Source organism: Pinus tabuliformis, chromosome 5_2 (assembly GCF_031772625.1).
Source record: "Pinus tabuliformis cultivar Carrire ecotype Pingquan chromosome 5_2, CPIR1, whole genome shotgun sequence".
NCBI lineage: Eukaryota > Viridiplantae > Streptophyta > Pinopsida > Pinales > Pinaceae > Pinus > Pinus tabuliformis.
Genome location: NC_142306.1, coordinates 479,927,371 through 480,071,549, shown reverse-complemented (window position 1 = coordinate 480,071,549; position 144,179 = coordinate 479,927,371). Strand labels below are relative to the sequence as shown.

The window sequence follows — 144,179 nt, the reverse complement described above, 5'->3', positions numbered from 1 at the left end:
TAAAGTTAAAAATAAATAAAAATATTAAAAAAAAACCATTCAAACAAAAAAATTATTAAAAATAAATATAGACATTGTAAAAAAACATAAAATTTAAACCAAATATAAATTAAAACAATTAAAAAATTAAATTTAAAAAAATATTAAAAAAAAAAATCTAAAAAACAGGAAAAAACAATTTAAAAATTTTAATTTAAGAAAAAAAAATTAATGAAAAAACCAATAAAAATTTTAAATAAATAAAGTGAATTAGATAATTAAAAAATAAAAAATAAAAACTAAAAACCAACTTTTTTATTTAAATAAATAAAAATTAAAAAATATATTTAAAAAAATTAAAACGTACTTAAAAAAATAAAAGAAAATTAGTTGAGACATTATAAAAACTAAACCCATTGAAAATTATTTAAATTTAAAAATAAAATAAAAATTAACCAAAAAAAAATCAATTTATTTGAATAAACAAATTTTCAACCATTTTAATTTTGATTTATATATATATATATATATTCTTTTAATTTTAAAATTATTTTTTTATTTCAAAAAAAAAAAAAATCCCCCGCCTCTTGCCTGGCCGAGGCTCAATTTCGAGAATTGACCCTTCACCAGGCAAGGGCCTTAGGGCCACCCTAGGGCTGGTCGAGCTGACCTAGAGGTCGCTTGGTCAGCCCTGGGACGACACTCAAAACCCTGCCTAGCACGACCACTCGGTCGGCCCTGGGGCAGCCCTTAGCCCGCCTAGCCAAGGGCCAATTCCCGAAACCAGCCCTAAGCCAAGCGGGCCGAGGCCAATTTTTTTTTTTTTAATAAAGCAACAAAATAAATATTAAAATTTTAAAATATAATTTTTTAAAATTTTAAATTTTAAATTTTAAATTTTTTAAATTACAAATTTTTTATTATAAAATTATAAATTTTTAATTTTTAAATTATAAATTTTCAAATAATTTTTATAAAATTTAATTTTATATATTTTTATTTAATATTATTTTTAAAACAATTTTAATTAGTTTTTTTTTAATGTATTTCATTTATTTAAAAAAATTAATTTAATTTAAATATTTGAACTTTAAAAACAAATTATTAATTTTTTTTTTTAATAATTTTAATTTATTTATAAAGTTTATATTTTATATTTTTGATACCATGTTTTTTATTTTTATTTTTTTCATAATTTTTTTTTTTAATTTAAATTTTTTTTTTTAACTAATCCTTTTTTTAAGTTTTATTTTTTAATGCTTTGTTTTTTTTAATATATTTTTAATTTTATTTATTTATTTAAAACAAAAGGTTTGTATTTAATTTTTTGTTGTGGTTAATTATCTAATTTACTTTTATTTTTTTGTTTTTTAATTAAATTTTTAAAATTTTCTTAAATTATATATATATATATATATATATATATATATTTCTTTTTTAATTTTTTTTATTTTTTTTTGGATTTTTTTTAGTTTATATATATATATATATATATATATATATATATATATTAAATTAGTATATTTTAGTAACCATTATTTTTTGTGTATTAAAGTATTAATTAACTATATATAAATTTAAAGTAATAGTTAATGAACACCAATTTGGACGAGGAGACGCATGCTGTGACAGGAAACTGCGCGCTAGGGTTTGTGTGAGCTTCACACTCTCGCCTCGGGGCCTCTGGTCCTTGCTCTTGGGGCTTTGCCCACCATGGCGGATCTGCTATAGCTTCCTGGTGCCCGCTCCTTCAAGGATATGGTCTTTGGTCAGCGGCCAGACCAAGCCTCATTCTTCATGAAGTTTGCCTCCAGCTCTGCCTTCTACACTCCTCCAAGAGGAAGCTCGAACAAAGAAGACACCACTTACCCACAACAAAATGAGATGCCAAAAAGGAATGAAGACACAGTGAAAAGATCAACCAAGGACATTCGCACAGACAAGGGCAAGGCTGCAGACCTGCCCTTTTCTGGCAACGTCAATCCTTCACAATCTCAGGAGCAACCGCAAGAATAAGGGAAAAAGACCAAGAACAAATGCAATCCAAAAGCCAAGAAAATCCTAGAACTGGAAATCCAGGACCCCGGGGTAGTTGAATACAGAGAATACATGTAGGAACACACAGTTATATGCAAGTTTATGGGAATATGGCCTACAGAAAGAGCCCTGAACTGGTGGATTCAGAGCAAATGGACACCCAAAGGGGAGATCCGACTTCAGCTGGGCTCCAAAGGATTTTTCACAGTCATCTTTGATCTCCTAGAAGACAGAGACAAAATTTTTTAAGGAGGACCCTATTTCTACAACTCAGCCAGATTATACATGAGATTCTGGAGGGAGAACTTCACACCAGAAAAAGAGGATTTCACTAGGGTTCCAGTATGGGTACGCCTCTACTCCTTACCAACTGATTATTGGGCTCCTTCAGTCCTAAAAGGTATAGGAGACCAGCTGGGGGAGTATATCAAAATGTCTGAAGGCACCAGAATGGGTCACTATGTCTCCTACGCCAGAATCTATGTTTACATAGACGTCTTTGGGGCTCTGCCAGAAGCAATCAAATTAATCTTCAGGGATGAAGTCTGGCTACAAAGTATAGACTATGAACAAATTCCCTTCCGTTGCAGAAAGTGCCATGAGCACGTCATCTTTTCCGAGATTGTCCCATGAATAAAACCCCTCAAACGCAAGAGCAAGAAAATAAACAAAAAGATAGCGAAGGTTTCACCAAAGTAATCTCCAGGAACAAGAATAATAGGAAGAAAGCTATCCCCAAGAAGAACCTCAACAAAGAAGCAAGCTAGAATTAGTTCAAAGTACTGAATAGTAACCAACAGCAATGGGACCCTAACGAAATGATAGCAGATGAAGCAGGAGAGGAAGAAATGCACCCAGAAGACAACGACCAAGATGGAAGGGACATAGGTAATACCAACATAGGTAAGGAGCAGTTGCTAGAGGACACAGAAATGCAACCAGCAGAAACGGAAGAAACTCTAGAGGAAGAAGCAATAGAAGAAGCCCTGCAGGGGGTAGACCTTGCTACAATCGCAGAGGAATAGAAACAAAAAGGAATAAATGCCATATCAGAACAACAGTTACAAAAAATCGAAGGAGCCTATCTCCTCCAGGAAGAATTAAAACTCAAAGCCCACAATCCAACACAAGAAAGCACAGCTTCAAAAGGAATTTTAGCCAACATCCCAGTAGAAGGACTCAACCTCAAAGGCTCAAGCAGAAAATGAGGATGAAATACCACAAGTCAGCTCCTTCAAGAAGTGGGAGCCAAAATTATCAATGAAGGAAAGTTAAAGGCTCTTGCTCTACACCCATCTCCATGTCAATGAATTGCATATCTTGGAATATTAGGGGACTCAATAGTCCTGGGAAGAAATGCATCTTAAAAAGCAGAGTCCTGTTCGATCATCCCGACATCATGCTCATTCAAGAAACAAAATTGGATTCGTCTCATCCTCCCCTCCTGCTCAAATCATGCTTCAGGCCTTACATCTCCCTGGCTAATATAGCTACAAGCTCGGCAGGAGGCATAATGACTCTCTGGAAAAACTCCAAATTCGATCTTTTATCTTCTCTGGCCACTCACCATTCCTTAACTGTGATCCTGATAATCTTAGGCACCAACAAGACCATTAGTATAACCAATTTTTATGCCCCACACAAAGTGATTGACTATATAAAAATGCTCCAAATCTTATCCAATCTCCTTGACCCTCTGCTCCACCCCATAAAAATCATAGCTGGAGATTTCAATATGATAACTAACTTATCTGAAAAGAAAGGAGGAATCAAGAAGTTAGATAAGGACTCTAAGGCTTTCCTTTCTACCATGGAAAACCTCAACCTCATTGACATTCCCACAAGCAATGGCTTATTCACTTGGAATAACAGAAGAGGAGGAGACCATATAATAGCCTCCCGTCTAGACCGTTTCCTGCTATCTGAGGCTTCCTATCTCACCTCTTGGGAAACAGAGGCGAGAATTCTCTCGCAAGTAGGCTTTGATCATTGGCTTATCTCTCTCAAGTTTCAATTTTCCATGTCTCCGAAGAATAAGCCTTTTAGGTTTGAGGCCTTCTGGTTGAACCACCCGAATTTCATGGAAAAAATGAAACAATGGTGGACCTACTCTCCCCCCAAAACTAGAAACAAAATGTATACTTTCCAACAAAAATTAAAACATCTCAAAGAGGAAATCAAAAAATGAAATAGAGATACTTTTGGAAATATCATTACAGACAAAAAAAAACTTGGAACAACACTGGAACTTCTTCAACAAAATATAATTAAATAAGGGCTATCAGAGACTAGTAAGCAAGAGGAACAACTACTACAACAAAGATGGGATGAAAGAGCCATTCAGGAAGAAAATTTGTGGCAACAAAAATCCAGAATAAATTGGTTGAAATGTGGTGAAATGAACACTACTTTTTTCCATAAAAAAATGATATTGCACAGGAGGAACAACATAATTCTAGCTCTGAAGAACCAAGAGGGTCATCTCATTCACTCTCAAGAGGAGTTGGAAACTGAGCTCACCAACTATTACAACTCTCTTCTCAAAGAGCCAAGGAATGATCAAGATTAGGATTGTTGGACACCTAATCCTCTATGGGTTAGTGTGGAAGCCGAATAGACTAAGGAAGTCCAAGAGACCTTGGGATGTGGAAGCCAACGGTCACACAATGTACTATAAATATATATCATTTGTTAATAATAAATGTACTCTCCTGTTTATCATTCATATTCTGTTGCTGCAATGTGTGTGTTTAACATGGTATCAGAGCTCAGGTTTCTAGGTTTAGGCATTCTGCATACACCTTTGTAACTCCTCTCTATTCGGGCTCTTCTACTCATTAGATCTGCCATTCTGGCTAAGCCTGGCAGCTCTGACGCTAACGCTTCCACTCATCTGACAATTTATTCATTGACTTGAACGTTTCTGTAGTGCTGCCATCTCTGCTCCTGTAGCTGCTCGATACCTGCATAAAAAAAACGCTCAACCTTTTCTGCGCTCAGATTTGTAACTCCTATTCCTGCCATGAATCCCTGCAATGGACAGAGCATTCTATGATTTCTGCCTTTAATAGTCTGGTGTGTACGTTGTTGGAGTATATGTGGAAGTCGAGACTTGGCGACCCCGTGCTGGTAGTGTGGAAGTCGAGACCCCGTTTTGAAGCTTGAAAGCTCGCGAAGTTTTGAACGTTGCTCCATGGTGAACGCTACTCCATAGTGAATGTTGCTCAAGTTAACGCAGTTTGTAGAGATATTATAATGTTGTCTCTATTTAAATTATAACGTTGTCTCTGCTTCCAACTGTTGGTACTGTGCCTATTCGATTTTCAGCACTGTGAAGAAACATTTCATCTGCGACCAAGAAAGCCAATAAGGGTTGCTGGGCCGAAAATTTGTACAGGTTTTGCTAGTTTTTTCTGTGATTTCCTGTAGGTGGATTTTATCTCCAAACTGTCAAAAGATCAAAATTCTTGCTCCAACTTATATGTAAATCAATGATGCATTTAAATTCGTTGCAATATAGTGTGTTTGGGCTCCTGTAGATGGTTGACAAACCCAGAACTAGTGATTCACATGTCAATCCACAGTGACATCTCCATTGTGATTTCGTGGTACCTTTGCATCATATGACACTACTATAGCACGATATATTATGGCTGATATAGGGCTTGTTCTAAGGGTTTTCACTGAGATACAAAGTATCTCATTCTCAATGCTGCGGATTTGGTGATTGCAAAGTCACGTTACAGAACACAGAACTGGCAGTGGCCACTGGATCTTCAACTCCAGAACCATGAAATCCCAATTTATGCCGCAACCACGACCTCCTTATCTCGAGAAACAGCGAAAAAAAAAGGGGCAAGCTCATCGATGAGAGCAACAGCAGCCAATGTGACTGCATATTTCCCCACAGTCCACCGTGATGTACTTGAATGCGTTTAAATGGTTGAAGTTGTGTATGGTCATATCTCTCGTCTGTTAAGATTATTTGTGTCTTGAACTGCGCCTTGAAACCTGGCATTGTAGCTTTAGTCTTGAAAAATGTGTGAAGTTGAGTCTTGCCTTGAAGATCTGCGAGTAACAACGTATGGTCTTACAGTTTGTGGTGTGAATACAACGTCGAATGACTAATACCATACTCATTTGGAACCAACGTTGAATCGATTTTATACATGTTGCATTGAACCTAAGTTAAATCATCGCTTGGAATTTGAAGTTGTTCAGATACACAGTTTTTGGCTTCACCTCTGACAAATCTAGCAAATGGTTAGTTTTCTACTTTGGAAATTTGGATGCGCTATGCACATATCCAATTGATTGGGTTTCTTTGGGATGTGTTTTGTCAAAAGCATGCCACAATTGCGAATATACTTCACTACATTGTCAAACATGTGAGACGGACATACTTCACCATATTTCACTTTAGAGTTGCAAATATATTTCACTATATTGAACGCTGAGCTTCCATGGACCTGTTGGTTTTGCAAGATGTGTAAGATGTGTGAGCTTTGTTGAAAAATGTATGCCTACTTCAGAGTGGTGCAACATGAGGATTGGAGTTGGTGTACCCTTTACTTATTTATGCGTTGTTTGTTGGCACTGGTCAATTCAAAGCGTTGAATTGGTTATGTGTGTTCTCAACAATATATATTGAATTGAATGTGGTGAACATATATGCCTTTAATTACATATATGTTGTTGATTCATAAGATGGCATACATTGGATCAGTTGAGATTATATGACTATATGTGCGCTGGTTATACTTTGGAGTTAAATATGTGATTTGGTTTCAATAAATTTTATATGTGCATTGAAGACAAATTTATGTCAGTAGAAGAGTCACAGTTGTAGGAGCGGCTCTGAGTTTGAACAAATTTATGCCATTCAAAGAGTGAAGTCAGCAAATAAAAAGATATTCCAGTGGGAACACATATTGGTATTTTGGCATTCTTTTATTTTTGTTTGCAGCAGGTGTTGAGATATAAAAGTTTTCAATAAGAACCAATCTGCATTGTCTAGTTTGTTGGCTCCTTGCAAATTTTGAGAAAGAAAGAATTATAGTGTTGAATGAATACTTAAGCTGCTTCTTGGTATGCTTCAAGACTCTCTTGGACTCCTGTAAAGCAATTCAAGTTGATCCAGTTGCAGCATCTTTGAATTCTACCTGTTGCTTCTTGTTGCACACTAGTCAATTGGTGCACATTTATAGAGGATATTGTTGTGTCTTTGTACTGTGAGTGAGTATCTTTGTAGTAGGAACACATATTGGTATTTTGGCATTCTTTTATTTTTATTTGCAACAGGTGTTGAGATATAAAAGTTTTCAATAAGAACCAATCTGCATTGTCTAGTTTGGTGGCTCCTTGCAAATTTTGAGAAAGAAAGAATTATAGTGTTGAATGAATACTTAAGCTGCTTCCTGGTATGCTTCAAGACTCTCTTGGACTCCTGTAAAGCAATTCAAGTTGATCTGGTTGCAGCATCTTTGAATTCTACCTGTTGCTTCTTGTTGCACACTGGTCAATTGGTGCACATTTATAGAGGATATTGTTGTGTCTTTGTACTGTGAGTGGGTGTTACTTTTCCACATTGGGTCATAGTTGTGATCAGTTTTTAAAAGGTGTAATTTTGACAATGGAGAATATGGCTCAAATTACTGAAGTATTAGAATTCTTGAAAACTTTGATGCATTCTACTGATCATGATACAGTGAAAATCAGCAAGAACACTCTCTGTGATATTAAAACCTATCTGCAGTATACATAAGAAAAGGTAGAATTTTTGGAGCTTGAATCTCAGCTTCAGCAAGAAGAATTAAAACAGAGGAGTCATCATTCTGAACCTGTTTCTGATCATTACATTGAAACAAACTCCCATAAGCAGCAAGTCAATATTGTTGAAATTGATTCAAATCCAGTGCCCAATAAAGCAGCAAGGTTACATGTAGATGCAGAAGTTAATTTTACACTTCCCAAGCCCATCTTCAGACCTTGGGAAGAGCTTGTCCACAAAAAGCACAGAACTGGTCTTGGATATGACAAGGACATGTCCTTTCATATTCCATATTACTCAAAGCCCATCCAGTTTTAGAGTGTTGGATTACTTCATGACAGTTCACCTTCAGCTGTTCCAAATTCTGCCCCTCCTCCACAGCAACAGCAACAACAACAGATTGTGAAATGGCAACACTATGACCGAGTTGGCCATCTAAAAGATCATTGTTTTGATCTTCATCCATGTAAGCACTATCATAAAACCACTCATTCTTCAAATAGATGCTTCAGAAACAAACCTCCTGCAAGAACAGAGATTCATCTTGGATGGAAAGCTTCTTGGAAATGGGCATCAACAACCAAGAAGATATTTCAGTCACATGTCAGAACTTGTTCAAGAGTATTGAACAGTCTTGCAGTTAAGTTTTCTCCATCATCTCACCTTGTATCTGACAGCTTGAACCACAACCTGCCACACCAGTTTTAGAGTTGTAGCCAGAGACAAAGATGCCCCTGAGCATGCCTTCAGTTGGTAATGCCTCTTCAAAGAATTTGGGACACTTCCTCTAGCAGAAGACTTCAGCTTCTTGCCAGTTTCGGAAGAGTTCCAGGAATAGAATTGGGGACACTTCCTCTAGCAGAAGACTTCATCTTCATGCCAGTTTTGGAAGAGTTCCAGGAATTGCATTAAGCATTCTAGAGTTGGTGGTAATCCTTAAACCATCACAGGTTGAGACCTCCCTTTTCAGGTTGAGATTCTCCCTTTTATGCGGGGTGAGACCTCCCTTTCATGGTTGAAGGTTTCCCTCTTCAAAACAATAGGAGCACTTCCTCTAGCAGAAGACTTCAGCTTCATGCTAGACTTGGAAGAGTTCTAGGAATTGCACTAAGCATTCCAGTGTTGGTGGTCATCCTTAAACCACCGCCTTTATACCAACATTCCAGAGAGCACATTTAGCCTAGTGCTGCCATGTATTTTTTCACATTTTGTATTACAACTCTCTTCTTGGACTCATACATAACCCTTCAGATTAAGGGGGGGAATGTTGGACACCTAATCCTCTATGGGTTAGTGTGGAAGCCGAATAGACTAAGGAAGTCCAAGAGACCTTAGGATGTGGAACCCAACAGTCACACAATGTACTATAAATATATATCATTTGTTAATAATAAATGTACTCTCCTGTTTATCATTCATATTATGTTGCTGCAATGTGTGTGTTTAACAAGGATATCAAAAAGATTACCAAGAATATTCCCAAAATCCTCACGGAGGAACACAATAAATTGCTCCTAAGGAAAGTCTCCCTCTAGGAAGTGGAGGATGTAGTCATGGGAATGCCCAATGGAAAAGCTCCAGGGCTGGATGGGTTTACCATTGATTTCTACAAAGTTTTTGGTCTATCATAAAGTTGGATGTTCATAACCTGGTGGAGGAATATTGAATTCAAAAGTCTGTCCTTCAAGCCCTTAACTCCACCTTTTTGACTCTGATACCCAAAGGAATCTCTGCGGATTCCCCGGACAAATTCAGGCCCATAGCCCTCTGCAATGTCATATACAAAATAATCTCCAAAATTCTGGCCAATCGCATTAAATTCATCCTCCCTCTCCTCATCTCCCACCAACAGTCTGGATATGTGGAAGGAAGACAAATCATGGACAACATCATCCTCTCTCATGAGCTTATTCATTCTCTCCCAAAATAAACTCAGTATGATGATTCAGCTAGATATGTCCAAGGCTTTTGACAAAATAAGCTGGAATTATATGAGACAAATCTTGGATGCATTTGGTTTCCACAAGGAAAGCATCAAGTGGATCATGGCTATGGTGTCAGGAGCTTTCTTCTCCATCCTTGTGAATGGCTCAACTTCACAACCCTTCCATCCTTCAAGGGGTATCAGGCAAGGGGATCCTATATCTCCCTTCCTCTTTGTTATAATGGCGGAAGGTCTAAGTCGCTCAATCACTGTTGCCCTACATGAAAATAAGCTCTCTAGTCTCCAACCCCGTGCCTCCGCCCCCTCTACAACTCACCAGCAATTTGTGGACGATACTCTTCTCATGGGCCTCCCTTCCATCAAAGAGGTTGCCTCTTTGTTGTCCATCCAGTCGGACTTCTCTACTGCTTTGGGCACCTCCATCAATCCCCTCAAATCCAAGTTGTTTTTCTTTAACACTCTGTTGCCTATCTGCAAGAACATCACAAAACTCCTGGCCATCCCTATTAGCTCTCTCCCCTCCACCTACCTTGTTGTTTCCCTTATGGACAGGCCCCTCTCCCGGGCCACTTGGGAGAACCTACTAAACAAATTGGAGAAACGATTGGCCAATTGGACCTTCAGATCTCTTAATTTGGTTGGTCGTCTTATCCTGGTCAAATCGGTGCTATAGGCAATCTCGCTTTACATGTATACGGCTCTGGCAGCCCCAAAATTGATTTCAAACAAAATCAGGAACCTTCAGAGAAACTTCCTTTGGAGAGGGGCTGAAGACAAACAGAAATGGGCTCTTGTAGCATGGGATAAAATCTGCAAACCTAAAAAAGATGGTGGCCTTGGTCTCAGAGATATAGACCTCCTGGGAAAGGCCCTGGGAGCCAAAAACTTTTGGAGATGGATTGCCAACCCCAACTCCCCTTGGGGTACCCTCTGGAAAGAAAATTACACTCCCTCCTTAACGCAAGAGCAAATCATCAGGCTTAATGGCAACATCAAAGGTTCTGTCATCTGGAATCAAGCCTGGGAAAATAGGGACATCATCCAAAAACATAGATTTTGGGAAATTGGTAGCAGAAACAAGTCTCTTTTCTGGGAGGATGCCTGGCAACAAAGGTCGGAACTTGATCAAGATCATTGCCAACATATCAAGGCTAATATGCAAAATAGAGGAAAGATCAAAGTCAACCAGTACTGGAGAAAAAGTGAAGAAAATGACAGATGGAGAAATTGGATCAATCAAGAGGAATGGACTCCCCATATGAACCTCCAAACCTGGTCGGACCTCTCCTCAGAGTTACAAAAAAGACAAATCCTCCATGAACCTGCTGAGGATAAGCTCAGATGGGGGAAAAAATCCGTAGGACACTTCATCTTAAGTGAAGCCTGCAAATACATAGCTAAGCACATCCAACTCCATCCAAATCTGAAATGGAATGCAATATGGGACAGAAAGCACTAGCCAAAAATATACATCTTCATTTGGTTAGTTACCCCTAGAGATTCCCCCTCTGCCAGCTAGATGAAGAAACCCCCAATCATTTGTTAAATGTCTGCTCTTTCGTGTCCAATGTTTGGAATTGGTTTTCCTTGGTCTTTCAAAGCTCTGGTCGAGACCCCTCCTCCATTCAAGTTACAATCATGAAATGGAGATCGGTCTTTTCCCCCCATCCTCTATTTAACTACGCTTGGAATTTAATTCCGGGTTTGATATGTTGGGCCCTATGGAAGGAATGCAATGCGAGAATCTTTCGCAACCTCTACATCCAGGAGGAACTCATCATCGTGAAGATCAAAAGCATGCTCCGCAAAACTGTAACTTCTCTTCCTACTCAGACTGTCAAAACCCCTCCCTCTCTCCGCGAAGTGAGAATCCTCTCAATGCTGGATCTTCTTCATATCAAGGTTCGTGCAGTCTCTCCCCTCCCTAGGCATGATAATACTGAAAACACGTGGCAGCCGTCGGAGCAGGGGACCTTCAAGCTCAACTATGATGGCGTAGCTAAAGGAAATCCGGGCCCAATAGGTTTTAGAGGGGTTTTCAGAAACTCAAAAGGTGAGATAATATGGATTTATGAGGGCAACATCGGCTTAGCTACCAAAAGCGCCACTGAACTTCATGCCTTGGAACATGGCATAACCATTGCGCACAATCTCAACCTCAGTCCTCTGATTATTGAAGGAGATTCCACGCTGGCTACTCAAATTGGTAAAAAACTTCAACAGGGCATCGAGGTGGATAAGATCTCGGAAAATTGGTGCCTAAACAAAATAATACAACGCATCAAGCAAGGAATTAACAGCATGGCAGGCCTTCACTTTCAAGAAATCAGAAGGAAAGGAAATAAACTCGCGAATAGACTAGAAAATGAGGGTACGGTTGGTACCCTTCGCCTGAAGTCCCGAGCGTGGCAAGATTTGGAGGACAGGGAACTTCATCAGCAATGCGCTTCTATCAATGAAGAAGACAACAAATTTAATGAACAATAATTGTTCAAGTACTTTTCATCATTATAAGATGGATTCTCTGCTCAATGAGAAGGATAGATGATGGGCGACTGAGTACAGTCCCTTCCTTGGCTCGCCTGTCTCCAGAGCCTACAATGCCACCTCCCCTTCCCCATGTGTGACAGTCGTCTCTCAACCTCATCCTCCCTGCTCTGCCATTACTCCCCCGCCTCTCCTCAGATTTTTGCATGCGTTCAAATGTCGATATTTGGATGTAACAGTCATAGAGTAAATGAAGAGTCATGAGAATAGATGAACAATCACAAAGGGGAATGTCAAGGGCCACCCCACCCTTTGCTATAAATAGTCCCTCATAACTCATTATAGAGGCTTTTGGTCAGCCAAGCTTCGATAGGAGTATCTTAGAGAAAGCTTGGACAATATTGTAACGTGCCTTGGCTTCTCCACTGCGCAGAGCTAGTATATCTCTTTGGAGGAGCAAGCGGTTGTGACTGTAACGTTCCGCTATCAGAACTAGTGGTTGGACATGGATGTATTGTATGACTAGAACTTACACTTCTTAATATAACAGAGCCAACACATTTCATGCATATGTTGTATTGTATTCCAGCTATCTTGTTTACTCTAAATGATATATGTATTTGTTTTCTTATGCATGCATGTATGGACTATTCTGTATAAGTATGTATGAATCTTTCTAAAATGTGTTGTTGGTTTAACCATCACTTTGGATTGCTTGCTAACTTGCCTTCCATGTTGTGATGCATCTTCGCTCGTGTGTTCCCTTCCAAGCCACGTACTATTACAGGTTTCCAAGGGGCACACTCACCTCACCCTCAGTGTGTTAGAACCTCTCATGCACCTTCCTTGACTTACTGCAGCTGTCACACCCTTGCTACCAACAGGAACATCTTACTTGCCTCTGTGTGAAATCGCGGTCAAGGCATTACCATACGACCCACTGTTGGGACTCCTACACCAAATGGACTGAGGTCTAATTGGGACTTATTACCGAGGAGATCCCCTGACATGTTGGCGAGTCCAGCACCGTCAACATGTTGGCACCGTATCAAATGTTTTTTGCAAATTTTTGCATTGGAAACAACAAAATCATGCTCTGATGCTTAAAATTTAATTCCATTTCAGATCAAATTTTAACTTGGTTCCATTATGTAGTGGGAAATATAATAATGTTTTATACCTTTGTGATGCTTTCTCACCCTCTTCGGTTGACCTCAAACACTTGCCAAGCTACTACTCATGACAGGTGGTACTATTCCCTCATTGCACGACACAATCGCAGGATTTAATGAATTCATCACGCGTGCTGCCTTTTGTTCTGTATTGATGCGTCAACCATGGCCAAAAAAATTTGGTGCCCCCGCCAGTTTCATTATTGATTGCGCCTGCAAATATTTGGGACATAACCCTATCATTGGAAAATTTGACATTGACAACTCCCGAGTAAAAAAGGGTCCAGACCCTGTGAGGTCCAGTTTTCTCCGTAGACGCAGAGCTTCAAAAAAAATTATGTTGAGCGTTGTGTCAAGGTTGGATCGCCAAGGCAATTTTAAGCTTGATTTGACAAATTTGTAAGGAAAAACAAGGCTACCAAAGGGGTTTCAGTCAGTGAAATGCAAAGCAAAGAAATTGATGTCGATTCCTTTAAATTTTCATTCAGATTCAGTCCATTAATTGGCATATGTACCTACAAATGTGATTGATGGCAGAAGCATCATTACACAATAAGGCTCTAAACTAGCGAACCAATCAGAAGGTGAGAAAAATAGAATTAAAATAAATAAATTAATTTTTTTATAATGTCCAACATTAGAAACAATAGTTTAATTTTTTTTCAAACAAAAATTAATCCAAGATCAAAGCAATATCAAATACATTGGCAAGGATAATAAGACGTTATAATTAAATATTAAATTTAAAAAAAATAATAATAAAATATAATGTCTTCCGAGAAAACAATTAGCCTCCCTCTCAGGTCGAGGGATAGAGTGAGGTCTCTGGTATGAGGCTAGCCCACATATGTACTCACTTAAGAGTTCACAAGCCTCTAAGCTAATACAACGATATTCATAGGCATGAAACATTTACAACAATATGAATCAAGACATATAGCTCATCATGTCCTTGGCGAAAATTGGAATCTAGGTAACGAAAATAATAACCATTCTACTCAATTATCTAAAATAATCATTATATATATATAACTAACCTAAAATATATTTTTTTTATAAAACATTAAAAATTTAAAATAAAATATAATTTTTTTAAATTATAAAAAATATAAATAAAACTATCTTACGGGATAAAATATATAATAATAATACTTCATAAATTATGATATTTTAAAATTATTTATATATATATATATAAATTAAAAAATTGAATTAGAAAACATGCGAAAGAGTGTATTAAAATTTAAAATATAAAAATTATTATACAACATGTACGTATTTATATGGCAAGGATTTTAATAAAAGTAAAATAGAAAATAGTTAAATATAATATTGTGAAATACATAAACAAATATAAAAAAAACTATGTTCCTATATAAATTAAAATAACAATAATTTATAAGTTATGATATTTTAAAATTTCACATTTAAATAAATCAAAATATTTAAGTAATATTTTTATATATAATTTATGTTATATATATCACATTAAAAAATTAATTTATGTGTTTATAAAACATGTTAAAAAGACATGTTTTATAAAAAAATTAATAAAATAAAAATTATATATAGAAATATTAAATTTATATGTAATATATTATAAAGAATGGGTATAAATTCATTTTAATTTCATATTTATCTAATGTTTAGAGTAATCACGTTTTGTTTTTGTTTTTTATCTTCTTCTTCTAGGTGTAAATATTTTCTCAAGTTTCACATTCAAAAAGAAGTTTGCATCTTAAGAGTTTTGATCCCTCTCAATACTTGATAGATCTAGAGTTAAGATGAATCTATGCTAGTCCTTAGCACATTTACATCAACAGATGGTCGTGAATGTAAATAAAGATCAGTACGTTGTGTAAATTTATGGATTTAACCATTATCAATTTGAAGATTTAATGGATCCATACTTGAGAGATTTGATCCCTCTCGATGCTTGATAGATCCAGAGTTAAGATGGATCTATGCTAGTCCTTAGCATGTTTACATCAGCGGATGGTCGTGAATGTAAATAGAGATCATTGTGTTGTTGTAAATTTATGGAGTTAAACATTATCAATTTGAAGTTTGAGTAGATCCATACTCAAGAGATTTGATCCCTCTCAAAGTTTGATAGATCCAAATTTAAGATGGATCTACTTTGGTTCTATCAAAATTTGGAGCCCAAAAACCACCAATAGTTAATTATCTCTATGACCTCAATTTTACCTGAACTTTAAACAATGGGAAAAACTATCATAACTAAGTTTTCAAACCAACAATGGGTACAACCATCACTAGCTGTTATATGCAAATGCAGGTTGACTTATCATTGTTATTCAAGGAAAACCATGCCACCTGTAATTACCCATTAGTGGTTCATAAGGGGGCAGACTTTCACTCCTACCAGATGCCTCTGGGTCTTGAGTCGTTAACCTGTTTCCTTACGTCCAAGGAAGACGAGCTCTTACACAAAAAGCAGTTTTAGGGCATACTCTAGGCCCATTCAATTTTACCTGAACTATCGTAACACTTTTTAATTTTTTAATTTTAATAAGCTTAGAATCTTATACATCATATGAATAAATTATGAATAAGCTTATCAACTTATATAACATATGCATACAAATTTACAATTTTGAAAGATGGATAAATGTAAATAATATGAATCTATTCAATTACAAGTTGTTTACTTTGTGTTCAATCTTAATCTCTCTTCTTATGCATTTCTCATAGTCACACCCATTATTTTTTCCATCTTTCATATTGTTGATATGAAAAGGGGGTTGAAATCGTAGACCATTCAGATTTTTAGCTCAAGATATCACAATAAACATCATACTTTGTCTCTCTTTCTTCCCAATATTGATTGTATCTTTCTCCAAAGTCAACCCTTATGACTTATGGATTGTTAAGCCCCAAGCAAGTTTCAAAAGAAGTTATTTTCTTTTACCTTTTTTCAATAGGTGTAATAGGAATTATTTGAGGTGATAATTCACCCCATGGTACTAACATTTAATTATCAAATCTTATTAGAACATATATAGGCAGTATTGGGGTGAAACTCCAGGGTTATACACAATTGTTTCTACAATTCCAAGAGCATCATTTACGAGTCTTGCATTAATCCATATGTTTGAAGTAATCATCACTCGAGTTCCAACTGCAATAAGTAACTCAAGTTTCATTTCTTCCTCATCTATTTCCATGTAGTTGTTTTTTCCTTTTGCAACAACACTAACTGCAATGGGACAATTTAGTTTTCTTAAACAAAGCTTATTATGATTGTGTACATCATCATTTGTCGCAAACAAATGTATTTCCTTATCAAAGGACTCCGTTGTGAAAGGATCCAAGGATGTATTTGTATGAGTCATAAGTAATTTCTAGTCTTCCATAGTTGATATTGCATTCCTTACATTCATCAACAAATGACGAAATTATATTTGTTGATTGTTTTGTCCATCTTGTTGAAACACAGTATCAAGTGTCATAACCATTGTGAATGAGTTCCATAATTCTCTTACAACATCATCACATGCATATATATGTTTATCCCTAACAGGTGGAAATTGTCCCAATTCACCAACTAATATAATTGACCTCCCACTAAAATGAATCTTATCATTTTCTGGGAAATCTTGTCGAAGTCTTGAATCAATATTTTTTAATATATTTCTTCCAATGAAACTCATTTCATCTATTAGAATATATTTCACATGCCTCATCTCTTCTTGTAATGTAATTAAACATGATTTTTGTAGAGGTGTTATGTCTTTGATTAGCAACTGAAGTGCAGAATGAATTGTCATTGCAGATATGTTGAAAGTTGCAACCCATGTAGGAGCTAAAATAAGTAATGGACTCTTCTTAGGAAATGACTCGATTTCAAGTACATTTTTAATAGTTCCAATCAAATAAGACTTTCATGTACCTGTAGTTCCTTGGATTATCATGCGTAATGGATCAACCCCTAATCTGTAATGGTCAAGGATAATATAAAATGCTTTTCTCTGTTGAACCCCAAGAATTTCAAAGGAATAAGAATTTCCATGTTGGTCAATACGAATGGAATTCAACTTTCTATTTTCAGATATGAAATTAATAACGCGATTGGAAGTGGCTACATCAACAAAAAATTTGTTCTAATTATTCTCCCGATCACAATCTCTATGTCCCAACATCTCATACTCATATTAATTTATATATTTATTCTTATATAATGCATAAATGATCTCCCACTCATTCTCCCTAGAATCTGCAAGTGGATTTTGAACTTCTTCTTGTTCATCAAATTCAACTCGACCAATTGGAGGCACTAGATTATGACCAACATGTTATGGTTGGCATCGTAGATTTTCCCAATTATGCACTATCTCATAAAATGTTTGACAAATATATCTCCCAAAATCACAAAAGGACTTGTATAATACCAACTCAGACCAACAAAATTAAACAAACTTGCCATCTGTTCGATTGGGAATTGATCTGAATCAAGGGAAAACATGTACAATAGCTACATTCTTCTGTGGTAACTGTTGGATGGTTGGCATTGTTTGGATGGCCAATGGCCTAGTGAAAATATCTGCAAGTTTGTTGGCACTAATGTCAACAATCATGTTGGGGAGATGTGTTGGGAAGTTGGTACTGCCTAACTGTTGGCAGGAGTGTTGGCATTGATGTCAACCAGACTAGCATGGATACTTGTCACAACAGATGTTGGTAATGATGGCCCGAGAGGAATCCCATGGTTGTTGTAGTGTTGTGTAGAGAATCATCACAGTAGCAGGATTATTGGAAAAGCCATAAAATTATGACTACTATGTTGGTCAGGATGGAATCCCATGGTAGTTGCAAGCTTCATGTAGAGAATCATCATAGTAGCAGGCTTACTGGAGAAGCCATAAAATGATGACTATGGTGGTTGAGAGTTCACGATTCCAAGCACAAGAAAAAGAGTCAAGGAGAAAAGAGTGACAGAGAGTTTGCAACCATCCTAAAGGTAGAAGGTTGGCACATAGCCTACATCGAACCTTCTCCATTGGGAAGTTCTCTGAAAGAGCTTTCCAACAGTGTGTGGAAGTCTGAAAATGGCCTCATGGATAAAAATTTATGGTCTTCCAAAGTCGGGGTCTTAAAGTCCTAAGCAAGCCATATCGTGGCATCGAAGCAGGATATATCAGAGGTTTGAGCACATCGAGACCCGATATCAGAATCTTGGAGCAATCTATATTGGGATATCAGAACCTAGAGGTAATCGAAACAACGGTGGTCAGAGCATATCGGATATCAGGATATCGGAGCAGGAAGCATATCAGATATCAGGATATCGAAGTAGGAAACATATCATATATCAGAGAAGGCAGCATATCGGATATCGAGATATCGGAGAAAATCAACACATCGGAACCTCATAGCTCTGAGCACATCGAAACATCGTAGTTCATCAGAATATCAAAAGTCGGGGACACCGGAATATTGAAATTTATTAACAGAGGTATTTTAAGAAGTTACAATATCCAACAAGCTCGATAGAGGTAAAAGTGTCGATGTATGCTGAAGAAAATTAGCAAAGGATCTTGTAGCATAACCAAGGTTTTACGGGCCCTCTTCCCTCTCCTCTGGTAGGACACATGGCGACATGAGATTGGCTCTGAGAAGCTGTAGTGGCATTTGACGTCAACATGACGTGGCAGTATGACAGGATGCGTGGCAAGCAGTTTCAACATTATTGGGTGGCCTAATGGGCCAAATCTAGGTAACACGTGTCACCGCTAAGGAGTTGCCACGTGGAGTAATGACATCATATCAGAAGTTGAGGACCTCGTAACTCTTATGCAAATGTAACTCGAGAAATTTAAGATAAAAGGGGGCTCTGATATTTACAAGCACATGGTCGTGTGGAGATCCAAGGAACCAAGGGCGCAGAGTTGTTACAAAGGAAGATTGGTTGCCAGTAGGAATAGAAGTCCTTATCACTTAAAATCTAAGCCACTGGTTACAACGCCTAGTCCCATGAAGGAAAAACAGGAAAGTGCCAAGTGAAAGGAGCTCGGAACCTCGCGACCTCATAACATCATTTGAATAAAAGTTATGAGATATGGTGGCTCTGATATATTATTAAGCCATCATTCACATATCTCAGTCATATGAGAAAGCAAATTCCAAAGGATTTAAGTGCCAAGGGGCTAAGGGTATTGAAACTAAGTAATATCGTAACATCCATCTTGTATGAGTTACTATATGTTGCAACTCTGATATGGCAGTGCAAAGGTATATGACAGATGGATCAGTTGATAGCAAGGACCATGATCATGCAGAGGAGTTGATCGCAGAATTAATAATGAATATCAAAGATCGATCTGCAGAAATCTACGAGACAAGGCAACGAGGACAACATTCCACAGAGAATCCATGTCGAAGTACAACTAAGATGTGTGAAACCATGAATAAGCATGGAGAGACTCGGTGATCGGAGATTTGTTCACAGAGAGGACAGTGCATGGTTGGAGTGTGCAAGTGGACTGAGAATTAATTCTCAGTATGGAGAAACATTCAAGTTCCCATTCTCATGTTTAATGCAGTGGCAAAGACCAAGTTAGACGCAACAACAGAATGGAAGAGGCATGTCGAGGTACACTTGGGGCAGTGTGAATGACAAAGATGATGTTCAACAGAGGCAACATTGTGTAGTGTGCAATAGAGGAAAAAAATAACAGAGCCTAGTTGAGAAATTTAGGAACACGATATAGTAGAGTGAGCCTGGTGGTGAGCTCATTGCGGAGAGAGCGTTGTTGTGTGAAAGGCTGAGAGAGCCAATTTTGCATAGAAAGGTTTAGAGTGCATATGGAGAGGTAAGTGACCGCGAGAGAAGTTGCGATGTTGTGTGAGAAAGGCTGAAGGTGCCTATGCAGAGAATAAAGGTAGAGAGCTGGATGTATGTTGCACGAAGAAGGTTGAGCAAGTCATGGTTGCGGTGTGTAAGGCTGTGAGAGCCCAAGGAATAGAAGGTTGAGAGATAAGTGTGTGTTGATGAAGATCAGAGAACAATGAGCTGCTAAAAAGCAAGCAGAGGTGCATAGAGTGTTGCATGGGCCAAGGGCTGTAAACAAAAAATTTGATATCAGGTAGAGTGGCTGCCAAATTACAGAGAACATTGAGTTCCTTGCCGAGTCTGGGTTGAAGCCTACAAAGAGGAAGTTGATGCTTCCATTTCTAGTGGGTGCTTGAGAAGGCTTGGGGGTTGGTTCCTCCTACAAATTGGTGCTTTCATAAATCCAAGGAGTTGCAAGTTGGTGCATGAAACAAGTTCGTGAATTTGGTGCTTCACATGGTGCTTCTGGTAAGCTAGAAAGGGGTCTACAAAAAGAAGGAGTTGGTGCTTCCTGCTAGTGGGTGCTAGAAAACAATCAAAGGGAGTCGATGCTTCCTGTGAGTGGTGGCTCACAAAACAGATTGATGTAATAGAGTAGGTGCTCTTATTTTACATCAATAACAACAACAAGCTTTGGTGGTTTTTCCCGAAAGGGTTTCCACATAAAACCTTGTGTCTCATATGTATGATGCTCATGGTGTGTGCTTGTATGTTGATTTCATATTGCTTCCATATTATATGTTGCTGCTAATTATATGGATGGTTGCCAAGTTTGGATAAGAAAAGTAAATTGGCATAATTTTTTTAAAAATTAACCTTAATATTGATTCACCCCCCTCTCAGTATTAACATTGTTTCCAACAATTGGTATCAGAGCAGGGCTCCTTCAAAAATAGCTTAATCGCTAGAAAGTATATTAGAGTGAAACAATGGCTAATCGAGTTTGGCTAACAACAGAAGGAGTTCCATTTTTAAATGGATCAGACTATGAACTCTGGAAGGTTAGAATGATAGCCTATTTAATGGTCTTGGATGTTGATATGTGGCTCTCTGTATTGAATGGAGAAAAGAGTGAGCAGAATGAAGAAGCCCAGAATATTATCATGAAAGGGCTATCTAAGTCGGATGTTGATAAAGTGAGGCATTGTGAGTCAACAAAGGAAGTGTTGGATAGACTACAAGGTTTGTATGAAGGAGATAACCATGTGGCTCAAGAGAAGGATGAAGAACCTTGTTGCTATAGCAATGAATCAGAACATGCAAAAGTTATTGCTCATCACACTCGGGTTGATGATGAAGAAGTCTTGGAAGGGAGATCATGCTGCTCATAAGGTAAGTTATTGTTGTGTGATAAATGCAAAGAGATAGGTCCTTCATTATCTAGATGTACATGTGTATCACTTGAAGATAGAGATATCTATTTATCTAGTAATTATAATGAAGATAGACCCACTTTAGTAGCAATAGCAAATGAGGAATCCTCAAAGGAAGAAGATCGATTTTTCCAGTGTGCTCATCCATAGGAGAAAATGAGAATACCCCAGGTAGTGATGAAGAAGGGATAACCCTTAGACCTATGGAAGACTCCATGGACATAGAGATGGCTTTAGATCTCTGTGGTAACTCAGCTAGCACCTCTGATAGTGAAGAAAATGATCTAGATGAAAGGATATTTTTTAGAAAGAGGTTGATCTCAACTCTAAAGGAGATCAAGGACCTATCAGAGGAAAATCTCAAGCGAGAGGAGCAATTGAAAATCTATGAGCTTGAGAATGAGAAGTTGAGAAAAACAATGGTTGAACTAAATGCTCAACAAGAAGAGGCTAGCAGACTGAATGGGATGTTAACCAATCAGCTGAGTGAGAAGGAAGCTTACTGTGAGAGACTACAAAATGAAGTAGTCTCATTGAAACATGACGTAGAAGAGTCAAATAAAGAGTTGTCTCAATATTAGAAGCTTGAGGAGAGCAAGAAAATATTGGATGAGATGCTTGGAAAGAAAATATCCCCTCTCATCAAGGTTGGTTTAGGTTTCAAGGAAAAACCTAGCTCCAATAAGGCAAAGGTTGAATGATCAAATTCCCATGTAAAGGGAGGTCGAGGTTCCAACTACAACGAAGGAAAAGAAGTTGGTGGACAACATCAACAACAAGGAAAGAAACAACAAGAAGAGAAGGAAATGAAACAACATAAGGCTAAGAAGCAGAAGCCATTAGTGCAACATAAGAGATCTAGGTAGCGGCAAGAAAGAGTGCAAGGCAGCAATGCAAGTTTTCATGAAAGGCACGTGAAGAACAAACAAAGGTCCTTTCCTCCTCAAGGACAAAGCTTTCAAAGAAAAGGTAACCTCTATAATCAAAATGCTTTTTATGGGTATTGTTTTTCTTGCAATAATTCTAGACATAAAGCCATAGACTGTAGATGGGATGCAAGGAAACAATATGTGTTGGGTAGCAGCAACCCAAGAATGCAAAAAGAGGGTAGGAGAAGGCATGTTGGTCGCGATAGGAGTTTTGACAAAAGCATTGTCAAGAAAAGTAACTCCTCTACCCCATTCTTAAGCCATGTTGAAAGCTACAACTATGGAAATTTGGGGCACAAGAGAGCCAGCTGCAGAAATGAGAAGAAATGGCATGCTCCTCAGCATATGCATGCAAATGTAGCAACTCGGGATTTGAAGACAAAAAGGAAGAGAAGCAACAAGATAATTTGGGTGAAGAAAGAGGAGTTGAAAGAGAAGGTTCCTCTATCCATGTGCAACCAAGAGAAAGCCCAAACATGGGCAAAGAAGAAGCTAGAGAGTAATGCTTTTGTCAAGACTCGACCATTGAGGGTCTAGAAGAAGAAGGAGGATAATATGCTCAGGGGAGTAGATCCTTTGTTTCTCTTCAGTAAAGGAAGAGAAGGGCCTCAAGGGATGCCGAGTAAGTCATAAGCAGGAGGAAAAAGGAATGAAAATAAAGGTGCATCTGAATGATGAATGATATGATTTAGAGTACTAGTTTGCAGTGCTAAGATCTTCCTCAGATTATAAACAAGATTCTTTTATTGTGCTTAAGGATTCATCAATTTTTGCAAGTAAAATGAAGAGTTTTTATGTTAATTTTATGAGAAATTTAACATAAACTATAAATTGAACAACAACATAAAATATACAGAACATCATCAAAAACACACTACAACAAGCACATCATAAAGGAGTTCACCCCTCTTGGGCTGCATCTCCTTGGTCCAGCTTCCAATGGCTTGAGCCTCTCTATTATGCTCAAAAGTGTAAAAAATTGTGTTTACAATGCTCAAATTCTTCTGAAACCTGATCCAATGAGTCCAGAATAAATAAAAAAATGGCAATCTAGCCTCTTTTTACATCCAATTTGGTGAAAAACTGAAGAATTTATGACTTCTCCTAGTTTTCCACTATTCACTCCACAAAATGCTCCATTTTGGCATGATCCTACAAATTAGACCAAAAATCCGCTAACTAGGCGAAAATTTTGCCCTGTGGTGGGCCATATTCTGTCGGCCAAATCCTAAATCGCAATCGGCGAGGACTAGTGGGCTTAAGTTCTGTGAACACAGTGACAATGTGTGATTGCGATGTTGCGGACCCGACGGAATTATAAATCGAAACCTATAGTGGCATCACATTCGGGAACCTATTGCATTTCGTAATCAACGAAGTACTGACAAGTAACAATATGCAGGTCAATGTGTGCGATTGCAATCTATGATCCATTGCATCGCAACCTGGGTATGCTGGGGGCCGATTACTGTAACTGTCCTCCCCTCGTCGATCTGCGATTGCGATTTATCGCATCACATCCCTTCTCTGCTTGGGGGCTGATTCTGTAACACCACCCGTGACTTGCAATTTGTGATATGATGGGGCCAATGGCGGCCTACCACTTGGAACCTCCTCATTCGTTGAAGGGCCTTGCCACATCATCCAATTTTGCCATGTGGACAAGTCAAACTTGAACTTTGACTTGCTCTAACTTCTGCATACGAGCTCGGATTTGAGTGTTGTTTGCATCGTTGGATTCAGAATGACATTCTCTTCGATCTGAAGCTAATCTTATCAAGATTATAACACTTTGATTTTTGAGCATAATTTTGAGCATTTGATCACTCCTCCCCACTGGAAGTCTTTTGGACCCCAAAAGATCACTTTCAATTGACCAACAGGTGAGGGTACAGTTCCCTCACCTTTCCAATCTCGATCCATTGATCACTGAATTGGAACTTGTGGTCTCCACGATACTTTCCTTTAACCTTTTCAAGTTGTTCTTGCACTTTTTGATGTACCATTTGGAGTTGTTCAATGAACTCTTTGGCCTTGTCCATGTTACTATCAGTAGCAACATCCTTATTACCAAAATGATACAATACATTATGATGCAAATGGTAAATAAATTCCTCCACTTGATTCCTTTGACTCAAGCTTGAATATACATCTTTAAAGTATGTATTTTTCTGAACATAACTTTCATGTAAAACAAAATGATGCTTGAGGAAAGTAGTTATACAAACTATAGGCCTAGAAAGTACATCAACAAACTTGTCTCTTATACTTTTTGACCAAGTGGATAGAAGAAAACCCATACAATAGAAGTGCCTTTGTCACTGTAACTTACACACTTTATCATTGAAAATTTTTGAATGAAAAGAAATGTGCTTACCACATTGCGAAAAGACTGCGCCCATGGCATAATCACATACAACAACCTGAAACTTAAATGTTTGTCTCAAGTCTGGAAATGAAAGTACTGGAGCTATATTGATCTTTTGTTTTAAAGCATCAAATGCCTCTCGTCGTTTGCCTCCCCATTGTAAGACCTTTTGCACAACTACCAACGAATGCAAATGAACTACAATAGAAGAAAAATTAACAAAATTTATTCTCCAACATTGAGCTGCTCCCAAAAAACCTCTTATCCAAATGACTATCTTGAGCCCTCCTGCGTAAATTACGAGTAGAGCAAAGGCATCTACAGCTTCACGGGGATGTATAATTATTTCACCTGTGTCTGCAGGAATTGAGTCAATACCACCACAAACTGTTATGGCCAAGTGGACTACTAGAACAGAGCCTAAAGTGATAGATTTGCAGCTTCCACATATCCTGCTCACTAGAATTATGGCACCAATCTTGGAGAGGTCTAGCTTCAACTCACCCTCTCCACATCCCACGCAAACTGCCAAAAAGCCTTTGGGAACCTAAACACACTTGGAAGAACCAATTTCACGACTCAAGTACATCAAAGAAGTTTTATCCAACATATACTTTGACATCTTCAGAAACAAATGTTCTTGACATACGTTATCAAGTATCTTTTTCTCACACATGACATGTTCATAATAATTTTTTTTGAAAATGAAAATGTCATCCAAATAGACTATTCTATCTAGAAACGGCTTCAGCACATCATTCTTCATATGTGTAAAGGTAGTAGGAGCATGGCAAAGACTAAAAAACATAACAAGCCATTCAAACAAACACCTTGACTGGTTTTGAATGTCATCTTCCCTATATCAACTTCAACAACTCTACTTTGATGAAAACCACTTCTTGAATCCCATTCAAGGAAATGCTTACCATTCTTCTCGGGTGCCAAAACAAGAGGTGCACCACACGGTAAAGGAGTAGGCCGAATGATCCTTTTATTCAACAATCCCTGGATTTGCGTCTTAATTTCTGCGCTTTCCATCACTGACATCCTATACATGCCAATGTTAGGAAGAAGACACTTTTGCTGCAACTATAACTCAGGTTAGATTCCACTCTTGGAAAGTAATCCCTTTGATTCCAGAAACATTCCATCAGATTGGTTAACAATGTCAACCAAATCAGTTTTCAAATTCGAATTACAACCATCAAACACTTCATAATCAATATCATTCTCAGGTTTGATCATGAGAAGCATTAAATTCTTGCTCGAATTCACCAATCTTTTCATTTTCCCTACATTAACAATCAAAAGATTTGTTTTCTTGCAGTGAGCCCTCACAATATATTCTACTCCATTTTTGAATATGTGATATTTGTTTTCATGTCGATGGAAAATATATTTTCTGTCATAAAGGTATGGGATGCCCAATATGATGCCACAGATGTCTAACAGCACAATGTCAAGCTCTACTTCATTTACGAATTTTGCAGTGATTGCGAATTTCAGCTTACACTTTATCGTAACCTGCAATTGCGCATTGTCACATACCCATTCAAGCGGATGCGGTTTATGATGTGGAAATGTTTCCAGATTTAAACTATTGACAATGTTTTTTGAGATAAGATTGGCTTGAGAGCCGCTATCAAACAACATATCATTTTTGTGGTGTTTCGAAATTACCCTTATGTGAAACAGTTCTATTCTCCTCTTTTCATTGGGAGTTTCATTATGCGAGTTTGAAGAACTAATGTTGACAATGGATTCCTTTCCTTGAAACTCCATGGCTGTGATTTTCGTTTCATCACCTGATCGGAACCCAAATTTTCTTCTTGAGTGATTGCAGTTGCCTTTTCTTTTCCTTTGTTGTTGAATTTCTTTGGTTTCATTTCGGGATAAATCTTCCAACAGTGAGCTTCATTGTGATCCTCTCCAAAACAGTGTTTACAGATTGTTTTCTCTCCTTCCTTTTTAATGGATGCATTTTTCTTCCCCTTGAAACCCTTTCCTTTCTCTTTACCCTCAAACGGATTTTTACTACCTTCTTCTGGGGTTTTTTTCCCTCTTGCCTCAAGATGAGTGGCTTGCACACACACATCATCTAGATTACTGGGATTAAACATTAAGATAGTATGCCTAAGGTAATTGTGTAAACCCCCTATGTACTTCAGCGATGTGTCCTATGATTGCAAATCTACACCTAACATCAGAAACCTTTTTATGAATTCTTGGGTGTAAGCTTGCACATTTTGACCTTTTAGTTGTCTAAAGTTCTGCCAATTCATGATGGCTTTCTGCATATAAGCTAGAGGGTAGAACTGTCTTTTAATTGCAGCAATGAAATCATTCCAAGAAATTGAGATGTTACCATGTTTTTTAATCTCTTCTTGGGTCTTTGATTCCCACCATACAAGTGTTGCACCCTCCAATCTCAAGGAATCTAACTAAATCTTTATGTCATCCTCTTGAAGGTTTTGAATCCTACAATAGACCTCCAATTGACAAATCCAATTATCAAGATTCTCTGCATTCACTTCACCTTTATACGTGGGTAACTCGAATTTAACATCAAGTTTAAAAAAAAAAGTGATTTACTAGTTCCTTTCGAAGAATGATGATGAGTATGAGTAAGGGTTGTATTAGTGGAAGAGGGTGAATATGCTTGTGAAGAAGAAGATGAAGAAGATCATGGAGAAGGTGGAGGTTTGTATCCATTCCCATTACCTCCTCCTGAAGAGCCTTCTCCTTTGGGAGGTTTGGAACTTTCTCCTTGCAATATGCTATTCCTCTCTTCATAGAGGACCTTCACCATCTCTGTCATATCAAAGAAAGCCTTTCTAAAGGTCTTCTCATCTTCTGTCATGTTTGTAGGTTCTCCTTCATGAGACATGATCTCTGGAGTCTCAACTGCAACTTGAGGCTGAACTGGTGTTGGAGATTGTGGCAACCTTGCTCTTCTTCCCCTTGACCCAACTTCAGGGCTTCCAACCAGCTTTCCTTCACCTCTTTTGAGTTTTAACCTTGTAAGCATGACATAAACTTGCAAACAATTAAATCATTCTTTCACAAAGCAAACCTAGTGCTCTGATACCAAATTTATTTGATATAGAATATTAGTTTACAATGCTAAGATCTTCCTCATATTATAAACAAAATTCTTTTATTGTGCTTAAGGATTCATCAATTTTTGCAAGTAAAATGAAGAGTTTTTATGTTAATTTTATGAGCAATTTAACATAAACCAGAAATTGAATAGCAGCATAAACATATACAAAACATCATCAAAAACACATTACAACAAGCACATGATAAAGGAGTTCACCCCTCCTGGGCTACGTCTCCTTGGTCCAGCTTCCAATGGCTTGGGCCTCTCTATTATGCTCAAAAGTGTAAAAAATTGTGTTTACAATGCTCGAATGCTTCTGACACCTACTTTAATGAGTCAAGAATAAAAAAAAATGGCTATCTAGCCTCTTTTTGCATCGAATTTGGTGAAAACTGAAGAAGTTATGACTTCTCCTAGTTTTCCCACTATTCGCTCCACAAAATGCACCATTTTCCAGCATGATCCTACAAATTAGCCCAAAAATCCGCTAACTGGGCGAAAATTTCGCCACACGGCAGGACATATTCTGTCGGCCGAATCACAAATCACAATCAGTGAGGACCAGCGGGCTTAAGTTCTGTGAACACGACGACAATGTGTGATTGCGATGTTGTGGACCCAACAAAATTATAAACCAGAACCTATGGTGGCATCACATCTAGGAAACTATCACATTTCGCAATCGGCGGAGTACCGTTGAGTAACAATATGTGGGTCTCTATGTGTGATTGTGATCTTCGATCCATTGCATCGCAACCTAGGTATGTTGGGGGCCGATTACTGTAACTATCCTCCCCTCACCAATTTTCGCATCGCATCCCTTCTTTGCTCAGGAGCCGATTCTGTAACAGATTTTTGCCTGCGACTTGCGATTTGTGATATGCGGGGGCCAATGTTGGCCTACCACTTGGCCCCTCCTCATTCGCTGAAGGGCCTTGCCACATCATCCAATCCTGCCATGTGGACAAGTCAAACTTGAACTTTGAATTTCTCTAACTTCTGCATACAAGCTCAGATTTGAGTGTCATTCACACCGTTGGATTTAGAATGACAAGCTCTTCGATCTGAAGCTAATCTTATCAAGATTCTAACACTTTTATTTTTAAGCATAATTTTGAGCACCTGATCAATGAAGGTATGGTTGTGATGTCTTGCTGATTACAAGAATTAATTGGTTTATCTTGAATATATCAACAATGAAAAGTAGAGGAGGAGTGCATCCAACATGAGTTTAGGGAGAGCACACAATAATTTCTTATGTTGTGGGAAGAAGAAGATATGTTGCAACAGAAGAGTGGATTGACAAGAAGCTCACAATCAAGTCAAGGTCCATAGGATCAGTCCCCAAGCAGAGGCAAGAAAGCAGTTATAGGAGATCATAGAGCATTGGCTTAGAGGGAGCTTCTATGATAAGAGGTAGTAGGAAACAATTATCAACCTCAGAAAGGAAGATTGTTGAGCAAATGAAAGGTGGAGAAGCCTTTTGTGCATTTGGGCATTTCTTTTTGAGAGAAGTATTGGATTTTGCCTGGTAGTGTATCCAATTTGTATAATTTCTTTTGGTGCAATTGGTATTAGTTGAGAAACAATCCCTATTATAGAAGTATGATCTCAAGGGGAGAAGTGGAGATGCTCAAATGAAGTGAGCACAGTCTCGGAAGCAGCAATAGCAGTGAGGTGTGAGCTGAAATGCATCATCGTTAATTGGTATTAGCAACAACAACAATACCATGAGAAGTTTAATTGGTACAAAATATGCATTAGTGGAGAGAGTACTTAGCTAGCATCCATAAGGTGTCCAAAACTGGAGGCATTCAAATCAGAGGCAGTATATGTTCAGGGGGAGCATATCACATATGCCTAGTTTATGGAGTAGCAATAACAATGAGTCCTTTAAGAGATGTATATAGAGTAGAAGGCACATCAGCAGTTAGATCCTCGGTCATTGATAGCCAATGATTGCATGGGGGAGAAGAAGCATCTTGTATCCCTTTTCCATTGATGTCAAAGGGGGAGAGAATTATTGGAGGAGCTGTGATGGCCCATGCAAAGCAGAGAAAATCCATTGGCATCTCATGCAAGAATATGTGTGGAAGCAGCATGAGGTTTGGCCATCAAAGTAAAGATAAGGATGAGGCATTGCCATCAATACCAAAGGGTGAGATTGTAGGACAATTGGCATTATTTGAATGACCAGTGGCCTAGTGAATATATATGCAAGCGTGTTGGAACTAATGTCAACGGTCATGCTAGGGAGATGTGTTGGGAATTTGGCACTGCCTAACTATTAGCAGGAGTTTTGGAATTGATGTCAACTAGACCAGCATGGATACTTGTCACAACAGATGTTGGTATTGATGGCCTAGGAAGAATCCCATGGTTGTTGCAGTGCTATGTAAAGAATCATCACAGTAGCAGGCTTATTAGAAATCCATAAAATGATGACGACAATGTTGATCACGATGGAATCCCATGGCAGTGGCAGGCTTCATGTAGAGAATCATCATAGTAGCAGGCTTACTGGAGAGGCCAGATAATGATTACTATGGTGGTTGGGAGTTTAGGATTCCAGGCACAAGAAAAAGAGTCAAGGAGAAAAGAGTGTCAAAGAGTTTTCAACCATCCTAAAGGTAGAAGGTGGGTTCACAACCTACATTAGACCTTATCCATTGGAAGTTCTCTAAAAGAGCTTTTCAACGGTGTGTGGAAGTCTGAAAATGGCCTCCTGGATCAAAAGTTATGGTCTGCCGAAGTCAGGGTATTGAAGTCCTGAGCAAGCCATATCGGAGCAGGCTATATCGAAGGTATAAGCACATCAGGACCAGATATCAAATTCCCGGAGCAAGCTATATCGAATATCAGAACCTAGAGATCATCAGAACATCGAAGGTCAGAACATACAGATACCAAGATATCGTAGCAAGTATCATATCAGATATCAGGATATCAGAACCTTGGAGATCTGAGCACATCAAAACATCGGAGTTCATCGGAATATCGGAAGTCCGGGACATCAAAATATTGAAATTTCTTAACAGAGGTGTTTTAAGAAGTTATGATATCCAGCAAGCTCGATAAAGCTAAAAGGTTTGATGTATGCCGAAGAAAATTAACACAGGATCCTGTTGCAAAACCAAGGTTTGACGGGCCCTCTTCTCTCTCCTTTGGTAGGACACATGGCGACATGAGATTGGCTCCGAGAAGCTGCAGTGGCATCTGACGTTAACATGACGTGGCAATATGGAAGAATGCGTGGCAGGTAGTTTCAACATTATTAGGTGGCCTAATGGACCAAATCTGGGTAACACGTGTCATCGCTAAGGAGTTACCATGTGGAGTAATGACATCATATCAGAAGTTTAAGACCTCGTAACTCTTATGCAGATGTCACTCGAGAAAGTTATGATAAAAGGGGGCTCTGATATTTACAAGCACATGGTCGTGTGGAGATCCAAAGAACCAAGGGCGCAGAGCAATTAACAAAGGAAGATTGGCCCCCGATAGGAACATAAGGCCTTAGCACTTAAAATCTAAGCTGCTGGTTACAACGCTCAGTCCCATGAAGGAAAAACAAGAAAGTGCCAAGCGAAAGGAGCTCAGAACCTCACGACCTCGTAACATCATTTGAATAAAAGTTACGAGATATGGGAGCTCTAATATATTACTAAGCCTTATGTCATACGTCTTGATCCTATGAGAAAGAAAATTCCAAAGGAGCTAAGCGCTAAGGGGCTAAGGGTATCGAAACTAAGTAATATCATAACATCCTTCTTGTATGAGTTACTATGTGTTGCGACTCTGATATGACAATGCAAAGTTATATGGTAGATGGATGAGTCAGCAGCAAGGACCACGATCGTGCAAAGGAGTCAGTCTCAGGATTAATAACGAATGTCAAAGATCATTGGGCCAAGGCAGCAAGGACCACGACTTACAAAAAAGAGTGTTGAGTCTGCCTTGAGGTGATACAAGCCATCTTTGTGCTTTGATGCACACCTTAATGAGTTAAATGGAAGAATGGGTTGGAAGCTGAAGAAAAAATGCAAATCAGTGGAGTTGGTTCATGGAGTCAGATGGATCTGCGGAAAGCTCTAAGATAGGGCAACAAGGACAACTGTCCATAGAGAAGCCATGCTGAAGTACAACTAAGCTATGTGAAACCATGAATAAGCATGGAGAGCCTCAGTGATAGGATATTTGTTCATAGAGAGGACAGTGCCTGGTTGGAGTGTGCAGGTGGACTGAGAATTAATTCTCAGTATGGAGAAACAGTCAAGTGCCCATTCTCATGTTTAATGTAGTGGCAGAGACTAAGTCAGACGCAACAACAGAATGGAAGAGAACAACGAGTTGTTGCAAATCAAGCAGAGGTGCAAAGAGTGCAACGTGGGCCAAGGGTTGTGAAGAGAAAAGCTGATATCAGGTAGAGTGGCTGTCAAATTACAGAGAACATTGAGTTCCTTGCTGAGTGTGGGTTGAATCCTACATACAGGAAGTTGGTGCTTCCATCTCTAGTGGGTGCTTGAGAAGGCTTGGGGGTTGGTGCCTCCTGCAAGTTGGTGCTTGCAACAAGCCCGTGAAGTTGATGCTTCTAGTAAGCTGGACAGAGGTCTACAAAAAGAAGGAGTTGGTGCTTCCTGCTAGTGGGTGCTAGCAAACAATCAAAGGGATTCAGTGCTTCCTGTGAGTGGTGGCTCACAAAACAGATTGATGTAATAGAGTAGATGCTCTTATTTTACATCAATAACAACAACAAGCTTTGGTGGTTTTTTCCCGAAAGGGTTTCCACATAAAACCTTGTGTCTCATATGTGTGATGCTCATGATGTGTGCTTGTATGTTGATTTCATATTGCTGCCATATTATGTTATGAAACCAGCTCAAGAAAAGATAGAAAAGATAGATCAACGCCTTAGAATTCAGCCTCTTCGAGGGGGCAACCTCCTTTACATTACATAAATGAACAATTCTTGGATGATACAAATGACAAAACCTCCTTTCTATATATAGGAGTCTAAGGAGTCACAATATAATCCAGCCGACCTAACAATAATAATATAAAGCCACAAAAATAACAATAGAGGGATTCTATGGGGCACAGAAATAACAATATGGGGGTAATAGGGGCACAACAATATAAATAAGGGGTATAACTACAATAGTAATGGGGTAATCACTAGTATTATAGGGACCCAACATGCCCCTCTCCTTCAAAAAAGTGTTGTCCTCAACGCTTGAGTAGTTCTGGATACTTCTGCATAAAATTCTCATCCTCCCATGTGGAATCTTCAGCGGATAAGTTCTTCCACTTGATAAGATACTCTGAAATTGATCGATTTCGTAGCTGTCGAGTTCTTGTTTCTGTGACTGCTTCCGGTTCCAATATAATTTTTCCTTCCTCGTCAAGTTCTGGCAATATTGTTTGAATTGGGAGCTTGTCACCTATAACCTTCTTTAAACATGAAACATGGAAAACTGGGTGCAATCGAGAAGCTGCAGGAAGCTCCAATTTGTATGCCATAGTACCAATCTTTTGCAACACCTTGTACGGACCATAATACTTTGGTGATAATTTATTATCCTTCTTAGCTTGCTTTAGGGACATTTGCTTATATGGTTGTAGCCGTAGGAATACCCAATCACCTACATCAAAACTTCTTTCACTGCGATGTTGATCTGCCTGTTGTTTCATTCTATTTTGTGCCAACACGAGGTTATCCTTTAAGAGTTGGAGGACTTGTTGTTGATGTTCGATGTGATGTTCCACTGCCTGAACCTTAGAATTTTCTCTTAAATATGATGTGATGGATGGTGGTTGATACCCATAAAGTGCCATAAATGGGGTCATTTTTGTTGCTGTATGGAAGGAAGTGTTATACCACCATTCAGCCAGAGGCAACCATTTGACCCATTGTGTCTGTTTATCAGATACAAAGCAACGAAGATATCCTTCCAAACATTTGTTTACTATCTCAGTTTGCCCATCAGATTGAGGATGATAAGATGAGCTATGAGCTAACTGAGTACCAAGACAAGAAAATAATTCTGTCCAAAAATTTCCAGTGAAAATGGGATCTCTGTCACTTACAATAATCTTTGGGTTTCCATGTAGCTTTTGAACTGTTTCCATAAATGCAGTAGAAACTGTACTGGCTTTAAATGGATGTGATAATGCACAAAAGTGTGCATACTTGGTAAGTCTGTCAACTACCACCATGATGACACTCTTTCCCTCAGACTTGGGTAAACCTGTGATAAAATCCATTGAAACCTCCTCCCAACGTTGGCTTGGAATGGATAAAGGTTGTAATAGACCCGGTGTCTTAATTGTTTCAACTTTATTTTGTTGGCAAACCAAACATTCCGCCACAAACTTTTGAATATCTGATTTAAGGCCATCCCAAAAAAATTCCTTCTTAACCCTGTGGTAAGTTTTTAAAAATCCTGAGTGCCCTCCTAAGGGAGAAGTGTGCAATTCCATAAGAATCTTTTGTTTTAGCTGGGAATTCTTACAGAGGTATAAGCGATCTTTGTACCATAACGAATCATTTTGCCAGCTAAATGTATCAGAAGTACTGGAATCTTGTTGTAGCTTTCGAATAAGTGCCCACACTTCTTCGTCATTCTTCCATTCCTCCCTTGCTTCGTTTATCCAATCTGGTTGGATAATAGAAATGGCACACAACAATGCTTCCACATCCTCATCCTTTCTTGAGAGTGCATCTGCCACCACATTTTGCTTCCCTTTTTTGTAGATGATTTCAAAGTCATAACCCAACATCTTTGTGACCCACTTTTGTTGCTCTTCAGAGGATAATCTTTGTTCTAAAAAGTATTTAAGGCTATCATGATCCGTTTTTACCTTGAAGTGTCTTCCCATTAGGTAGGGTCGCCATTTCTTAAGTGCATGGAGTATTGCCAACATTTCCTTCTCATAAATAGCTTTGCTTAAAAACTTTCCCTTGATTGGACGACTTTCAAAAGCAATGGGTCTTTCATCTTGCATTAGAACAGCACCAATTCCATTTCCTGAAGCATCACATTCCACAATAAAGGTTTTTGTGAAGTCCGGTGTAGCTAAGACCGGTGCTTGGCACATTGCCTCTTTAAGATGTTCAAAGGCCTTTGTTGCTTCCGGAGTCCATGAAAATGAATCTTTCTTCAATAATGTTGTTAGAGGTGCTGCTATTCTCCCATAATTCTTAACAAACTTGCGATAATACCCTGTCAACCCAAGAAATCCTCGCAGATGCTTTATGGATGTGGGGATTTTCCATTCCTTAATGGCTTTAATTTTGCTAGGGTCTACCTTAACTCCTTCATGAGATACAATATGACCCAAATATTCCACCTCCTGGACTCCAAAGAAACATTTGGATCTTTTTGCATATAATTGTTTCTCCTCCAATAGTTGTAGCACCCTGTCAACATGTTCAACATGATCCTTCCAAGACTTGCTGTAGATTAGTATATCATCAAAAAATACTAACACAAATTTTCTAAGGAATGGTTTGAAAATTGAATTCATCAAACCTTGAAATGTTGAAGGTGCATTGGTAAGGCCAAAAGGCATGACCAAAAATTCATAATGACCCTCATGAGTTCTAAATGCCGTTTTCGGAATGTCTTCAATCTTCATTCTGATTTGATGATATCCCGAACGAAGATCCAACTTGGTGAAGTAAATTGATCCATGCAATTCATCCAGTAATTCATCAATGACAGGAATGGGGAACTTATCTTTAATAGTGAGCTTGTTGAGCTCCCTATAATCCGGACACATGCGCCATGATCCATCCTTCTTGTGCACCAATACTACTGGAGCTGAGAAAGAACTTTGACTCGGTTGAATTATACCAGCCTCTAGCATTTCTGCAACCATACGTTCAATTTCACTTTTTTGGACATAGGGATATCTGTACGGCCTGATGTTTGGAGGAACACTTCCTGGAATCAGATGAATAGCATGATCATGATCACGCATAGGTGGGAGACCTTTGGGAGTCTCAAATACCTTGGAATGATTGTCCAGGACTTTTTGGAGATCTGGAGAAATAGATGATTCCAATGTGGAAACATCTAGCGAACATAATTGTGCAATTACACCTCTTTGCTCCTTTTTTAGAAGCTTTGTCATACCATTAGAGCTGATTATCTTTCCTGGTTTCCCTGCAATACCCCTTAATTCAACTTCCTTTCCTTCCGTAGAAAATTTGATGAAAAGTTCTTGAAAATTAAAAGCTATTGTACCCAAGGATTGTAGCCATTGGACTCCTAGTACAACATCAGCACCTCCCATTGGAATGGAAAGCATTGGGCTAGTCAATACATATTCTCCCATGGATAGCTTGATATTATGGCACTTTCCAGAGCAATTTATTGTTCCTCCATTTGCAATCATCACTTGACACTCTGGTGCTGGATATAGGAAGCAATTCAATTCTTTTGCTACCCTACAATGAATAAAATTGTGGGTGCTTCCTGAATCAATCAACACTATTACCTTTTTCTTCTTGATTTGTCCTTCTATCTTGATGGTTTGAGGAGTGGTAATTCCCGCCAATGCATTACAAGATATGGTCGGATTTATTTGTTCTTCATCTAGGCTTTGTTCCTGGAGTATATCTTCTTCTTTTGACCTTTCTTGCTCCTTTTCTTCTTCCTCTTCACAATCTATGTAGAATAATTTCTTCTCAGCACACTTATGACCTTTAGTGTATTTGCTATCACAACTGTAACAAAGCCCTTTTGCTCTTTTTTCTTCCAATTGTTGTGGTGTCAACCTTATAGGTTGTGGAAGACTAGGGGCAACAACACTTCCGTCTTTATAGTTGTGAGTGGTATGCTTCCTGGTTGCCATAATTTTGCTTTCCATTTTTCTTGCTAACCTGAATGCCTTCTCTAATGAATCAGGTTCCCAAAGGCGAACATCATGTTGGATATTATCCTTTAAAGACCCTATGAACACATCAATCCTATGCTCCTCTGGAATATCTTTTACCCTTATGTTCAATTTTTGGAACTCCTCAATGTGCTCCATTATTGAACCCTTTTGTTTGAGACTTATCAATTGGCTAAAAAAAGTGTTGCTTTTTGTATCCTCATAATGTGCTATCAATTCTTCCGTAAAAATTGCCCAAGTGATAAATTGTTTACGAGAGCAAAGCCATTGATACCATACAAACTGATTTGGTTCCAAATATACAGTTGCCATACGTACCTTTTGTGTGTTTTGCACATTATTGAGATCGAAGAATTGCTCCATCTGTAATATCCATGTGGCGGGATCCTTGCCATCAAACTTCCTCATATCGATTTTTGGAATATGGTGATTCTTCGATCCAACATTAGCGTCTATGGAATCATGATTAACATTTCTTTTGTTCTCATCATGAGTTTCCTTTACTACCTTTTCACCATTAGTGACCCTTTCTTGTAGCAACTTCTTCAATTCTTCCATGTCTGTCTTCAAATCTATCTTCAAATCTGCCATGTCTCTCTTCAAATCTGTCTTCGAATCATCCATCTTAGCTTCCATGCCCTTTATCTTAGATTCCACGCCACTTATCTTAGCTTCTGTTAGCTTTTGTGAGCGTGACATTTGTTGCACTTGTTCTTGTAATTTTGATATATCATGTAGCATTTCTTCCTCTTCTTCATGAGTCATGCTAGAGCTTTCAGGTTCCTTACTAGGTGTTTGCATTTTCTTTCCTCGGGGCATCAGTTACCGATAATAATGCTTTACTATGCCCTTTGAATTCCGTTAAACCAAGCTTACACAAAAATTTAAAAAAAAACTACACACCTTTTTTCACTTTATAGAAGCCTGATATTGAATCTGATGTATCTCTGTAATTTCGGATCATCTAGTTCTGAAATTGATACCTGTAGTAGCCCTCTGCGTCCTCTTTCCAATGCCACAAGTCTGAGCCAAATTGGATTCTCCAAGGAAGAGTTATGTGAAATCTCCCACAGTGACTTGCTTTTAGACTGGTTCAGTAGAGCGAACTTGTACGACGTGCCACGAGTCACTGTTTCAACCTTTGAATCTGAAACACACACACAAGAAACTACAGTTCGTCCTCTTTCTGTACCTTCTTACGAAATTTCAATCCGATCCCCAGAGAGAAAGTTATGACGATTTTCCCCAGGTCACCTGTTTTGAATGTAATTCAGGAGTCTGCAAAAGACCAACTTCCTCAGATCATATCTCCGCAAATATCGCGAAAAAAGCTCTGAAATTCGGACCCAAGGTTCAGCGCGATTTCTTCTCAAATGGGTTTTTTTTGCGACTTCTGAAACGTCACAGAAAAAAAGTTATAGCGAAAATGCCACGATGACCTGTTTGGAGCAGCGAAACCCTAGAATCCAAAGCTCTGATACCAAATGTTATGAAACCAGCTCAAGAAAAGATAGAAAAGATAGATCAACGCCTTAGAATTCAGCCTCTTCGAGGGGGCAACCTCCTTTACATTACATAAATGAACAATTCTTGGATGATACAAATGACAAAACCTCCTTTCTATATATAGGAGTCTAAGGAGTCACAATATAATCCAGCCGACCTAACAATAATAATATAAAGCCACAAAAATAACAATAGAGGGATTCTATGGGGCACAGAAATAACAATATGGGGTAATAGGGGCACAACAATATAAATAAGGGGTATAACTACAATAGTAATGGGGTAATCACTAGTATTATAGGGACCCAACATATTATATGTTGTTGCTGATTATATGGATGGTTTCCAAGTTTGAATAAGAAAAGTAAATTTGCATAAAAAGTTTAAAAATTAGCCTTAGTATTGATTTACCCCCCTCTTAGTATTAACATTGTTTCCAACAGTAACCATTTTTTCTCACATCGATGTTTGTCATATGACCATGATTTTTCCACATCTATCAATGCAAGGTGCTCTATGTGGGTAGGCCACTTAGTATATGTGTCACTAAGCGAATTGTCATTGTCAACATAATATGTCTCAACTCGTAGTTGTTTGAAAACCTTCATACCAACATTAAAGACCTCAAATCGATGACTACATTCAGAAAGAGGGAGTTCTAGAAGTAAATGACTTGTCTCCTATGCACCTATATCTTTGTCAACAATGGTTTCACACAACAAACTCTTTTATGCGTATTTTGCTATGTAATTAATGATGATGTGCTTCGAAAGAACATGTTTCCAATTTATATTAGGCCTCCATATCATCAATGTTTCATGATTGTGTATATTCAATCTATCATCATTTCCTCTTGGTTCATACTTCTTTTCTCCATTGTCATCAACATAAAGTTTTTACTCGTCATAGAGATCCCATCATGCCTTATATCGACATAACAATCTTCCTTCCTTCTTTCGAAGGAAATATCTCTCATTGCAAGTGATGTGACGCTCAACACAATTCATAATTTCTTCAAAATCAATCATAGGATTATATTTAAATATTTGTTGTGTGTCCTTTAAGCAAGGATGATCATCGACATTGAGTCTAACCTGAATATCTCTTTGATGTTGATCATGTGGATTCATTGCATGTACACATCCATCAAAATATTCTTTTGCAATTATAACTTGCGTAGGATCATCCCAGTTGAATGTGTCCATGTTAGGAGCTTTTTTAACCATAGAAATACATGGACATGTGGAGATCCACGATGTTGCCACTCATAGTGACACCAATAATTTGTAGCTTGATGAAAACATTTTCAAAAATTTCATCTCGAAACATTGTATGTCTTAAGCACATATAATGTGCTACAATATGAGGATTATCAATTACATTTTGACATCTCCATTTCCTTGCTTCGAGCGGATCTGTAGTACATGTACCCGACATTAATTTATTGAAATCTAGCCATTGCAAATTCGCTGCACTCAATGTAAAGAATATTGTAGGACTCCCAATATGTTGAATCAAATAAGATAACTCAACATGACACTTATTCCAATATGCACGTGTGCCTCTTAGTATAGTTCCAAATTACATTAATCTTTCTCCAAGTCGTGATTCTGGAAGATTTTGCAAATGTTCTCTTAAATCCTCCACTGTTGTTGGTAGATCTGTGATATTCTTCTTTACAAAAAAAAATTTGTAGACAAAGCCTGAGCACGATGTCTCATGATGATATTGAGTAAAAAATATTTAAAGTGTGGGTGCCTTCCAAACCTGTTGTCATGATATCGAAGAAAATGTTTTGCATACTCATGTAGATGGACATTTCTTTTTTGTGCTTGCAACCAATCTACTTCACTATTTGGGAACAATGTTGGAAATGCCATATCGAATAATCCCATAATGTTATACTCATTGATTGGAGATGAACCAATGTCAGACCAACTAAGCATTTTGTCTACATTTTGATTATGTTCCTCTACATTAGGGTTATTTTTCCAATCATGATTAATATCAATCTCTCGTTGTGGATTTGGAGGCTTTGTTGCAAAAGAAGTTGTTTGTAAGCCATCTAATGTATCATCAATCTTTAGAACCCCTTCCAACATTGCAAATTCAGTGTCATTGTCTATCTTTGGTAATGTAACAGATTTAATCAAATGTGATACATTTGTTGCAATTTTAGGTAATTCTTTAAGTGCATTCTCGTCAACTTGAACTCCCCTCTAATATGGATCATTCTTAATCTTATAATTCAATGCATGCAATACTTTATCTTTTCTAACAGTAAAATCATAATTTGATCCTTTTCCACCTTTTTTTTGCACAACAATCATCAAATCCAAGTCTTGAATATGTCGAGGTAACCTCATGGCAAGATTTCTAACCTCTTGTGGAAAACTAATGGTGTGTCCTCTATATTTGTATTGTCCACCTATTAAATGCATAACCTGCAAAATTGGACTTGCACGTGCTATCAACATCTCCTCAACTTGTGTGAGATCTTGAAGAACTTTAGGTTGTTATCCTGGATTCATATGATTATTAGATGAAAATTTGTGATGAGTTCCTTCTCTTTTACATCTCATGCATATTGGACTTGTATTTGTTTTAAATATATGAATTCCAACATATGGCTCCTCGCACACATAAAACATTTGAACTTGAGCTAATTGACCAATTCTATCACAAAATTTTCAATGTTTTATGTCATGCATATCGCATTAAAAAATTAAATTTATTTATTTATAAAACATGTCAAAGAAAATGTCATGCCCATTTGTATGTAGCTATATGCATTATGAAGGTTTTAATAAAATGAAAAATAAAAATATTTTTATATACAGAGATGTTAAATTTATATGTAATATATTATAAAGGCGGAGTATAAATTCATTTTAATTTCAGATCTATCTAATGTTTAGAGAAATCATGTTTTTTTAGATGTAAATATTTTCTCAAGTTTCACACTCAAAAATATGTTTGCATCTCCATACTTCTAGAAGCTTGGTAGATCTACAATTGAGATGAATCTATATTGGTTATTATGCAACTATGTTTAAATGTATTTATTTAACATGTAATAATTTTACATTGTTATAAACTTTTAAACTCAAATGGCTAGTTGCATTAATCTTTATCTTATAAACAAAAAAAATCATACATTAATTTGGTGTCTAAATTCACAATAATAATAATATATTAATAAGCATATTTTTGTAAATTTTAATAGTGAAATTGGTATGCTCAAACACAAAAAAGTCTCATACACTTATTTGATATCTAATTTCAAAACAATTTCAAAATTAGTTTATTATTATTATTTTATATCATGGTAAATATATAATTAACTAGATTAATTTTCACAAATTCAAAAACCAAACCTACTAACTACCATTATAATAGTTTAAAATTAATTTATTACTAAAATAATGTATATGAGAAAACATGTATTCTATCAAACATAAAATGAAGCTAATAATTAAAATTAGTAAGATGGATTTTCAATACAAACACATAATAATAAATAATAATAATCATAATAAATACCATATCACCAGATTTCAATTACATTTTTTTAATTTTTCAATTTAATATGTTTGGTTTTTAATATGACTAGTCCCTTGGGTTTATAATATTCATCCTTTGGTTTATAGTATCAATCAATTTTGTTTATTAATAATTATTATAATTAATAATTAATAATATTTTTAAATGAGAATGTCTTTCAGATTAATCACATAATTAGGATTTGGTCAACATTTCGAACCAACTAATGTGGTTCATCGTCAGGACAAAGGTGACAAAATCCATCAATCCCAACGAATAAATAGCAAGGATGCATCAGCGTCCAGAGTTAGCCGTTAAGGTCCTAACGACTAACTCTGGACCATGATGCATCCTTGCTATTTATTCGTTTGGATTGATGGATTTTTTCACATTTGTCCTAAGGATGAACCACATTAGTTGGTTCGAAATGTCGGCCAAATCCTAATGGTGTGATTAATCCGAAAGACATTCTCATTTACAATTAGGATCACAAAAGTCTGAGATCTAATATTAATATTTTTTTTTTTGTAAGTTAGATGTCTCTTCCATTGCATGTGCTTAGCAGCTCGGTGAGGTTTGAACACATGCCGCCTTACTAACAAAACCCTTTCTCAATCAGTTGTACCACTGGGACTCAACATTAATAATAATAATTATTAATATAAATGTTTATATTATTTATATTATTAATTATGAATTATGAATTATTAATATTAATATTATTTATTAATTTGTTATTTAAGACTACTAAATAATAATAATTGTGTCGAGAGGCGCTCTATAACCCAATATGGGGTAGATGTCAAACACAAATGTTTAACATTTAACATTTAACAAATTTAATCTAATGTCAATATCAGTAGGGGTAAACCGTGTAGGCCTAAATGTTCAACATTTAACATTTATATGTTAGCAAAATTAACCAAAAAAAAAAAAAACATTAAAGTAATAAATAAAAAGTTAAAAGTAATAAAAAACCGGATGCATGTAAACATTTAAATTTTGGCTCAATTAATAATAAAAATTTAAAGTTAAAGTCAATTTTTTATATTTTGATTTTTTTATTAACTTGTGAATAGGCTTTGTTACCATACCATGGGTCAATACCATGGCTTATCAATACCACATGCCCAAAAACCATAACTTATTTCATGATTATTAACCATGGATATTCACCCCCACTTTGGTGGATATTTTTTTTTTGACAGAAACGGTTATGTTGTATTTATATTCGTCCTGGCTTGGAAGCCGAAAATCTGATTACATTGAAGACTTCTATGTCTTGGTGCATCTCTCTGATAAAAATGAGAATGTTGTTAAATCTTGAAGTCTTTTCCTTTGATAGGGATTCTAGTTTTTCAATTTCAGAGATATTCCCCCACTTGAAGATACAAACAAATTTGTTTAGAAGCAGGCAGAAAAACATGACAGAAATCAGCGTATGGAATGGGTTCCCATGTTTCTTCTTCGTCTTTTATCTTGACCCCGGCAGATAGGAGGACTGCTTTGTTGGCTTCCTTGTCTGCCTGATTGTTATGCGTTCTCAGAACATGGAAATAATTCAACTTCAGGAAAGCTTTTCCCAGGCCTTTGATTCTGGATACCAGTCTAGCTAGATTAAGATCCAGCGCTGGGGAGTTGGAGATCATTGCATTTATGAGGACCTGTGAGTCGCCTATCACAATAGCTTCCCTTATGTTTAGTTCTTTGAGGATCTTTAGGCCTTGGAAGAGGGCCAAAGCCTCAGCTTGTATGCTGGAAGCATGGCCAAGTCCCCAAGAGAAGGAATGAATTTTTTCCCCCATGGGATTTACAACAAGACCTCCTGCTCCTGCTATGCCCAGATTACGCTTTGCTGCTCCATCAAAGAAGAGAGAGTGTCTTGAGTGCGATTTGAGCCAGTCATGGAATTCAGTTTCAGGTCTCCTTATTTGCCAGTCTTTAAGGTTGGGGGCAGTTCTGACTGCTGGATGAAATTGCAGATCTAGGGATGAGCCCCAGTCAATATCCTGTTGGTTGAGATTGGAGTCATCATTTATTTCTGTCAAGCACTCCTTTATGTGGCATTTGATTTTGATTTCTAAGACCTTATGATTCTGGTTGGCATTTCTGAAAATTCTTCTGTTCTGTTCAAGCCATATTTGCCAACAAGTGATCTTTGGAAGAATAGCCCATGCAGATTTGATAACCTGATTTTTGGGTGGCTGTCCGGGGTATCTGTTTGTCCAATTTGAGAAGAGATCTACCATAGATCTAGGCAGAAGGAAGTTGGGATCAAAATTGCTGATAAAGGAGGCCCAGATCTGTTTGGAAAAATTGCACTCAAGCATTAAGTGCAATGTTGTTTTTACGTTTTCTGTGCACAACGAGCATCTGGAGGGGCCATGAAATCCTTCCCTCTGCAGAGTGTCATAAGTTAGAATTCTTCCATGGCAGAGGAGCCAAGCGAAGAAATCGATCTTGGGCCAAGAAGGGACATGCCAAACTCCCTGCCAAGGAGCTGGGTCAGGGGGGACGTGTGGCTTCCCGATCAGCTTGGAGTAGCCTTTAGAAACATCGTATCCACCTTCCTTCAGCCCCCATCCTTTCGTATCTTTTTTCTTCATATGCGTGGGAGCCAGGCCGTGAAGAAGATCCAACAGAGCGTTCCAATCACTTGTCAACTGAGCCGGAATTTCGATTCTTTTCCAGCCTGCCCATGTGAAGTCGCTCCATTGGGAAATGTCCCACAACGAGCTCAATCCTTCTCTGTTCATCCAGCAACGCAAATCGTTTAAGGAGGCTATGTCTTTGATTGGATCCTTGTTCATAATTCTATCAGTCCATATGTTGATTTTTTTCCCATTTCCTGGGATCCAAAAGGAGTGCTCTTTGATCAAGGAAGCCGCTTTAGCATACAATTTAAGGAAGGACGAATTTGGCAGCTGAGTCACGTTTTCTAAGCATCGAGTGCGTGGGCCTTTGAAATACTTTTTCCAGAAAGCCAGTTGGGCCCATCCTGGCTTGGGTGCAATGATCCTCCAGACAATCTTGGTTGCCATAGCCACATTTTGCTGACTGAGGTTCTTGAAGTTTAGCCCACCCTCTCGTAGAGGCTTGGAAATGGTTTCCTAGCTGATAAGGGGAATTTTTTTTCATTCTGTTTTCCTCCCTTTCAGAAGAATCTGCGCATGAATTCTTCCATCTTTTTTAATATGGATGCCGGAGTGAGAAGCCCAGTGAATTGAAACAGTGGAAGACCGAAGAGCACAGATTTTATTGGGACCGCTTTGCCAGCAGCGTTGAGCCAGGAAAAGCCCCAGGCTTGAATTTTGGATTTGTATTTCTCAAGCTGAGGAAGCCAATCTTTGATTGAGTGTTTCTTATGGAAAACAGGAAGGCCCAAATATCTGAATGAGGTCCATGAAGAGGAGGCTGCGAAGCCCAAGCATCTTCAAATAGCGGAGAGAGTTCTGGGCGTAGTATTCCAACTGAAAATATGACATTTATTCTTATTTACCATGCTGCCTGAGGCCTCACTGAATTTTTCCAGCACAACTTTAAATTTGGAGGCAGAGGAAAGAGAGGCAGTGTCTAACAGAAGGGTGTCATCCGCGAATAAGGCGTGGTTTAAGTTTTTAACCCTTCTAGCTATACACAACCCATTAATTTCATGGTCTTGCATCTTTTTATCTAGCAGGAAGCTGAGCACTGAGGCTTGGATGACAAATAGCAGGGGGGAGAGGGGACACCCCTGCTTAAGTCCTCTCGAGGCTTTGAAAAATTCAATGGCTCTTCCATTTACAAGTGGGGCAATCCATGGCTCTGAGATGCATGCTCGAACCTATTTTATGAAGTTTGCTCCAAAACCAAATTTGCACATGACTTTTAAAAGAAAACTATGATTTACTCGATCAAAGGCATTTGCTAAATCGAGTTTGATCACCATACCTTGTTCCTTTCGGAGAAGACTTGAATGTATTGCCTCTTGGACGAGAGTGAAGTTGTCCACGATCTGCCTACCCTGGATGAAGCCTCCTTGATTTTCCGGGATTATTCTGGGCAATATGGGCTTCAGTCTATTAGCAATGACTTTGGTGATTAATTTGTACCCAGTGTTGCATAATGAAATTGGGCGAAATCTGCTGAAGTTGTTGGCGCCTTTTTCCTTTGGTATGAGGGCTAAGAAGGCGGAATTTATGCTGCCTCCTATTTTCTGAGTATTTTGTGACTTTTGTATCATTTTAAGAAGGTCCTTTTCAACAATCGGCCAGCAGATTTGGAGGAACCGGGCAGAGAAGCCATTTGGCCCCGAGGCCTTGTCTGGGTCCATGTCAAAGAGAGCCTTTTTAACTTCCTCTTTAGTAATTTTGGACTCTAGAATCCCATTCATACGAGGAGAGATGACTTGAGGGATGATGTCAAGTAGCTCTTGGTGCTGAAGTGGCCCCTAATCATCACTGTACAAGTTTTGGAAATGAGAGAAGGTTGCTTTCTTAATGTCTGCGAATTCCTTGTGCATGTCATTATCTTCCTTGATCTCAGAAATGGTGTTGAAGCATTTCCTGGCCTAGGCCTGCTTGTGAAAGAAACCCATGTTCCTGTCCCCTGCTTTGAGCCATAGGTTTCGTGACTTTAATCTCCAATATTCTTCTTCAGCTAAGCAGGCCTTATAATATCTCTGTTGCAGCTGAGTTTCTTGATCTATCATCTCCTCTATAACAAAAGCGCTCTCCATGTGGGTTTGGTGAGAGGCAAGAGAGTCTTGGATGGCTTTCCTTTCTGTTGTAGGATTGGACAGGGTTTTGGCCCAGCGTTTCAGAACTCTTTTTACCCTTCTGAGCTTTTCCTCCCAGATGAAGAAGGGTGAACCTTTGACAGGCTGGCTCCAACAATCTTTAATTGTTTGCATGAAAAGAGGCTCCTTAACCCAAAGGGGACTAAACCGAAAGGGGATAGGTCCCAGATCTAGATGGGCAAGGAGCTCTAACTTTACAGGCTTATGGTCCGAGACGCTGCTAGCGAGGATGTGCATTCTGGGTTCTAATCCAAGTAACAGGAAAGAGCTTTGAATGAAAAATCTATCTAGCCTGGTAGCAATATGTCCAGGACCTACTCTTTTATTAGACCAAGAAAACTTACCGGATGAGGGCTTGATGTCCAGTAAGTCCCACTCTTACAAAAGATCCTCCACCCATTCTCTTGCCGAGTCTCGGACTACACTTCCTCCCCTTTTTTTAGTCGAATGAAGAGTGAGGTTGAGATCTCAAGCAATGATTATATTTTCCAGGTTTGTCAAGTTTGCCTGTCGTCTTATAGTGTCCCAGCAATCCTTTTTCTCCCGAATGTTAACTGGAGAATATACATTGAAAAGGCTGAAGATTTCCTTTGTGTCAAGATTCTGCATTTTTAGCAGCAACCAATGAATTTTGCTCGCTTCAAAGATGACTGCATATTTATTGGAGTTCCATAGTGTACCAATCCCTCCCGAGGCACCCCTGGCAGAGATTGCTCTTGCTTCGCTTTTGGACCATAGATTTTTGCTTGCTTGCAGGAAGATTTTGTCTTCCAGCTTGGTCTCCTGGACTAGAAGTATGTTTGGAGCTTCTGTTCTTATTAAGCTTCTTAGTGCTTCTTCCTTAACTTTACTCCCCATACCTCTGCAGTTCCAGGAGATGACCTTCATTATTTATATTTTTGGTGGGCTCCCTTGGAGCCTCGGGGCTGATTTTTCAACATCTTGGGCTTTGAGGCTAGCAATTTTTCCAAGGTTGGCTAGCTGCCTTGAAGCTTGTCTTTGTAGGTCTGCTGCTCTCTTTTTTCTTTGTCTGTTTTACGGCCTCTTGTAGATCTTCTTACCGAGGTTTGGGACTCTCCTATTTCTCCTTCTTCTTTTGACTCATCAGTTTCCTGCTCATCTTCCTCATCCTCTAAGGCTATGCCTTTGGGGTTTTCAGCTTCTTTGGGGGACGCTGATGGAGTGCCTTTATTTGGAGAAACTGGTTTTTGGGTTTCTTCCTCCAGTGTGTCTTCTGCCGGCTGACTTAGAAGGTCAAATTTATTTTCTTGCATCTTTTTGGGAGGGGGACGCTGGACATTAACCTGGGGATTGCCTTTGCCAGAGGATCCACCTTGTTTCTGCCCCTTGTGATTGGCTCTTGCTCGCTTGACTTGGTTCCAACCCTCTTCATTCCCTTTCTCTGGCTCTGCATTTGTCGGACAGTTTCTGGCAAAATGCCCATAAACGTGACATTTCCTGCATTTGAATGGCAGCTGTTCATAATCCAAGATCTGCACATGAGACCAGCTGCCGACTTTGATTTTGATTGCCTCTGGTAGTCCCACCTCTAGATCTACCTCTACACAAATCCTGGCACAGTCGTACTGATCCTTGTTGCTTGCCCGATCTATGAATTTTCCGAGGGAGTTGCCAATGTGCTTCAAGGAATCCCAGTTCCAGCAATGGACTGGCAGATTTGGGAGGCGAACCCATACCGGAACAGCTCTGGGGACATCGACCGCCGGATCGAAGTCTGGGGTCCATTTGTTCAAATAGAGTCCATGAGGGCCCATGAAATATGCCCCATTTCAGAAGATCAGGTCTTTGTCTTCTTTGGAGGTAAATTCAAAGAGAAAGTACCCTCGCCCTAGGAAGTATGAGGTAACACTTTGATTAATCAGGGGTGCCCAGTTCCTATTAACCCATTGCTTAGTGGTTTTCAGAGAGGGCCACAGTCCCGTGAATTGGCCAATGAGTCCACGATCCGCCAGAGACAGTGCTACTTGAATGGGGGTCTCCGGAGGCAAAGAGATCTCAGGAATTTCATCGATTTTCTTAACGAATTTTGATGCATCACTTCTTTTCTTCGGAGGCAAGCCGGCCAGGAGTTGATTGAATGCATCAAAGGCCGGATCAGGGGGTGGATCCGAGTGGTGGCCCAGTGACTCCATGAGATCTGATCAGATGCCAGCCGCCACAGGGGCAGCCCCGCAGCGATGGCCAAACCCTAGCCAGAGAGTCTGCTGGCTGTCTCGGATCTGAATCTGATCTTCTGCAGACAGGCCCGCAGTGAAGAGGTGCCGCAGAGCGCGGGCAGGGCCGCAGGCTTCAGAGCCCGCAGGTTGCGGATCTCGTGGAAGGAGCCGAGGCTCTCAGGTTGCAGAGCAGCGTTCGGTTGAGATCCCTTTTTGAAAAGTTGCAATAGCCACTTTGGTGGATATTATTAACATGTGAATATGTTTTGTTACAATACCATGACTTATCAATACCACATGCCCAGAAAACATAAATTATTTCATAATATTTTTTTTTTATAAATATTTTTTTAATTAATTTTATAACATTTTTTTAATTAAATCTCAAAGGAAAAAGATTATCATTACTTTTAAGATATATCTAAACCGTCTATCCTCACGACTACTATAAAGATTCCCAAAGATATTAAATCAAGATTTCAATAAAATTAAAAATGAGAATATTTTATATATAAAGATGTGAAATATATATAATATAAATAATGTTACTAAAAACCAACATAGATCCATTTTAACTAAGGAAATTGACTAACAATAATAGAGGAAAGATAGTGCATGATTGTTTTAAGTTGTTCATTATTGTATTTTCTTTGATATGATTGATCCAAAATATAGGCTTAATATTTTACAACCAATTGAGTTTATTTAATTTAGTGTTTTCTTAAACACAATATCATGGAATCAAATTTAAGAGGGGCAGTGGGGGAGAGAGAGAGAGAGAGAGAGTGAGAGAGAGTGACAAAGTTGTAGGGCAAAGAGAGAGAGTGATGGGGGAGAGAGAGGGAGTGGCATGGGAGAGATGGGGAGAGAGTGAGGGAGAGAGGAGGGAAGAGAGAGAAGAGGAGAGGAGAGAGATAGGGAGACAAGGGAAAGAGAGAGAGAGGGAGACACAAAGATGGAGTGAAGAGAGAGAAGAGAGGGACGGAGACAGTGACATAGTTAGAGAGAAGATATAGAGAGACTGTTGGGGGGGGAGAGATAGAGGGAGGTGGGAGAGAAGGATAGAGAGAGGAAGGAAGAGAGAGAAAAGTCAATAGAGAGAGAGAGAGAGAGGGAAATAGAGATGGAGTTGGAGGGGGGGAGAGAGAAAGGGAAGAAGAGACACATAGAGGGATAAAGGTGGAGAGAGAGAGGGAGTGATAAGGGAGAGATGAGAGAGAGTGAGGGAGAGAGGAGAGCGGGAGGGAAGAGGGAAAGGAGAGTAAGAGGAAGAGAAGGGCAAGAGAGGGAGGGAGAGAGTGTGTGTATGTTTGGGGGGTGAGATAGAGAGAGGGAATAAGAAAGAGACACATAGTTACAATTATAGATATTCTATAGTATTATATAACCAACCTAGATCCATCTTAACCTTGAATCTATCAAGTGCTAAGAGCGATCAAATCTCTCGAGGTGCAAACCTTTCCTCAAGTTTTGCACTCAAAAAAGAGGTTTGCACATTGAGAGATTTGATCCCTCTCGGCGCTTGATAAATCAGGGGTTAAGATGGATCTAGGTTGATAATAATAATAGTGATAAGAATAATAATATATAATTTATAAATAATAATAAAATTATTAATATTAATATTAATAAATAAATAATAATAAGAAATGTGGTTGAATTATCAACCACATTTATTAGTGGTTGTACTACTAATAATCATAAATACCATATCACCCGATTTAGATTATATATATATATATATATATTTATTTTTAAAATTTTTGAATTTAATTATATATTGTAGTTGTACTAGTAATAATAATAAATACCATATCACCCGATTTAGATTATATATATATATATATATATATTTTTTTTTTTTTTCAAATTTTCAATTTAATTATATATAGATACATTGACTATATCTTTAATATTTCTTTCTTATATTTAATATTAGAACTATATACACTACTTATTATCCCCGTCGCCGGACAAGATTACACATTTGGTATTGCACTGACCACCCATTAATTCAGTCAAACATCTAAAATATTTTTGAATTTAACTCAGTATAACTTTAAACATTTTATTTTATTTTCTAGAAATTATTTTATTAATATTTATCTCTAATTCTACTAGCTCTCAAATTAGAGATGTTATTGCCTCATAACACGTGACAACATGAGGTAGTTGATGCGATGTTGTTGATTACATACGTTTCTATATTTCCTCTGGCACACCACATTAACTACACAAAATAAACGTCTTCTCATATGACCTGTGTTCTCTGAGTTGCTGGATTACAATACATATATATTCTACTTGACGTTTACTGTCACTTCACTATACACACAGGGACAAGCGATGGGATAAATTATAATAAAAATTAACAATGGCATATGAAAATACTTTAAAGTGTAGAGAAGAATTCCCTTTGGTAATCTGGCGGTCGACATGAAAGCTAACTATAAATTACATAAACAGGAAAAACTTCGTACTAATTGATTAATTTTTCATTTATTGTGCACATTACTAAAGCTTAATCTTGACAAAGCAGATACTTAGCGAAACATTCACCAGTAGGCACAATTTATTGTTTACAGAAAACACAAATTTCTCAATGTTTACTATTGTACTACTCCTTTCTTTTTATGCATGAAGGAATCTCCAAGCTTTGCTTTTTTGTTATACATTATTTTTTTCTTCTAACTTTTGTCTGTAAAATATTTTAATTTCTTTTTAGAACAATCAATTGATTTAAAAATAAAATCCATACACCGAAACTAATCAAGAAAGCTTTAACATATATTCTCTTTAACGCTCTAAAATATACCAGAGATTTAGCTTCTTCCAATGCTTGTAAAATGAAATTTTCCCTCTTTCAAAACTCATCACCATATATGATGCAGGTCCGCAGGTGTAATAATAGAAATTTTCGAAAAAAAATGTCCCAACTTTTGTCACGAACATCTATGGCATTTGATTTAAGTTTATCATTACAAACGATATTTATTATATTCGATATTTATTAATTTTTTTTATATTTAAATTTTCAATAAGTTTGTACATACTAATATCAAATGGTTATGTATTTTTGAATCTCAACTTTGGTAAAATAATTGATTTGAGTTTATTATTATAAAATTTATTTATTATATTTGATATTTATTAAATTTTCATATTTTATATATTTAATAAACTTGTACATATTAATCTCAAATGCTTGTGTAGTTTTGAATTGTTTTATTTTAAGGGACTAATAAAACCATTTAATGCAAAAACCATCAAATAATTTTAGGTAAGAATTAACAGTCCGGTCACACTGAGAATATTAGTTTATTTATCTTTATAGTATAATCCACTGCCCTACATAATAAAATAAGCCAATTTTCATTATATTTTTATGTTTTTTCTTTAATATAACTATATTTAAACTGAGTGGTAAAAACACCCTAAATAATCCAGTTCTATCCATTGCAATTATACTATTAAATAATCCAGTTCTATCCATTGCAATTATACTATTATCCACGTGCCTCTGTGCCTTTCGATTATTGGACCCTGGTTTCAAAATGGATTGGGTTGCAAAGAAATGGTTAATTTAAAGATAGAATTGTGATTTTTTCGGTATTTAGAATACGGATGAGTAGAGTTCGGATAAGGTTTCACAGACCACAAAGCTAAGTCAGTACAACCCCGGTTCTATTGCACTCCTGCCTTCCTGAATAGACCAACTATAATTTAATCAAAGTGAATCGACATCAGCTATAAGGGCAATGGTAGTAACAGCAGCAACTACAGCCTCTTTGACAGGACATGGAGCCATTCACACATCCCCATTACTCAGAGAATCCACAAGAAGCAGATTCTGCATTGGATGGGCTTCATTACATTCTGCACGCAAAAACCATGAGAAGAACGGTGCCTTAATCTGTTCTTCCAGCAAAATCAGAGCCAGGTTCCAACCACCAATTAAAGTAGTTGCAAAAGAAGCACACTTGGCTTCAACCGAATTAGATCAAAGAGTGAGTTCCAATACCTTTTTGTGTTTATGGTGAATTATTGAATTCTTTTGTAAGGGTCAAGTCTCCTAAAACCTAAAATCGTGATCTTATTTATGTATTCTTGGATACCACACAGAAGAAGCCCAAGCGTTTTCATGTTAATTATATTTTAAATTAATAGAAAAGGGATTTTATTTTGATTTTTTTTCGGGGATAGAATTATTAATTAATATCCATGAGTGTTTGTAGCAATGCAACAGTTTTCATGATTTTGAATAACTCAGTTAGCATTTATAAGATATCATATTTGTCAAGTTTTTGTAAATGGGATGCAAGATATGATCGTGGGAAAACTTTACAATTAAAAGTGGTTAATCTAGAAAGGTTTTGGTATGGTTGATCTCTCATGAAGTTCTGGTTGACGGTGTGATAAGCCGGAAGGTTAGTGATGTTATATGATTCATTTAGCTAGTTTTAATATCATTTTTTAAAATATTTGAACATGTGCTAAGTAAACTATTTCAATCCTGACAAATGAGAAATTAAAATCATGACAAATGAGAAATTAATCAGTTGCAGCTAATACTCATAAATATGAATCATATATCAATGACTTACTCTGCAAATAATCTTAAAAGTAATCTCACATGTTAAAATGCAGAAGCCCCTCAATGCTTAAATAAGGAATTTTTTGGCGGGCATATTGATGTCACAAAACCCATAATTGGGAAACCTATTCTCAGGGCTTAAAGCATTTGTGCATATTAGGAAATCACTGAAGAGATGAACAAGTTTCACCTGTTGTTTGTTTCACTGCCTGTACTACCCTTGCTTAGCGAGGGGTGAATATCATAAACCCTAAACCCTGAGAGCTCTTAACTGATGGTTGGAAGCATTTTTGTGTATCGCACAGAGCAAGACCAAGTACCACTATCTGGTCGCCAATGCCAAGTTTATGCTGGATGAAGAGGAGCATTTCAAGGAACTGATGTGTGAAAGGCTAAGGAACTATGAGGAGCGTAACAAGGAAGTGGACTTTTGGCTTGTGATTGAGCCTAAGTTCCTGGATAAGTTCCCTGATGTGACCAAGCGGCTCCGGAGACCTGCTGTGGCCCTTGTATCTACGAATGGCACCTGGATCACGTAAGTTTTCTGAAAATAAAGCCATTTTTTGTCATAGCTTGTTGCATGTGTGGGTCTTTCTGGTCTTTAATTTTCCGATTGGTTACTTTGTCATTGTTGCTGGATTAAGAGAGAGGTTTGGCGCTGGCATTGGATTTTGAGGCCACTTGACCTGTCTCTACTTTTCAAACTTGGAACATCATTCAACAACATGAAAATAGATCAATCATACATATTTATCTTTGCGTTGCGCTTATGCAGTTTATATTAAGAAGTTATATTAAAATGCAACGGGAGCGTTATTTACAAAGAGGACTCTCGCAGGTCCACAATCAATTCCATCTCTGCACCACTGAATGAAGGGATATATAGAGGAACATCCTATTAACTGAAACACATGAATTGCCCCATAATTTTATAAAAATTGCAATTTTTAATTCCAAATGATCAATCTATCAATTCCATCTCTGCACCACTGAATGAAGGGATATATAGAGGAACATTCTATTAACTGAAACACATGAATTGCCCCATAATTCTATAAAAATTGCAATTTTTAATTCCAAATGATCAATCTGATAACCGTTGTTAATGTCTCATCTATTCATTTATTTGGTAGCAATTGTAGCATAATGTATTTCATGCGTTCCTTAAACAATAAACAACAAACTCAGTTAGTGACCTAAAGAGGAGATTAAGCTCAAAGCAGCGAATATCTTCAACAACAGAAATTGATCTCAGAGATTTTTTTGCAAGAAAATATCACAATTTCTATTCAAAGTGAGAATACAAATCACATTTCTGAGGTGTTACAGCACTGTGAAAACAAGAACGATGCCTAGTAAAAACTAGGTCCCTTCAACCCAAAATTTGCCTCCCAGCATAAAGCTGTTATATACCATCAAACATATCTGTCAACAGTCCTTTTACAGTTTCAGGCTTTTACATCATAAACAATCACAAAATAACGAAATATATCCATTCCAACACTGCCTTCAGAGACTCGTTCCAGCTAAACATCAGATGCAAGACTTACAAAACCCTTCATCTTCAGAAAAATAAATGAAACATAAGCATTATAAACAGTTCAGAAATCAGGGCAGCAACAAAGACTCCATTCTTATTTTCTCCACAGCCATGGACCCCACTGCTAACTGTTAACCCTCTTTCGATATGTGTCCACTTCCTCATTTATTTCCCTGAACATATGAGTAAAGAAAATTTTGTCGAAGGTGGCTGCTATCTCATGTAATTGATCTCCTTTAAGTCTGAGCAGGATATTATGTAATTCAGCACTTCCCTTCATCCAGTTTATGACAAAGGAGGCATAGTCAACATTCTGAATATGTTTGACTCTCCTTTCTAGTGCACACTAAAGCAATAACCTCAAAGTCATAAGCTCTGCATAGTTATTGGATCCTGCCTCAAGGCCTGCTTTAAATGTGACATGATGAGAATCAGATACAAACAGAACTCCTTCAGCATTGCTAAACTCTGGTGGACCCTGCCTAGCTCCATCAAAAAGACCCCAAGCTTGAATTTTGTCTAGTCCCAGCTCTTTCAACTGATGAGGAGCATCTTGCTTCTAACATTTGAAACCATTGATCTGATTTGTCAGAATTAGATCTGACTTGTGAGAAAACTTGAAAGGTGAGGAATGTGTTTATCCCCCAAGCTTGAATCTTGTCTAGTCCCAGCTCTTTCAACTGATGAGGAGCATCTTGCTTGATAGGCATTCTAACATTTAAAAGTTAAAACCATTGATCTGATTTGGCAGAATTAGATCTGACTTGTGAGAAAACTTGGAATGTGTTTATCTTCAAAGATTTGACTATTCCTAGCCATCCAGATTCCCAAATGATTAGGCATGTCAAGGCTATAAATTCTTTCAATTCTTTTTTGATATATCACTGCTTCAAACTTTACTCCACTGTCTCCTCTTTCCACACATTTGAAATACCCAAGATCTGCTCTGACTCTTTCCAGATTTGTAAGCATAAGGAAATTTTGTTAACTAGAGTAATATATTATATTCCTCCTTTCTACACAAAATCAAATTCATGGTCCCTGTCTACACCTCCTTTGCATGAATTCCCATGCCAATTCCTTATTTATCAATGCTGACCATAAAAAGATGAGTCTTCTTGGGGGATTTTCATTGCCAGATCTGTCTCCACCTCCAGGTTGGCTCTTGAAATTCTGTAACAAACAAAGCTTTGCATCCAAGGCGAGATGTATATTTTTTCCCTGTGCTTGTTATTAGCCTGTTCAAGAGTGTCCATTTCATCCCTCGACCTGATATATCCTCTTTTACTAGTGGGAGTCCTTTGTTTTCTTTCTTCCCTTATTAAAGGAATTTAAAACAAGTCTTTCTGATTTTTTCTATGACTTCATTAGGAATACTTTCCAAGGAATGCCAAAACATAGGAATGGACTCAAAACCAATGTTGTGAAAAGCGCGAGCGGGATTAAATCGGCGCGGGGAACGAATCGGAAAAAATCGGAAAAATCGGGAAAAAATCGGAAAAAAGCGGGAAAAAATCGTTTGGTACAAAAATATTCTTTTTTTTTTTTTTTTCGATTTTTTTAATATCTAAACCATCTACAACATAAAATAAATACATTGACACGTAAATATGATAAAAAAACTAATATATAAGATGTTTAATATCATTTCTAGCGCTAAATTCACACATAACATTGAATCATGTCCTGAATAGTAAGTCCTGACTCCTGAGTCCCAACTCAGCCTCAAAATATCAACAAAAAATATGATAATGTATCTCATCATGTCATAATGTAACATACAATAAAATGAGGTCTAATCCTATTGATTTCCTCTGCCCCTCTTGCGAGAAAATGCCACAGCTTTCCCTTTCCCTCTAGATGTGGATGCTGGTGCCTGTGCTGGTGGAGATGGCAGTGGAGTCTGATGTGCTCTAGAAGCTGAAGAACTAGGAGTAGGAGCTATAGGAGGTAGACCATGTCCTCTACTGGTGGCAGGGGTAGCCCGAGCAGGTGGTGTCACTTGGAAATATTACAATCTCCCAATCCTGAAATCCTGAAAAATTGATAAGTCTGCTGGATTTTAAATGAAATCTAAAATTCTACTTTCTCCATATGAAATCCAATGACACTGGAACCACTCTCAAACATCCTGAGTCATTTCATGGTAATGTTAAAAATTTAAGTAAAATGATGAAAATGAAGATTAAGGAGAATGCCACTTTTACTTTAAGAATTTAACATTACCATGAATAGCATATCCATACTAGGGCCTAGACTTGATCATTAAGCTGCCCCACTCAAAAATTATTTGTTTCTTTCAAAAAAAATTGCATGAAAAAACCCAAATGACCAAATGAAAAACCAATTTTTTTTTTATAAAATCGCGCTGCCCTGGCAACCCCGCGTTTTTTTCGGAAAAAATCGGCAAAAAAAAAAGCCGATTTTTTCGTGTAAAAAGTGCAATCAAATCGGCGCGGGGAAAAAGCGCGATTTAATCGCGCTTTTCACAACACTGCTCAAAACATATCGTGATAATATTGGAATTATCACGATATTATTGCCGAAAACCACCTTGCTGATATTATTGCCAGTCTTTATTGCGAGAATTTGTCTGAATTGAAATTATTGTGATAATTTAGGTAATTATTGTGATAATTTTGAAATTATCACCCTGCTTTGTCAATTTCAACTTACTAACAATTTTTTTCTTTTGACCCTAATTTTGAAAAGTGAGTTAGGGGATTGAGCTGTGAGGATACTCTGACTATTTCTGTCAAGCAAACAAGTGGAAAGATATTGTTTTCATTTCCCATGATTCATCTCATGAGATAGATAACCTAGTAATTAATGGTAATATTAAATTCTTAAAGTAAAAGGATGATACCTTTCGCTTAAATTTTTAACATTACCATTAATTGACTTAGGATGTTTGAGAGTGGTTTTGACCTCATTGGATTTCATATGGAGAAAGCAGAATTTTTAGATGCCACTCAAAATCCAACAGACTTCATGTTTTTAGGATTTCAGGGTTGGCGAGATTGAAATGTTTCTATTACATTATGTGATGTATGAGGATATGGAATTAACATTTAATCAACATCGCCAAGCCCTCTATGTACCTCGATGTTGGTGGCATTGACTGTTGAGCTCCTCCTTCATGATTGTAGTATTAATGTACACTTAACTCAATTATTCATGACCCTAGTAAAAATGTACACTTCACTCAAGCAAAATCATTGATTAGGATGTTAAGTTTTTTCTATTTTATTTTAATGCTCAAAGGGTGATCTTGATGAGGAGGATCCCAATATAGGCAATGGTTTTGATGTTATGTAGCTATTTGTTGTAGCATGATTTTCTTTGGATTTCAGAGGCCATTTAGAGCCTCTCTATTGATCTTTTTTGATTCAAAGATGGCTTGCACTCGATGATATTTTGGTTATATGCACCCTTGCCATATACAAGAGAAATTTTGCATATTTGTGTATAATAATTTGGCTTCATATAGATGCATATGAAGTATATGTTGTTTTCAAAATTTGAATATTTTATGTATTTTTTTGGATGACCAATCTTTTGGTTTAGTTGAGGATGTTGTGATCATTTTCCATTAAGCAAACAAAGGGAAATTTGTTGTTTTCATTGCCATGATTAATCTCATGAGATACATTTATTTATTTATTTTATATGATTTGTATCATTCTATTAGATCTTATGACTCAGGACAAATATCATATTTTAATATCGAAGTCTGATATATCACTTGACATCTTATATATTGATTTTATTTTCATATTTATGTAGCAATGTGTTTGTTTGATGTTGATGTTATTTTAGAAGTTAAAACATTGAGAAAAAAATGATTATTTTTGTATTTTTTTAAAGTTTCCCGATAATTTTCAATATTTTCCCTGATATTGCCGATAATTTAAATTTTGGACCCTCGATGATAAATTGCCGATAACGATAATTGTAATATTGCCTCTAACATAGAATTTTCTAAGTTAAGCCCCTCTCATAGGCTACTATCTATTACACCAATTATCTATTTTGGCGCAAATCCTTTTCAACCCATATTTAGCATCTTGCTCCTATTGAGAAATCTAGGGCATATAGTTAGGATATTTAAAATTTGATTTATCTTTTATCCTTGACATCTTCTTATGATGTTATTATTATCATTTGGTTTTGTTATATCATCAAGACAAATGCCAATAAGAAGATCACGACACAAACACAAGAACACTAGATGTAGACTACTAGCCAGGGCCAAAACCTCTCCTAGAGAGGAAAACCCACAAAATCTCTTCTTATAGAATCTGTTCAATGAAGACTTCCTAGACCATGACCTTAACCTTGATCAAACCCCAAGTGATGAGCCAGCTGAATCCCAAAGGATGTCTCTGCAAAAACCAGACCGAGGAAACCCTAGTTCCTCCTTAAAACTTGCACGTGTGAGCACCAAAGATAGAATTTTGCTTCCTTCCATAGATTCGCTGGCCTCTTAGGAATTCACTCTTCTTCCCACATAATTTCGCTGGATCAAACTCCTCTCTTCTTTGATAGAATCAGAGATAACTTGTAGTTCAATGTATGTCTCAAATGAGGTGAGGTTATTCTTTTTATAGGCCTCCATGGGGGTCATGGGGGTGAATTAGGTCTCTTTAGGTCGACTTGAAGAGGGTTGGCCAACTCATCACTTGGAGGACATGACATATTACATTACATATTTTTCCTTCTTGTTACATGGGCCCTCCAAGGGCTAGTACATCATGACCTTGACTCTTGACTTGACAACAAGACCTCTAGAGCACACAATGGGTGCTTTGACCTAGGACCACAACATACAATAAAATAATTTTACTTTTACAAACAAATTTTCTTTTTTTTCTTTTCTTTTGACAAGTACATCAATAATTACATCAAGTCATGACTCAAGAACACTTATGAAGACCGACACTAGTTACATTTCAACACTCCCTCTTAATTAGGGAGGTATTCATAATTGACCACAGGTACAAGGACAATACTTCCATTGAATTATTCTCATAAGAAGAGTCAGATTGATAAGCCATCTTAAGCATCAACATTATGATCAATATACAACTAACATTGTCAACATAGCAAGGCCTTGACTAACACGCTCTATCTCTCAATAGATCAAAGCACAATGTTGGGAGGTTTTACGTGGGACACCACACTACCTCTTAAGGCACATACCCCATCCGGATGTTCACAAGGTATGTCCTTCTAGGACAATTCCTGTCTTGGATTAACACATCCTCAAGAAATTTCCTCTTCGACTACTCTTACCTATTGGATGCCCTACCTCATCCTCAAAGAGTATTGGTCACCAAACTACTTCCTATCTTGGATTTCAAATCCTCAAGGAGTATCTATCTCAGATGCTTACCCAATCCTCTAGACGCCATTCTCTCCTCATGGCCTTCACTAAGACTTACGGCTATTAGTCCTAGTCTAGTGCATGACACATGAAGCAAAGAACTATATCCGTCACTCCCTCTCAACTAAGGAGGAGCTCCCTCTCAACTAGGGAGAAGTGTCAATCATTAGCTACTATGATAGTAGCTCTCAGGGCTCTATCGTCATTATCACACGTGCGGGTTTTCTTTGAACCTTACGGGGCCCTTTATATACAACTTCATCATGTTCCAACTTCTTCATCATGGAGCCTTTCCTTTTTATTAACTTCTTCGTAGGGCATAGGCCATCTTCTTCATCACTTCCCTTCAACAAACCATAGTGTTGAATCAACAGTCATGTCATCATTTTCTTTTTCAGAAAGTGATATTTTAGTCCACATCTGGTTATCCTTCATACAACTGCCTATTTCCAGTCATGCTTCTTTCAGGATCTTCAATCCAATCACATGAGTACTAGTTGTAGGTGATATTATACAACCTTCTTTCGGTAGCCCTGTTTCAACTCAACCAGATGAGTTCAAATATCAAAATGAACATCAAATTAAAGTTACCTCTTTATGATGGCCCTTTGTTACATCATCATCTTCATTGCGAACTAATCATCATCGAGCTCGAACATGGCTCCCTCTTGAACATCCAAAAAGTGATTAGGACATGACCATCGAACCATCTGCAACCTGCTATCATATCTGTCATGGTGGTGTACATCAGCTCCTCGGACCAAGTACCAAGGCAACAACCCAATCATATCCTTCTTAAAGTGAATCTTCTTCATATAGCAGGATCGTGCAGAACCTAACAATGTACCATGTTTTCATCAACATCATGGTCTTCCTTCAAATTTCATCAGAGTCTTTAGCAGAACATATCTTAGCCAGTCTTTTATCCCTGCACCTTATTTTCAGGATGAGGTCCATTGCGCTGCAATTGAATCAACAAGCTTCTTAAGAGGCTTGCTTTAAGAACATCTAGACTGGATAATAATCATCATGGTCATTCTTCCAAGTTGAAGAAGTCACTTCAACGCATCACAGAGGATCCAAAAAAAGCTTCTTAAGAGGCCTGCTCTAAGAACATATAGGCTGGATAATAATCATCATGGTCATTCTTCCAAGCTGAAGAAGTCACTTCATGACATCACAGAGGATCCAAAAAAATGATCCTTATTATCGGCTTGCAACAAAATCTTTATATCAGCTAGCTGATTGCTATCTTAGGTTCATGAATTCTATTGTATGCTGCTACCAATTCTTGTCTTTTAGGCATCCATAGTCCCGCAATCATACCATGAATCTATCTCTATACATCAGAGTGCCCACGGATCCAAGGGTCCTTACAGTTCCCTCCTTCCATCATGCTTACCAAAATAGAGGATCTACTTGTACTTCTTTCTTTATTTCCTATACCTTTTCAGTATTCATTGACAAGTACATCCAAGCAAAATATACAGTAATAAAAACATGATGCCAATCTGTCAATCTAGGATTACCATGGGATCTAGGATTTTCAAGTGCCAACCCTAGACCAATTTTATTGTTCTTCTGTAGATTGCATGTAAACCCTAAGGATCAAGGGTTAGGGTTTTTATGAGGGAACAAGTGAATTAGGGTTAGGTTTTCATATAGCTAGGGTTTCATATTAAACATCTAAGGTTTTTCAAACCTAGATATCATTACTAATAACAACAATTTTCAACAACAAACCCTAAAATCATACAATAGACCAACCCTTCAACATTTCATGTTAGACCCGTAATAAATGAAGATGTCATGCATACCTCAAGGTTACATACCTTTGTCATAGTGACTGCTGTAGGACCCTGTTATTCCAGATGCAAATGTTTTTCTTCAAGGTGTGCATCTGCTCGGGATATTCTTCACAATATCTTTTTGCTTTTTAATTTTTGCCTCTTCTTGCTTCAAGATCTGAATGCTCCTGCTCTTTTGTTTGTTAGTTAGAGATGTTCAGGTCTAGAGAACCGATTGCTATGGATGCAGTGTTATCAAGAATTCTTTTTAAGCCCTTTTTCTATCAAAATTGATTATTAAATGCTTCAACAATGACAATCAGAACTTGTCTTATGTTGATCTCATGGAAATATCCTTCTTGTCACAGTCATACTATAGTGACTTTACTCACTGCCTATAGCTTATGTGACATGGCTTCCTTTTTAATATGAATAGTCACTATAGCTTCTTCATAAATGACTATGCTTTAGGAATACGGCTTTCAAGGCAAACCCTTAAACATGTTCCCTATTGATAGAACCTTTTCTTCACAATTACAAAATGACTTCAATACCATAATACATATATTTTGAAAAATATACCTTTCCGATGACAAGAGAAGATGTCGGCTCGCTGTTGATTAGATTCAACCTGTGTATAAATATAAGACAACTTCATCATTGTGGTTATGCATATTCAGAAACTTCACAACCTAGTGGATCACAGGTTCTTTTTCTTCTACTCCATAGGTCGACTCGTTCATTGGTTGACGTAGGTTCGAATCTTGTATATGTCTGCTCAAATAGTTGACCAAAAACTTGTCTTTTGTATAGAGTTGTCACTTGATCGTGAATTTATACCACTGTAGGAGTGCACATATATTATGGATTTATGGCTGTGGGTGAGAGAAGAAAATCTCAGCATCCTTCTTGTAGCCTTCCAATTACGCCTGCCACTCCTTGAGACTATAGTGAGGACAGATCCATACTAGCAAATTGATCACCCACAAATATGTTTCTTGTTGAAGAAAGTGTAACTAGGTTCGGTATTTACAATGTAACTTTGATCTTTGTACTTGTTAAGAAAAAGAAATATATATTTTTTTAAATTATAAGAATGAGTTTCTTGCTCATTCCATAGGTCTAGGAATGTCAAAGAGTCAAAGACATGTAAAGAGCTCTTCTTGAGCATATGTGTAAATATATACTAGTCTAGAAGGCCCTCCAAGACAAGCACAATCCTCCAAAGACAAGCACAAACAAGTCTGCTAGCAAAACGATGAAGAAAGGCAGTCATGTCGGCCTCAAGATAAATATAAATAACAAGTCGACTCACAAAGGAGACAATACTTTCAGTGGACATGTCGGCTCAAATACAGGGACAAACTACTATATAAAGGAGCTTGCACCCTTGCATTTGGACAATGAATTCCTTGCACTCCTCTCTGAAATCTCGGTCAAATTTATGGTTACAGAAATCTTAGATAAAGGTGCAGTACAATGTTTCGGTTAGGAGAAGGATCCCTCTGGTTTTTCGGATAAGGATGACTGCTGTACACACTCACATACTCTTATAGTTTCAAATAAGAAACTCGATAATACCATAGTAATATATATTCTCGACATAGCCATGGCAAGTAAGATCTCGGTAAAGATTGCACTGCAATCATGATGAACATAGTTACATTCTCGGTCAAGGTGCAGTCATGATCCTAACATGGTCATGATCTCGGTAAAGGCAACAATAAGACAATCATGATCTTGGTGGATCAAAAGGCAGCTCTCCAATACATATATCAACATGGAAGATCTAGTTGGTGAAGGGACAACAAAGATGTTGCAGTAGTGATGGCTTCGATGGTGCAACAATGAAGATGATCTCAATAGTGACAAAGAAGAAGATTGGTGTCTTGGTCTTGAAATGGCCTAGTAGGTCAAGGATCATGGTCTTGGTATTCGTCAAGTAGAATCTCTATAAGAAGAATTTTGTGCGGGTTTTCCTCTCCAAGAGGGAGAGGTTTTGGCCCTAGCAAAAAGCCAACATCTTGAGTTCTTGTATTTTGGTAACTGTTTGATGAAGTAAGAAATACACGCACTAATGATATCAAGATAAGATTGTGCTAATAAGCAAAAAGTTAAAATACCTCACAAATAGTTATCATGCTAAGAAGAATCACATTAACTACATTTGCCCTAGATTCTTCAACATGGAATCAGAGCTAAGGTGCTGAAGTCAAATGGAGGGCAACAAAAGAGACATACAAGGATCTGTCTCCAATGACATCAAAGTAGGTTGAAAGGATTAAAGGAGCAAGTATACAACAAGCATGTCTATAACAGTCATGGAGTATCAACTTCAGTAATTACAGTCATGCACTCAACTCATGCTCAGTTTGACAGAGTATACCAGTGATCCTCACTTCTTGATCAATGAAATTTCTCCATGCCATAAAAGATAGTCTCAGGTATACATATATATTGTAGAAGTAATCCAAGGAATACCTCTCATTACATCATTGTCTCAATATAGTTATTACATCAAGGCAGTGTCAGTGATGAGACAGTCTATCTATACAGTGCCACTCACAGTTTAGTTATGTTATTCATTGACAAGTTTGGACTCTCAATACATTGCCTCTCTACACAATGCACATAGACATCACTGTGCAGTGCCATACCAATATAATTTTCACAGTCTCGAATTCTGCCTATGATTATGATCTCAATAGCATGGTGCTCGGATCAAAACATAGTATCACTAACATGTCAACAATATGTTGAAGTCAAAAGTACCTTAAAAATGAATTGGGAAGGTCGTGAAGCAGTCTCGGTGATGTCAAGACCACTGATGTCATGGTGCTAGAAGGCCTCCAAGGAAGTCGTGATGAAAGGATACTAATGATGGGCAGCTCAAGCAAAAGAAGCATCAAGGTGAAGATCTCCTCTTCACACACCAAGTAAGTATCTTTCAATTTTATAATCAGATTTGGTTAAATGATTTCATGATTGCAAGGGGATTTATAAATCGGTTAGATAATCGAAAGTCCTTGCATAGAATAAGGAGGATTGTCATAATCCTCATAGAAAAGAGAAATCATTGATATCTATGAAAAGGTCTATGAAGGTCAAGCATTGCTTGAATCCATCAAGAGATTCATAGGATTCATATGATATCACTCAAAAGTCCTCTCATACCGAAATAGCAGAAGAGGAGACATAAAGAGAGATATATGAAATGCTAGATATACTATTGGAAATTAAAGTAAGGAAGGTCACTTAGACCTACACAATAGTAAAGGTATTAAAGAATGAAAGAATAACTTCATGAAGATCTAGGAAAGATGATAAGAAGGTAGTCATCATTGATGAGCAAGGTAAAAAATATCAATGAACAAAGAAGGTTACCTCACTCGACAATTTGTGGTCTCTATGCTAGATAGAAAAAGACAAGTTGCAGTCTATAGTATTAAAGGATAAAAGAATTCAACCTTGTGTAGAAAGGAAAGGCAAGGTTGGTCCTCAAGCAAAGACAAAATAAGTATAGTTAAGATTCAATGCTATAAAAATATTTTGAAAGCTCATATCATCGAAAGATGGAGGAAGCTAAAGAAAAGGGCAAAGGAAAGAGGGAGTATCAAATCTCTCCTCTGAGTAAGATAGTATCCCTCACAAAAGGATCCTATCATAAGCTCCTATATCTTGTGTTATAAGATATGACAATGATAATAAGATGCATCATGGCATCATGAAAGCATTAGAAGCAAGAGCTCGCGACATCACCATGGGAATCATGAAGGACAAAAAGTATAAAATCCATGATAGTCAAACATGAAGGATATAGCTCTTGGGAATCTCATTGAACATTAAAGGAAAGAAAGATGTCATCCAGGACAAGGCTCATCATACATCAAGAAACATCTGCCAGATGGGGATATGCAAGATCCTCAAGGTTCTTTGATGGAATCCTCATTGGAGGGTTCACTAATCTAGAGAGGAAGCAGGTGTTTCATCAGGAACTCCAACTCATGGAATTCATGGGATAATTGTGTGATGACATTGAAGATCTCTTCAATCAAGGAAGCTGCTGGAAGAAGCCTAGATGACCTAAAGGTAAAATGAGGTATGTATGCTTGTATTTAATATTATAATGTCATGTCATATGGTTGCAGGTAACAATGGATCATTACTTCTATCTTGAGAAGCATGATCAAGAGAAAAAGGATCTTCTCCTCTGAAAGAATGCAGGAAGGCATAAGTCACACTAGATGAAATCAACATAATATGTCCTCATATGAAGTATGAGGTAGTTGACTAAGAAACTTTGATCAAAAGCTCTGAGAAATGGAATGTGTGAGGAAGAGATCGTGAGATATGCAACGATGATGAAGGCAATCAACATCTAAAAGACCAAGAAGATTTGACTAGGAAACCTCCTAGAAAGATATAAAGACTCTGATGAAAGAAGACCCTTGACAATGGATATCCTTGGGAGATATGTCAACAAGTGTGCAGGATGTTGATACCTACAAGAAGATGTCATGATGAAGAGCCATCTCGTAAGGTATGATTTAATTTAATATGATGTTTTGATTTCTTGAATAATATTTGGATGAGTTCATGTAGGGCTACTAGAACAAGACTTGTAAGTACAAGTACAACCAACATTCATGCGATGGATGGAAACTCCTGAAAGAAGCATGGAGAGAAAAGAAGTAGCCATATGAATAATGTTTTAGATGTATGCCAAGAAGGCCACTTTCCATGAAGAAAGGAATGACATGACAGAATAAGAAGGAAAGTGATCGATGGCTGTTGCCCTACAAGGAAGAAGCTCAACTAAATTCCATGGCATCAAGGAGAGAAATTGACCAATCAACTGAAGAACCCACGAAGAAGAAGCTGCTCATGTATAAAAGAGTCCCTAGCTAAGAGTAAGCTATGACAGGTCCCTGATCAAGAGGGAGTTTGAAATAGATCACCCTTGATTACAAAGGAGTGACAATTGTGTTTTTCCATTTCATGTGTCATGCACTAGACCAAGACTAACAATCGTAAGTCTAGATGAAGGCCATGAATGGAAATGTAGACACATGATAGACACATGATAGACACAACATTCTTGTCTTCATTTGGGAAGAAATAATGGGAGGATTGGGTAATAATATGGCATCTGATACTCTTTGAGGATGTGTAGGGCATCCAAGATAAGAGTAGGCAAGAGGACCGATATTCTTTGAGGGCTGGGAACCCAAGATAAGAATAGTCCTAAAAGGTCATACTCAGTGAACACTCGGGTGGGTATGTACCTTGAAATACAATGATGAAGGTGTCTATAAATCACTGGTCTCACCAACATTGTAACTCATGGTCTCATGGAGAGATGGCGTTGTTAGTCAAGGCCTTGCACTATGACAATGCTGATTGATATGATGCTATAAAGATGGGATTACCAATCTGATTCTTCTTATGAGAAATTATTCAGATTGAGAATAACCAAGTACCATTATAAATACCTCCCTAGTTAAGAGGGAGTGTTGAAGAAAGTGTAACTAGGTTTGGTATTTACAAATGTAACTTTGATCTTTGTACTTGTCAAGAAAAGAAATATTATTTTTGTAAATTATAAGAATGAGTTTCTTGCTCATTCCATAGGTCTAGGAAAGTCAAAGAGTCAAAGACATGTAAAGAGCTCTTCTTGAGCATATGTGTAAATATATATACTAGTCTAAAAGGCCCTCCAAGACAAGCACAATCCTCCAAAGACAAGCACGAAGAAGTCTACCAGCAAAACGATGAAGAAAGGCAGTCATGTCAGCCTCAAGATAAATATAAATGACAAGTCGGCTCACAAAGGAGACACAACACTTTCGGTGGACATGTCGGCTCAAATACAGGGACAAACTACTATATAAAGGAGCCTACACCCTCGCATTTGGACAGTGACATCCTCGTACTCCTCTCTGAAATCTCGGTCAAGTTCAGGGTTACAAAAATCTTGGATAAAGGTGCATGACAATGTTTCAGTTAGGAGAAGGATCCCTCTGGTTTTTTGGATAAGGATGACTGCTGTACACACTCACATACTCTTACAGTTTCAGATAAAAAACTCAGTAATACCATAGTAATATATATTCTCGGCATTGCCATGGCAAGTAAGATCTCGGTCTTGCATAGATCTATCCAACTCGAACTAGGATTACTTTTATGCACAGTTAACAAGACTTATGCTCAAGAGGAGATCTTGTTCTCCTTATGTTCTGAATAATCCTTCTATGAAACTAGTGATATGAACCTTACAATTTTGGACTTTTGACAATGACTTTCAATGGAGATTTTTTTTTTTTTATGCTCAAAACTTTGAAGAGGATTCGACTCCTTTTCTGAAGTTATTTTGTCAACTCGGATTAGCTTGATCCTTTGCTTATAAAATGGTTATGGCTTGACTGACCTAATACTTCTTTAGATAATTCATACCTTCAACCAAACCTGTAGCAAATTTGAATTCCAGTTCAGACTTTCAATCTTGCAAAATGGTGCTTTTGTGCCTTTGTTCTTATGCTAAAGATTTTGGCCTTCCTTGGGCTTATTGACATGCCATTTGCTCCTTCAGAAATCGCCTTCTTGTACCCTCGATATCACTAGATGGATCTGCGGCCTCTTTAATCTTCAATCTGCTAGTCAGAAGGTGTAGATTAGGGAGAACTATTAGATTAGCCTTTAGGTTCTTATGATCAAGGCTTATAAACCCTCCAAATCAATTCGCTCTTGCATTGTATAATGTGACCTTGTCTCTGCAATTCGGGCTAGAATATGTGCCCAAAAATTTGCTCTAGACGTCCCCACAAATTCGGTCTAGGATTATAGTATTCCTTAAGAAGTGGTGAAGCTGAACTGATCTTCTATCTGCCCACTATTCAAAGCCCTAACTCTGTTACCATGTTGAGAAATCTAGGGCATACAATTAAGGTATTTAAAATTTGATTTCTCTTTTATTCTTGACATTTTCTTGTGACGTTATTATTATCATTTGGTTCTGTTATATCATAAAGACAAATGCCAATAAGAAGATCACGACACAAACACAAGAACACCAAATGTAGGCTACTAGTAAGGGCCAAAACCTCAATTAGAGAGGAAAACCCACAAAATCTCTTCTTACAGAGTCTGTTCAATGAAGACTTCCTACACCATGACCTTAACCTTGATCAAACCCCAAGAGATGAGCCAACCGTATCCCAAAAGATGTCTCTGCAAAAACCAGACTGAGGAAACCCTAGATCCTCCTTCAAACTCACACATGTGAGCACCAAAGACAAAATTTTGCTCCCTTCCACAGATTCCATGGCCTCCCAAGAATTCGGTCTTCTTCTCGCACAATTTCGCTAGATCAGACTCTTCTCTTCTTCGATAGAATCAGAGATAACTTGTAGTTCAATGTATGCCTCAAATGAGGTGAGGTTCTTCTTTTTATAGGCCTCCATGAGGGCGAATTAGGCCTCTCTAGGCCGACCTGAAGAGGGGTGGTTGACTCATCACTTGGAGGCTTCTAGACATGAAATATTACATTACCTATTTTTCCTTGTTACATGGGCCCTCCAAGGGCTAAAACATCATGACCTTGACTCTTAACTTGACAACACGACCCCTAGAGCACATAATGGGTGCTTTGACCTAGGACCACTATATAATGGGCAAGAAACCCATTTCAATAAAATAATTTTTCTTTTTACAATTTTTTCTTTTCTTTTGACAAGTACATCAATAATTACATCAAGTCACGACTCAAGAACAATTATGAAGATCGACACTAGTTACATTTCAACAACTCTAGACTATTAAAAAAGATTGAATATATTTGCATAATTAGTTACATACCTATAGCAGTTCAATAAGTATCCAATATTTCTTGCAACTTTCTTGCTTCCCTTACACGACCATTAAATAACAAGAAGAAATCATTAACAAATAATAGATGATTTAACAATATTATCCTACCAGTTCTGACTCCAACAATTATTTCTAATCTTTATCATCTGTATAACTCTGCTCAAACCTTTAGCAACTAGCAGGATCTATAGAAAGGATAAGGGTACCTTGCCTCAGCTCCATGTTGGCCTAACATTTTTGAGGCTGAATCACTAATAAACACAACAAAAGAGACAAAAGTTATACAATCCATTATCCATTTAACCGCTGTAAGATTAAAACCAACATGTAGAAGCTAGCCAAATGGTTTTGTCCTATGCTTTGAATAATTGTAATTTCATTTTAAATTTCTGTTGAAACCTGGCACCTGATATTTTATTAACCTAACAGATTACAGATCTATTGAATAGATGCAAAACTAGGTTCTTAACACAATTAATGGAAACAAAATTACAACAACTCAATCACAAGTGACACAAACATATTCTGTCCAATCAATAGTTCGTCATTAATAACTCGGAACCTACTTGGGCTCCCATCCCAAGATAATGATCCAATTGAAGAAACTACAATTACAACATACCCTAGATCTGATCCAACAGATCAGACCCTAGATTTGTCCTCGATCTCCTTAGCTAATTTGGATCTCCAATGCCGCACCGTCATACCTTCCTCGGACTCAATACACTTGAGTATCACACTCCTCACTTGAGAAAATCCCTCTCTCAATGGTTAGTGTTGCTGTATGGTGTATCTTTCTCTTTTCCTTAGCCTTTGCTTTTATAACTTTACATTGAGCTAAATCCCTAAATCTTGATCTCAAGTGAGGTGAGTATCACACTCCTCACTTGAGAGAATCCCTTTTTCAATGGCTTGTGCCACTGTATGGTGTGTCTTTCTCATCTCCTTAGCATTGCTTTTACAACTTTACATTAAATCCGTAAACCTCAATCTCCAAAGTGATTGACGACAGAGATTAGATCTTGCCTCACTTGAGATTAACGGTTGATATTAAAACATAATCACTAAAGTAAATTATTTTACTTTTCCTAAGTTTGTTTAGCTCAATTAGCCAACATAATTATGTGCTTTCCTAGGTTAGACTTAGGCTAAGTTACAATAGCAACTTGCTCATACTTGAGCAAGTGTCCTAGGGAGACTTTGGGTGAGTTTCTGCGTGCCTAGACACTTAGGCCTTGTTAATTTTTAGGGCTAGATTTGTTCTCTACTGTAGATATTTGCAACTTTAACCTTTTTCAATATTTTCACATTACATTCACCCCATAACATCATATCATCATTAGCAATTATGTAGAGAGAACAATAATCATCAACCAATGCAGCGGAATAGTAAAGAACAACAAAAGAAAAGCATACACAATAGAGACACCGGGATTCAGGTAAGAGACCAAGAAACCCCACAATGGGGAAAACCCAACCAAATTCTTCTTCTTAGATATTCATCGATTATTCAGCTGAGATACAAAGTACAATAAGAATGAGATTCATCAATCACATCAGGTCTCTTAGGCCCAACCTAAGTCAGTTCACAACTACGTTTGTGAACTAAATGATCTGATCTCTAGAGAGCTGTTTCCATAACACTGTCACAAGAGGTAACATCCATGTCATAAGAATAAGAGTCATCACTATTAGAGGTCATTACTATCATCATCACTGTAATGAATCAGTGCTGTCAAATGTCATCAAATGTTATCAAGAATCATCTCTGTCAAGAGTGAGGTGCCATCACTGTCAAGTGTCATCATCAAAGATATACTGCTATCAAGGGTTACTTTCATCATAAACAAGGTCATTGTTATCATATAAGAACAAGGTCACTGTCATCATATAAGAGCAAGGTCATTTTCATGTCATTCATCTAAATCACTGTTGTTAAGGGTACTATCTCAAGATACTGCCCAAGCGAGCCACAAAGTATCATGTCATGGAGTATAGTGTTAGCCAAAGATGCAAGCCACAATGAACCACATGGAAATACAATACAGTTATGTGAGCCATAGAAACATTTAAAACGAGTCATAGTAATACGATGCCACTATATATAAGTGATGTCAAGTGCATGCCAAGAGCGAGTCACAAAATTTCTTGTAAAGTGAGTCATAGAATCACTAAAATGTGATCCTTAGAGATCATATGCGAGCCATAGCCATAGAATTATATGAGCCACCATAAAAGAACGTAAGCCACTGTTGATGTGATCATTAATTCGAGCCACTGTGATGAGTTGCAATCTCAGAGTATGAGCTCATATATATATATATATATATATATATATATATATATATATATATATATAGTGTGCCACAAAGAGGTGTGAGTCACCTGTGATATAGAACATGCAAGATCTGAGCCACTGAGTATTTGTGCTAGAGATGTGAGTCACTTGTCTTAAGTGCGAGCCATAACATAAACCAGAGATATGAAAAAGTGATCCACAAAGCCATAGGAACAGTGCAAGATTCAGATCATAAGTGATATGAACCTAAGAGAAGAGTGTATGTCATTGTAATGCCACAATGTATGCCACTGTATGAACCATCAAACTACATACAATACAAACCACTGTAAATACGAGTCATTGTGAGAGATGCGAGCCTCAGAGCAAGTCACAGTAGTGCGAGGCCTATAGAATGAGCGAGCCATAGTATAGTGCGAACCATGAGAGCGAGTCACAGATAGTGAATGCGAACCTTAGAGAAACAAACCTAAGCCACCATAATAGATGCAAACTACAGTAGAAGTATTCAAGCCACAGAAGAATGAGCAAACCACAGTAAATGCGAACCATAGTAAGATAGCGAGCCATCACAGAAAGATATGAGCCACAAAAGTCTGAGATCTTTTTCAAATGAGGGAGGATTATTGAAAGGACACGACCATTGCGGGAAAGTTGGCTTGTGATTGAGGTTGACTTATGGAGGGGAATCTTGAATTTGAATTTGCTCAACAAAATTTCAATATATATTTTAATGATTGCTTACCACATTAATAATAATAAGAGGAGTGCCCAACACATTAATATTAATATTACTTTTATTCATTTGAATTTTCCTTTAGGGAAAGATGGTCTCTCCTTGGGGTTATTGGATTCCTATGAGGTCTAGTTGCCCAATTTTCAACAGGTGTGTGCAGAAGCATCTACCTGAGCTACAAACATCAACACTTGCTTCTGTTGATTTTTCAAGTGCAATAGATACAAACATAAATTTCTAAAATATTGATTCTTAATTCTAATGATTTAAGATCTTATTTTAATAATTCTAGTTTACCATTAGGCAATTACACTTCAAAAATTCAACTATAAAAGCATAAGGATAGTAGAAATCACAATGCATGAAGAGTACACAAGATCTACCCTAGGAAAATCCACTTGGGGGAAAAACCCAACAACCTTAGAGAAATTCTTTAGTTCAACAAGTGATACATCTAATGTTGCTAGTCAACTATGAGATTAAAGAAACCAACAAGTTATGGTCAAACCTTGTTAAGCAACCCTCTAGTAAAGTCAATTCAAGTCAAACTTCTTCCCTTCTATTTTGGCCCTCTCTGATCTTCATAGGCCGAATTTCAGTCTCCCATAATATGCCCAAAAACTCGGCCTACCCAGAATATGCTACCCAGAAACTGCCTAGAAATTCACACATGCGAGTTCAAGGGAGAGAGAGATAGATGCTAGAGATGAATTCATCCTTCTTGTCCTTCTTTGTCCTCCTTCGCTTGGATGCCCAGAAATTGTCTTGTCTTGTATGAGGTCGAATGGTGCCTTGTGGAAGAGGTCGAATGCTCTATATATAGTGTTCTTCCTTTGAGAATGGGTGTGTCTCTTTACTGGGGCCAACTTGACTCGAGGGAGGGACGACTTGACAAGTTTGGAGCCAAAAATTCAATCTTTTCTCTCTTAAATCTAACATGAACAACACGTCTTATATAAATTCTTTCATGGGCTAAATAGTGAAAGTAATATGAAGAACGTGTCTTACAAATTCTTTATACATTACAAGGGCTAAAATATAAATTATGAAGACCGACCATAGCTACAAAATTCAACACTCCGTCTTAGCTAGGGAGGTATTCATAATGACTAGATAAATGTTCTTCATGTTGAAAAATTTCTCTAAGAAAAGGTTATAACAAATCATAAATAGTATCAACATCATTCAACTACCATAATTTTGGCCAAATAACGTTGACACATGGTAAACCAACAACATCAATAGACTACCATAATTCTGGTCGACACCTCTTACCCATGGTGTATCCTCACCATAATCCCAGTCGGTACTCTTGACACACGATACATCATTTGTATCAACTAGTCACCATAATTCTGGTCTATCAGACACGTGGTATACAGACAAGTCTTGGTTCACCATCATTCTGGTCAATATTTGACATACAGTGAATCTCCAAAGGCCACACCCTATTTGAGTAATTCAGGGCCTGATGCTAATTGATATTGATACTGAAGGGCCACACTCTATCTGAGTAATTCTGGGCCTCTTCCTAATTTTGGTTATTGTACAGGAAGAAAGACTGTCCTCTCTTGGACCATTCTTCTTAATTTTGGTCATATATGCCACAAGGAGAATGTCAGTGCAACGATGCTATCTCATTAATACTCCTTGTCAATGAGAGAGGCATTCTCAATGAGTTCAAGCTTGTCCCTGAATTATACAAACTTTGCTCTGGATAGAAGCTTTGTAAAAATATCAACAATTTGCTCATTAGTGGAGACATATTAGAGCTTCACTGCTCCCTTCTGCACCATGTCACAGATGAAGTGGTACTTGATCTTGATGTGCTTCTTCCTGTCATGGAAAACTGGATTCCTTGTTAGCTTCACACAACTTTTGTTATCACAATATATCATGGTCGGCTTGAGCACATGATCAAATAGTCCCGTGAGTAACTTTCGAAGCTCCACTGCTTCACAACTCACTAAACCGACTCCAATTTATTCTGCTTCTTACTCATCCACAAAATCAGAGCGGAGCCCAAACTGAAGCAACCTCTAGATGTACTCTTTCTGTCTTCACCACTCCCTATCCAGTCTGCATCTGTATATCCTTGCAGTTGTATATCACTGTTTGAGACATATCTCAAACAATAATCAATTTTACCACACAAATATCTCAAAACATGTTTTGTTGCAATCCAATGTTCATGTTTAGGGTCCACCTAGAACTCGCTTAGAGTATTCACTGCAAAGCAAATGTTTGGCTTGGTATTAACCAAATACATCAACGAGCCAATTATCTCCCAGTACATCTCAATGGATCTACCAAATCTGACTCAGAGTCTCTCAACTTTCTCAGATTTGTCACCATGGGAGTCGCCATCAATTTACAGTCCATCATTCCAAACTTATGTAGGATCTTGACAACAAACTTTCCTTCACCAAGTAAGATTTCACCAGGGTTTTGCCATACTTCTAGCCCCAAATAATAGTGCATCAACCCAAGATCCTTCATATCGAATTCAAAAGCCAACTCCCTCTAGTTCCTTTCACAAATAAGTCATCAACATACAATAATAGAATCATAGGTTCATTCTTCTCGACCTTGAAATAAAGGTTTGGATCAACATCACTTTTGGAGAAACCAAGTCTTGTTAGGTAGCTGCCAATTTATGAATACCGGGATCTTGGAGCTTGCTTAAGTCCATACAATGCTTTCTTCAACCTACAAACATGAGACTCTCTTCCATGAACCTCAAAACCTTGAGAGGTTGTTCTATGTACACTTTTTTCTCAATCACACCATTGAAGAAAGTCGTCTTTACATCCATCTGATGTAAATTCCAACCCATAGAAGAAGCAATAGAAATAATAGATCTAATGGTAGTGTACTTGGCAATTGGAGCAAAAGTCTCATTGTAGTCCTCTCCCTCTTTCTTGGAGAACCCTCTAGCCATGACTCTTGCCTTGTATTTGTTAATGCTACCATCCACTGCATGCTTGATCTTGTATACCCATTTGGAGTTGACCATAGACTTCCCTTTAGTTCTTAGCACAATTTCCCATACATCATTCTTCATAATTGATTGGTATTCTTCTAACACCGCATCCTTCCATACTTGCTGGCCAGCTACTTATTCAAAGGTGGAAGGTTCAAAATCAATAAGATTAGTCATTAAAGCTGCATATCCAGAATACCTCTTTGGTCTCTTGCTTTCCCTGAAGGCGCCACGTGGTGCCGCATGTCCTTTTGTGTTAAAATTTGACAGCTTAGGGATGAATTTCTCCTAGGAGAAATCATATCTTTTAGTTCCGTTTGAACTAGCTATAATAGAATTTCATTTCGAATAAATTCTAATATGACTTTCCAAAAATAGTAAGTCACATTGCAATTTGGAAGTGACTTTCCAAAAATATAAAGTCATGTCTAAATGATCAAGGATTATCTTGACATATGGAATCCACTTTAAAATCAAATCAATCATGATTATACAAGTCAAGAATTAATATTTTTATCCTTACTAGTATTATTATTATTATGATACTAGTATTTATAAAATAGTCTAAAGTCATTCATCTTTAATGGATTAATAAAAATGGATTCTCTCATGAAATAAGTAAATTAAATTGAGAATCTCTTACTTGGCAAATTGAACTCTCCCTTGGAATAAAATAGTAACTCCACACTTAAGAGAATGTAATTCTCCCTCACTAATTCAATGTATGACAAAAGTGTAACTCCTCATCATTAAATGCACTTATAACTCCCTCATTCAATTCGATTTGTAACTCTCACCAAATACTCTCTCTCTTCTTCATTCGAATTGTAACTCCTCAAGACAAGTGTACCTCTCTTTCTATTCTTGGGATGAGTTACACTTCTCCTCAAATAACTCCTCTCTCATAGAATTCAATTATCCTATTATTGACTCAAGGAATGAATTCATTTTGTAACTCTCATTTCTCATCTATTTAAGCAAGAGCAAGTGAGAATTGAGAGTAACATGTTCATTGTGAAGAAGGAGAGCTAGATTTGAGTGTGTGCAAGAGAAGTGTGAGAGTAATCGAAGAGTAAGAGCAAAGGAAGAGCTGGAGCAAGTATGTAGGACAAGATTTAATCAAGAGGAGTAGGCGATTTTCTAGCAAAGAGCAAGAACACTTCAGCTGCAACTTGATCTAACATTAGTGACTTTATTCATTTTCATTCTCTCTCTTTCTGTACTTTGTTGAACAATTGAAGAAATCTAATAAAAGAAGAATCATTTGGGTTTTCCCCTTGTGGGTTTGCCCTGGTCATTGGACCCAACTCTCAGTGTCTCATATTTTTGCTTGGCTCATATGATTCTTAAGTTTATGTTCTATTTACAATTGTTTTTCTGAAAAATTGTGAAGAAGAAATCTGCATTTTAAGTAATTGTAACAACATAGTACATTCCGTTTTCTGCAAAGTACATTCAACTTTCTGCAAAGAACATTCAGTGCCATTCAATTTTCTGCAAAGTATATTCAATTTTCTGTAAGTACATTCAATTTTCTGCATAAAACTTTCAAGTTTCTGCAAAGAATTTTTAAATTTCTGCATAGAACTTTCAAATTTTAACATGGTATTAGAGCCTCGGTGAAGACAAGTTCAAGGAGATCAGAGATCACTTGAGGATACCCCACTTGCTGCCAACGTTTTCTGATTGAGATGGATTCGTCTTATTTCAAGATAGAGGAGAAGTTGAATGATGTTTACTTTAGTCCATGGAAAGTAAGGGTAGATATCACTCTTGAAGAACACAAAGTTTTGGAGTACGTTGAAGACACAATAACTAATCCACCAGAGAATGCAAGTGTTATTGTCAAATCCAAATATAAAAAGGGTGAAATCAAAGCTAGAAAAATTATCCTTGATTCTCTTAGTGATCATCTCATTACTTATGTTTCTAGTTTGAAGAAAGCTAAAGAAATGTATGACTAATTAATTGACATGTTTGCAATTAGTAACTTAAACCAGATTATTGCTTTGAAGAATCAGTTGAAGAACATCAAGATGAATAAAGGAGAAACAATTCAGGGATACTTCCTGAGAATGACTAAAATCAAGAATCAAATGTCAACAATTGGTGAAGTTGTACTCGACAAAGAAATGGTGTTGATTGCGCTTGGATGCCTTCTTCCTGTTTGGGAGAATTTTATCACCACCATAACGACATCAACACTAATCCCACATTTGATGAGCTCTTGGGAAAGTGTATCCAAGAGGAGGCCAGAATGGTCTCCAAGGAGAGAATTTCACATCATGGAGAAGGAGAACTGACTGCATTTTAAACCTATGACAAGAGAAAAAAGGTAATAAAAATAATTCTGCTTTCAAATCAAGTAAAGGGAATATAGACATGTCAATAGTTAGATGCTTTAACTGTAAAAAACATGGTCATTTTTCTCGTCACTGTAAAGAAAGAAGAAGAGATCCTAGATTCAAAAGCAAACCTGATTATAGAAAAACTCTTCTGAAAATAAAAGAAAATGACATCTTAAGAAAATAAGAAATCCAAGATATAGAAATAATGCAGCATAAACTCAATCTAAATACTTTCTTGTTTCTGCTGTTTCCAGTTCTTCTTTTGCAGATTCATTTGATAGTTGGTTACTTGATAGTGGTGCTCCCAAACATTTTACTAGTTACAAAGATGCACTCTTTAATCTAATTGAGAGGGAGACTAATTTAAATGTTATCCTTGGAGATAATTCTACTCACCAAGTTAAAGGATATGGTTTAGTTTCATTTCAATTAGATGGTAACAAATCTATTTTTCTACAAGAAGTTTTGTATGTACGTAGTTTGAAAAAGAATCTTGTATCCATATCTGCTCTAGAAGATAAAAGAATGAAAGTTGTTTTTATTAATGGAAAAGTTCTAACTTGGCCTTTGAACTCAAGTGTGAGAGAAGCCTTCACTCTTGGATCATGATGTTAAGGGCTTTACAAAGTCAATGGTAAACCCATTCATGCATTGGTCCATGATGTCGATCTTCAGTGTGAGCTATAGCATAGAAAATTTGTTCACCTACACTACAAAGCCTTACCTCATGTAAGGAAGATGGTTTCTGGAATGCATGAGATCAGAATAGATCATGAAAGAGTTTGCCCAGTATGTGTAAGTGGAAAGCATATAAAGGGACCATTCCCTTCAAGCAGAACAAAAACTAGTTAGGTACTTTAGCTCATACATTTTGATTTATGTGGACCTATACCTGTTACTTCTCTTGGTGGCTACTTGTATTTCATGATTTTTGTTGATGATTTTTCTCGCAAGACATGGATATTCTTTTTGAAAAAGAAAGGGGAAGCATTTGACATGTTCAGAGATTTCAAGGCTTTGATTGAAAATCAAATGGGAAAGCTGATCAAAGCTTTCCGATTTGATAATGGGGGAGAGTTCACCTCCAATGAGTTTAATGATCTTTGCAGAGACGCTGGAATAAAGAAAGAAACCACTATGTTGTATAATCCACAACAAAATGGTGAAGTTGAGAGGAAAAATAGAACCATTATGGAAGCAGTTAGAGCCATGTTGCATGATCAAAAGCTATCGAAGTTTCTGTGGGGAGAAGCTGCAAATACCACTGTTTATGTGCAAAACAGAACTCCTCATTAAGCCTTAGACAATAAGACTCCTGAAGAAGTCTTCATTGGTTAAAGGCCTGATGTGAGTCATTTGAGAATCTTCGGCTGTCTTGTGTATTTCCATATGCTGAAAGAGAAAAGGAAAAAATTGGAAGCTTCAGGTAATAAATGTATGTTTGTTGGTTATTGTGATAATTCAAAAGCTTATAAATTTATGTATCTGCTCAAAGAACTATTGAGTTGCAGAGATGTAACATTTGATGAAGATGCAACTCTTAGAAAAGCAAGAGACTCTCCTCCTCCTGCCATTGCTGAAAGACAAGTTGTTAATGAAAAGAGCTTGCATTTGAGTCTGAACTGGAACATGAGAATGAGCTTGTTGATAATCCAATGGGTTCCATGGATCCTCTAGGTCCTCCACCACATGGTCCTCCTACCAGAAAGAGACCACTATGGCTACGAGACACCTTGCAAGACGCTGAACAACATGCTGCCCCAAGAGGAATGTTCAGAGAAACTAAGAAGCCAAGTCTGTTTCAAGGGTATGTTGCTGCCATGAGCAACATCATTTAGGTAGAACCATGCACCTTTGAAGAAGATGCAAAAGAACAAATCTGGAAGGATGCCATAACTGAAGAATACGAGTCCATCATCCAAAATGATGTCTGGGAAGTGGTTCCTAGACCTCAAGGTAAATCTGTTGTCACTTCCAAATGGTTGTTTAAGATTAAACATGGTGCAGATAGTAGTATTGAAAAATATAAGGCTAGATTTGTAGCTAGAGGATTCTCTCAGAAAGAGGGAATAGATTATGATGAGATTTTTGCACCTGTAGCTCGATATACTACTATTTGATCTGTTGTTGCCTTAGCTGCTAGCCAAGGATGGACTCTTCACCAAATGGACATGAAAACTGCTTTCTTGCATGGCTTCCTCAAGGAAGAGGTATTTGTGGAACAACCACAAGGCTTTGAAGAGCATGACAGAGAAACTCATGTATGCAGATTGAAGAAAGCCTTATATGGGTTGAAGCAAGCTCCAAGAGCTTGGTATGCTCGCATTGATAGCTACCTGATAAAACTTGGTTTCACAAGAAGCAGTGCAGACCCAAACCTCTACTTCAAGACAGTCCAAGGTATACCTTTGATTTTGGTATTGTATGTTGATGATTTATTCTTGACAGGAGGAGAACCTCTTATCCTCTAGTGTAAGAGGGAGTTAGCTTCTGAATTTGAAATGAAAGACCTTGGTTTGATGCATTACTTTCTGGGACTAGAGGTCTGGCAAAGACCTGGTGAAATTTATCTTTCTCAAGGAAAATATGTTGTTAAGCTTCTTGAAATATTTGCTATGGTAGAATGTAAGTCCATGCATACTCCTATGGAAATGAACTTTAAGAAATTATGTGGCAAAGCTGCAGGACCCTATCTAGCAAATCCCACAGAGTATAGACAACTCATTGGTGCTTTGATGTTTTTGGTAAACACTAGGCCTGATATATGCTTTGTTGTAAACACTTTAAGTCAACATATGATTGATCCCTTTCATGCCCATTAGATTGTTGCAAAACATGTACTCAGATACTTGCATGGAACTATAAATCTAGGATTGAAATATATTGCTAAAAATATAAGACTTCATGGATATATTGATGCTAATTGGGTAGGTAAATCTGCTGATAGAAAGAGCACTTCTGGGTGTTGCTTTAGCTTGGGATCTGCCATGATCTCTTGGATGAGTAAAAAGCAGAGTCTGTTGCACTAAGTACAACTGAAGCTGAGTACATTGCTGCTAGCATGGCTAGTTGTGAGGTAGTTTGGTTGAGAAAGATTTTTGGGAACTATTTGAGCAAGTTCCAGACACAACAGTTATATATTGTGACAATAATAGCGAGATTCGTCTTGCAGAAAATCCCGTGTTTCATGACAAGTCCAAGCATATTGAGATCAAGTATCACTATATTCAGGATATGGTGCAGAGGGGAGCAGTGAGGCTCCATCACATCTCCACTGATGATCAAATAGCTGACATTCTTACCAAGCCTTTATCAAAAGGGAAGTTCTTGGTTTTTAGAGAGCAACATGGACTTATGGATGTGACCCTTCTAGGAGGTGGTCACAACTGATTGAGAACACTAAGCTGCCTTTCCCCCTTGTTAGAGTTCATAGGATTAGGGAATGATATCCAAAAGCTCCTGAGGATGAGGGACCTCTTGTGTAGTGTGTGCCACAAGAGTAGGCCTTAGTATGCATCCGGCACACAGTGTGGGACATGGGAAGAGCGACCTATCTGGGCAATAGGTGTATTGAGACTTGTCTGTGTGACTTGTCTAGGATGCAGATGTTCCACCACTTGACACTTGGTTGTGTTTGATTCTTGTATGTGTGACTTGTTTGAGTCTTGTCTATGTGATGTTTGTGTTTTTATCGCCTATTTTTTTGAGATGAAAATTGGTCGAGTATAGTCCTTGTTTATGTGACATGTGATGGTTCTTTCCTTTACAAATTTGTGTCAAGTGGATGATTCTTTTTTAAATTGCGACTTCATTGTTACAAATTTTATCAAGCAGAGTTGAAGTAAGATGAATGAAAGAGATCAGATGAAGCATAGATCTTTGATGCAGAAAGAAATTCCTCCCTAGCTCAGAGGGAGTGTTAAAATTTGGCAGCTCAGGGATGAATTTCTCCTAGAAGAAATCATATCTTCCAGTTCCGTTTGAACCAACTATAATAAAATTTCATTTCTAACAATTGTAATATGACTTTCCAAAAATAGTAAATCACATCTCAATTTGGAAGTGACTTTCCAAAAATAGAAAGCCATGTTTAAATGATCAAGGATGATATCGACATATGGAATCCACATTAAAATCAAATCAATCATGATTATACAAGTCAAGAATTAATATTTTTATCCTTACTAGTATCATTATTATTATGATACTATTATTTATAAAATAGTTTAAAGTCATTCACCTTTAATGGATTAATAAAAACAAATTCTCTCATGAAATAAGTAAATTAAATTGAGAATCTCTTACTTGGCAAATTGAACCTCTCTCTTGGAATAAAATAGTAACTCCACACTTAAGAGAATGTAACTCTCCCTCACTAATTCAATGTATGACAAAAGTGTAACTTCTCCTCATTAAATGCACTTGTAACTCCCTCATTCAATTCGATTTGTAACTCTCACCAAATACTCTCTCTCTCCCTAATTCGAATTGTAACTCCTCAAGACAAGTGTACCTCTCTCTCTATTCTTGGGATGAGTTACACTTCTCCTCAAGTAACTCCTCCCTCATGGAATTCAATTCTCCTATTATTGGCTCAAGGAATGAATTCATTTTGTAACTCTCATTTCTCATCTATTTAAGCAAGAGCAAGTGAGAGTTGAGAGTAACATGTTCATTGTGAAGAAGGAGAGCTAGAGTTGAGTGTGTGCAAGAGAAGTGTGAGAGCAAGTGAAGAGTAAGAGCAAGGGAAGAGCTGGAGCAAGTGTGTAGGACAAGATCTAATCAAGAGAAGGAGGAGATTTTCCAGCAAAGAGCAAGAACACTTCAATTGCAAGTTGATCTAACATTGGTGACTTTATTTGTTCTCATTTTTTTTCTCTCTATACGCTGCTGAACAATTGAAGAAATCTAATAGAAGAAGAATCATTTGGGTTTTCCCCTTGTGTGTTTTTCCTTGGTCATTGGACTTAACTCTCAGTGTTTCATATTTGTGCTTGACTTTCTTCATATGATCCTTCCGTTTATGTTCTATCTACAATTGCTGTTTTGAAAAGTTGTGAAGAATAAATCTGCATTCTAAGTAATTGTAATAGCATAGTACATTCAGTCTTCTGCAAAGTACATTCAGTTTTCTGCAAAGTACATTCAATTTTCTGCAAAGTACATTCAATTTTCTGTAAAGTACATTCAGTTTTCTGCAAAGTACATTCAACTTTATGCAAAGTACATTCAATTCCATTCAATTTTCTGCAAAGTACATTCAATTTTCTGCAAGTACATTCAGTTTTCTGCATAGAACTTTCAAGTTTCTACAAATAATTTTTAAATTTCTGCATAGAACTTTCGGATTTTAACATTTTGTTGCCTGCAAGGTAGATTTAAGCCAAGCTCGCCTCTTCCTGATCACAGGAACAACAATCGAATCCATTGGTTCACTAGGCCCTTCTGGCTCTTCTTTATGATCTACGAGATGTTCTGAAGAATTGGATGGACTAAAACCTTCTTCCTTGGGAGCTTCATGTTCTTCGTCCTCATCAAAATCCATGGAAACTTCTTTAGATTTCCAATAGACAACATTCTCATCAAAGTTCATATCTTTGCTCACTTCAACTTGTCTCTGTCCTGGAACATAGATTCTATAAGCCTTTGATGACTCACTGTATCCAACGAATATTCCTTTCTTTCCTAAAGGATCTAGCTTCTTTCTCTTATCTTTGGGTACATGGATGTAAACTGGACAACCAAATATTCTCAAATGTCCAACCCGAGGTTTTTGTCTAGTGAATGCTTCTTTAGGAGTCTTGTTTTCCAAAATACGATGAGGACTTCTATTTTAGATATAAACAACTGCCATTGATGCTTCACTCCATAGGAATATAGGTAAGTCTTGATCATGCATCATTGCCTTAACAAATTCTTCAATGGTTCAGTTCTTTCTTTTAGCAACTCCATTTTGTTGTGGATTGTAAGGGACTATCAACTCCCTCTTAATCCTAGCTTCTTTACAAAAGGCAATGAGCTCCTTGGAGGTATATTCTCCTCCATTATCATATCTAAGGATCTTGATTTTCTTTTCCTTCAAGTTTTCTACTTCAACCTTAAATTCCTGAAACTTGTCAAAAACTTCATCCTTCATCTTCATGAAGTAAATCCATGTCTTGCGAGAGAAGTCATCAATAAAGGTTACATAGTACAAAGAGCCTCCAAGATATTTCACTAGCATTGGACCACATACATCAGAATGAACTAGATCCAAAATTTCCTTGGATCTACTTTCGTTGCTTGTAAAGGGCTTCTTGACATTCTTCCCAAGTGCACATCCTTTACAAACTTCCTCATGTTCTACTTGCAAATTTGGAACACATGAAACCATTTGTTTTAAAGTAGGCAAAGCTCTATAGTGAAGGTGTTCATATCTTCTATTCCAAAACTCACATGGATTAATGTCATTATGTACTAATGCTTGAGTAGGTTGTTTCAGGAGTCTATACAACCTTCCTTCACGAACTCCAATTACTCTAGGAGAATCAATACTTGAGCCCTTGGGCCATACAATAACTTTGCCATCAATAAATGCTACTTTATCTCCCTTATCTTCCAATCAAGAAATTGAAACCAAATTCTTTTTCAAACTTGTCACACATTGTATGTTGCTAAGATGAATGTTTTCACCTAATTCTAGCTCAATAGAAGTCTTCCCAATGCCTTTTGCTGCCTAACTATTGTTGTCTCCGAGTTCTACCTTTTGGGATAATCTTCTTTCCATTTGACTTGTGAAGTTGTTACGATCTCCCGTCATGCGTGTTTGAAGCACCACTATCTACTAGCCACAAATCATCGTTATCTGCAATAGAACCTGTAAGAGTAGAAAAATAGAAGAAGTCTTTGGTACTTGAATCTTCATTCTTAGGTTTCTTTGGAAGTTCATCCATGTCTATTGTGGTAGCATGTTGCTTTCCCTTTCTTTTTCTATCATTTGATCTTTCAGGACAATCACTTCTATAATGATCAAATTTGTGACAATGATAGCATTGAACTTTAGACATATTATTCTTCCCTTGAGGAGCAAGTCTTCTTCCTTCAAGTCTTCTACCTTCATTTCTTCTTTGGAACCCAAACTTCTTTCTTCCTCCAACCTTCTTGAAACATGCTGCATATGCTTGAGAGTCACCTTCATTAGATCTTTGAATATTTCCTTTTGATATGAGCCTTGATTCTTCTTGAGTACATGAAATCCATAGTTCTTCAACCTTTGGAACTTCCTTTATGGCACATATACCTGATGCAAATGATTCCTATGAATCTGGTGGACCATTAAGTGCTATAATCACTAGTTCTTCTTCAATAATGATTTCGTCAATTGCTTGAAGTTGACCTCTTAATTGATAAATCCTCATGAAATATGAAGCTATGGTGTCATTTCTTGTCATTCTAACATCACAAAGCTCATTCTTCAAATTCATTGCTTGACCAATGTTGTTGATAGTGTATAATCCAATTAGGGCATCATACATCTTCTTTGAGTATTCAAGACTTGCAACATAAAGAATCGAATGATCTTTGATAGAGTCCACAATGATGCTCATCGCTGTGATGTCATGGTTCTCACATTTTCTTTTTCCTTCATTATCTTGAGGTTTAGGGACCTTGTCTTTCACAATACCCAAGAGATCATTCTTTGTAAGAACAAGATCAATATTTGTTTTCCAAGCCTTGAAATTTGTAGCTCTTTCTAGTTTGTTCTTAGACTTCATAGAGGAACCCATGATCACAAATATGTAGATAGATTGCAAATCTAGGTATTCTTCAAGAGTGATCTGTAATGTCCATTCCATTATCAAAGCTCTGATACCATGTTGATTTTTCAAGTGCAATAAATACAAGTACATTTTTTTGAAATAATGATAATTACTTCTAGTGATGTAGATCTTCCTTCAACAATTCCAATTTATCATTAAACAATTACACTTTAGAAATTCAACCTAAAAGCATAAGGACAATAGAAATCAAAATGCACAAAGATAACACAAGATTTATCCTGGGAAAACCCACTTGGGGGTAAAACCCAACAACCTTAGAGAAATTATTTAGTTTAACAAGAGATACATCTAATGCTGCTAGTCAACTATGAGATTAAACAAATGAACATCCTATGGTCAAACTTGGTCAAGCAAACTTCTAATCAAGTCAAGTCAAGTCAAGTCAAACTTCTGCCCTTCTATTTTGACCCTCTTTGATCTTCCTAGGCCGGATTTCGGCCTCCTAAAATATGCCCAGAAACTTGACCTGCCCAGAATATGCTGCTTAAAAACTCACATGTGAGAGTTCAAGGGAAAGAGAGATAGACATGAGAGATGAATTCGTCCTTCTTCTCCTTTGCTGGGATGCCCAGAAACTGTCTTGTCTTGTGTGAGGTCGAATGGTGCCTTGTGGAGGAGGTCGAATGCTCTATATATAGTGTTCTACCTTTGCAAATGGGTGTGTCTCTTTATTGGGGCTGACTTGACTTGAGGGAGGGAAGACTTGACAAGTTTGAAGCCAAAAATTCAAATTTTAAATTTCAAACTTTTCTCTTTTAAATCCAACATGAAGAACATGTCTTATATAAATTCTTTCAAGGGATGAACAATGAAAATGACACGAAGAACATGTCTTACAAATTATTTATACATTATAAGGGCTAATATATAAATTATGAAGACTGACCATAGCTACAAAATTCAACACCTTATAGTGAGTGAGGTATTTTTGCCGTGTGGAACTAGCTTTGGCATTTGCTTCCATGGTTACTCCCTTTGAATTGGAAGCCTTCCTTGCAACCTAGTTTGGAATTATCCTCGAAGATCTGCTCCCCTTGGACTTGTTCCTAGAAGCCTCATCTCCCAAACATCCCTCTTCACCATGGATTTTCTCCAAGCCCACTGGTTTGTTGCCATAGCCCCATATGCTAAGTCCTTTTAACGTTGCTACTGGTCTATTGATCTGCTAGGATTTCCCTTGTGGATTTGTCTTAGTCCTTTTAGAACCCACTAAAATAATCTGCCGCCAAAATATGGATTGGTACAGTCTCACTCTCTCCTCTGAGGGTTGACCTTTGCCGATCCTAATGGAAAACTTGGTGTTGTCTTTTGTACTCCTTTGTACCTATTTCCACCTCGCTTGCACACCTAAGTTAATGTGGGAAAATCCTCAACCCCACTAGGTGTGGCCTTGGTGGCAAAACTCAGAGAAGGGGTTGTCACTTAATCCCAAATCTTTCTCTCTAGGCTCTCTCCTAACTAAAGCCAAGGGGGTGGACCCTAAGGAAGGTTTCTAAAGGAAAGACTTGTTGAAAAAAACAAGTTCTAGGAGACTAAGGGCAAGGCAATCACTCCCCATTGCAACTTGATTTAAAATTAGCAAGTATAAGAGTTAATGAACAATGTAAAAGATAAATTCGATTAAGATCAATATAGCATTCAACAAAAGTAAAGATGACAAACCAGTGCCTTACAAACAATGCTCAAGTAAAGATTATATGCTTGCAAAATGGAAATAACACTTCAAGTTACAAGGATAACAATGCTGCAAAACAAGTGTTAGTACAAGATGATAGCATAAATTGAAATATGAGCAACAAAATAGATCTTGCAAGATGAATGAAACTTGTACTTCTACTTCAAAGAGATGCTCAAATGAAATGGGACAATATCAAAGGACAATGAGCAAGTAAGTTATATAACAAGTACAAGATAAGTACAATGTAATGTGCAAGCAAGATATAATACTCACAAATCAACAATATGCCAAATGAGATGATGTTAGATAGATGAATGCAAAACTTAAACTATGTGAAATGCAAGGATCTTGGTTGATTTTAATTAAAGGCCTAATCTATGGTGAGAAATCTCCTTTCAATTTCTTACAACTAGGTAAAGATTGGGGTGAGTTGCAAGGAGGATAGGCTGAGGAGTCACAAGTCCATCGTTAACGATACCCTTTCTAAGTTCCTTGCAATTCACGTGCCTTCGTTCCTAAAGGGCTCGGCCACAAGTGAACTGCGAGGTCGGGTGTTTTAACCTTATTCCGCACTCAAGTGAAAGAAAATTAGGAAGACTTATCCTAAAGTATTTTATACAACCAAGCTTATGCTTGCAGGTAGATTTTAGAAATTCAAGTCTAAATCTAATATGAAAATGAGATGCTTAAATGTTAATGAAATGTCTTCAAAGATATATAGTGATAACAACGTGCTTCAAATAAAGAGATAGCAAATGAAATTGTGATTAAGATTACATTAAGCACAATATGGCATAAACTTTGTAACAACGATCAATGAAGCATGTCCCAATTACTCAATGAAAACAATGCCAATGAAAGATAAACAACTCAATAGTTGAAATACTAACTCAATTGCCTTGAAATGAAAATGCTATATAAAAATGTATCTTCACTTATAATGTGACATGTTATGAGAATTAAACCAAGTGAAAGTTGTATCACAAAGCACAAGAAAATATAGGCTAATGAGTTGTTCAAATTTGTAAATGGAATGTAGGTTGAACAAATGAACCAAGTTAAAATAAACAATTAAATTGTTAGAACTAGATTGTGAATAAATGAAGTTAACAAACTACAATGAACTTGCAAAATTTGCTCCAAGTGTAGAGATTTGCTCAAAGTAAACTTTATAAGTAAAGCAAGTTGCAAATGAGTTGGGCAGGAAACTTGAGGTAAGTAAATGTTACAATGTAGATGAAAACTATGCTAACATGAAATTGCAACTAGATTGTAGATGACATTAAAGTGTAATGAAAGCTAAATGAAATAAAATGGAAAACTTGTTAAGTGAACAATTAGCATATGATCATGAAAATTAGCTTGACAATGAAAGAGAGCATTAACAAACTAAAACTAATTTCAAGAAAGAAATGGAAAGCTAATCAAACACCAAGAAAGAAAGAGACCTTCTCTCAAAAGAGAGAAGGGGATGGATGCCAAGGGGAGGGTTCCCTAAAATCCAAAGAAAAATAACGGTTTATTATTATGATGTTACAAAAGGATAGCCTTTGACCATGAGAAAACCTCAAATCTTGAAGGAAGACGTTACAAATGATATTAAATCTTTGAAGGAGAATGAACCTTCCCTCAGAAAACGACGAGGAAAATACACAAGGTTAGAGGAAATGAGGTACAAAAGGAGGATCCTCAGTACAAGTCTGAAATTTTAAAGGGTTTTTACTCCAATCACAACCACTTAGAATGAAGGTACTCGTGCAAGGAAAAGAGGGTGAGCCTCCTCTAAGTGATCGCGGCCTTGACTGATATGAGAGGCTGCCTTTAGATGCTTGCTGTTTTGACAGAGGTAGGACAACAACCTCCTCACTGTTTTGACAGAGGTAGGACAACAACCTCCTCACTGTTTTGACAGAGATATATGGCAGCTTTCTATTTGATCACAACCAGGGAAGAGAAAGGCCCTCAAGGGCTCAAGGCCAAGAGAGTTTTATAACAATAAACACATAACCAAGAAAGATCATATCATATCCATGGAAGAAGAACACCACAATATGGACCCCAAAGTCTTTATTATTGCATCAAAATGTGAATGCACAAAGCAGTATAGTTTCCCCAAGCATAAGAGCTCGTTTTTTCATGATTACATTAGAGCCCGTGGCTCATTTAAATAAGAGAAACTGGAGAAAATCCCAATGTAGAGCCAATTGACAAGTGGAGAAGGCTGAAATCTTAATGCCAAGTCAAATTTGATGATGAGAGCTTCCAATGCCAAGTGTAAAATCAATTTCCTGTTGTGGCAGCATTTTCCTTCTTTATCCCATGTGCAAAATTCGTTTCTCCTTGCTGTTGTGACAAGTGTGGATGCTGGTGGGTGGAATGGGAGAGCAATCCCACAAATTTCTCAACAAAAATGCCACAAATCTATGCTGTGATGCCACCTCTCCAAACTGAGACCAAACTGCCCTGCGTGGAGCTCCAATTTGATGTGCAGTGCCCAAGAGTGTTGTGCATGTAGGTTGAGGCAGGAAACAACGTACAAGTGTATGGTTGGTAAAATATTATGGAGACAATACTCAATAATAATCTCACCTAAATTTTTTGACAATTATTTCCAAGCTATGTGTTGATTTTCCTTGGATATTCAATTTAGTAAATCTAGCCCACAATTTTAATTTCCCATGTGCCATAACTGTTTGATGATGTGTGTGTCCACTCAACCTCTAACTTGTCACTTTGACCCACTTTTAACTTGACTTGATTTTCCACTTAATTTCCATCTCATTTGGCATGTAGATTTTTTTTATGTTTCTCCACTTTTTTATTTTCTGGCTAATTTATTGCTACATTTTCCCCTAGACTTAGGAAAATTGGGGTTTTTTTGGGGGTAAAAGTGGTTTTCACCCATCAAGGTGTGTCTTAATAGAAATTTGAAGAGTAGAGGTCCAATTTTGACTACTCATACCCCCTACAACTTCTCCAAACATCACTTATTACAATTTTATAGTTTTTTAATTATAAAATCCCGTTTGACGGTAAATTTTAATAATTTAAAAAATGACACCTAGACCTAATAAAATTCCATGAAATTTTACGAGTGATCTAACATGGTAATATACATTGACTCTAGACACTAGGACTCACCTAAGGTCTTACTATCAAGCTGCACTCCAGCTTTGGAGTTATATCTGGGAGTAAAACCTCAATTAATTATTAAGCGCTGAAAAACACAAATAATTAATTAAGTGAAAAAGACTCCCTAGAGTGAACTCATTTGATAGCAAAGTCCTAAGTTACCAGGCCTATTACATGACCTTATTTCATCATGTTAGCATCACTTTACAATATCCCTGTAGGGCTGCGGAATCTAAGTACAATCAAGAAGAAGAGAGAGATGAAGGGGCTTAGAAGCCTTGATGACATCTGGAACTCTGTAAGTGCAAGAATGCTTTGACATCCTTGGGCATGGAGTCTTCAAGTGTACTTCAATGGTCAATAATAGCCTAAGAAATCTTGTTGTTGTCACTGTGTTGTCTGCTTACACTACTTTATTGTCAACTACACATCCCTTGTGTTGGAGGTACAACATCCCACAACTACTTGATCATGCCCAACGTGACACTCTACGGGCGACATGATCCTATGTAGCTTGGTTAGTGCACCGATGAATTTGGGCAGTTGTTTGAGCTCCTTACGGTTTTTGAGTTACTACTTGCGGCTCAGCCCTTTAGATCCTACCACCCATGTCGACTTATGACTCTTTTGGCTTTGGCTTCGTGCCTGTTAAACTTTGGCATTGTTTTTTCGAATTGTGTGACAACCCAAACAATGACTTTGCCTATCGCAACCGGCAGTTGCACCACCTGCAACACCTCTACCAACTACCACGACTTGGCTGGTAACCCTTGTTGCGGTTGCCTCTGCCACCTTCTCCTTATGTTGATTTGTTGCTCCATGCTAGCACTTGCTCACTCTGTTCAACTTGAGCTCTGATGCCCAGTGCTATGGACATCCCCCCAATCGTGTTCTTGCATTTTGTACTCTACTCGTTGATCTGCCTCCCTGCTTATGTCACAAGGGCCCGATCTGCTTGGCGGCTTGTTAGTCGGCTAGTTCTTTGTGCGCGAACTTGTCTACATCACATCCAATCCTCTTCACATACTTTGCCTCATGCTTCCAGCTTTGCGGTGGCTCCCTACATGGGCCCTACTTGACCTATCCTCTTGCCTCGCAACACTTAACTGTCTTCCTCAAGCCTGATACTCTGTTGTAGCATCACTACTCTCGCAACTGTCTAGCGACCCTCTCGCATAGTGTTGGCACGACTTGGTTCCATCACGACTTGCCCTTGATTATCTGCTGTGACTTCATCTCTGCTCTTGACAACACTGTTGCCCTGTTAGGCTTGGCAGGTGGCTTGGGGATAGGTTGGTTGTTGGTTGGCTGGCAACTTTCGGCCACCACAGCCGTCAGCCTGTTCTCCCCCTTTTTATTTAAACTTTATCCACGTTATGCGGCTTCAGTTGCCCTGCATTTTTTTTGAAACATTAATTTTGAACTTATCTCCTTTAACCTGACTGCTTTTACATCATATGGATTTTTTCCTCAGCCTGCACGACCCTACAATTTCAACCTGCAAATAAATTTTTTGCGCCTTCTACGATCAATACTAAACTCGACTCCAATGATTCCTGTACAAATCTGGCTTCCTATGTGATTAAGAGTTTCTAGCTTTGATATCATGTTAAATTTCCATTGAACCTAGCACCTGTCACTTTATTAACCTAGTAGATTACAAATCTACTGAATAAATGCACAACTAGGTTCTTGACACAATTAGTGGAAGAAAAATTACACCAATCTCAATCACAAATGACAAACAATTTTTTCCTAATCAACAACTCTTCATTAATAACTTAAAACCTACTTGGGATTCCATCCAAGGATAATGGCCCTGTTACCCACCACCTGTGAGTAGTATACATGGGAGATTTTTTTTTCTCTTAGATGGTCCTTAGCTGGTAGCCAACAATGCTTTGTAGCCCCACATAGCCCGATGTGTCATTTTCTCCGCCACCTGAGCCAACCATGTGGTCCCTCGCTTGTCTGTTATGAATGTTTGTTTGAATGTGGGCCTCCCAACCCAAAAGGTATGGATTTTCATTAGTATAATTTAAGTAGTTTTCCTTACTTGTCATGGGCACTTTGGGGCATGAATTGGTGGGGGGATTCGGTAGAAAGAGTGGGTTAGGTTTGTATTCTTGTTTCCATTTCCTGATTTCGTGGTTACCCTTGTATTCTAGTCCCATGGGATCTCCTTTACGGACCATTAGCTTTAAGGTTGGCACTACTTGGGAAATCCCGATTTTGGTTGCGTGGTCCTGCTTCCCGACACCACCCACACTACTCTCCTTCCATTCATCTTGAACCCATTCATCTCTTTTCCCATCTGGGTCCACATGTGTCCACTGGGTCCACATAGGGTTAGTCTCCCCCTCCCCTTCTCCACACCTTCGATAGGGTTGGGAACTGTTATCACCCCAAGAAACTCACCTAGGTTGTAAATCGGTGATGCTCAGGAACATTAAAAATTCAACAGTTTTGTTGGATAAAATGATGGACGAATGAAGGATGTGCAGCACCTTTAAGCCAGATAACCACTTCTACTATAATTTACCCCAGACATGGGTGAAGACCCCAAACTACAAGGCTTTCAACCGCCAACTACTCACGGTTTAAGGTAAAAGTGATGATGGAGAAGACTGATTGCACCAGCGGATGCACAAAGCTCTGTGATGGCCAGTTGCAATTAGTTAAAGGATCTGCAAGACTATTATTCAATAGACAGTGAGGATGATAGCTCTCTGCTATCTGAACAACAGCAACCTGCAAACAATTTCAATGAGCCACTAAATTATAATACAGAGGTGGGATGACAGCCCCTCTGATATTAAACATTCACAGCACATCAAATAAATGCAAGCAGGCACAGCCTGGAACAAGAAGAAGAAGTAGAAAGTGAGCAGGTGACAGCAAAAGAAGCTTGTATAAATGGAAATCAAGACCAGAAGCTGCAGGTCTCATAGTATTAACAATCTCCAGAAGTTAAAAGGCTACCATAAGCTCTCATTCATCAAACACTCATCCCCCATTACATCTGTTTTTTCAGTATATATGGTGTTACATTGCAAAATATCTCTGCTACCCATGCGTGGAGGAGCCCATAAATGGCCACCAACCACATTTACATTAAGAAATGGGGCTGCTGATACAAATCTGGCTATGCTGTAAATGGATTTGACCTCTCTGTTGCTCTATAGTCCTCCTTTGAGCAGGTGGCGTGAAATACCAATGGAACCATAACCATTGAATGCTCTGATCAGATAAGTGGTGTCTTGCTTCCTCCTCGGCCATACTGTAGATTAATTGCGGCTGCTGAACATTGAAGTGGCTCAATCATGACTATGTTGCTTTTAAACAGTGAAACGCTACCCAAACTGTTCATTCCCGCCCATCATTGCTTCAACTTTGACTTTTAAGAGGTGCATGCATGGTTCATTCAACTATTGGGTCCGCCTTTAGGGTCACAATTCATATTAAAACAGGCCCATCCTTTGTTTTTTAATATTTCCTTATACACAGAAAATGCGCCCAAAACCATTGAAAATGGCTTAAGCGCGGATTTGAAATTTTATAAGAAATGATTCATTAAATATTGGGTCCAACCCATTGGGTCCGAACTCCATCGCTATCAGCACCCACCAAGGCTTCCTTTGTATCTTCTTTATACATTGAAAATACACAAAAACATTAAAATGCGATGGGCGCGGACCTGAAATAATATAAAATGGAGCGTTGTATGGCCATCGAGTCCGGCCCATTGCAATTGCACCTGCCCCTTTGACAATTCCGATAGCGATATCGGTGATCGCCGTGGACCCGAACATTTTATCAAAAGGAATTCATAACACCATCGGGTCTGGCTCATCGGCGATCGCTCATATATATGCAAAAGGCCATGCTCCATTGGAAATGCCGATAAGATATCGGCAATCGCTCATCGCACAATAATAAAGCCCCTTTTGTAAGTCCTCCATTGCGATACGCCGATGCGATTTCGGCGATGTCTCATGTCGCTGTGGCTGCCTCCCCCGACTTGCGATATGTCGACGTGATCTGGACCGTTGATTGGCCAGATCCAACGACTGAGATTGAAGCGGATCCTTAAGCCTGTAATCTTGGTTTTTACATAGTTTTTGGGGTATTTCCGCCTCCCGATAGTGTATTTCTACCCTCCAAAGGGCTTTTCTCTTGCAACCTTTTTTGATTGGTGGGCAGCTTTTAGCCACAATTTGAGGATTTCGACAGCATCAATGGATCCTTTGGCATGATTATAAGTGTGTTTGCAGCCTTTGAGAGTGTTTGAATCCATTTTTGATTCTTTTGCACATCAGAGCTAACACTGGCTCCTTCTGGGGATGAGATCCTCCCTGTGAGGTCTCAAGAACCTGCAGACCAATGCCTTCATACAAAACAAGCTTAAATAACATTTGCCTAGTGTCCATTGGGCATGGAGTCAACTAAGCATACAACATAAAACTGTAAAAGAACTTAATTACAAACATAAAATCCTGAAAACTTAAACTTCAAAATTTGCCCATTTGCAGGGCAACCAAACTGTTTCTCCTGCTCTCAGCCCGGTTCATCATAGATCAGCAGGACTGGATTGATTTGATCCTCTACCTCAAAGAGTTTAGGACATCTGAGCTTGACAGGTAGGCAGGGATCAAATTTCATTCCCTTTCTATGTATTTTCCTCCTTGGATGTTCTTCATGGGAGCCTTTGTATACCAGCTGAATATTCGTTTTTGGTGTATACTTGTCTATGTTATCTGTGGTCTGTACAACTAATATGAATGGTGAACCACAATGTTCATGTGTAGGGGACACAAAAACATTATCTGCTCCTGAATTTTTCTCTGAACAATCCTCATCCAAGGAGGAGTCCCATGACTGTGCACCCTCTTCCTCTGTCATCTGATACGCTGCTGCTTCATGCTGTGTAGAGTCCAACTGAGCAGGTTTCATACTATCAAGACTGAATTGATCAGTTTCAGCCTTGATCCTTGAATCTTGTTCTGCTTCAGTGTTCAGGGAGCAGCTTAGAGGGCTTTTCACTAGAACAAATGGAGGGACAAAAGATGATGGGGAGCTTTCTTCTCCCTTCTTGATTACTGGGCCGAGGATGATAGCAGGCTGGCTAATTTGCAGATTTGCATAGCCATGTGAAGACGAGCTGGCTTCGAGCTCAGATTCTTGGAGGAAGGGACCTGCTGCTGACTGCTTCTGCTGATAAGCTTGTTGTTCTGTAGGTACGACAAACTGACAGGCAGTGCCTCTGGATAGTGCTTCTTCATAAGCAGTTTGGGTTAAGAAGGGGGCACCTTCTAAACCATGGACCTCCTCCTCTTCTTCAGACTGTTCCCCCTCCATGACTGCATTCTGAAAGGGAGCTTTTACTTTATGATCTTCTCTTGCTTCTTCACCCCTTTGCATAATCTGTAGCTGCTCATTTGCTTTTCTGAATGGGTTTGGATTTCTTGGGCCAAATGTGTTTTGCTGCCTTGTTTTGCCAGAAGTCTGATCAACTTTTAACTTAGAAATTTCGGCAGCCAATGACTCTATCATTTTGGTCATTTTGTCTAACTTAGGCTCGGAAGTTGATGCAGTGGAAGAAGAAGCCTCACCTCTCGGCCTTCTTCTGTCACCTTGACTCTTTAACTTCTCCGCTGCCATAATATTTGATTCCACCTCCAAGGCTGCCTCTTGCATATCACCCAGCGTAGCACATCGTCTTTCTCTCAGCAATAAGCAAAAGTCAGAATCAAAAGCATTGGCATATGTGAGTTTGGCAGCAGTAGGGGTAGGCTTTACCTCAGCTGGTATTTTACTATACATTCTATTAAATCTTTTATTGAAGTCAGGCAAAGACTCACCCTTTTCTCTTTTCAAGTTTCCAAACTCTGTATGATAATACAGCGAGTCCTTCTTATCTCCCCATTGCTTCAAGAATGCCTCATCTAATGCTTCTATATCTGTTATAGATCTCTGGGGTAATTCTCTAAACCACTTCCTAGCCTCTCCATCAAGACTCTGGACAAAAACTCTCATCCATACATCATTCTCACTTATGTCTAAATTATCAGCATAACTGTAAAAAGCTTCAAGATGTTCTTCTGCTGTGACTCCCTCTGTTCCAGTGAATTTGGGCATATATTTTTGATATTCTCCTGTAGGCATGGCATTTAAAGGTGTAGGCAATATCAAAGGTCCATATCTAGCAGCAACAATCCTCTCAATCCTAGTAGGTGCTTGCTGTCCTGCCATGTTTGGAATATGCGGAAGAATACTAACAGATGGAGCGGTAGGAGATAATGTAATGGATGGGAAAGATATTGGGATGTTTTGGACAGTATGGGAAACCTTCTTCGGACTCAGATTCAAAGGGGAATTAAATGGAGAAGGAGCTTTATAAATCTCTGCAGGTATTTCTCCCTTAACGTTACTAGGCTCTAAGGCTTCAAATTGTGTATCTTCAACTAAAAACTCCTCATGCAGAGACAAATAAGATTTCTTGGGCTTACCTGATCCTGATGCTCCTTTCTGCAATGTTTTCTTTGAGTTAACAATCTTTTCAGGGTCAGGCACTGGAACAGCTGGAGACTTCTGCGGATTTCTTCTAGTATGCCTCACAAACTGCGCCAGAACTTCAATGTGGAGTCGCCGAAGGATGGCCTTCCTCCAGTGGAGTCGCCAGACAGATGATTACAACCAAAATCTGTGTTCAAAACTTTGTCTGTCATCAAAGTTTGAAGCTGTGTCGTTCTCCCAGGGAAGCTGAGCTTCGATTCTCCTTTCCCCGGCGACGGCGCCAATTAATGTTATCACCCCAAGAAACTCACCTAGGTTGTAAATCGGTGATGCTCAGGAACATTAAAAATTCAACAGTTTTGTTGGATAAAATGATGGACGAATGAAGGATGTGCAGCACCTTTAAGCCAGATAACCACTTCTACTATAATTTACCCCAGACATGGGTGAAGACCCCAAACTACAAGGCTTTCAACCGCCAACTACTCACGGTTTAAGGTAAAAGTGATGATGGAGAAGACTGATTGCACCAGCGGATGCACAAAGCTCTGTGATGGCCAGCTGCAATCAGTTAAAGGATCTGCAAGACTATTATTCAATAGACAGTGAGGATGACAGCTCTCTGCTATCTGAACAACAGCAACCTGCAAACAATTTCAATGAGCCACTAAATTATAATACAGAGGTGGGATGACAGCCCCTCTGATATTAAACATTCACAGCACATCAAATAAATGCAAGCAGGCATAGCCTGGAACAAGAAGAAGAAGTAGAAAGTGAGCAGGTGACAGCAAAAGAAGCTTGTATAAATGGAAATCAAGACCAGAAGCCGCAGGTCTCATAGTATTAACAATCTCCAGAAGTTAAAAGGCTACCATAAGCTCTCATTCATCAAACACTCATCCCCCATTACCTCTGTTTTTTCAGTATATATGGTGTTACATTGCAAAATATCTCTGCTACCCATGCGTGGAGGAGCCCATAAATGGCCACCAACCACATTTACATTAAGAAATGGGGCTGCTGATACAAATCTGGCTATGCTGTAAATGGATTTGACCTCTCTGTTGCTCTACAGTCCTCCTTTGAGCAGGTGGCGTGAAATACCAATGGAACCATAACCATTGAATGCTTTGATCAGATAAGTGGTGTCCTGCTTCCTCCTCGGCCATACTGTAGATTAATTGCGGCTGCTGAACATTGAAGTGGCTCAATCATGACTGTGTTGCTTTTAAACAGTGAAACGCTACCCAAACTGTTCATTCCCGCCCATCATTGCTTCAACTTTGACTTTTAAGAGGTGCATGCATGGTTCATTCAACTATTGGGTCCGCCTTTAGGGTCACAATTCATATTAAAACAGGCCCATCCTTTGTTTTTTAATATTTCCTTATACACAGAAAATGCGCCCAAAACCATTGAAAATGGCTTAAGCGCGGATTTGAAATTTGATAAGAAATGATTCATTAAATATTGGGTCCAACCCATTGGGTCCGAACTCCATCGCTATCAGCACCCACCAAGGCTTCCTTTGTATCTTCTTTATACATTGAAAATACACAAAAACATTAAAATGCGATGGGCGCGGACCTGAAATAATATAAAATGGAGCGTTGTATGGCCATCGAGTCCGGCCCATTGCAATTGCACCTGCCCCTTTGACAATTCCGATAGCGATATCGGTGATCGCCGTGGACCCGAACATTTTATCAAAAGAAATTCATAACACCATCGGGTCCGGCTCATCGGCGATCGCTCATATATATGCAAAAGGCCATGCTCCATTGGAAACGCCGATAAGATACGCCGATGCGATATCGGCAATCGCTCATCGCACAATAATAAAGCCCCTTTTGTAAGTCCTCCATTGCGATACGCCGATGCGATTTCGGCGATGTCTCATGTCGCTGTGGCTGCCTCCCCCGACTTGCGATATGTCGACGCGATCTGGACTGTTGATTGGCCAGATCCAACGACTGAGATTGAAGCGGATCCTTAAGCCTGTAATCTTGGTTTTTACATAGTTTTTGGGGTATTTCCGCCTCCCGATAGTGTATTTCTGCCCTCCAAAGGGCTTTTCTCTTGCAACCTTTTTTGATTGGTGGGCAGCTTTTAGCCACAATTTGAGGATTTCGACAGCATCAATGGATCCTTTGGCATGATTATAAGTGTGTTTGCAGCCTTTGAGAGTGTTTGAATCCATTTTTGATTCTTTTGCACATCAGAGCTAACAGGAACAATGCCCAGAGGTTGATGCAGCTAGAAAGAAAGTAAAAATCATAATTTGTCCACTTTCAATAGGAAATGTACTACAAAATGCAAAAGATGGCTAGGACATACAAATTTAGCACGTGGGCAAAAGCTGAACATGAGCTCTACCCTTTATTCATGGCCATCACCTTGGTTCCTATGGGCCCTAGATGAGCCCCCTCCATCATTAAGGAACCCATGATTGTCCCAACCCCATGGTGGGCAATGAACTACCCCACCTCGAAGGGGGTATCCACTGCTACATATTACACATCACGCTCTCCATCCCCTGGAGCCCCGAGCAGTTATGAAGAATGGGGGAAAACAAAGGCCTAGGTAACTCATGTACCACAATTTGCTCCCCCCTACATTCATATGCCTAGGTGTGGGCTTCCCTTCTTATAACTGCCCAATTTACCTTGACATGTGGTCTGGACGCTTCCCTTGATCCCCATTCCATTCCATCATTATATCATTTGCCATCTACTTATTAAAGGATGTACTATGGACATGCCACCCCCTTTAGAGGTTGAAACCACCTAATAGGTCCTTGGTTAAACCCCTTTTGAGCTCAGAGACACTTGTACTTGCCAAAGCCCACTATGGAAGGACATGCCACCATGAAATGCCCCATTGATCCCATAACTTGTAAGCATTATTTACTTGATTATTCTAATGAGTTGTTGTATTGGAGGGCAAAGGGACGCATTGGATCTTATGCAGGATTGCAGGTGGGTCTTCATTTAGGACTTGGTATCCTTATACAGGGTCCTAGCTGTCTAGAGGGCCACATTGGCACCTGTAGGGTGAGCGTTGAGAGAAATGGATTTCCACCATAATAGATACTACTTCATGGATCCCCAACAGTGTTCATTGATTGCTCATGTTCCACCTTTTGGATGAGGATGATGCACCTGGTCCACCATGCCCAACTAGCTCCATAGTTGCACCATATACTTGGCAGAGGTTCTAGGATGCCTCTCGATGCAAATGGAGGGTTTATGTCATCACTCCAGCCCTTACGGATTGTTTATAGGCATATTGGTCCATTTGGAGACCCATGAGATGTCCTTGTGCCCCCACACCCACTTGGGAGCACCATAGGTTATGGATTTGATAACAAGGGGCCAACCCCTTGTCCACTATGTTTGGAGTCCTTTTCTTCATCATGGCACCCCTTGGGCTTCTTCAAGCCTCCTCAAAGGCCCAATGACTCACTTTGATAATCATTCGACACTCTTGAGAGGCTTATTGATGGGTTATTGAGCTATTTGGTGGGCTTGTCACTAAAAGTACTCGTTATTTTGTACATTATTTTATTCTAGGGGCTAAAGTAGGCCAAAATAAGCTAAATCGAATTCATTAGACATTGTATAAATAGTTGATGAATTGATTCATTATCTCATCATCACTTGGATCGATCATATTCTCTTGTGAGATTTTTGCTATTATTCTCTTTGAAGGACGAAATTGGATGGATGGATGAATTTTGATGTTTGGATATCTTCATTTTTGTCTTGGAGCTTCTATATTGGCATATGATGATGATTGGATATACTTGTTCTCATATGTAAGTGCTCTTTTAATGCTATTTTGTCATTCTTTTCTATGTCACATAAATGATGTTGGGATTTTCGCTATACTAGGCCGAAATTTTGTTGCTTCTCTTGGATGAAAGGGTATAAATTTGTCTTTTATTAGCGTTGCATCATGTTATGGGCCATGTTTGAATAAGTGAATGTTCCTAGAGATATTTCATTGAAATTTATCTTGACAAGTCATCACATATTGCACAGAAGTGTAAAGACATTGAAGTAGTTTTCCTCATGCTCTAATTGTCATGCTAAATTGTTCTAGAGGCCTCCTTGACTGAATGAAACCATCCTAATCATTGGAATCTTCTTGACTCCATTTCTCCCAAAGGAATAGGTAGTGGTCTTCCATAGGTGATCACCATAAATCATACTCTTTATCACCTCTCCTTCTTCTAGTCCTAGCCTCTATAAGGGACCTAGGGCATCACATTTCTCACAAACTGCCCATAAAAAACAATCGATCTCCTAGCCTCTATTGCGACATTGTGTCTCCTGGGGGCCCTTCAATTTTGAAGCCATTTCGACGGTGGGATCTTGAGATATTTCAAGCCCTAGCTCTGAGATGGAATCTTTCTCTTTGATTCCATTGGCTAGTGTCCTCATTGAGATCATTGTGTTGAGATTGTTGAAAATTCTTCCTTCGATCTCCTTCTGCTCCTCAATTAGGTCAGGCATACCCTTGATTGATCAATTCCACCCCTTTGACCTAGTTGTAGGTCCACTTGGCCCCGTGTGGTCCCATAACTTTTGGAAGGTAATTCTACAAAGACCATTTGGAAACCAAGTCTTCATAAGGGTTTTTAGGACTAGGTCCCTCCTTAAGAAGTCTCATTCCCAAAACCTAGCCCCTAAGACCCTCTTGGCCCTTCTTAGAGAGCCTTTCATCTTGCCTCTTGGGCAAGCAAGCCATATATTGAGCCTCTCTTGTGAATAGGCCTCTTCAGGAATCACTCTTTTCCCTTTATTGACCCATTTATCTAGGTGATTCCCTTCATACTGGGTCTCCTCCCATTGGTGAAAGTCCGTAAAGAGTAGGGAGATTTAGCTGAGGTGACAGTGGGCTATTTCTCCATTGTTTCCCTTGACCTAGCAGTTGCCCCTCTAAGATCCCCTTCTAGGACCCCTACTAGTTTGAGCAGTAACATTTTGGCGCCATTGCCTGGGAGAAAGTAGGTCTACCTCCCTAGTGAATTGTTGAGGAATTGATTCATAATCGACATTTCTAATATTCCTCTAACGACTCCATCCATTGTCCAATCCCCTAGTTTACTTGAAGGTGACAATATTCCTCCTTTAATTAGAGCTACTGCAAAAAGGGGAGAACGAACTCCATCACATGTTAAAACTGCCTTTCTCCATGAATTTGAAAAGGTCAGTGACACCACCCCAAAAATGGAAACTAGTTCTAACACTGACCGTCCCAAGATGACCAAGAGTGAGAGGCATTTGGTTATTGTCTTCGCCCCCTTGAAGTTGATTGATGACCCTAAACCATTACTTGAAAAATACAATATGTGGTTGCCCAAATTCAAAGGCAATGCTACCATGAGTGCTCGTGATTGTTTAAGAATTCTATTTGCACATGTCTCCTAGGATTTTTTATGAAGATAGGCTTATGATGCTTTTTGCTTTATCACTTGAAGAACAAGCAAGAGAATGGTACCTTAGTCTTCCCCCAGCATGCATAGAAGATTCTAACCAATTTAAGGACCTATTCATGAGAAGATGGTCATGCAATGCCCAAGGAACCTTCAACATTGATTTTTTTTATCAAATAACTAGGGGAAGGGCAGATATCCGGTAATTCATCCAAAAAATTGATAGGGTCAGGGATATCCCTGATCATTTGAAGCCCCTCGATGCCAACATTCTTGACAAATTCATCAAAGCTGTGGGTGGCCACCTTACCTATGCATCAAGAGATAAGAAAACTTCAATAGTGACTGAGGCTAAAGAGATAGCAATGAAGGTTGAAGAAAACCTACGAATCTCTAGAGTAGATGTCAATGACCATCCCAAGGCAAAGGCGAAGGCCAAAAGGGAAAAATCCAAAGATCAACACGAAGAAACCCTTCTGGCCATCCTCAAAAAATGGAAAAGCTTAGTGAAGAAGTGAATTCATGAGATAGGATTTACATGAACAAAATCACTGCCTTGGAAAGGGCCCAAAAATCTAGCTACATTCCAAAAGGGAAACCCTTTCCTAAAAAGCAAAATGAAGAGGACAAGCCAAGTTCATCTCAAGTCCCAAACACCTTAGCTCTGCCTAATGTAGTGGAGCAAGATTCATCTTCCGAGGATGAGCAAAGTGAAAAGGACGAAAGTGATGATGAAGAGGTAGATGAGCAGGCTAACCTTGTAGAATTCGATGTCTTCAACATTTTGTTAGGGGGTTCATACACTCATCCTCCCATTAGTGAGGTCACCTTTAAAGAAGAAGAAAAGGAGCCCATTCTTAATGCTGATGATAGTGGAAGATTCAAAGGGGTTCAATATTCACGAAAGGACAATAATAAGGGCCCCACAACCTTTAAGGAACCAAGCAAATATGACTCAACTCCCAAGCAAGTCTCTCTTAAGGAACCTCTCCCTAAAATCCTCCTAAAAAGGATCCCCCAAGGAAAGAAAACACCAAGAAGAAAGAGAAGGGCAAAGAGGTTGGGCTTAACATTGACATAGAGACTACTATAGGGAAAATAACTATACCCGTTCCTTTGAAAGAGATTGTGAAACTTCCTAAGCAACAACAACAAATTAAGAAATCCCTAGGTTTTGAGGAGGAAGAATTACCTGAAGACTTGCAAAACATTCACCTTCTTGATCTTAACCTTGGGTATGAGCCATTCATGCTTACTTTGGCCATCAACGACCTCCTATTGCATAATTGTATGTTAGACTCAGGGGCTTCCGCAAACATCATGCCTTTAAAAGTAATGAAGCAATTGGGTCTTAACATCACTCGGCCATATAAGAAGGTATGTGGTTTTAACTCTAAGCTTGTGGAGGTGGAAGGTCTCATAAAGGACCTTAAGGTTTCTTTGGCTAGGAACCCTGATATATCACTTCTCATGGATGTTGTGGTCATAGACATCCCTGATGTGTGGGGTATGCTCCTATCAAGGAAATGGGGAGCCATTGTTGGAGGTCATCTCCAAATGGACTTGTCATATGCCACTATCCCGCAATCTGATGGAACTCCCTTCATCCTTTATAGAGAGCCTACTTACCCTTCTCATGTGATTAAGCCAGGACCAATCCCATACTATGAGACACATGAGATCGAGAAGCCTTCTCCCATTCTCCCTTCACAAGAAGTCTATATTCTCAAACGATCGAATCACAAAACAAGCAAAAGGTGGAAACCTAAAAAAGAATATAAGGTTGGGGACTTGGTCTTGGTTGATAAAGACCTAATGCCAGTCAAGATCCACGAGAAAGTTGGGGAGGACTATTATTACATTGCTAAACTCAACGATGAACTATGGCCACAACCAGTCAAGTTAAGTCGTATCACCCCTTTCCTCGACACTTGACATTGTACTATATGTATGTTAGAGTAGGATGCATTGCATGCTAGTTTTCTCATTAGAACTAACATCATATGATATTTCCAATGGTAGAATAGTTGCATTTAGATTTAAATTTGCGTATTTTATTTACTTTTCTATTGATTTTACGGCCAAGCATGGGTAATCATAAGACGCCACAAAAACATGCTTCCCCGTGTGCTTGGTCTTTGATATGTGTAGATAATGTGAAAATTCCACAACGGGAACCCCTACTGCAACAATTGATGATATTACTCCTATTTGTTAAATTCCTTCAAACAAATTACTTGCAGTTTTCTACGAAAAATATCGTAATACATACATTGCAACCTTCACTTAATTAAATTATAAGTGGAAACAAGAGTCTGAGCAAGAAAGAAAATACAACACAAATGACATGGTTATTTTTGGACAAATGTCCCCGAAGAAACCCAATGCGGGAAAACCGATGCAACAATTCTGAGGGTTTATTATTATTAAGCAGTAGAAAATTCTGAATACATCTCTGAATACCTCTCAGGTTATTCAATTATAGAGAGAGAAATACTAGCAAAAAGAATTGTGAGATTACCTCACACTATCATTGGAAATCCTGGCTGATCTAGCCCTAGAATGATTGCCCCGGATTTTCTGGCTACCTCTGTGCAGTATCTGCGTCAGCCCAACGTCAAGATCTCTGGGGACAATGTCAATCCTCTGGCTGGTCGATTTGCTTCCCAGGAGATTCAATTTCTGCCTCCTGGTCTCACACCCCGGTTCTTGGCTTTTGAAACTCGAATTCCCTCTGCAAATTTCGGATTCCCTCTTGGCTTTTGTGCTGCCTCTACGTGGCTCTGCGTCAGCCCCTTTGGCTCAGTGCTGTCACTGCTGGATTACTCTCTGCTGATGATTCTTCGACTGAGAAAATCTCTCTCTCCAGATGCTATCCCTGCCCCTCAACTGCAAGAAATCTCCTCAATCGAATTTCCTCTTGAGAACTTCTCACTTCAGAAAATTGATCTCTTGATCTCTCGGTGTGTTTTCCAAATGACCCTCAAGCCCCTTCTTATATCTTTGTGTTGGACAACCAACGACCTAGATTAACTCCTAATCAAAGGCTCATATCATTTTGGCTTGATCTCCGTCTTCTTCTAGAAGTTATACCCACAATTACATTAATACCCATTAATATCTTAAGTTACCTAAGTTTAGACTAAGAAACTCCATTAAAAATATTAATTATTTTAATAAAATCGCTTTTGGGTGGAATTTCCCAAAACGCTTTGTGGGTTCTTTGGAATACATGTGCCCAAGCCTCCCTGCAAATTTTGAGACCTAGAGCACATCGGATGGTACCTCAAATCAACAGATAACAAGTATACGGTAACCAAGAGATTGCTGGTGCTCCCATGACCTCCCGTTCAAGTAGCTTCGTACACTTTTCCAAGAGCTTATGTCCTAGTTGGAGCCAGATGTTACCCACCACCTGTGGGTAGTATATATGGGAGAAAATTTCTCTTAGATGGTCCTCAGCCGGTAGCCAACAACCCTTTGTAGCCCTAGATAGCTCAATGTGCCATTTTCTCTGCTACCTGAGCCAACCATGTGGTCCCTCGCCCATCTATTATGAATTTATGTTTGAAGGTGGGCCTCTCAACCCCAAAGGTATGGCTTTTCATTAGTATAATTTAAGTAGTTTTCCTTACTTGTCATGGGCACTTTGGGGCATGAACTGGTGGGTCGATTTGGTGGAAAGAGTGCGTTAGGTTTGTATTCTTGTCTCCATTGCCCGATTTCATTGTTACCCTTGTATCTTAGTCCCGTGGGATCTCCTTTACTGGCTATTAGCTTTAGCGTTGGCACTACATGGGAAATCCCGATTTTGGTTGCGTGGTCTTGCTTCCCGACAACACCCACATTTCTCCCCTTCCACTCATCTTAATCCCATTCATCTCTTTTCCCATCCGGGTCCACTAGGTTCACATAGGGTTAGCCTCCCCCTCCCCTTGTCAACACCTTGTGTAGGGCCTGGAATGATGCCTCGGAGGTTGATGCAACTAAAAAGAAAGTAAAAGGCATAATTTGGCCACTCTCAACAGGAAATGTACCACAAAATGCAAAAGATGGTTAGGACATACAAATTTTGCACGTGGGCAAAAGCCAAACATGAGCTCTACGCCTTATTCATGGCCATCACCCTGATTCTTATGGGCCCTAGATGAGCCCCCTCCATCATTAAGGAACCCATGATTGTCCCAACCCCTGGTGGGCGATGAATTGCCCCACCTCGAAGGGGGTATCCATTGCTACATATTACACGTAGTTATGAAGAAGGGTGGAAAAACAAAGGCTCGGGTAACTCATGTACCACGATTTTCTCCCTCCTACATTCATATACCCAGGTGTGGGCTTCCCTCGTTATAGCTGCCCAATGTACCTTGACATGTGGTTTGGATGCTTCCCTTGATCCCTACTCCATTCCATCATTATATTATTTGCCACTTACTTCTTAAAGGATGTACTATGGACATGCCACCGCCTTTAGAGGTTGAAACCACCTAATAGGGTTCTTGGTTAACCCCCTTTTGAACTTGGAGACACTTGTACTTGCCAAAGCCCACTATGGAAGAGCATGCCACCATGAAGTGCCCCATTGATCCCATAATTTGTAAGCATTATTACTTGATTATTCTAATGATTTGTTGTATTGGAGGGCAAGGGGACATATTGGATCTTATGCAGGATTGCAGGTGGATCTTCATTTACGGCTTGGTCTCCTTATATGGGGTCCTAGTTCTCTAGAGGGCCACATTGGCATGTGTACGGTGAGCGTTGAGAGCCATGGGTCTCCACCATAACATATACTGCTTCATGGATCCCTAACAATGTTCATTGATTGCTCGTGATCTACCTTTTGTATGAGGATGATGCACTTGGTCCACCATGCCCAATCGACTCCATAGTTGCACCATATACTTGGCAGAGGTTCTAGGATGCCTCTTGATGCAAATGGAGGGTTTATGTCATCACTCCAGCCCTTACAAATGATTTATAAGCATATTTGGTCCATTGGGAGACCCATGAGGTGTCCTTGTGCCCCCACCCCCACTTGGGAGCACCACAGGTTTTGGATTTGATAGCAAGGGGCCAACCCCTTGTCCACCATGTTTGGAGTCCTTTTTTTCATCATGGCACCCCTTGGGCTTCTTCAAGCCTCCTCAAAGGCCCAATGACTCGCTTTGATGATCATTCGACCCTCTTGAGAGGCTTATTCATGGGTTATTGCACTATTTGGCGAGCTTGTCGCCAAAAGTACTTGTTATTTTGCACATTATTTTATTCTAGGGGCTAAATTAGGCCAAAATAAGCTAAATCGAATTCATTAGACATTGTATAGATAGATGATGGGTTGATTCATTCTCTCATCATCACTTGGATTGATCATATTCTCTTGTGAGATTTTCGCTATTCTCTTTGAAGGACGAAATTGGATGGATGGATGAATTTTGATATTTGGATATCTTCATTTTTGTCTTGGAGCTTCTATATTGGCATATGATGATGATTTGATATACTTGTTCTCACATGTAAGTTCTCTTTTAATGCTATTTTGTCATTCTTTTCTATGTCACATAAATGATGATGGGATTTTCGCTATACTAGGCTGAAATTTCGTTGCTTTTCTTGGATGAAAGGGGATAAATGTGTCTTTATTAGCGTTGCATCATGTTATGGGCCATGTTTGAATAAGTGAATGTTCCTAGAGATATTTCTTTGAAATTTATCTTGACAAGTCATCACATATTGCACATTGAAGTATAAAGACCTTGAAGTAGTTTTCCTCATGCCCTAATTGTCATGTGAAATTGTTCTAGAGGCCTCCTTGACTGAATGAAACCATCCTAATCATTGGAATCTTCTTGACTCCATTTCTCCCAAAGGAATAGGCATTGGTCTTCCATAGGTGATCACCATAAATCATACTCTTTATCACCTCTCCCTCTTTCTTCTAGGCCTAGCCTCCATAAGGGACCTAGGGCATCACATTTCTCACAAATTTCCCATAAAAAAAATTCGATCTCCTAGCCTCTACTGCGTTGTTGTGTCTCCTAGGGGCCCTCCAATTTTGAAGCCATTCCAACGGTGGGATCTTGAGATATTTCAAGCCCTAGCTCTGAGATCGAATCTTGCCCTTTGATTCCCTTGGCTAGTGTCCTCATTGAGATCATTGTGTTGAGATTGTTGAAAATTCTTCCTTTGATCTCCTTCTCCTCCTCAATTAGGTCAAGCATACCCTTGATTGATCAATTCCACCCCCTTGACCTAGTTGTGGGTCCACTTGGTCCCGTGTGGTCCCATAACTTTTGGAAGGTAATTCTACAAAGACCATTCAAAAACCAAGTCTTCATAAGGGTTTTTAGGACTAGGTCCCTCCTTAAGAAGTCTCATTCCCAAAATCTAGCCCCTAAGACCCTCTTGGCCCTCCTTAGAGAGCCTTTCATCTTGCCTCTTGGGCAAGCAAGCGATATATTGAGCCTCTCTTATGAATAGGCCTCTTCAGGAATCACTCTTTCCCCTTTATTGACCCATTTATCTAGGTGATTCCCTTCATACCGTGTCTCCTCCCATTGGTGAAAATCCGTAAATGGTAGGGAGCTTTAGCTGAGGTGTCAGTGGGCTATTGCCCCATTGTTGCCCTTGACCTAACCATTACCCCTCTAAGATCCCCTTCTAGGACCCCTGCTAGTTTGAGCGATAACAAGCACAATTGAAGAAAATACAATTACAACATAATTTGGATCTGATCCAGCATATTAGCCCCTAGATTTGTCCTCGATCTCCTGAGCTGATTTCGAAATGTTGCACCCTTGGACCTTCTTCAGACCTGACACACTTGAGTATCACATTCCTCACTTGGGAAAAACCCTCTAGAAATTGTTAGTGCCGCTATATGGTGTGTCTTTCTTCTCTCCTTCACCTTGTTTTTATAACTTTACATTGAGCTACATCCCTAACTCTCAATCTCCAAAGTGAATGATGGTCGAGATTAGATCATGCCTCACTTGAGATCAATGATTGAGATTAAAACATAATCATTAAAGTAAATTATTTTACTTTTCCTAAGTTACTTTAGCTCAATTAGCCAACATAATTAATTATGTGTTGAATCATTGACCGAAGAATCCACAGTTTTAACATTTTTGTACCAACGTTTCAAATCCCAAATGGGATCCATCATCAGGATATGAGAATGATGATGACAGAAGAGCAACAAAGAAATAATAAATAGAGATGAGGAAATCATTCTCATATCCTGATGATGGATCCCATTTGGGATTTGAAACGTTGGTACAAAAATGTTAAAACTGTGGATTCTCCGGTCAATGATTCAAAAGATTCAAGCCACAGATCTCTAAAATCCATAATTATGTGTTTTTCTTAAGTTGGACTTAGGCTAAGTTATAGTAGCAACTTATACACACTTGAGAAAGTATCATAAGGAGACTTTCGGAAACTTTTGCATGCCTAAACACTTAGGCCTATGTAGAAGTAGCTCCCTGACCTACATACATCAACATTTCATAACCATAACATGATAATTCTTTGTATTCATTGTGTGAAGGGCTCTCTTGAGTTGACCCTTGTTGATGTTTCTGCAGTTTGTAGCATCAGGCAGACATTCTCCCAGGAGGTCATGCTGATTTGACTAGGGGGTAATGATACATTCACCCATGGGGCTGTTGAAAAATCAATGCTAGTAGGATTAGGGTTAGATTTATCTTTCTTGATAATTACTTGTGAATTATGTTGGATTCTTTTACTTATTTGTTATATTATCTTTCATCAAGCAATTACCAAATTATGTGTGCATGAAGATCACAAAATCAAAAGACACAAGATGTAGGCACTATGCCAAGGAAAAACCCCTATCCATGGGAAAACCCAGTCAAAATCTCTTCTTGCAATAGTTTTCCTCGAGATTCTTCAACCTAGACAAAGATCTCCTCTACACCAAACCAACTTCTTCTTCTTCAATCCAACTTTCGACCTAGTAGCAACAACACTTTGACCCTAACAAATTCGACTTGTCAGCTTCCGGCATCAGCAACAACTTCGACTTGGCAGCTTCCGACATCAGCAACAACTTCGACTTGGCAACCTTCTGGCATCAGCAACAACTTTGACCTTGACAAGGAGACTTCGATCTCCTAAACCAGCTTGTGCGAGAGAGAGAGAGAGACACCAAAACTTCGATTTTCTTCTTCCCTTCCTTCTTGACCAAACTCGCACTCCTTTTAGCCCCTTCCTTCAACTTCGCATTTTTCCAGCTTCCAGCTTCTAGCTTCAGATATCGAACTATGCTTGAGAGAGTGAGATGCTCGAACTGCCTTATATATATAGTATATACTATATAGCTATCCAATGAGGTCGAATTACCTTCCTTGAGGCCAACTTGGTGTGGAGGTTACATAATTCATTTTTGACTCAAAAATAATTCTTTTTACATCGTTCGAAAGCCCAAGAAGGGTCTCATAAAATATACAATGACTCTAATGACTCTTTATTAATCCTAGAAGTCCACAATGGGGACTTTGACTAATAAAATGATGACCCAACCATGAAACCCATGCTTTAATAAGTCATTGTAACAATAATAAAAGTTCTTTTGACAAATATATTTTATGAAGACTAAACCTAGTTACATTTTTCAACAGGGGCCATGCTGATTTCGCTAAGGGTGAATGGCCCAGGGCAGTCTTTCTCCCATTAGCCTTAGTGTCTGCCTTGGGGAGATTGGCCCACAATACTCACATTGCTTGCTCCGGGATGGAGTGATCTATTTTTTTTATAGAGAAGGCTTGATTTGTTTATTTAATGGGGGTTTTCACCCACTTGTGGAACAAACAATTTTAATGTAATTTTGAGTTGTCATTTAGGCTCATTAAGTGAAGGGGTTTCTTGTGATGAGGTGCCTCTTAATAGGTCTCCACTCAACATTAGAGCTCTAAATAAATAGACGTGCTTGTGAGGAAACACTCATCAACATAGCAAGCTCATTCATCTTTTCTAGTGGAGGAGAAATTCAGCTAAGGTTAAATCATTCATGTTTCATCTTTCTTCATCATCATCATTTCTGCTCTTGAAGAGGATGCACGTGTGAATCCGAGTTTGATCACAGTTCGTACACCTGCACGTGTGAATCTGAGTTTGGCCACAGTCCGTACACCTGCATGTGTGAAGGATTTGACCAAGTCTGACTAGGGTTGACTGTGGATTGTTTGACCGAATTTGACTAGGGTTAACTGTTGACTGTTTGATCAAGTTTGACTGAGATTGACCATGGACTGTTTGATTGAATTTGACCAGGGTTGACTGCATATTGTTTGACTGAATTTGACGAAGGTTAACCGCAGATTATTTGATCTATTTTTACTAGAGTTGATTGCAGATTTTGACTGCAGTCCACAAGTGCGAATTTGACTGTAGGCAGCATGTCTGAGGGTTTGACCGCAAAAGTTGACTTTTGACTAGTTTGACTAGTGTTAACCAACATTTGTTTGACCAGGTTTGGCTGGTGTTTTGACTTGTAATGTTGGCATAGATTTCTAGACAAATTTCTGATTTGTAAACCTTGCTGAAAAGACAATTTCTCTTGAAGAAAAGATCGCTGGGTTTCTCCCAAGATTGGGTTTCCAAGGGTAAAAATATTCTGTCTATTGTGCATGGTGTATGATCTTTATTGTTTCCACTATATTTACAATTGAGATTTTCTGTGTATAATTATTCAATGATATCAGTGGCATGAGAAACACTGTTTGAAAATCATTAGGAAGTAATTATTAAATCATAAAACTGTATACTACTGCACATGCTATAGAATTTCAACACTCCTATGGCTTCAAATATCCCTCTTCTAGCTAAAAAAACCAAACTGTTTTGTTAGATGCCCAATGAAAAGGTTTTCTTAACTTTCGCTGCCAAAATCTTAGCTATAATTTTGTAAACACAGTTACAAAAGAATATAGGCCTAAACTCATAAAATATTTCAGGCTTATGCTTTTTTGGAACTAAAGCTAGGAATGTGGACTTGAGAGCTCCTAATAACTTGCTATTACTTTTGACTTCTTCAATAACTTTGAGAAGGTCCTTTTCCACTAGATCATGGAACCTAATAAAAAACTCCACAGGCCAACCATCTGACCCCAGGGTTTGATCCTTCTTGAAAGATGTTAACACTGATTTCCTTTCCTCGAAATTTTTTTCCATCAACATTTGATTATCTTTTTCTGTTACAAACTTGGGGAAACAGGAAGGTAAACTCAAAAGTTTAGCTATATTTATCCTATTTGGCTCTTTGTAAACTGGCTGAAAGAAACCCCTAACTCTGCGATCTTTGGGAACTACTAAATGCCCTTCAACATTTTGCATTTCCCATATTGTGTTGATCCTCTTCTTGTGATTAGCATAAATATGAAAGAATTTTGTGTTTTCAGCTTCCTTATCCAACCATGCAACCTTGGTTTTCCTCCTCCATTCCAACATCTTTTCCTTCATTTCCAATTCCTTTAACTGCAATGTCTGCTCCTCCCTAAACATCTCTTCCTAACTCCTTTTATATATATCAAATATTTCTATCTTAACTAATTTGAGATCCTTATCCATAATATTTTGTTTATTTTGAAGCCCAAGATGTCATAACACCCTTTACCTTCTCTAAAGTAGCTGCAAACTGAAAATTAGTTATTTCCCTAAATTGCACATCATAATTCACCCACTCTTTCTTGACCATCTCTTGGTAGTCCTCCTCCTACTTCCAAATAGGATTGAAGGTGGAAGAGCTGGCTGGCTTACAGTCCTAATTCTACATTTGGATTTTGGATCTGAATGGGCAAGTGGTGTGAGCCTCCCATTGCCTCCTCCTAGGATCTAGTTTTGTCTATTTCATTTAAGAGAAACTTAGAGATCAAAAGTCTATATAGTCTTTTGGATACTCCATATAGATTATTCAAATCTACTAGTCTTTTCAACATAGCAGACTCCTCCCATGCCTTTGCTTTGCTCAAAGTAAAATTGAAGTCCCCACCTATGTTGACCTTTTCTTCCTAAAGAGAAAAACCCTTCCCAAAAAACTTGTTTATCATCACAAGGACCATAGCAATTAATTATTTATCTTTTGATGTAAGTCCTTGATCTAGATTGGATCATTATATTGTTTTTTATCCATCTTGAAGCTTTTAGAGTGGAAAAAGTGGAGGAATCACAAGACCATTTTTACCAGTAGGACCTAGTTGGGCAAATTGGGGTCTGAAACCTTATGGGAGCAGTTAGAGGCATCAAACAGTGTTTTTTGGGGGTTAAAACTTTTCCCTTTAAGCACAACAACTTTTCTTTCTATTCTACAGACAAATACCTTTCCAATGGCTCAAGAATCCCCTCAATTAAAGTTTGTATGCGAAAGTTATGCCACATGAAAGCTGACCACCTTGATTTGACCACCATAACTCGAGGATGTCACGCCAGCCCCCATTATTAATGGAAAATGGGCTAGAGATGTGATCATGATGAATAAGACTCTAGAAGAGTCAATATTGCAACTCTAATTAAGAGTTGAATGAGTCAAATTTAACCACTAGTAGGCTATCAAACTGTGTTATAAGTTCCAATGTTCCACCAAGGTTCCGGGACGAGGGGGCGAGGGAGCGAGGGGGCGCGGGAGCGGCCTATGCAAAAGCTCCCTACCATTTTTTAGGAAACGTGGGGGAGCGTCAGGGTCTTAAAAATTTATAAATATAAAATATAATTTATTTTAGGGTCTTAAAAATTTATAAATATAAAATATAATTTATTAATTGAGTCCACTATGACAATTTAAATTGGTTTGAATTGAAAAGCTGCAAAGCATGATCATTGATATGAATATCATTTGACATTATCCAAATTTATAATATCATATAAAATAATAAATTTAAAATTCTAATTTATAATCATACATCAATGATCATACATTATGATTAAATCATTAAAGTTTAAAGTTTAAACCATATTGATGTTCCACTTCCTAGTATCCTACTATGAACATCGAATATTGAACTGCGAATATTTAATATTAACATAAAAATTTAAAATTATAAAAGTAAAGTTTGATACATCATACATCAAGAGTCCAAATTTTATAGAATTATAAAAGATTAAACTTTTAAAGTCAAGTCTGATACATCAAGAGTCAAAATTTTATAGAGTGAGAATCTGAATAACTGATAACACAAATGATAAGAACTGAGAACATCAACATATCAAAAGATAAACAAGCATAATGCAAAATATGCCTCAAGGTAATGCTCAAGCCTCAAGGTAATGCCCCGCTAGTCTCTGCATCCAGCTGCTGCATGAATAAATCACGATCAACCATATCACCATCTGAATCTAAATCACTAGCATTCTCAAACATGCTAAGTGGCACACCAACCAACCCCATCTGTCTCTCATCAAGTCTCTCCTCCATATCTACCTGTGCATCATCTTCTGGATCAACATCCCATCGTGTTGCTGGTCCCTTCAAATACTCAGGTGTCTTCCGATGCTCAAGACGTAGGGCACTATGCACAGCAACTAACTTCTCCGCTCTTCTAGAGGTAAGCCTGTTCCTCTTGATAGAGTGGATGAAGCTATATGTGGACCAATTCCTCTCTGCTGCAGAGGAACTAGCAATCTGAGACAACAAACGCATGGCTAGATCTTTGAGCTCTGGAGCATCATCCCCATGCATCCTCCACCAACCAATTGGGTCATCTTGGGCTAGATCTATGCGATCTGCTCGAGCACCACGTGTGTTGAAGGGCCCACTAAGAGATGCAAACTGAACAAACTGTCTTCGAAATTTTGACCCCTGCTCCTCACTGTACATCTTTGCAATTGCATCTAGGAAGCCTTTCTTTACCTCTGGATCATCAATAGGAGGCACCCTCCCAGGTCTCTCAACATACCATTTTGGGTTTAATGCATATGCTGCCATGTGCAAAGGTGTGTTCATGCGATCCCACCTACGCTGAATGATGGGTCGAATCTGGGAAGTATAGAACTCTAATGAGGGCTCCCTCTGCTGAATGGCTACCTTCACACGACCCAACATGCTATCAAAGGTCTCATAAATTTCTCCAAGACTAGGAGCATCTGAATCTGTGTAACGAATGACCTCCACAATAGGGCCTAAGAATGACACCAAATAAGAACAATCTGCCCACCAATCATTGTCCAACACCTGAAGCCTGACCTTCTTCCCAGTGTCTGTCTTTGATTCTGACCACCTTCCCCACTCTGAACTCACAACCAAGGATTGTAGAGGTGCTTGTACCTCTATCATCCTCTCCAATAACAAAAAATCGCTAGCATATCTAGTATCAGTGGGCTTGAGGAATTCCTTCCTTGTGTGAGCCCTGTACATAGCTAAGGAGGTGTGGTGGTTGCAGATAAACATCTTCACTTCTCTTGCCGCTGACACCAAGTTTGATATCCACTGAATCTTGCCAATGTCCTTCAGTGCATTATTGAGTGCATGCACACAACAAGGAGTCCAAAAAATGTGTTGATACTTGTTTTGAATCAATAACCCAGCTGATCTACAAACTGCTGCTGCATCTATCACAACCTGCACCACACTATCAGGCCCAACATCCTCTATAGCTTCTCGAAGAATCTCAAATTGGAAAGATGCATCCTTGCGCTTTCCAGAACAGTCAACAGCTTTAAGAAAGAATGGGCCTTCTGAAGATGTCACTATGATGTTGATTAGTGGGCGTTTTCGGATGTCAGTCCATCCATCCATAACAATAGAGCAACCAAACTTCAACCATGTTTGTCTCATTCTCTCTTTCTGTACATTAATTTTGGACACTTGTCTATCCAAAATTGTTGTTCGTAGTTTATGTTCTTCGGGTGGTACATATGAAGGCCCTATTTTGCAATTGCTTGGACCATTTCCTTGTAATAAGGAGAACGAACAACATGGAAGGGAATCCCATTAGCAAAAAGAAATTTGCCAATTGCATCATCTGTGTCATCTCGATCTAGAATGTTGTACATCCTAGACACTGTACCAGTACCACCCATTGCAGAAAAATGAGATGCACCAGTGGAAACCTTTGTGTTTTTTGATGAAGCACTGGATGGATCAATATGTCTACTAGAGAACAATCCTTTTCCAGTGGATGCCCTTTCTAGCCTCCAAAGTTGCTCTCTCAGAGCTGAATCCAGGTTCTTTGAGGGACACATATTCACTCCTTTACCTGTAATAGCCAAAATGTGTTGCTTCACCCTGGTATAGCTGCCAACAAAGTGATGTCCACAAATATTGCAGACCCAATCACGTGAGCCACCACCAACTTTTGGATTCTTTTTCGGCAGTCTAGTTGCATAGATTAGAAGTGGTTTTAGAGGATTAAATGTCCCCTTTGCAAATTTTTCCAGCTCTCTTGGCGGGCCTCCAGAATCTACACCATGCCTATTCTGGTATCTTGCCCCCTTGTGACCACTTTCAACTTCTTCTTTTGCATCGTGTGGCTCACTACAGTGGTAGCTACTGTCACTGTTTTCAGAAGAAGTTTGACTTTGACTCATAGTTGTAACTTGTAACTTTGTAAGTTGCAAGTTGAATGACAAGTCAAAATGTAAGTTGCAACCTGAAATGAAAAATAAAAATAAAAAAATTAGAAACATTACAGCCACAACACATGCCACACACATTGAAGTTTTCAAGTTTTGAACACTGCTTTTTTTTTAATTCACAAGAAAAAAAATTAATGAGGAAGCACTAAATGCATTTCACTTCACAGTATTCTTTCCTCACCTACCTAGGCCTTTCTGAATTTAAACCTTAAGGCTTACACACTGAAACTTGAAAGCCTTTTCCCTGTTATGAAGCCTGCTTGACTCACTTATATCTAGATTCTAAATATGATAATGCTGATCTGTTTATTTGAATGTTCATTTAAAAATTTAAATTGGGTATCAAATACTGAAAACTTCAAAACTGTGAATAGAGTCAATAGACCTTTTCTAGCAATCCATTAACAGTTAGCATAAACTCCACATCATTTTTCAATATTTGAGCATAATTGCTACGAGATGCAAGCAATTCCAGCATCACAATATTGAATATTACATAATTTTCTGAAAAAGTATTATTAATGGCAAGAAATGGATGACATAAAGCACTACCTAGAATTGTGTTGCAAAATCAGATGCCCATTTCCAAAATTGGGCAAAGTTCAAACTATAATATTTTTTATCTGACCAACATCAAAATTTAGGTGTGTATAATAAATACAAATGAATGGGATTGTAAAGCCTTGTAGTATAACTATGAAAAAAAAACTAGGATTGCTTGTCTTGACAAATAGATGCATAGTAGAAATATAACTGAATGTCCGTTCCTGATCTGAAAATAACAAGATGACTGGGCATCAACTTTTATGTCTGGAAATTATTGTAGAGGAAAATAATTATTAAGTACTAGATGATTTGTTTTGATCTGATAAGTTTACAAATCCAATAAGTTCCACATCAGTCTGTTACTCTGGCTTTATAACCACAATGTTTTCCCTTTTCCATTTAAAAAAAATTCTTTTGACTTTTTGATACTTGTCTCATCCTTTGAGATAAGAATTTTTGCCATCATAAGAAGTCCAGTGTTACTGATTTGGTTCCTTTAGACATACCAGACTTTCCCTATCGTTGGAGTTTGTCCAAATCCATTAAAGATTCAGTGAATTAAAGGGTACTTAAATTTTGTAACTGTATAATAGTATATTTAGCTCCACCATATATGCGTGCAGCGTGGGTAATTGACTTGTTCGCACGGCAATACTAGATCTGAAATACTAGATCCTTCAAGATTTGCAAGATTTCTGGGAATTATCAATTATTCTACTAGCAGCCCCTTGCTTTTTTGTGTGAGCTGTCTCAACTTACAAAACATGCTACCAACCACTGATCATGTCAGAATCTGCCTGTATAATATCATCGCCATTAACATTCTCTTGTCTGAGACAGTTTACAGCAACCTAACATCTGCGTAGATAATCAACATAAATGAGTTATATCAGCAGAAAAACTTCAAGACTTTGGCCCACCATCAATCCCGAAGGTCAGGTTTTGGGATAACGGAATATGCTTGCATAAGAAGCCTTTAACTTGGTAAAATCTAACAAGACAGGCATCTAAGTATAGCCAGTGAAATAGGAACCCAGCTTTGCATGAAATTAAATTGAGTTAAGCATGCAAAGAGGTTGACCTAGCCTTAGGGCATAGCAAATTTAGAAACGACTCTCAAGATCTTGTTAAATCACAGACCATGCTAAGCAGGTTCTGCATCTAGGTAAATCAATCCAAACCTATGTAGCTTAAAAAAGTTAAAAACTTTGACATACGTATTACGAACAAGGGGATGATGATGTGGCCCCGATTTTTAATTTTTAATTTTTTTACCTCTGGCTCTACGTGCTATATGGTCCAGCGAATTTCAGATTTCCATGATACTGATTACTGAACCTCTAAAATAAGTTAATAACGCTGGTTAATAACGCCCCAAAAATACTGATTACTGAGCCTCTAAAATAAGTTAATAACGCTGGTTGACGTCTAAAATAACGCTGGTTGAACCTCTAAAAGACAGCACAAGACAGCACAAGGCAATTTTTTTGGAAAAATTTACATCGCTGAATTTATTGTGTGGCCTTCACAGCAGGTATAACCATATATGTTGGGTCCGAGGCAACGGAACAGGTTCATGAATCATATGTTCATTGTTCTTGACAGCTACAGAGCATAAAAAAATCAAAATGGCCGTAGAGTCTAGACAAGGCGGTCATATGAAACGGAAACCCTGCATAATATTATATATTTTAAAAAAGAACTAAAAAATCCACAAATAACACTCTGGCTCAAGATAACATTTGTTACATTTCCAATTTGAAGTCTGAAACTAATAGTTCTCAGTTAGCAAGAGATAGTGCTTCATTACCGACTTGGCATTGGGTTACAACAATGGAAGTGGGTTCTTATCCAGTTACAGTAGTAGACACGTAAGAACAGTTTGCATCTATCATCACTATGTAAACAGAGCAGATTGAAAGAGGCTCTGTAGATTCGTAAAATAAGAATCAAGCTCTTAACATTTAACAACAAGCCTCGAAAACCTTAAGAAGCCAGATCCAATAATATCACGTGACACGTCCATCCAAAACGACTGGGCATACGGTTGATTTGGGCACAGACAGATTACTAACCCGTTAAATAATAAATTGTAGGCTGTAGCAGTCCGCTCCTCAACACGCAGCGCTGCTCAGGGAGGTGCTGCTCGAGCCTCGCACGATGGGAGCTGCTGCTTCAACTTGTAGACAGTAGGACGCTCGACCAGAGAGAAATCGGACGACGGAAATCCAAACAGTGACTGTGAAACAGTGAGTGGAGCGAACGCCGAACTTGCAAAGGCTGTGTGTCGTTCATGGTCCAGGATGCCTTTTTTATAAGATGAAACCGCCATTTCTCCCGCCATTTTCCAAAACCCTAAAGCTAATTAAGTCATTAACTCAGATTAAATTTAGGGTTTAATTAATAAAAATGGTTTTTAATTCATTAACGCCCCCCCACGCCCCCTCTCGTCCCCCCTCGTCCCCCCTCGCCCCCTCTCGTCCCCCCACGCTCCCTCACGTCCCCCCACGCCCCCTTTTTTGGAAACGCCCCCTCAGGGAAGGGAAACGTTTCCCTGGCACGTCCCCCTGAGTTTCCTCCATTTTGGGAGCGTGGGGAAACGTCCCCTACTCGTCCCCAAGTCCCCGGAGCGCGGGGGGGCGAGGAAACTAGACCCTTAGGGGGGAGGGGCGAGTCCCCGTGGAACACTGGTTATAACTGTGCCACTAGGAGGAAAGGGGGTTCCATTCTCTCCTAAAAGGGTTTCCTAGGTTATATCTTGTGTTAATTTGTGGTTTGAGTTTTATTTCATTATTCTTTATTTTTTGCATAATTAGAATTTGCATGCAGACAAAATAACAATAATTAACAAATCCAAAAATCTAAATAGAAATTAATCCTCACAGTGCAGATTTTCGAATTTTATAATATATCTTATGAGATATGTTGTGACAAATTGTCTAGTGGAATATCCACATTAGTTTATGGATCATATTAGTATTAGAGCCATGTTTCTTTGGGTGTCTTGTGGGGAGTTGCAAGGGATCGAGATCAATTAACCTGAAAGTCACAAAACCCCAGTCATGTTTGACAAATCTGTGAATAACCCTCAAGATCCCGCAAAAGAGACATTTGTGCAATTGGAAACACAAGTTGAAAATATAAATCGTAATGTGAGCCTCCTCATGGCAGCCTTGACCAAGAATCTTGTGCTATTTAGAGAAGATGGGGGTTATAACACAAAGGTCCGATTAGAGGGGAGATCAGGAGATCGGGAAGAAACAAAGATGGAGCCAAAGAAAGAACCCGAAAAGATCAACCCAGTTTGAGTGTTGTGACCCATTGCAGTCCCTATTCAAAATGGAAACAAAGGTCGACATCAACATGTATCGAGGTGAGATTGACGCTCTGAAGCTAAATCACTCGTTATAGCAATTATAAGTTTATTTTAGTGTTCATCATATAGAGGAAGAATAGAAAATTTCGTTTGCTTTATTGAAATTAGAGGGCCATGCCCTGACCTGTTGGAAAAACTACACAGAGACCTTGAGGTTGGAGGGAGATCCTCTAGTGACTAAGTGGGAGGATTTCAAAATCCTTACAAAGTCACAATTTTACCCTATTGTGTAAGTAGAGGACTAGTGGATTTGGTGGCATGAGTTTAGGCAGAAGTAGGGGTAGAGTGTATAGGAGTACACCACCGAATTTAGAAAATTGGCCATAATGTTGGGTATCTCCCCAAAGAACCGAGATGCACTCCTCAAGTACTTCGGGGCTCTACACAATCTGTGGAAGCAAGTGATGTTGTTCAAGCCCAAATTGGTGGATGAGGCTTGTGTACAGACATAGTACCTAGAGGACATAGGCCAGAGGAAATGGCAATCAAAAGGGTTGAAGCAAAAGGAGCATTCAAATGCTTCTAAGGAGGGGAAGAAGAAGCAGAAAGGGGGAAAGACAAAAAGGCGGAAGCCACAACAAACCATCACAAAGATCCTAGCAACCATTGCGACCACTGTAACATTGACGACCATAAAAAGGAGAAGTGTTGGGAGTTGCATTCAAAGCTTAACTCAAAGAACAAAAAGAAAGAGGCAAAGAAGAAGAACCTCATGGCCACTGATTCAAGCAACCGGGTTGAAAGCATCTCGGATGTGGACAAGAAGATCGTTTGTACATCAATGCAGAAAGAGGTGAATTTGAGTAGCTTTCATCAACAAGAAGAGAAAAAAAGAAACCAATCTTTTCCATATAAAGACACAGGTTAAGAAGAGAAAGATTGATGCTCTGTTCGACTTAGGATCACAGATGAATCTCGTTGCTACAGAGTTGGTCAACAACTTGGGATTAACAGTTCGTGATCATCCAAGCCCATATGCATTGGGATGGGTAAATACAGATGCAAAAATAAAGCTAACCAAATAGTGTAAAATCAAATTTGGTATTAGCGTTGATTTTATTAATGAAGTAGAACTAGATGTAATTCCCCTTGATGTAAGTGGAGTGGTGTCTGGAAGACCCTATATGTACATGCTAGATGCAATCTTTATGCGAAGAGCTTCAATATCGCCTCATCAAGGATGGCAAATTGTTCACCATCAACGTGCACAAGGGCAAGTTCAATATTTCGTTGGTAAGTGCCAACCAAGTCAAGACACTGATCAGTTCTAGCAAGAAGTATGTTTTATTGTTTTTAAGAGAAAATCAATGTAGAAGAGTTAGTGAAAAAAAAGTCATCCCTAGAGGGGTGTACTAAGAAACAAAAACATCAACTGGAAGAGTTGCTACAAGCATATAAGGATGTGTTTTAGGAGCCTAAAGGGATACTGCCCGAGATACTACCCAAGAGGGAAGTGGAGCACAAGATCTAGCTATTATTGGACCCTCCATTGCCAAACATTGGGTTGTACATGTAGTTTGTGATAGAAGCAAGTGAGGTGAATAAGCAATTGCAACAACTACTAGAACAGGGCGTCATTTGACCAAGTACCTCACTATGTGGGTCACCCATCATCATTGTGCCAAAGAAGGATGGGGTTTGGTGGATGTGTATCGATTATAGGGTGTTAAAGTATGGATAGATGATTTGTTGGATCAATTGTAGTAAGCCCAATACTTTACCAAGTTGGACTTAAAATATGGATATCACCAGGTTTGACTTAGAGAAGAAGATACTTGGAAGACCGCCTTCAAAACTAGGAAATATTTGTATGAGTGGTTAGTCATGCCATTTGACCTATGCAATGCACTGGCTACATTTATGAGGTTGATGAATGATATACTGCGCCATTTTATAGATTCATTTGTTATTGTCTATTTGGATAATATACTAGTATATAGTGCTACGTAGGAGGAGCATATCTCACATTTGACATAGGTGCTAGAGACATTAAAGAAGTATCAACGGCTAGCAAATCTCAAGAAGTGTGAGTTTGCATAATAGTGTTTGGTGTGTTTGGGGTATGTGACAAGTGGAGGAGCGTCAAAGATAGATTCTGCTAAGATGGAGGTCATCATGAAGTGGTTGGTGCCTATTAATGTTTCCGAGGTTAAGGGTTTCATTGGGGAAACACTGTACCTGAGGAAATTCATAGCCTTGTTTTCAGTGGCAGCAACATCACTCCATGCCTTAACAAGTGGCAAGAGTTTCTAGTGGGGAAAGGGTCAACAAAGGGCCTCTGAGGAGTCAAAGAAGAAGATTAGTCAAGCACTAGTTCTGGCATTACCAAACTTGCAACCACCCTTCAAAGTGGAGATAGATGCGAGTGGGTATGCTATGGAAGTAATTTTGATGTAGGGAGGAAGGCTTGTATACCACCATTCTGAAGTATTTCATGGGGCAATTATCAACTACCCTACCTATGCGAAAGAGCTCTATGCTTTGATGCAAGTTGTGAAGAAGTGGAAACACTATCTAATGAGAAAAGAGACTGTAATCTACATGGATCACCAACCACTACAGTACTTGCAGGCCTAGAGTAAGCTACAATAGACAAGGGATTACAAGTGGATGGGGTTTCTACAATAATTTCATTTAGTGATCAAGTACATGAAGGTTAGCACAAACAAGTTGGCTGACATGCTTTCAAGGCCACCCACATCAAAGATCACAACTTTGAGAACTCTTATGCACATGAAGCCATTCAACCATGATGCATACAGAGAGGCGTATTCAGAGGGTGAGGACTTCAAGGAGGTGTTATAACAGTTGTAGAGCCAAAGTCTTGTGCACGATAGTGACAACATAATTGACTGCCATCTCCAGGACAAGTTACTTTACATGCTGGATAAGACATGCGTTCCTAAAGGTGATCAACTACAATTGATTAGAGAGGCTCACACCTCCAAGGTTTCAAGGCACTTTGGTATAGGGAAGACAATGACCAACTTGCAAATGTATGTTTATTGGTCCAAAATGCAAGAACCAGGTACCTAGGTTCATAAGAGAATGCATCCTTTGGTATTAGTAACCCTAGTAATAGGAAACAGGGTCTATATCATCCCTTACCTGTGCTCGCTAGTCCTTGGGAAAGCATTTCCATGGACTTCATGGGAGGTTTACCAACAACTAGGAAGGGACATGACTATCTGTTCGTGGTAGTTGACAACTTCAACAAGATGTGTGTCCTAATCAATGTTATCAGAACCAGACCGATCATTGAACTAGTAGACCCCTCAGACCAGGAACCAACTGGAATCGAATCAGAAATAGTAAAAAAGACGGGACCAAAAGACTGGTTGACCAAAAATACATAAATTATTTAAAATTTATAGAAAATTCAAAAACTTATATATTCATGTGCATCCATATAAATTCAAACCATTTATATACAAATATGAAAAATTTCTAATTGATATAGCAAGTAAGAGTGCATAATACCAAAATAACACTTAGTGCAATACATCTTTGAAACAAAATACATCAAAATATAGGCTCTAAATGGCCTGTGGAGTCCAAAAATAAGCAAAGTACTAAACTACAATACCACTAAGTATTAATCGTCATCGTCATCCTCCCCCTCATTTTCATATTTAGACTTAGTAGATTAAGAATCTATAGTGGGATTTCAACTTGATTCCCCTGGCCCTAAAGGTGGAGGTGGGTCCAAGTCCATCGAAGAAAGATATTTATTGTCAAATGTTGGTTCCCGAGTCTCCACAACCCACTTTGATGATGGATTAAAGTCATCCAAAGTTATGTTGCTTGATTTAGGTGCCTTGTTCAACAATTGGTTTCACCGGAACTTGAGGTTTTACTAAACATAAACCATGTCATTCAACCATTTTTGCTCCAAAAGGTTCGTCTTCTTGGTGTGTATCCACTCAAAAATACTCCAATTCTGTTCACACCCCATATTTGCATGTTCGGCCCAAGATCCAATTTGAAAATCTTTGCAAATCAGGGCATTGGCTACCTAACTATTGCCACCAATATGCTGCAATAAAAGTTGAAGGAAAATAAGTATTAGCGCATGACTTTGAAAGTTTGAAACTTGGACTAAACTTTTGAAGCCTTTTAATGAGTAAGATAATTTCAAAACTTTGACATTTCTTACTTGGTCGATTCGTTGTTCTACTTTTTATAGCCATAGACATGCCAAAGGTACTGTTACTCTCATGGAAATTAAAGAGCTGGCTATGTATCTGGTCCTAAGTCTTGGGATTTTGAATCATGGGCTCAATGGATTTGTATAATCCCTCTTTTACCTCTTCATCTACTTCAAAATCTTTACCATAATGGTACCTTCAAAGTTCAAAAGACAAACAAATTCATCGATTGATTTTGAATGTTTGGCAAAGCCTTTCTAAATTCTAGTGAATAATAGAACTTATAAATTTTCCAAACATTCAAAATCAATCGATGAATAATAGAACTATATAATAGCCAACTGCATGTAAAGGTCTATGGAGTTGTTTGTTCCATCTTTCATCAATGATTTTTCATAGAGGAAGATACTTTTGTCTTTTATCCCGATATGCTTCCTTTATTGCCTCTTTGGTCTAGTCCATGGCCTCATAAACAAAACCCATGGTGGGTTTATCCCCATCCACCATCCGCAACACTCTCACAAAAGGCTCGCTAAATAGCAATATCTCTTCTCCAAAAGGATTTTCAAACACTTTGTCAGCCACCTCTTTCCCTTCAGCCTTTACTCTCCATTGAGAGGCATTCCATTCATCACAAACAAACATCTTCCTTAGGTTGCCTTTTTGCTGAACAAGGGATTGCAACAAAAGAAAGTTCCTTGCAAATTGTGTGATGATTAACCGAACAAGCTCTTTACCCTTAGTGTGTTTCCTAAAAGGTTCAAAACCCATGAGTGGTTGTAGATGTATCTAGTGATGGATTTTGCTTCTTCCACACACTTCTTCACCCACTCAATTTTACCAATGTCCTCAAGCATGAGGTCCAAAGAATGGGTTGCACATTGGAGTCCACCAAATGGTGGGGCGTTTTTCCTCCAACATCCTTCCAGTTGCAACATAGTTGGAGGCATTCTCTGTAATCACTTATACAAAATTTTCAACCCCGACTTCCATAACCACTTCATCCAAAATATGAAATAGTAACTGTGCATCCTTTACTTGATCAAATGTATCTAGAGATTTCAAAAACATGGTGTATTTCAGGCAAGAAATTAATAAATATAAAAAAGTGCGGGATCTTTCTTTAGTCCATCCATTAGACATTATTGTGCACCTTGTTTTGGTCCATGAGTTCTTGAACTCTGGAAGATACTCTTCTATTCTTTGGACCTCATTTTGTAAAAGTGACCCCATAACATCATGAAAACCCGGGCCTTTGAAGTCCAAACCACATGCAACTATAGCATCAATCATAGGCTGATAATATGGAGAATTAGTAGCATTGAAAGACATGTCTGCACCATACGACCATCTAGCAATGCATTTCCAAACAGTCTCCTTTTCTATCTTCTTCCATTTGGCATCAATGGTGGGTTGAGCACTAGGGGTGGTGTGAGGTACCAAAAAAGTCATGATTCATTGCACGTGCCCTTTTCAAACTGGATGAACTAGGGCCAAAAGCATGCTCATCTCCAAGTCTAATAGGGAAACTAGAGGAATCTTCAAAACTTGGGATATGTGCTTCAAGATCAAGGTCCATGAAAGGAGCATCATCTTTTTTACTTTTGCCTATGTCCTTTTTAACTTTCTTGTTCTTGCTCTTTTCTACTAGGAAGGCTTCAATCAAACCCATCATATGATTTTTTAGGTCATCAGAGACTTTCTCACAAGGTTCTACTTGGCCTCTCAAATGAGCTAAGTATTCCTTAATCCTATGCATACCAGCACCTTTAATGACCTTCATATAGTAGTTGCAAACTTTTTCCCCATCATCATTCAAATGACAATGTAATCATGCTGGATCATTCTTGTTTTTAGGGGCCATGGCAACCTTTACAGCAACAAATACAAATATGCATTCAAAGCCCTAGCAATTATTGTTTTTTAGGAAAAAAAAATTAAGATAGAAATACAAGAAAAAATAAAATAAAAATCTGCATAGAATGCCCTGGCAATTCTTACTTTCTAGGGTAACAAAAAATATTTTTGAAGAGAAATAAAGAGAAAAATTTGAATAGAAATTTTTATAGGAAGCCCTAGCTTTTTTTAATTTCTAGAAAAACAAACAACAATTTTCAACAGAAAAATAGAAGAATATTAAGTGCCTTGACATACCTGGAGAAATCTTCCAAAAGTTGACAACAATAGCAGCTCCAAACAGCAGCAAAAAGGAGCTCCAAAAAACAACCCAAAAACACTTTGTCACCTCCAAAAACAATGAAAAGCTAGCCCACAATCTTTGACAAAAAATCTTTTGAAGCAGCTCTGAATCTCTCTAAGTAACTCTCCATCTGAGCCCTTCAACCAGCTCTCCAAATCTGTACAAGAAACTCCTGCGAACAGCCCTGCAAAATAGCAAACATCTCCCCAAAACCCACTCAGAATCTCAACTCAAGAAATACAAAAAACTTGAATGAATAGTGAGTGAAATAGAGGGGGGGAGGGGTCTTTAAATAAGTTTGAGGGGGGCTTGTGTTTCCTTTTTTGTGGGTCAGTAGTCAGCTAAGGGAAATAGGAAAATGAAGTTTTGGCCCCATGTGCTGTGCTGTACTGTACGTGGCTGTACTGAACCTGCCAAAAACTGTCTGTTTAACTGGTCTAACTGGCTCTGCCCTCCAACTGGTCTGACCGGTTCGGTCCGGTTCTGATAACATTGTTTGGAAGGATGAACGAAAAAAAATCAATGCAATAGATGTCATTGAAAAAATTGTTTGAAGATAGCTTTTTTCATCCTTGTTTGTGTGTGTTTTTTTCCAAAGCATCTGCTATTCTGAAATCTGTCCATCTCCTCTAAAAGACATATCTCATCTTTATTTGTATCCTCCCACATCAGCCACCTTATGGGTGTTTTAACAAGAAGCAAAAAGACATAGGTTGTCCATAACTTGCAAATAAAGAACCTCTAGCTAAGAAGCAAAAAGACATAGGTTGTCCATAACTTGCAAATAAAGAACCTCTAGCTATTTATTTTGAGTGTGATGCTTAAACATAGTGGTGGGCATTACAGAACTTTTTTTGATGTTACTTCTTGCCTTGTAGGGAATTCTGATAGTTTTGGCCATTATTGGTATTGAATGAATTCTCTGTTATTAATACTGTAGAAGATGAATCTTACCATTTTCGGCTTCCAAAGGAGTGAGAGAAAGCATAAAACCTCTCAGTTCTGTGTATGCATATTTGTTGGGTGTTGAGTTATTTGTTTGATGAAATTGAAGAGTGCCTTACCTTCGAAATGGTGAAAGTAAACTTGTCAAATAGTTCTGCTTTTAGTAGCATAGCTGTTGCATGTAGTGACAGCATTATAGTTAAAAAAACGAGTTGATCATGACATGTTGCTCTGTCGATACACAGCAGTGGTCATCTTGTATTACTCAAAACAGGTCTAATGGTTGGCTTATTCAGGTTTATGAAGTTGAGGCTGGATCGTGTTCTAGAAGGAGAGTTTGAAGCTGAGACACTTGAAGAAGCATTGTCATCAAACCCTGTGGAGCTTAATTTTGGAAAGCCTGAAAAGTGGACGGCACCATACTCCAAGTATGAGTATGGATGGTGGAAGCCTTTTCTTCTTCCACCAAGCGAATAGATAACAGTGAGAACCATTGAAGCTGCATAACACTTGTACACGAGGCCATCTATCATAATGAAAGACGAGACCTTTTGATTCAAGAGCGTGTGACAAGATCTAGTTATTTGCCTGTGAAGATACATATGCATGTGACTGCAATCCATGTGCAACCCTATTTTAGTGTGCCTCTCAAATATATGCGAGATCTATGGAGTGGCATTTTGTTAGTTCAAACATTCAATTTTTGCTTGGTATTTATCTTGCATAGCACAAACAACTATAACATTTATCTAATCTCTCGGAATTCTCTTCAGAATGCAATAATAAATCCTCAGTATCCATCTACTTATATATAAAATAAAATTATAATTTTATATATATATATATCTGTGAATCATAAAGGAAATTGTCTTCATGACAGAATGATTTAACAAAAATATCTTAGAATTCAGGCCAGAGCATGAGTAACATGGCGAAAATCTTCTGATAAAGATGCATGATTAGATCACTCAAAATTCACGCTGGAATGTTGCTATAGTAGCAAGGAACATCTTCTAAAAATTATATACACAAGTCTCATTTCTCCTTAAAAAGCAAAATGTAATTCTACAAAACAACTGGCTTTTATTTCTTTGCATGATTGGATCTTCAACATAGACAATATCAATGAACTGAACCATCTCACTGTTTCTGAATAATTTTCCTGGTTTGCAAATCATCTGCTATGTTTGGGCATGATACCTCTGTTAGTGACATCACGTGTGTGCAGCCCAAATTAGGGCCAAAAAATGTCAAAGCATAAGGCACAAGGATAGCAATGTATCAACTAAGCCTTCTCAAGCTATGAATTTCATGCAATAAGTTCTTGTAGCTAAAATCCCAGGACTATCACGGGATTTCAGTTACCTCTGGGTTATTTTGTAATAGAAATATGTCCGATTTCAAGCTGTAATAAATCTTCTAAAGCATTTGTTGTATCTAAATATTCCATATCTTCTTTTTCTCACATTATTCGGTATGGCCAAGGAATGTAAATCATGTAGTTAACTAATAGAATTTTGTTTTATTTCTATAAACAAGGGAGGCTGCATGGCAGCTAGTCCCTTCCTTGGGGATTTTGTTAGAAAATTTAGGAAGCGTCTCAAGTTCAAAGTGCTGGTAGTGTTGTTAAATAGTGCTGGTATATCATCACTAGTCCCGTAATCTCAAGTGTTTACACAAGGCTATGTGAGAGTTAACCTATTCACAGAGATTGAATACATTGAATACGTGCTTACTCCACACTGTATACAGTCTAGATAGTCTCTTGATTACACTATCATGATATACCAATATTGTACAGGTATTAGTGTTCCATATGATACAAGCTTATCTATACTTAAGCTCTCACTGTTTCTACCTTATTGAGACGTATCCAGATACCTGCTTGCTTCTATTCCCATATAGTGGTCATACAACAATCGTTATCTGATACTGGTAAACTAAGGCATATATGCTAAGTAAGTTCAATGTAAGGAATCAAGCATGCAGGTGCATACTTTTTTAGCCTGCTCTCCTTGCGTCCATTACCTCAACTACGTGGACAACTTACTTATTGGCGTTTGCGGGGTCAAACTCATCAAGCAATAGATAGTACTAGACAAGCTTAATGCCTTTTTTTGGGCATCTCACTTAAACTGTATGTGGACGGTCATCTCAATCTATTTGCTCCATTACCACGAATTGGAAACAATATAAATACTATACAAGAGAATAAAAAAGTCCCGATTAAGCCTATTGTGGACCCGGACGCTCTAGAGGAACACCAACAAGCTGTAATCAAGCTCTATAGTCACAAGTTAATTAGTCATCTCGCTTTTAATTGCAAATGCCATAATTCTAACAAAATGAAGGACATATTGACACACGCAGAAGCACACGACACATGCCCACAATGACACATGCAGAAGCACATGACAATGTGACTGGTATTATGATCCCTTTCCCAACAGGATGGGAAAACAGAGACAATGGATAAATGAAGAGACGAAACAAATGGGAAAACAGAGGCAATGGATAGACGAAGAGACGAAAATGGACATGCATACAAGTTCCCTTTCTTCAATGATACTCATAGACAGGAGTTGGAGCTGTTCAAAGCCAAGATAGATTTTGGGGCATTGTGCGGGAAGTAGATTGGTGTTTTTCTGAGTTTTGGGTTCTGCAGATTGAATTTGGGCGAACGGTTTATGGTTAATTGAGAGTAAGAGCTTCAGTTCGAAAAGGTCAAGTAGGTTGTGTTAAGCTAAGAGTGTGCCTGAATTTTCAATGGCATCTCTATTTTGATTAACAAGCTTTTAGGGCTGGTTTCTGGCATGGGATTGAGGTCGGTTTTACGTTTAGACATGGTGGTCTGTGACTCCCACCCGAACACTGGAAATTCGAGCTCCCCTTTAGAGTATTTTCTCTCTTCTGTGTATGCGGTGAAAGGCGCTTTGTCGCCAAGGGTGCTCGAATCCGTCATTCGAGGGGCAGTGAAAGATATAGTATTAAATTTTTTGATGCCAAAATGGGAAGTCCATCAGAAGGAGAAGAAAATGGTAAGTCATCAAAAACAAAATCGAATCAGAATGATTTTTCAAACAAATATTGACATTTCCCAAGAGGAGAGCCCTTTGGTTGATGAAGAGAAGCCCTGCACGAATTGTTTTCTCACTATTGTAACACAAACTCTTCTTTTGGGAAATTTCTTGCAAGCCATTCCAAACCATTTTAGATCTGTAAAGAAGTTCTTTCCAAACCATTTTAGATTTGTAAAGAAGTTCTTTCCAAACCATTTTAGATTTGTAAAGAAGTGCTTTGGAACGCATACTTGTGATACAACTAGTGTTGGTTTCAATCTGATGGAAGAAAGAGACAGGGGTAAGACTAAGATGATGGTCCCATTGGTTTTAGCCTAATAGCACAACATCCACAGTTGAGTAGCTCAGTCGACTCAGCTCCTGCTATTACTCGCATCAGAGGGTTTGTCATTTGAACTGTTTCTAAACCTCTTGTTGGAATAATGGGGATTCAAATAACAGATTGGCGTCAATTCTACCACGAATGGGGATTCAAATAACAGATTGATTGTAGTGGAGTTGGGGATTCTAATTTGGTTGCAGTGGAGTTCGATACCAGAAAGAGCAATGCCAATGACATTCGAAGCCAGATCCACCACCGGCAGTAACTTCTTCGAAGAGGTGAGGCTAGCTTCCACCGCCTTGCTTTTGTATCCATAGCTAGTAACCATTCCAGTTTTATCTCACCTTGTTCATTGTATCTCACCGCAGAAACACAGCCGACTCTGTCCACTGTATCTCATCTTCGAGAGGGTTTCTTTACCACTCCTACTGCTGAGCAAGGACAACCCATATCAGAAGCACATAATAAGAATGAAGAAGAGGAAAGGGAAATAGTAAGGACAACCCATATTAGAAGCACATAATAAGAATGAAGAAGAAGAAAGGGCAGACAACAGGAAGCTTACCTTTGGATACATACCAACCGAACTGAGCCTTTGGGTGCATCTTTGCTTCTGCAAGTCTGTCGGGTCATCATTTCGGTCAACCGCCTATGCTGCTGGTGTGACTATAGTATGCTAAAGAAGCCACAAAGAAAGGTAATTATCCTTATCCTTACATTTGAATTCGGTATCCAACAACGATTCGGTATCCACAACAATTCGGTATCCATAGTTGTTGCAGAGACATTTGAATTCTGTATCCATAGCTGTAGAGAAACTGTTGCAGAAAAAGGTAATGGTAGCAGTTTCGGTACCCATAGATGTTGCAGAGAAACTCTCCTCTAGCCACGCGCATCTTCATGCAGCCCTCCTCTCCTCTCACCACACGCATCTTCCTCTCGCCACACTCATCTTCATGCAGGCCACACAGACCACCTGTCTGTCTAAAATAAGACAATGTTTGTCTCCACAAAATTCGACATCAGTGAACATCCCAAGCGTTAGGCATGCATGATATAAGAGAACATCCCAATCCCAAGCATTAAATGCCTAGCATTAATGCTAGCATTAAGTTGATCTATAACTGATCTATCAATGATAAGAAAAACATAAATATATATAACCTAAGTTTTTGCCTCCCCACCTCGAGAAGAGGCCAAATAAGATAGTAAATCACTATGTATCTAAAAACTTTCATTATAATCCACGAACTGATGGTAACAAACAACTCAAAGACAACTCAATTAATATTAACATCATGGTTTTCGATTACTATAGTCCCTGGCCATTGCCAGATGGCAGGGACTAATAAAGATATTGTTAATGAATTTGGTATTAAGTGTTTCTATTCTATTTTAAATAGAGTGAGAAAATCTATTTTAAAATAGTTAGAATATATATTATAATTTAGCTTTGATATTCTAATTTCGTTGTCAAAGTAGTGGTGGGTACATTTATTACTAGTTGATATTTGTGAATGTAGATTGACTCATCACCATAATTTAAGGAAAACCATGTGACTTGGAATAACTTATTGTTGGTTCATAAGGTTGTAGGCTTTCACTTTAGCTAAATGCCTATGGGTTTTGGGCCATTAACTTGTTTCCTTACATTTCAGAAAGACGCATTTTTAGCCAAAAAAAAGCTCTTTTAGGTTATACTACCAAGCCCTAGGTGTTTCATTCTATAAACAAAGTGAAATAGAACAATGTTAGTATTACACTTAAATTTCCATATGTATAATTATAAAGTTATATTTAGAATTTTGGATAATTTTATTGATATTGGTAAAGCTTAAGATTAATAAAATTTGCAAAAAAACCTCACAAATAACTTGTAAGCTATAACTTAGTCTGGTTTAGAAATTTTGTTACTATTGTTTATAGTTGGGATTTAGTTTTCAAATGTCATAGGAACGGTTATTTTTAAGTTGTTTTATCTTTAATGAAAGTTTTAAAAAATGGGAGAAGATTTAAACGAAAGAATGAAATAATGTTAGTTGCACCTAGCTTTTTGTGAACAACGTATTCTTGAAGTTGGGGGTGCTTTATATTAGTGTTTACAATTACGAGTTAAAATATGAAATGAACGAGGAATAATGGTCAACAATAATTGCAAGTTCTTTAAAACTTGAAATGAAATAAATTGAGTGATGGCCATTGACGACGATTTTTTCCCTAATAAATGCATCTTTAATGAATCTTGGATCGGAATTTTTAATGTGCTACCTCGAATATAAATTTGCAGTTGCACATACCATGCCAAGATCTCTCTCACATTACAACATGGTGAAATAACATATAAAGGTAGACTAAAGGCATTAACATACAAATGAATCCTATCCCAAAGAAGCAAGAGTATCTATGGAAATATTGAAATAGAAGAGATGATTAGAAAAAAGATGTAGCACTAGCAAAGTACTCTTTGCATGAATAGTAATATATCATATCATTTGCACAAGAATATCAACCACCCAGTTCTACAAAAGGGACAAGGACACGAGTGCCTACTCATGATATGATCCAAAAAACAAAACAAAATGACAATGGTTTGCTGCAAAATAAAAATAAATCACTCATTGAAATTGAGAATAGATGAAGAGAATGTGATGAGCATGCCACACATGCAATCTCCATCTCCATTTCAAAAGTCAAAGTTCAAATATGTATAATGTTGTATGAGTTAGTATGTGAAAATCCAATTTGAAGAAAATAGATAATTAAAATAGACAATAAAAAGGGGGAACGAATCACCATTCATCCATAAAAATAATTTAAAAAAATAATGATGAAGACCTCCATTCATAAATTAAACACAAGCAATGCCAATGTTATTGTTGATTTTGATAGATGGAGATTATGTCTCTCCTCCCTCCTAATTATATCAAACAAGCCAAATTTTCCACTTCCCTTCCCTTCCCTTTCCACAATAAACTCCATGTATCCTTTACCTCTTGCTTCTATCTCACTTCACCTCTACGATCAACAACATGTCAAGGGAGGAAAGGACATGAACATTTGGTTCACATGGAATGGGATATTAAAGTTTAAAATAAGTGAATGTTTTTATTATGGGCACACCCCATGACTTATCTTTAATTATAATTAAATAATATAACAGAGCTTAATACTTTTAATTCAACAAGTGATGAAGAAATTTGGTCGCATATTATTAGCCAAATAGATCAGAGTATCTATCTTCTCCACATGTATCATGTTGAGTGTATTTAGCTCTTTTTTATTTTATCAATATAATATTTTCACATCATCTAATTATCTACCTAGTTATCTAATGAATTCATTAAGTATTCAAACACTTAATCTTAGAGTTGAGGATATATATCATTTATTTGGGCCTTGAGTAAAGTTTAAATAGAGTGACGCGACATCCACTAACAAGAACAATTTGATAGCCAAATGGACATGGCATAATGACAACACATGTACAACTAGACTACACAAGGTGTCTTGATTTTATGAAGTATCACTATGTGAAACAAAGTCACATTCATGTGTATGACATATATTGTCAAGATATAAATCATATTACTCAGGCTCCTAGAAAAACATTATTTACCTTGGCTTCATCTTAATAAAATTCATAATTTACTCAGGGTCCTAGAAAAACACTATTTACCTTGGCTTCATTTTAATTCGACTCATAGTATTATATTCATTTATGAGCATTTTCTTTTTTCTTTTTATTTTCTTTTTATGTTTTTTATTATTAAAGTATATATTTTTTTGACACGACATTAGATTAGGTTAAAACTTGTCCACTGAAGCATTGAACCAAAGTACTAAAAAAATGGGATTTTATCAATACCATTGTGATAGTAATGGATACACTGTATATGGATCTCTAAGCTTTGAGCTATTTTCTAATTTATATATTTTGTCTCTTACATAAAGGACAAATGAAGGTTTGAGTTTTGAGAATGTTGATATATATAATTTTTTTTTCTTACGCTAATGTGTTGTTCAATGGATATAACTAGCAATTGCACAAGATATTGCAAAGCAAATGCTGTAAGGCGGTAGCATAGGAATCAATATCATAGAAGAAAGATGTGACTATAGTACTCTATAGGGAGATGGGAGATAGGGGTACACTACCTACGTAAGTAAATGTATAAACCAAATATGGTGTCATCATCTGCTATGGTGGCCAATTATGCGAGGCGTGGATTTTACGAGGAGGCACTGGCCTTTTACTGTGATATGCAAAAAATAGGTACCCAACCTAACCATTTCACATTCACTAGTGTTCTCTCCGCATGTGCTAATTTGGTAGATCTAGAACTTGGCAAAGGAGTCCACCATGACATAATTACCAGTGGACTGCAGTGTAATGCTATTGTGGGGAGTGCTCTTATAAATATGTATGGTAAATGTGTTTACATAGAGAACGCACAACAAGTGTTTGACAGAATGCCTAAACGAAATGTAGTATCTTGGAATATTATGATATCAAGGTTTGTAGAGGATGGGAATGTAGATGAGGCCATGAAACTTTTTCTTCAAATGTCTGAATGGGACATGGTTTCACGTACTGCAATACTTGTTGGATATGCACGCAAGGGGTATCTTGATAAGGCTATGGAGCTCTTTCTGCAGATGCCGACGCACATAAAATGTTCAGTAAAATGTCTAAATGGGATGTTGTCTCTTGGACTTCTATTATTGTAGGATATGCTATTCACGGATTTGGCAAGGAAGCCTTTCAACTATTTGAATAGATGCAACACTTTGGTATAAAACCAAACAATGTCACCTTTGTTGGTGTTCTATTTGCATGTGGCCATGCGGGTTTAGTAGACCATGGTTGGAAATACTTCTATTCCATGAATCAAGATTACAATATCATCCCTACAATAGAGCATTATTATTGTATGGTTGATCTTCTAGGCCGCGTTGGGCACCTTTAATAGGCAATTTTTTTTATCAGCAACATGCCATTAGAACCTGATGCAGCTGTATGGGGGTCTTTTCTCAATGCATGCATAATCCATAACAATATAGAGCTTGCTAGATATGCACTAGCAGACTGACTTTTTGAGTAAAACCCCCAAAATTATGCACATTATATGCTGTTTTCAAACAATGATATATGCAAAGTCTAATAGGTGTGATGAAGTAGAAAAAGTAAGAAATTTTATGAAAGACCAAAAGGTGGAAACAATACCAGGGCATAACTGGATTGAGATCAATAACAAGGTATATTCATTCCAAGTAGGAGATTGAATACACTCACCAATGCCAGAGATTTATGTGCAATTGGAGTAATTGGATGAAGATATGGAGATGGGTTATGCGCCTAACACAAACTTTTTGCTGGATGATGTGGACGAAGAGCATAAGAAGCATGCTTTATCTCATCATAGTGAAAAGCTAGCCATTGCATTTGGGCTTATTAATACTTCTCATGGCTGGATATTCAAGAACCTTCACATTTGTGCTAACTTCCATTCATCTTTTCAAGGATGGACTCTGTGCTTGTGGAGATTATTCATGATGTTAGGGAGATAATGATTCAACATCAACTTGTGTGGCAATAATCAGATCTGTTAGTAGCTTTGTAGAGGTAAGCTGGCCTATTTATGATTGATTGTGTTGTTAAGAGCATTGTTTGAGACTATCTCCCTTTATGTTGTAGTGTTGAAGCTTGAAATTTTATGAATGTCAGGTTCAATGAAGCAAGGTATTCCACCCATGCACATATGGTTTCTATTCCTACTCTCCTTGTCTACACCTAACACAATTACCCCTAGCATGTGTCTAATAGTGAGTTTATCTGGTCACCTGGGAGAAAGTTCAAGTGCATGGAGGGAGTGGTTGTGCATGATACATGAGGAGTTCATCCCTACATAATGAATAATTTATGATTGATTACTTTTTGAAGAGCACTGTTTGGGAATGTCTCCTTTATGTTGCAGATATTGAGTCTTGATTTTTTTGTGATGCTTGTCAATCAAGCTAGGGATTGCACCCATGCAAAGATGGTTTTTATTCCCACTTTACTTATCTACACCTAGTTCAATCATCCCCAACATCTATATCTAACAATGTTTTTATTTGCTTGTGAGCAAGAAAGTTCAAGCACATTGGAGGGACTGGTGGTGCTTGAAGACATTATAAAAGGGGATGATACACAAGGAGCTCATGCCTATTGAATGAAGAGCCTATGATTGACCTTTTCGCTAAGAGCACTCTTTGGAGTTATTTCCTTTAGATTGTACTATGTAGATGTTGGAGGTTGAATTTTTTTGTGAATGTCCGGGTCAATGAAGCCAGGGATTCCACCCATGTACAAATGGTTGTTATTCCTACTCTATTTGTCTACACCTAACTCAATATCCCCTAACATATGTATCAGATGAAGGGTTTATTTTGTTGTGAGGGAGAAAGTTCAAGCACAACGGGGGTAGTGGTTGGGCAACGTGCTTAAAGCCTAGAAGACATTATAAAAGGGGATGATACACAAGGTGCTCATGCATGTAGAATGAAAAGTAAATAGATCTTGTGCACTTCCCTTGAGAAGGATGTGCTGGGATTCTACTCTGCCTCCTGACTTGGATTCGTGATGATGGGAGCTACAAATATTAAATTTAAGGCGTGTGTGAGTGATGGCAGGGGACATATTTTTGTATTTTCTAGGGAAGTGACAGCTTCTGGTGAACAACATTTTTGGCTCAAAATTGTAACAATTACGACACATGATAGTTTGTAGAATGGATTAACGCTTTATTGTTAATGTTGTTGTTGAGTGATTTAATTGTGAGTTAAATCCCTGTCATTAAATTGTTAACCCGGGGTTCATGAACTAATGAGGTATACATGTACTATATGTACTAGGTGATTATTTCTCAGAATGTATTAATCTAATGCAAGAAACTTGAAACTAATTACAAAGAAAATAATGAAACAAAATGAAAAGAAAGTCCCTCTCTCAAGCTTGTTCTCTCTCAAAGACTAGCTCTACGAAAACCAACAATTCTAATCTAAGCATGAAATGAAAAAGTAATTTAATTTAGTAGTCTATGAGATTACTAATGCGAGATTACTAGTGTGCCAATCCAATCCAAACATAAGGAAAGTAAATCAATCTTAACAAAACAACATTAATGAAATAAACATAAAGACATAATCAAAATAACATAAAAGAAACTAAATTAAACTTGCATGAAATAACATAAATATTTACAACAAAGGAAAGAGGTGCGCAAACTGCAGTTGATGGGGGCCCTCCATTCCTCCACAAACACACCGAACGATTATCAAAGCTTGGAGATCAAAGCAGAAAAACGTATTCCATAAAATGAAGTTGGAGAAAGTTCCAAAGGTATTACATTAATCAAACTCTCTTCCTCTCTATCCTCACTTTACAAATAACATTAATCATTTATTCTCCATTATTCTCTATTCAATAATATCTCATATCTTGGATGGAACACCTTTGAATGAAGGAAGCACTCCTATTTATACAAAAACTTAAGACAATTAATCAATAAATGTAGATACACAAATATCTCCTAGATCCACAATTATCTCTTGTGGTTACAATCAATTACCTAAAAATATGAGATACAAATCCTCTCACACATATTTAGGAGACATATCAAAACATCCATGATTCTTTGTTGCTGCTGGATCATGGAATGTGAAGTGAAAAAAATAAATATGATCTTCTTCTTTCTATTCGTCGTATGAATAGACGATGAATTTGATATGAAATTGGAATCTTTATTGCTAGGACAATTCTACTGTTGCTGAACTTTGGAGTTGAGTCTTGCTTTATTAAAACACTGCTGCAAGCTGCTGAAATCATATAATCTTCATTTATTCCCACTTAGTGGCATAATTCTTACCTATGTGAATAGATGTGTCGATATCAAACATAGAAAGAAATTGTTGGACTACTGACCATTAATGAACGCCATTAACCAACACGAGACTACTCACCATTGATGTCAATGAGAGTCAAGGTGCCTAAGTACATCCTACTAGGTATGAATATATGTGTCGTAGTTGAGTCACCTAGAAGATTTGACAAACAAGGGGCATTGATGTATTCTCACTATTTATTGGCGAGATAACTTGCCATTAAGGCATGCAAGCCTCAAGGTACTAGAAAGATCTATAGTCTTGATCCCAAATGATGTGTTAGATTCGATGGGTCAAGACATGTTAGAAGGGAGGCCTTAATGAATCCTCCATCATCCAACGCGAGTATAAAATAATAATTTGAAGGACCATAGATGAAAGATTTGCATTATGAAGCAAGGTTTATTTGACAAAAAGGAAGAGGAAAATGGGGTGACTCAACATTGTAAGGGAGCTGAATGACTTTATTTTTGGGTTAAGGGTGAGTGAAAATGAGGTAGGAAAGTATGAAGATTGTAAAGGGAAAATGAGTTTTGAAATTTAGTAGTAGGGAGATGGAAATTCATGGATGGACTGTAAGCTTAGAAAGAAGAAAATGAATAAGTTCATAATGACATTAGTGGCATTTTGAAAGGTTTATTTGAGAACAATTGACATGGTGGATGTGATCAAGTTATCATCTTCAAGATTTCTTTTGGAACATGCTTTTCTTTAAAAAATGTGGTTTTTGAAAACCACCCTTGCATAAAGTAGTCTTATTATCGTCCTCAAACTTGAAAAAAAAAATAGCACTAATTTGCAATAAAATGTAAGATCTGCAAAAATTCACAAATAATGCTTAATGAAATAGATTCAAGGAAGAACGAATTGCATTTTTACCTGTCGACAATGGTACATTTAGACTATTTTTCTTTCTAGATGCCTATTTTGAGTGCTTTAAAAAAATAGATTAGATTAAATGCATGAAAAACATGATCGGATAATTTTATCTCTATTTTCAGGAAGTTTTGAGGTCCATTTGTTACAAAAAAATGACCATTCTTTTAGTCTCAAATGTAGATGAAAATTATTCCATGGCGTAGATCTCGACAAGACCTTTCCAACGATGCTTGAATAGTAAAAAAGAAACACAGTATGAGAAGTTATGGTTGTTTGAAGTTTTGGAAAAAATGCAGCTGGGGGTGCCAAGTGGCAGCACCAGAGGGTGCCATGTGGCAGCGTCTGAAAATGCCACATGGCAGTGTAAACAGATGCCACTTAGACTGTTCATATGCTGATGTGAATGATGACATGATAGTGAATGGTGACATGGCAGTCAATGATGATGTGGTAGGTTGAATGGATGGTGACTAGGCATTTCGTGGGCAAATCACAAGCTGCCATGTGGATGAATCATGGGCTGCCATGTGGTAGCCCAAATTTGACCAAAATATAGTTAAATTCCAAAATATATGGGGGCAAGATTTGAACATGAGACCTCATCCAAACAAATCAAAGGACTTACCATTAAACCACCCAAGTTTATTGTGAAATAAAGTGAAAATATTTATTTTTAAAGTATATTTTGGCAGATTATGTGAGTAAAAGGTGGCTCAAAGAGTGGAGTGGATGGGGTTTGACCCCACAACCTTTGGTAGAAAAATTGAATCTTAACCATTGTGCCACAACTCATTATTATGATATGAACAACATTTGAAATGTTTTTTTTTTTTGTTGCAGGTTGCTACAAGCATTTTACAACAAACTTCGTGGGCTCGTTTCTCACAAACTATCCATTGGATTTTTCTCAAATTTTGTAGATAGGTTCCTACTGTTCTTATATTTATGCATACCAAAAATCAACACCATCCAATGGACATATCACGATATATAATCGAAATCCCTGTATGATAATGTGTTTCGACAATTTTGTTTCAAAATTCAAAGACAATTTTCTCACAAAATACACGTCAGATTGAGCTGAAATTTTGTAGGAAGGTTCCTATGGTCCTAGTGCTTCCGCACAACAAAAATCAGATCCATCCCATGCACGGATCTCTAGATATAAGTGAAATGGTTGAAGGTTTATTTGGCAACAATTGACATGGTGGATGTGATCAAGTTATCGCCTTCAAGATTTCTTTTGGAACATGCTTTTCTTTAAAAAATGTGATCTTTGAAAACCACCCATGCATAAAGTAGTCTTGTTATCGTCATTGATCTTGGAAAAAAAAACTTAACACTAATCTGCAATAAAATGTAAGATCTGTAAAAATTCTCAAATAATGCTTAATGAAATATATTCAAGGAAGAACAAAATGCATTTTTACCTGTTGACAATAGTACATTTTAGACTATCTTTCTTTCCAGATGTTTGTTTTGAGTGCTTTAAAAAAAATAGATTAGAGTAAATGCATAAAAACATGATTTGATAATTTTATATCTATTTTTAGGAAGTTTCGAGGTCCATTTGCTAAAAACGAAATAACCATTTTTATTGTCTCAAATTTAAATGAAAATTATTCCATGACGTATATCTTGGCAAGACCTCTCCAACAACGGTTGAATTGTAAAAAACAGACACTGTATGAGAAAGTTATGGTTATTTGAAGTTTTGGCAAACATGCAGTGAGGGGTGCCACGTTGTAGTGTCTGAAAATGCCAAATGGTAGTGTAAAAAATGCCACGTGGATTGTTCAGATGCTGATGTGAATGATGACATGACAGTGAATGGTGACATGTCGGTCAATGATGACATGGCAGGTTGAATGGATGGTGACTGGGCATTTCGTGGGCAAATCACAGGCTGCCATGTGGACGAATCACAGGCTGCCATGTGATAGCCTGAATTTGACCAAAATATAGTTAAATTCCGAAGTATACATGGGGCAATATTTGAACATGAAACCTGATCCAAACAAATCAAAGGACTTACCATTAAGCCACCCAAGTTTATTGTGAAATAAAGTGGAAATATTTATTTTTAAAGTATATCTTGGGCAATTATGTGAGTAAAAGGGTGGCTTGACAAGTGGAGTGGATGGGGTTTGACCCCACAACCTTTGGCAGAAAAATTGAATCTTAACCATTATGCCACAACTCATTATTATGATATGAATAACATTTGAAATGTTTTTATTATTGTTTTTGTTGCAGGTTGCTACAAGCGTTTTACAACAAACTTCATGGGCTCGTTTCTCACAAACTATCCGTTGGATTTTTCTCAAATTTTGTAGACAGGTTCCTACTGTTCTTATATTTATTCATACGAAAAATTAACACCATCCAATTGTCATATCTTGAGATATAATCAAAATGGCTGTAGGTGATGATGTGTTTAAACAATGCTTTTTCAAACTTCAGAAACGATTTTTCTGACAAGCTGTACATCAGATTGAGATAAAGTTTTGTAGGAAGGTTCCTATGGTCATAATGCTTCGGTACAACAAAATCATATCAATCCCATTCACGGATATCTAGATATAAGTGAAATGGATGAAGGTGATGATACTCATTTTCTCGAAAATCGTGAAGCGGATTGGGCTGAAATTTATAGGGATTGTTCATTAGAATATTATGCACTTTCTATACAAAAATTATGAGAACCCAATTCCTAGTTTGTGAGATATCTTCAATTTAATTTCTGCATTTTTTATTTTATTTTGTTTTTATTTTAATTTTTAATTTTTTTAAAATAAAACTACATATTTTTATTTAAGTGATACAAATCAAATTGAATGAAATTTTTGTTAGCAAATGGAGACAAATCAAATTGAAGATTGAAGATGAAAATTAATTTAGGAATTTTTGACATCATCAAAAACTTAAACCATTCCTGAAAATTTTCAAAGCCATTTATTCAATTCCTACTTTTTGATCTTCCAGGTCGCAACAAGGCGCAAGAAGAGAGCATACTTTGAAATTTAACAATTATTTTTGCGTTTTAAAATCTGAAACTTAGAAAGCATAGGAAAAAGATCAGACCTCAAATTTTTAGCTCTTCCTCTTTCATGAATGTCC

At 38.0% G+C, this 144,179-nt stretch overlaps 2 protein-coding genes across 2 annotated transcripts; both read left to right on the top strand.

Moving 5' to 3' along the window:
* Positions 1–2,301: 2,301 nt before the first annotated feature.
* Positions 2,302–2,649, top strand: LOC149159739 (uncharacterized). Its single transcript, XM_089434409.1, has one exon. The coding sequence runs from the start codon at positions 2,302–2,304 to the stop codon at positions 2,647–2,649; it is 348 nt and encodes a 115-aa protein (XP_089290535.1).
* Positions 2,650–52,518: 49,869 nt separating this feature from the next.
* Positions 52,519–129,659, top strand: LOC149159738 (protein YCF54, chloroplastic-like). The gene is made up of 3 exons (XM_089436552.1): positions 52,519–52,927; positions 53,820–54,049; positions 129,152–129,659. The coding sequence occupies exons 1-3, from the start codon at positions 52,679–52,681 to the stop codon at positions 129,330–129,332; spliced, it is 660 nt and encodes a 219-aa protein (XP_089292678.1). The 5' UTR covers positions 52,519–52,678; the 3' UTR covers positions 129,333–129,659.
* Positions 129,660–144,179: the final 14,520 nt, after the last annotated feature.

Coding starts and splice junctions, on each gene's coding strand:
- LOC149159738 (XM_089436552.1), top strand. CDS start 52,679: ATGGTAGTAACAGCAGCAACTACAGCCTCTTTGACAGGACATGGAGCC. Junction 52,928..53,819: donor CAACCGAATTAGATCAAAGA/GTGAGTTCCAAT, acceptor TGTATCGCACAG/AGCAAGACCAAGTACCACTA. Junction 54,050..129,151: donor ACGAATGGCACCTGGATCAC/GTAAGTTTTCTG, acceptor TGGCTTATTCAG/GTTTATGAAGTTGAGGCTGG.
- LOC149159739 (XM_089434409.1), top strand. CDS start 2,302: ATGAGATTCTGGAGGGAGAACTTCACACCAGAAAAAGAGGATTTCACT.